General features: G+C 40.9%; 4 protein-coding genes and 1 long non-coding RNA gene across 9 annotated transcripts; 3 read left to right on the forward strand and 2 right to left on the reverse strand.

Moving 5' to 3' along the window:
• The first annotated feature begins 3,579 nt into the window (after positions 1-3,579).
• farsb (phenylalanyl-tRNA synthetase subunit beta) lies at positions 3,580-19,440 on the forward strand. Its single transcript, XM_067594027.1, has 18 exons — positions 3,580-3,720; positions 4,141-4,196; positions 4,972-5,126; positions 5,377-5,449; positions 5,587-5,702; positions 6,575-6,725; positions 6,815-6,923; positions 7,113-7,183; positions 7,272-7,333; positions 8,028-8,079; positions 8,186-8,247; positions 8,912-9,119; positions 9,211-9,291; positions 9,385-9,477; positions 9,733-9,850; positions 10,311-10,463; positions 17,909-18,056; positions 18,481-19,440. Exons 1-18 carry the CDS (start codon positions 3,663-3,665, stop codon positions 19,256-19,258), a joined length of 2,544 nt encoding a protein of 847 aa, XP_067450128.1. The 5' UTR covers positions 3,580-3,662; the 3' UTR covers positions 19,259-19,440.
• Positions 19,441-20,090: 650 nt separating this feature from the next.
• On the reverse strand, positions 20,091-33,344 carry sgpp2 (sphingosine-1-phosphate phosphatase 2). The gene is made up of 5 exons (XM_067594028.1): positions 32,935-33,344; positions 30,700-30,861; positions 25,190-25,369; positions 22,464-22,553; positions 20,091-20,835 (listed from the first exon to the last, which is right to left on the reverse strand). The coding sequence occupies exons 1-5, from the start codon at positions 33,157-33,159 to the stop codon at positions 20,290-20,292; spliced, it is 1,203 nt and encodes a 400-aa protein (XP_067450129.1). The 5' UTR covers positions 33,160-33,344; the 3' UTR covers positions 20,091-20,289.
• A 2,182-nt stretch (positions 33,345-35,526) lies between these two features.
• On the forward strand, positions 35,527-39,878 carry LOC137185710 (RING finger protein 228). The gene has a single exon (XM_067594029.1). It carries the CDS (start codon positions 36,885-36,887, stop codon positions 37,653-37,655), a length of 771 nt encoding a protein of 256 aa, XP_067450130.1. The 5' UTR covers positions 35,527-36,884; the 3' UTR covers positions 37,656-39,878.
• A 4,979-nt stretch (positions 39,879-44,857) lies between these two features.
• On the forward strand, positions 44,858-71,337 carry pax3b (paired box 3b). 5 transcript variants are annotated; one of them, XM_067594032.1, is made up of 9 exons: positions 44,858-45,329; positions 45,932-46,167; positions 46,349-46,478; positions 46,910-47,053; positions 60,730-60,929; positions 61,932-62,097; positions 62,881-63,095; positions 66,256-66,540; positions 69,615-71,337. In XM_067594032.1, the coding sequence occupies exons 1-9, from the start codon at positions 45,245-45,247 to the stop codon at positions 69,630-69,632; spliced, it is 1,479 nt and encodes a 492-aa protein (XP_067450133.1). In that variant the 5' UTR covers positions 44,858-45,244; the 3' UTR covers positions 69,633-71,337. The 5 variants fall into 5 exon arrangements, with proteins under 5 accessions (XP_067450133.1, XP_067450131.1, XP_067450135.1 ...); XM_067594030.1 differs by having other exon boundaries at positions 66,256-66,535; XM_067594034.1 differs by having other exon boundaries at positions 46,349-46,406.
• A 46,918-nt stretch (positions 71,338-118,255) lies between these two features.
• LOC137186696 (uncharacterized) lies at positions 118,256-122,399 on the reverse strand. The gene is made up of 2 exons (XR_010929075.1): positions 122,039-122,399; positions 118,256-118,566 (listed from the first exon to the last, which is right to left on the reverse strand). It is a non-coding gene; the product is annotated as an uncharacterized lncRNA (long non-coding RNA).
• Positions 122,400-135,617: the final 13,218 nt, after the last annotated feature.

The raw sequence follows: 135,617 nt of genomic DNA on the forward strand, positions 1-135,617 counted from the left end.
CTCCTCAAGCTTCTAAAAGTTATTCAAATAAAACAAAATAAGTGCTCTTTCCAGAGCTGCAAGGTTATTTGATTAATTGATTAGTAGATTGACAGAAGGTTAATCAGTAACTATTTTGATAATTGAAGAATTGTTTTATTATTTTCTTAAGCAAAAATGTAAAAAAAATCAGCTGGTTTATTGCTTTTCTTTGTGTAACATGATAAACTGAATATCTGTGTGAAGATGTAACTTTGGACTGTGGGGAACTTTAATAGATTTTTTTTTTTTACTATTTTCTGACAATGCAACATGTGACAAGGGTTCCCAGGTAGCCTTTGCTTTATTTTAATGGCTGAGAGGCCAAAAAAGTTGGGAAATACAGCAATACACAATCTCATGCCCAAATCTCACACTGCACAATGTGTATCAGTTTAATCAAGAGGGTGTTTTAAGTGGAAACCCTCCATTCAGAAATGTGTTTTTCTTGTTCTGTTAGTTGGATGTTTCAGCTTCACTGTGCAGAATGATGCATGTGCAGTTTGACACTAGAAGGCTTCTTTCACATCCATCTGCTGTAGTTTCTCTGTGCTCACATGAAATATGAGGTAAAGGGGTGTATGTATGAGCACAGTTTGTGACATCACAACTAGTTTGAAGCCAAGTATGCAACTCACACAAGTGAAATGTGGAAACTTGAAGCTTCCAGTACACACACACACACACACACACACACACACACACACACATAGACACTGAGAATTGACTTCGGTCAAGTAGGAGACATCTTGCAGCAGTTAAGCTTTTGAAATGAGAAAAATTAGCATATTTATATAGCTTCTGTCTGAAACTGAACATTCGTCGTGGAAAAACTCAGACACGATTTATTATTCCAAGCAGATGATTTTTATATGTCCAGCATGTCTGGTGGGATCTTGAAGGCGTTGATGTGTTGACATTTTCTCAAGTCTGTCTTAAACACAAAACAGCTGCAATGATTAGTTGATTAATCGAAAATCGAAAAAATACAAAAATTCTCTTGTTCCAGCTTCTTAAATGAGAATATTTTCTGATTTCTTTAGTTATCTATGATAGTAAACTGAATATCGTCAGGTTATGGACTGTTGATCAAGACAAAACAACATTTGAGGACATCATCTTTGGCTTTGGGAAACAAGGATCAGCATTTTTCACCATTTCTGACATTTTATAGACCAAACGGCTAATCAATTAATCTAGAAAAATAATCAACAGATGAATGGAAAATTAAAATAATTGTTAGTTGCAGCCGTTTTTGGCCACTGTAATCAAATCTTCTGGCCATGTTTGCAGTCAAGTAATGATGCAGTTCTGTGCATCTACATTTTTGATTGGAATCAGAATCAGGTTTATTGCCAAATAAGTTTTTCACATACATGGAATTTGTCTTGGTGGTGTTGTGAGGCATAACAGTCAAAAATATACATAAAATTAAGTAATCCTAAATAATATCAAAAAAGAAAAGATTCTACAATAAAAAACATAAAAACATGTTGATGAGGCAGATGGGAGGAAACTGTTTTGGTGGTGTGAGGTTTTGGTCTTGACTGACCTCAGCCTTTTGCTGGAAGGGTGTGTTTCAAAAACTTTGTGTCTGGGTGGGAGGGGTCGGTCATGATCTTTCCTGCTGGCCTCAGGGTCTTGGAGGCGTGCAGGTCCTGGAGGGACGGCCGATTGCAGCCGATGACCTTTTCGGCACGGCGGATGATAAACTGCAGTCTGCTATTGTTCTTGGCAGTTGCAGCAGCTAACCAGATTCTGATTCTGATTCTGATATACAATTTATCTGGTTTAAAATTTCTGCAATATCTTGTGTGTGTGTGTGTGTGTGTGTGTGTGTGTGTGTGTGTGTGCCACTGGCAGTGTGATGACTCAGTCTTGCAGTGTCATGCAGTGGCAGTGTGATATATTACAGAAAGACAAGCAGATGGCAGATTCACTGACAGACTTGTTACTGGAAAAATGAAATGGTGAAATGAGGCTCGCTGCCCACTGTCTCCTCTTTCTTGTGCTGGTCATAATAATACTGTAATCCTTCATTCCCACCTCTCCTTTGTCTGATTACTAATGGGAGAATATGGTTAATCCATCATGTCATGACTGGAATGTATCTATCATCAGTTTTAACCACTAAGCACCCAGTCAGACGACTCAAGCACATTTGTATCAATTGTATAATCTGAACACCATCTGTTCTCTTCAGCAGTTCTGCAGAATGACTTTATTTACTCCCATTTGACTATGTATGACTGAAAGTATTTATCATACAATACAAATGTTAAATGTAACACTGTTCTTTTAGCAATTCTCTAGATGGAAATCCTGATAGTCCTGTCTTTAATCCATTTCTCTTATGCAGATGTCATCTATACTGTACAACACAAAGAGACCTTTGGTGCTGCTCAGAAAGGTTTGTCATTGTGAATAAGTCCTTTGATACTGTCTGCATCATTATTTCAAACATATTCAGCTTCTGATCCTTTACTTTCACACAACTCTACATCCATCTCCAACTCTGTCTCATGAAATGTGGTCTCTAGGCAACCTTTAGATGTGCTAGATAATAGCAATACATTTGATAAACTCCAATCTGGCCTTCACCAGAAACACTGTACTGAGATTGTTCTCCTCAGGCTCACAAACAATGCCTGATGACTCTGATGAGAGTGCTGTTTATTTTTCAAACAGGAAAATGAAATTTTAGTTTTTTTTTAAAAAAAGGAAATATTTCCTTTTGAAATGCAGGGTGCCCCTGATCAAGGCTTTTATCCTCACAGTGCACAATCATGACTGTGAGTGTAGAGTGTCACAACAGTTTGTATGAGCTGTACAATAGGATGTTGTATTTAACAGGTAACATCATGAAAAATAACAAACCTATATGTGTAATATGAAAGCAGTACGGTTTTGTGATTGAAGTTTGGAAAAGTTGTTTTGATTAAGGTTGTGGCGTACATTTAATTTGAATGATATCAAGGTACATAATATTCTTCATTTGGGACTATAATGTCCTTGAGAACAGGTTCATAAGCTTTTTCCGGGCCCTGCAGTTGTCCTTTTTGTTATCATTTGGAGCTGTAGGGCAACACGGCTAGTTAGATAAGGGTTGATGTTAAACATACAATGAAACAGATTGCATATTTTCATTTTCTAAATGTGTCACATCACTGGAAAGCAATTTGTTATTGATTGTTTTTAAAGATGATAATTAGTTATATTACAAATAATGTCACATTCAAATGCTAAATTAATTATTACAGTATATTTAATGTATTCATATTCTATAAACTATAAATTGTACATTGACGACAAATAAATGAATAATACAGGTTTAAAATATATGGGTTCAATATCATTTTATACAGCAATATAGAAAAAATTATATATACATATTACTTATAAACCGTGCACAATGAGAGATTTTTGTCACTTTTCTGTGGCAAAGGGGAGAGCTGTGATGAGTTACATTTGTCACAAACTGCTTTCAAAGTATCCGCAAACGATTAGAGGTGGATACAATGTTCCTAATAAAGAAATACTGGAAGTGAAAAGCCTGGTTTTCAGTCAGGCACTGCTCCAGACAGCCTACAGCCGGCTGGTGGGGTCCTTTTCCACAGGGCTGAGGAGGAGGATTAGCAGCAAACATGCCGACTGTCGGTGTAAAAAGGGATCTTCTGTTCAAAGCTTTGGGCAAAACATACAGTGAGTCACATCTACTACATATTTAAGTAACGGACAGACTGTCTGTGTCGTTATGAAATTACATTTTGGCTTTAAAAGACAGCAGCTGCTCACGAGTGGCTAACTTTACCTAGCCGGCTAGCTGGCTTCGCTTTATCCTTCTTGAATGAGAAAATGAAATGTTTGATGGCATTTCAGGCAGAAATAATAACTTTGATTCCTATGTTGTTCATGGTGTGTGTGGTGATAAAGAAATAGTGCAAATGAGTGCACATGTGTGACATCTCTGTATTGGATGTCAACGTGATTGCATCATGTCCCCTCTGCTCAATCTCTACAGGCTGCTGTTCACGAACAGTAAAGGAGAGTTTGTGCTGTTGGAGAAGTAACTTAACACTATGTAAACCTTTTTTAACAGTGAATGTGTTCCTTTTGTTTCAGCTGATGAGGAGTTTGACGAGCTGTGCTTTGAATTTGGACTGGAGTTAGATGAAATTGTGAGTTATTATTAAATGAATTATTAAGTGTCATTTTTCATGCTTACAATCGACCTTTTTCATGGTGTACATTTGACTTGATATATCAGGAAAAGAACGGAGACTGTCTTCTCCTGGAGAGGACATCTCTACATTTGTGTCAAAAAAATGCACATTGAAAAGATAGGTTCACAATTTTTCTCAGTCTGTCTTCAGTCAGGTGCCCATATGAACACTGACAGAGGTTTTCCTTGCTGTAATCATTCCTCCTGTTCATACTGGCTATAACAGATCCTCTTCAAATGTGCTTTCAATGTAAGTGATGGGGGCCAAAATCCACAGTGTGTCCACACAGTTATTTTGTGCATTTAAAAGTTGATGTGAAGCTTATATGAGGCTTCCTTCTCTCTCCTCAGACAGTGTTTCCCAATTGAGCTGCAGTGTAAGTATAGTAACAAAAAAAAAGGAACTTAAAAAGTGTACTTTTGTAACTGTAACACTGAAAGATATCTACTTGATTTGACTCATTTGGACACTGAAGCTTCATATGAGCTTCAGATAAACTTCTAAATACATTTTTGCACAGGAGGAGGACTGTGGATTTTGTCTCCCATCACTTTATTTGTAAGTGCATTATGAAGGGATCTTCTAATGGCCAATATGAACAAGAGGAATCATAATGGCAAGAAAAACCTATTTCAATGTTCATTCAGTCACGTGACTGTTGTTTTAAGACAGAACTGAAAAATTATGAATCCATCTTTTTGATGAAGTCCTTGTTGTGACCCCAATGCAGACTTCAGAGAAGGAGATCATCAGCAGGGAGCAGGGTGACACCAAGGCAGCAGGAGCATCTGATGTCATCCTGTACAAGATCGATGTACCAGCTAACCGCTATGACCTGCTGTGTCTGGAAGGTCTGGTCCGTGGACTGCAGGTCTTCAAGAATAAGTGAGTGCCACACTGTTTCATAGAATGGGGCATACCATATAAAGCCCTATTGTACTTGCTAAGTCTTAGTCAGGGTGATTATTAGGTTCATGCTACCACTGACCAGTTGTATCCAGTGCTGACACAACACATAAACTTAGCAGCATAATTCAGATGTCTTTTCCATGATGGCATTAACATCCATCCATCATGAGTGTGTTGCATGCAGACTTGCTTTACTGTTGCTACAGAGATGGTATTCATGTTCCAGGTTGGAGGCCCCTCGCTACAGACGTGTCAGCCCAGCCAGCGGGGAGGCTCAGAAGCTGATCATCACCAAGGAGGTGGGTGGTAACAGTCAGAATTTTTAATAGCAAACAAATAGTTTGTGGCCTGAAGCTGTCATCAGTTTACAGATCAAATAAATCTGTTTTACCTCGGTACTCAGGTAGTTTGTTACCAGTATGTTTGTTCTGCACAGACAGCGGCAGTGCGACCCCACGCTGTGGCAGCAGTGTTGAGGAACATCACCTTCACACAGGAGCGCTATGACAGCTTCATCGAGCTGCAGGAGAAACTACATCAGAACATCTGCAGGTGAGAGGACCAGCGGTCACACTAACAACTACATCGTACCTGGAATACTTTCTGTAACCTTCTCCTATGTGTAGCAGTGTGGCACATGCAGCTGCCTTATGTGACCTGAACTTGTTTCTAGCACTTTGCTGAAAATATGCTTCGAACAATTTGGTGGAAGCACCGTACAGATGCTACCTATTCATGTTTTGTTTCAAGTTCCTTTACTGGCACTTTACTGTTTCCATAACAGAAACCCTGTAGAAAAAACTGGTTCTGACATATTAGAGTAGAATCAAGTAATAATATCTATTTTAAAGGACAAAGCCTGTTATTTATTTACATCTTTTTTATCTAGACTGTTGCATTGGGTGATGGACTCCTTCATTACAATAAACATACCATTAGGGCTGCAACTAATGATTATTTTTACTATTGATTAATCATTTTGTCTATAAAATGACAGAAAATAGTTTAAAAAAATGCCTGTTATAATTTCTTAGAGCCCAAGGAGATGTCTTCAAATGTCTTATTTTGTCTGTTTAACAGCCTGGAATCCAGAGATGTTCAGTTTACTATCATGTATGACACAGAAAGGTTTCATATCCTCACATTTGAGAAGCTACAACCAATAAGTATTTGGCATTTTTGCTTTAAAAGTGACTAAATAGTTGTCTTGGTCTCTCTGTCAATCAACCAATCAATTAATCAACTAATTGTTGTAGTAGTGTAGACTGCTCATTCTTCTGTAAATGGAGAATGTCAAAACACATCGTCACTTTCCTCCTACACCATGGCAAAAACACACCACTTTGATCCTTATCAAAGAAGTTGTTGTTGATAAAAATCACCATAATGTCAATAATATTAAGCCGTTAACTATGTTTGTGCAGGAAGAGGAGCCTGGTGGCGATCGGGACCCATGACCTGGACACCATCTCAGGTCCTTTCACATACACCGCCAAACCTCCCGGAGACATCAGCTTCATACCCCTCAACCAGGCCAAAGAGTACACGGCCACCCAGCTCATGAGCCTCTATAAGGTGAGCAGCTAATCGGCTGGATGTTGGTCAGATGAGAAAGTTGTTTCTTGAGCTTTGCTAAGCTGTTGTTGTTCTCTTGGCTCATACAGACAGACAGCCACCTGAGGCACTACCTTCACATTATTGAAGACAAGCCTGTGTACCCCGTCATCTACGACAGCAATGGCATCGTCTTGTCCATGCCTCCCATCATCAATGGTGAGCACCGAGTCTGTTTTCACTTCTAGCTTCATTTTTCTTAAATGTCTTTTTCTTAAATTGTGAGCTTGGAAACATCTGACATACAGAAACATCAGAGATCTCTCATACCAGCATGAAAATATGTAGTTTCAGTTTTTCTGAATGCCTTCTGTTTTGTGATGGCAAATATTCATTTCTTTTTTCCAGGGGACCACTCAAAAATCACGCTAAAGACAAAGAACGTCTTCATCGAGTGCACGGCCACAGACCTGACCAAGGTACAACTGAGAGGAGAAAAATCACATAAAAAGTTGTTCTATCGATGTTAACATGAACATCTGACTAAACCTGACCGTGTTTCTCCAGGCAAAGATCGTGTTGGACATGATGGTAACCATGTTCAGCGAGTATTGTTCACAGCCTTTCACGTAAGTCACATATTTGTCTGGTATGCTGGTTTCTCATCTCTCTGGAGACAGACAGTAACTCAGGATTCCATCTCAGCATGTTGATGTGCAAAATGACTAAAAACATCTGATTATTGTGAATCATTTTGAAACATGCTCAGGGCAGAAAATGGTTTTGCTGACAGAGCAATGGAAATGTGTTTAATTACTCTGGCTTGCTTTAGTTGCCCACTACTGGCCACACCCGGCTGCAGCTGCTCTCCATCAGCTGTCAGCTGGACCTGCTTAAAAGCCTTTCAGCCACAGTTGAATACACCGTTCAGATTCTAAGATTTGCCCCCATTTTTTAATGCCCTATAATTCATTTATTAACTTCCTGTTGGCTTTGTCTTGCTGAAAATGACCCAGCTCTGACATCAGATATTTGGGTGTGGCAACCACCATCTCTCAGCGATGTTTCAAGTGCAGTTTTTCATCTTCAAACAGCATGAAATCTTGCTAGCATTAGCCAACAGTCAGCAACAGTAATTACTATTAATAATGTCAAATACTAATCCACTCTTCTAAGACTTTCTTTCTCTGCTCTTTGTTATAGATATTGATCTATTCTCTTCAAATGAAGTGATAGAAATCTATCCAATTCCATCATAAAAGTTCAATAAATGACTGGAGGACGATAGTGAAGGTGGTGTTTTCTTCTCTCTTGCTCTTTCAGGGTGGAGGAGGCTGAAGTGGTGTATCCAGACGGCAAGACCTGCATCTACCCAGTACTGTATTCACTACAATCATCTTGTACTCTTGTCTTTTTTTTTTTTTTAATGTGGCATAAATTTCTCTTAATTATCTGCTTTCATTTCATGGTTTGTACTTTAGGAGCTGGCTTACAGGAAGGAGAAGATGTCCAGTGAGTTTATCAACCGCAAAGTTGGCATCAAGTAAGTCATTCAGTTGATCAAATTACCAACTGGGAGTAAAAATTGTTGGGTAAACATTGGTTGCATTTTGTTTTAATTGCAAATTTTTCATCAACATATCAAAGCAAATTAATAGAATTAGCGGTTTCATTTGGTAGACCTGTACAATCGAGTTCAGTCATCCTGCGACTAATCCTACACTTTATGAATGTCTAGCACTAATCTAAAGCCTATTTTACAGCACGCTTATTAAAAAAAGAACACACACACACACAGACATGATCAAATAAAGTGTGTACCATTTATCCATTCACTATTTTGGGATTAATTTAATATTCTCGGGTTTCATTTAAGATTTTGCTTCTGTGCTCTTCTTCTTCTTACACACAGTTACACTTTTTAACTCTTGTGTCTTTCAGCCTGATTCTAGTTTTGAGGGTAGCAAGATGAAGCTGTTTGTGCTCTTAGCTATAATTTAAATTTGGTATTTAGCAGCGTTTGCCCTTGTTATATTTCTGAAGTTATTTCCTCCTATCTGATAACATTTTCACTGCTCATCCTCTTCATCACATTTTACTTCGAAAAGCACTTCCTGTTCCACAGCTCCATGGTGTCAGTGCATCATCAGAAACATGATAATTCATACTTTACAATGAACAGCGTATGTTTTGTTTTCTCCCGACAGTGAGTCAACTGAGAAAATCGCCCAGCTGCTCACCAGGATGTGCCTGAGATCCCAAGCTACAGGTAATGGCGACGAGATCGAGGTCGAGATCCCGCCCACGCGCTCGGACGTCATCCACGCCTGTGACATCATGGAGGATGCTGCCATGGCCTACGGTTTCAACAACATCACCCGTACCACACCACGCACCTACACTGTAGCCAACCAGGTACCTGGGTTTGCTTCTGTGTGTGCATGTTTGATGTGTGTCTAACCAAATAGCATCATATCTCATCAAATATGTTTGTATTTGTTCATAGTTTCCACTGAATAAACTGACAGAGCTGTTGAGACAAGACCTGGCAGCTGCTGGGTTCACAGAGGCTCTCAACTTTGCCCTGGTAAGAAAGAGACGCAATAATAAAAAAAATCAAATGAATGAAAACAAAAATGCCACGAAAAGTAGTTTTTTGCTCTCCCTTCTATTCCTGTAGTGTTCTGAAGAAGATATAGCAGACAAGCTTGGGAAGAAGATGTCAGAGACGAGGGCAGTTCACATCTCCAACCCCAAGACAGCAGAGTTCCAGGTAATGTAGAGTATTCCATAAATAAAACTGGACTGTTTCAGGAGTTTAGATGTAGATGTACAACAGTGTTGTTATCTCTAGAACATTGCTTTAGCCAAAAAAAACACTGGAAAGTCAAAAACTAAACAGAAACCAAGTGATAGGTGTTTCACTCTCTCACAAGTTGTGGTGTTATTTTTCCACAAGAGGGCACTCTGTTAGTCTCTAACAGACTTGAGCTATGTTTCTAACCAAACTACTGTATTTCTCCACCAGGTGGCACGCACCACCTTGCTGCCAGGCCTGCTGAAAACCATAGCTGCCAACAGGAAGATGCCCCTTCCCCTCAAACTGTTTGAGATATCTGACGTGGTGCTGAAGGATGAGACCAAAGGTAGGCATCTGCATGTATGAAGTGATGGAGAAGATCATTTTACCTTACATCACACATACACACTGTGCCTAACACACCATTAAAATTGGGTATGAAATCCAGTTTCCATACTGATATTTTTTAACTGAAGCGGATAATAGTTTTTTAATTCCAATGTGAAATATCAAGTTTTTTTTTGAAAATAGTCCCTGAAACATCATTTAGATGCTGGGATGCTAAAACTCTGTTTGATTTATTGCTTTCAGTAAATGAGGAATCTGACCAAAGTATCACATTATGATCCATTCAGGCTACCATAGACAACCAGTTTATTAATCTGCCATAAATATGACAATTATAAATAAGGCAAACATAATCATTTTTATCATATCACTAGATGAATGGCATACATTGAGTAAATATATCACTAAGTCATTGGTTTCAATATGTCCCCAACACTCCCCCTCATCCCACCAACCAGATGTCGGGGCGAGGAACAGCCGGCGTTTCTGTGCCGTTTACTACAACAAGAGTCCGGGCTTCGAGGTGATCCACGGCCTGCTGGACCGGACAATGCAGCTGCTGGAGGTGAAGTCAGCCCGAGGAGACGGCTACCACATCCAGGCTGCAGACGGTAAAGCTCTGGGAGGGACAGGGGTGGAAACCAACAAGCAGCTCTTTAGGAATGTACTGGTACTAAAGTGCTAGCTCTGGTGGTAAATATCTTAAGACGGGATTCATGCAGTGAAGAGAAAATCCCAGTGACAGATTTTTAGCTCCTTTGATCTAAAACTTGTTTATTTACTTGCCAAGCTGGTGAACAGATGAATCGTGGTCACGTGAGGTTAACAGGAAGGTTTTGTTGAGATTATGTAAATCTAGTCTATGACTAGCAGCGTCTGTGCATTGTAGTGCTTGTTACCAAGGCATCATGCACCCAATTTTTATTGAGGGGGACACAGTTTCCATGGCAGTGACATGCACAATTTTGCTTCAATTCAAAATGTTCTTGCAACATGGGTGGTTAGTTTAGATTAGATCTGTGGAGAAGCTGGTCAAAGAATTTGGCATACACATCTAAAAAACATCTAATATTGATCTCTGTGGTGGAGACAAAATCAGAGAAGCCCAAAACTACATTTTCATTTTTCATCGTACAATAACAGTTAACAGTAATGGCGTCTTTAAGAAATTAGACTTGTAATTTGATATAAATTTGATTGTTGGTTATTTGTCTTTTAAACGTTGAGCAAATTAACAAATTTGTAAGTTGTGATGTAATTGTTGGGAAACCATAGTTTAATGATCGATCTAGTCTAATCTGCTCAGGCAGTATAGTTACTGAACTCATAATATGTCTGGATATTTCATTCACTAACCCATATCATTCAACCAGAGTCAACTTTAACACAGCATTATAAACACTCCAAATGAATACACTCCCTGTACATCTTTACAACAGAATGATTCAAATGAGAAATATTCCCCTTCTGCTGCTCTCATCTGTTGCTTTCTGCTAACGTCTCTCCAAAAATCCAGACAAATATGGGCAATGGACACATGGCTTATTGTCAAAACTACTGATTCTAACAGTGCTAACAGTGATGCTAACCTCACTTTAGCACAGGAATGTTATTTCTGAAGCTCCAAATAATTTACCAATTTCTAATGTTTTTCATAGTGTGACTTGACATTGTTCATTCATCTTCTAATTAGTTTTTTTTCATTGATAACAGAAGTACTTAAAGGTACCTGTAGAGTTTTTGACTATTAGTAGTGGTATAAAGCAATGATTTTAAGAATGGGTCCCCATTTTGTTCATATCATGCACACATGCACGCGTCACAGTACACATTCCTGTTGCTAGTTTTGCGCTATTGCGCCACAGTAGCATAGTGATGCGCCAACAAAGGCAGATAAGCAGACAACCATGAGTTAGCAAACATGAATGTAAACAATGCCGGATTAAAAATATTACAAAAATCAGCTTTCCAAATGTTTTATGAGGAAAGTGAGAAACATTATATATAAACATAGCTGTTTATTGGCAAGAAAACTCCACAGGGCACCTTTTAATAACAAAAAGGATAACCTCTAAAGTCATCAGATGTTAAAACACACCTTCAAGTTGAATGTGCGCAATGGCACTGCATGTTACTTACATAAAATGGTAGTTTTTTTAATTAACGGGGATAACTGCAGCTTTTCATGTTTCCAGCTGGCCATAACAGTTGTTGAACACTGAGTCTTAAAGGTTTTATAGTCCAGACAGGAGACGGCAGGGAAGTAAACAATAGGCAACTTTCAGGGGTTTTAGTAGAATGTGTATATAACTTACTGCACACAGTGATGGCATTTGATAGTTTTAAACCCATTTAAAATAGAAACCACTTCAGAAAAACTGACAACAAAGTAAGGAGAAACAGGTGTTATTTTTTTTTCTTTACAAACTCTGAAAGCAATTTAACATCTGTGGTAAAACTGGCTTATTACTCCTTCTGAGCCACAATTCACTCTATTCCATTTCATTTGTCTTCTGTTGTACCTCCAAAATCAGCAATGGCCTCACCTTCCCTAATGAATCAGGGTAATGCCGTTCTCTCTCCTCCAGACTATGAGGGGAAACCAAATAGCGTTGACGTACAATGTTCCTGTCATCATTTCGCTCAATAAAAATCAAAGGTGTCATATCAGCACTTGTGGTTTATAGGTTATGGGCCAAGAACTCATTTCAGACAACTTCACGGTGTCTCTAATAATGCAATGCATCTGAGTAAAAGTGCACATTTCCAAGTTTTTAAAGGTTTTCTCTCTTAAGTCATCATGGACGAGATGGCTGCATGAGTCATGTTGCATCAGCACTCTCCTGAGAGATTTGATGAGCTTTACTCTGAGAGGCTGTTGTACACACCACGCAAGTTAATTTTATTTCTCACAGTCCGGTTACATTAACCTGTGCTGACATATGACTGGCACAATAACGCTCGCAATGAAGTTACATTTAAATGGAACTACAATGTGATGGCTGTCATGTCCTGTTGTTGGATGGCAGATAGCGGTGTGACTCAGTGAGGTTTCATCTTCCCAGCAAGGCTGATCTGTTCCTGTGAGATCAGTTAATCAGAAAGGTTCTGCTGGAGGATCTGAAACACCACACGGGCCAATCCGTATGAATTTCGAATCCTATTTTCCCAGAGAGACTCTCATACATCATTTTTGAGTTTTGGATTCCTCTATCAGTGCTTCCTCTTTCCATACTTTCTCTCTCTCTCCCCCCCCTCCTCCTCTCCTTGGCTTGCATGCTCCAAGGTCACACTGCAGGATATCCACTCTGGCTCTGCTGGCCCATTCAGACTGCAAATCAATGGGCTCAAGTATCAGTGAATGAGAGCAGCGAGGAAGGGGGACGGCAGACAGGGGAGCGGAAGAAGACATGATATGAGACTAGAGAGTGCAGAAAAAGAGAGGGGTGGGGGTGACAGGAGAGCGACAGAGCGACGGCTGGAGGCGTAAGCAAGAAAGGGTATGAGAGCTCGTAAAGTCTGCAGTGTGGGAGAGTGCATGGGAGTCACGTCACCCACTGCAGTGCTGAGCAGCGAGACAGACTGGGACATATAACACCCACCCATGGGTGCTCAGACTGTCCATCTGACAGGCAAGCATGCTTAAAAGGGAACTGAAATGGACATGCTCTCACAGTAATGCAAAACACACTGGACACACACACACACACACACTCAGTCCTTTCTGCCGTTTTTTTTTCCACACTTCAGGCACCATTAGCCTAATCCCTCACTGCATAGGTCAGCATGTCCTCGACCCCCATTACGAGGTCTTGACCCAGTTAAAAAGCTCACCTGACACAGACTCACACCCTCAGGATGTGTCCATCACCAAGGTAAAACGGCATTACAGCTAACTCACCATCACTCCCAGCACAGTGAGAGTAAGTGGCTCACATGTCCACAAAGGGAATACATGTCAGCTGAGCTTCCTCCAGTCAGCAGGGAGAAAAGCATGAAATAACGAGTAAGGGGATCACAAGTGGAGGAAGAAACCACTTAAGAGACAGATGCCCATGTTTCACTTAACAACTGTGTCCAATCTCAAGTCTTGGACCATACATCCTTTGTTAGGAAAGAGCCTGTGTTCATGTGACTCCTCTTACTTCAGTAATTGACCTTAAGTGGTCAGCCTATATGCATTTTTGAAGGTCGGTACTGTTGTTTAGTGATTGAAGGCTTCAGTTTGCTGCTGGTAAAGGATAATTCTGGTTATTTACAACTTAAGTCTTAAATCTAAGTATGTTGTAATGATATAGTACTGACAAAAGTTAATTGCTGAGATCTGGCAGGCTATGTTACTAAAAAGAAGTCAGAAACATGAGCTGACACTAGACAGGTGTTAAATAACAAGTGAGGATGAAAGAGAGCTGTAATGTTACCCAAACTGTCCATTGTAAACATACATCACAGCGTACAGATCGGCCTCATTGTTAAACTTACTGAACTTGTTGTAGTTGTGTGCACACAGTTTTCCTGCACAATGAGGGATTGATACCAACATTTCAGGAACACTTAGTTTCAGGTTTACCTCCAAACAAAGTGTTAGGTTAAATTGTTGTTAAAGCATAAAACTGGTGATATTCTATGTTTTTCTTATTGTCAAATCCTATTAAATGACTAAAACCAACAATGAACTGAACCTACTAACAAATATTGTCTGTGTAGCCAAACCCTGCTGCTGGAAATACTCGCTAGAACACCAAATGTGTTTTAACCTGCAAATGCACTATTAACTTTTGTTGGGTATTGTTTGCTAGAAATGATGTTGCCTAGCTAGTCTTTTTAAAAATGAATGTATGAATTCTTGACCTGTCAAAACGTATTAAAAGACAGACTAACTCATTGTTGGTTTTGGTCTTTCTGTGGGATTTGTTGACAATAACATAATTATAGATTATTGCCAGTCTCATTTTTTAACATTGTCACTGCTTGTGTTGTTTTCCCCGTCTGACTTGTTTTAGAAATGTCACGGAATTCACATAACTTAGAAGTTACCTAAGTGAACACAATGTGATGAAAACTCAAAGAAATGGACAAAACCACAAAAACCAGACCAGGAATTAAACTGGATAGCCTTTAAATGTGATGGTTTTCAACACATCCCTGCATTTTATTTCAAGAAATATATTCTCTGCATTGAAAAGCCTTGAAAATGGCAAACAAAACTCTAAAGCTCAACATTGAAATACCTTGAAAGTCAACAATACTAGTAATCATTTAGCTAAAGCACAAATAAACACGCCCGCATCTCTGCACAACCTTGCAGGAAGGTTCTGCATTGCCAGATTTTTTGTGAATGCAGAACTTCATCTATCCACTATGGCCTCTGTGCTCTGCATGTGTATAGCTCAGCCCCGCCCTCGGTCAAGTAGACACACACACCTGCAGCTCCTTCTACACCCACTAGTGTAGTGCCCATTCAAAACGTGCCTGTTCGGAATGGGCCGATTGCTTGTCCTCCGACCGCTCTTTCAACACATAGAAAAGTTCATACAGTTGATGTGAGGAGTGACTGAGTATATACAGAAAACAACATGAAAGAAACTAACATTCTATTATACACAGATGTTATAAATAATAAGTACTCTAATAGTAAATGTTCTTTTCTCATTTCAAGTAAAATAAGGGTTGGATTTAAAAATAAGATAATGTGCATCCTAAAATAAAGTGGATCAATCATATTGGGCTCTTAGATCATTCCTTTTTTCTGTGCCTTCAGTTTGGATTGAGTGGGTATGTTTGCTCCAAAGATTTGTGCTTTGTCTGTTGTGGCGCTTCACGGTCTCGGAACATATGAGACAAACTGGTTTTGAACTGCCTGTGAAGTATTTGCTCCGTTTTACGTGCATAACTACAGTTGTGTATTGGGCTCTGAGTGCTACCAAAACGTGGGTGACCTATGCTCAACAATGTACCTGAATGCCTCCTGTGTCATTGACTTCTGATGATGATCTGCTAAATGTGCTGCTAACACTACCCGCCAAGTGTGAAGTCGATTGGATCAGCGGTTCAAGATATATGTGAAGGACATACATACATACATACATACATACATACATACATACATACATACATATATTCCTTCCTTTAGTAAATAGATGAGACAGAAAGCAGAGCGGAGCAGAGGAGAGAGATGGAGACAGCTATGTAACCTGGTCGCTACGCTACAGGTCCCGACCTCACACCCTGCACGCTGTTGTTGGCTGGGAGCTACACACACACTGCCCAAAGGTTGACACCCAGAAGTGTCCTGAACAGATCAAAACAATAATAAAATACAGGCAGAGGACAGGGTCTCTGCAGATAAATACACCCCCACACACTTCTAGTGGGTCATAAGTGATGATCGAGAGGGATTACTTTTGTATGAGTCTATACATTGTTTGTTTTTTTTTTTAGGAAAATCCTGCATAGTATACCTTTAATGCAGGATGAGGTATTCTGCAGGTTTTCCTAGCTCCAGTAAGAACCTGTGTGATTTCTCTGTCCAATTGACTAAATGATTATGAAAGCTATAATAGCAATATCCACCAGTTCTAGTGGCTATCTCATGCATTGGTCTAACTCTCCATTCTGCTGAAAGCTTTGCTGAAAGTTGGAGGCGAGTGGGCGGAAAGTGGCCTGGCTCAAGTGTAGGATTTTCATTGACTGATTGGTTATTTAAGATGTACCAGAGCTATTTATATAGTTGCCATGGCATCCCGCTTATGGTACAAGTAGATGACGTGTGAACCGACGCAAGCACATTCCACCGATTTAATACACCTAACAGACACAGCAAAGGCAAGTGAAATAAATGGTTGAATTTCCCTTCTTTAGCTGCCTCCTCACGCATGCGTGAGCACACACACACACACACACACACACACACACACTGTGTTTTGTAAGCCTTCATCCATAGTGATGAGTTAACATCTAAGCAGTGGGATCTGGAACCCATTAGCAAGGCAGCGTGGGAAGAAGCGATGCACTATGGGAGAATGCCATGTCTCTGCGTGTGGGGCTGTTGTCATAGCAACCCCTGTATCTTGTTTAATCTCTGACAAGTCTGTCTTTCTGTCTGTTTGCATGTCAGTATTTTTGAACAAAGTGAGCAAACGCCTCTCACGTCAACAAGTGAGAGTGTTTCCATCTCACTACTGATGGAGGCTTTTTATTCCATCTGGATCGAAGTATTTGTCTCAGTGGCCTTTACTCATGACTGTGATATACATAGTGGACCATCAGATTTTAATCAGAAGGAGAAATCTGTGTGAAAGTGACCGAGACTGAAAATCCAATTATGGTCACATCGCTTCTGGAGGTGGCTGCTTTAGAGTAATGACCTGTGACATTTTCTCATAAACAGTGTTCATTTTACTGCTCTGTCAATGATTGATATTAAACTATAGACATCCAGTTTAATACCCAGTCCAGGAGTGTCTGGAAGGACTTCTTTGGTGCACAGGAAGCAATGCTTTTCAGGTGTTGAGTTTGTTTGAAATAAATTGATGGAGGTGAATGAATGACTATCAAGAGAAAATCAAGGAAGCACCTACAAGAAGGGCAGTACAGTACCTCCCACACTGTGACTGACTCATGATCTTTGTAAAGCTGAGCGCTTGACACTAAGGATGTCATTGATCCTTTAAAGAAAGAAAATCTAAAGAACCACTGCTTCAGCAATAAACCTCAATTATTCATGGAACAACTATGTGAAGTGTTAGAAAAATGATCCAAGAAACACCCTGATCAAACAGATGGCATGTTGGATAGTAACACGTTGGTCAAAAATAGTTTGTTTGGATACTCATCGATTGCAAACAAGCTATTCAAGGTGATAATTGTTGCTTTGATAGGATGTTAATATCACAAAAGGATGTAATGTGGGTTTAAGTGAGTCAATGCTAGGTGTAGTCCGCTTAATCACATGAACCTAATATTAGTTTGGTGGAACTGAGGCCAAAATCCATTTGGAACCCTCCTCTCATTGATTCATTTTATATATTTTTTTGTTTGTTTATTCTTCTTTCAGATTGCACCTTCTTCCCTGGGCGCTGCGCAGAGATCTTTGTCCATGGAAAGAGCGTCGGGCGTCTCGGGGTCCTCCATCCAGACGTCATCAACCGCTTCGAGCTGACCATGCCCTGCTCGGCCCTGGAGATGGACGTCGAGCCCTTCCTGTGATTTCACCTTCCTAAACTTAAAACCTCTACCCAGATAATACAGAGCAGTTTATATTTTCAGAACAGAAAACAATTAGATTGATAAGAAAAATATACGGGCTTGAAATTTGTTATAAAGATACTGGATGTTTGGTGATGTGGTTGAAGTGTGCTGCAGATGATCTGCTTAGCTGGTGCATGAGAAAACTAACGGACCTATCTGGACTATATATGAGGAATGAGTCTGTTTTTTTACTAAAGTCAGAAGAATTAAAAATTAATAAGACTCCATTGTGTTCTTGACGTGAATGGTGTGCATCTGTGTGTGGGCTTGTACATGCATGCCTGTTCTTAATTTAGGTTACTTGTGCCTTGGGGTTAGTGCATGGTAATTAAGCTCCATGACTCATTACCTGTTGCTTTGTTGCCTTGGTTCTTCCAGTGGCCACACTGCTGAAATCCCCCTCACACATGACGTCCCCATGCAGGAAGTCGCCAAGCACAAGTTCCCCACGCAAGATGAATCCCTACAGGCTCCGGTCTCCCGCCCAACTGCCACAAAAACTGTGTTTGGTGACATGAGCACACCAGAAGGTCTGAAAGCCCTCAATGACTTCCTGGCAGACAAAAGCTACATCGAGGGCTTTGCCGCATCCCAGGCTGACACAGCAGTGTTTGACACCATCCCTTCTGCTCCCTCACAGACTTTGTGCCACCTCCTGCGCTGGTACAATCACATCAAGTCTTTCCAGAGGGAAAGAGCCAACCTCCCGTTAGCTAAGGGTCAGTTTGCCCTGCCAGACTCACCCCCCGCCTCAACAAACAACACCAGCGATGACGACATCGACCTATTTGGCTCGGATGACGAGGCCGAGAGCGCAGAGGCAGCTAGAATCAAGGAGCAGCGCCTCGCCGAGTACGCCGCCAAGAAGTCTAAGAAGCCAGCTCTCATCGCCAAGTCCTCCATCCTGCTTGACGTTAAGCCCTGGGACGACGAGACGGACATGGGCAAGCTGGAGGAGTGCGTCCGCAGCGTCATCATGGACGGGCTGCTGTGGGGGCAGTCCAAGCTGGTCCCAGTGGGCTACGGCATCAAGAAGCTCCAGATAGGATGCGTGGTGGAGGATGATAAAGTCGGCACAGACCTGCTGGAGGAAGCCATCACCGCCTTCGAGGAATATGTTCAGTCTGTGGATGTGGCTGCCTTCAATAAGATCTGAATCACAGACACACTGCTATGAATTCACTGAATGGTACCATCTGATGTTGGCTCGAGATAGGTGATGTAGTATAAAACACAGTGTTCAACCACTATTCAAACGTCCATGTTAAACAATAACCAAAGCTCAGGTCCTTCATTTGAAAAGACTACAACGTCCAATAAAGCCATTCTAACTTTTGACGCAGTGCTTTGAATCTTTTTTTTTTGTATTTGTATTTTATCGGGCAACAAGCACACAAACTTCCACATATGTACTATATCTGTTGATGCTGGAAGATCTTTTGTTGTACTGCCAATTCAGAGGGAGGTTGTTGCAGCCAGTAGCCTCCCATATGAAAGTGAGCTGGGCAGATAACAAGTCATCTTGTAAATGAAGTCTGACAGGTGCTCCAGCATTCCTTCAAACTCTACTGTAGCAAAGGGAGGTTAACCCTTTTATTCCTGCGCTGTTGGTCCTCCACATAACCAGAATATGGTGTAGCAGATGGCCTGTTACAACCCGCCAAGTGATATGCCTTAGAGGGCAAAGACATGTGCCATTGAAATGAAGTTTCAGTCAAACTGGTTTTGATCTGACAGTCCTGACTGGTACATGCTTGTCTAGCCCAAGTTGGTGTTCTCCCTTGGAGCAAGTGTGCAAGTGTTACCTTTTTTCATTTATGCTGTTTTCCTGATAACCTCACACCCAGGCTACATGATGTGCTTATAATTACTTTCCTTCAACCAAGTTGGATATTTTTCAGCATGTGTAAGATTGCTTCAAGAAGTTTGCAATGAGAAAGTGCTAAAAAAATGCTTCAAAGCAATTTAGAAAATGAGCAAACTGAGAATTGAGTCATAAAATCTTTATTGCTACATGAATACTTTGCTTACAGGTCAGTCACAAGTACCCTCCTGTGAATCATTCCCAGCGGGAGCTCCTTGTATAAAAGCAATGACACGTGTATAAAAGATCATTTGAAATAAATATGAGGTACATTTTTGTCATTGCAAATTCAGTTTACCATACATCAGTCTTGTAATAATAGGTCATAGTAGCCCCAGTAAAATGAAGACCCTATTGACCAGTATAGAGTTAACAAGTCCAACAGCTATATATGTGGCAAACTTGTACGGCACTTCAATCTCTTTCCTCCTCCTGGCACTCTGGTCATTATTTGGCACTTTGTACCATGAATACAACACCTGCAGACTCACTGTTTTCACCACCTGCCGAGTTCCCACCAATACTAAGACTCCCAAAAGGAAGCGGGTGGCGCCTAATGCCAGTACATTTAAGGTCAGTGTGGGTAGAGGTACAGGCAACACCCCTTGGGGCTCAAATGTCTGTCCCAGCTGCTCGTTTACCCAGTATCCAATAGAGCACCCGGCCCCTACGCCTAGGATAGTGGTGGTGTCCGCCCGGGTGGTGCTGTAATGGTCCAGCTCTGGATACGTGTAGCTGAGGAAGAGGGGCAGTACCAATGCCACGATGGGGGAGATGCGGCTGGTGAGCTGGAAATGGTCGAAAGTTTCCCAGTAGGGGTATGTGAGAAACATAAGGACGGCTGAGATCAAAGCGCCGCAGATCACATCCTGAAAACAGAACAACAGTATTTCATCAGGAACAGTTAAAGCAATAGTTAAACATTTTAGGAAATATGCTTATTTTCTCTCATGCTAAAAGTTAGATGAGAAAATCGATCCAACTCCAATATTTGTCTATTCAATTATAAACAACGAGCCTGGCTCTGTTTAAAGGTAACAAAATCCACCTGGAAATGCCTGAAGGTTAAACATTAATACATTATAGTTTGTTTAAAACATAAATAAAAGGGTAAACTACAGATGGTTGTTTCACAGCTTATGTGCTGGACTATTTCTTCGCCAGGCGTAGTGATTTGTTGAAGTCTGGTCATTGTGCAGGGGAAGTCACTACCCTACAGTCAGTCCCTCAGCGCTAGACGCACCTATGATACCCAGGGGTCCTTTAATGTTCATGTAAAGCATTAATGTGGATAGTTTCAGGACAGAGGTTACAGAGATACGCTCATTGATTTAGCCTTTCAAAGAGTTCGTAGCACAGAGTGTTATTATCTTCAAATATAAGACCTCCATTCCAGGGTACCACTTTTGTTAACACTTACAGCTCCATCTCTGGTGATATTAAAAATTTGTTAAAAAAAAAAAAAAAGGAAAGAAAATCACTGGCACATTCTATCCAGTGTTCCCCAGGTGTGTCATGCCTTTTATGTTTCATCATAAGAGGTTTCCCAATCTGAGAGATTATTTTGTTAAATCCAATTTGTCTGTACAGAACAGAAAAAAAGAGTTTTTTCCATTAATATTCCAAATGGTAATTTCCCATGTCATAATTGCATCTCTGATCAAAGGGAACACATTTGCACATCCATGTGTTGTTTATATTCTAAGGTGTCCATGCAATTTCATTTATGTTGGTAAAACCAAAAGGGCACTAGAACAACAATTTGTTAACATAAATGTGCTATTCACAACATAGACATGAAATCTCCAGTCAGCATTTTAATGGGATCAGATTTATAGAAATGGAGGTGGTTAATATGCCAGAACATGGAGGGAATAGAAACACACTGTTGCTCCAGAGGAAAGCTATTTGGATTGATTTTTTTTTTTTGCATAATGTTACACATAATGATTTAAATTATGAATTAATTTTGTAGAGACTCACAGGGAAACTTTGGGTTTTGTTATATCCTTGTGTTGCTATTGAGATTTTTTAAAAGGGCTATTCCTGGTCCTATTGATTTCATACACCAGATGTATTTTGTTAGCTAATCCAACTAATGTCTACATATGACGCCACTTGCATGTGTCTAACAGTAAGCATGCTGAGGACGGGCTTTGCCAGAAACGTTCTGAGCATTATATAATATTTCCTGCATAAATCGTGGTCAGTTTGTCTCCTAAAGCAGTGTTTAATGGTGAAGATGCCCTGATAAATGTGTGCTTTAACAAAATTAATTAGAAGTAACTGTCACTATTATGGTGTCAGGATTTTCCAGTGAAAGGAAGAGCAACATAAAGTGCCTGCTGAATCAAGACTTCTGGGTCAAAGCCTCCACCAGACAGTTTAACTAGACACAGATATGAATAATGAATCCTGCGTTGAGCTTGAATGTTTTATGCTGTAATGTGTGTGTGTGTGTGTGTGTGTGTGTGTGTGTGTGGAGGGACTAGCTCACCAAAACTGAATGCATGCCAGTGTAAAGGCGGCTCAGACACACCAACGACGACAGCGTCACAGCCAGCAGCAGACCCACCTCGAACTGGAACTGAGACACAAAAACATACTTTTGATCAGTGACTGATATGTAAGTACCTCACACACACACACACACACACAATGACAAACATCCCTCCTTGATTAAGTGATAAAAAGATGAACTCCGTGAAAGTGGAATGTTGTGCGTCACATGTGCCTCAAATTCCTAACATTCCTTCATGCAGGCCCAACAGTCGTCCTCTACTTTTTTTTTTTTTTTTAACCTTCCTTCACCCATCCTTTTCTTTTTCCTGTTAGTTTGTGATCAAATTATCCATTCGTCAATCCTCTTAAAAAGGCGACATGTAAGTCTTCTCTCTGCCAGTTGTCCACTCTGGCAGCTTGACGTACTGCCCGTCATCAAGTCACTGCTCCTTTATTCCTCTACTGTCTCCATCCTCTCTCTGCCCTCCCTCCTTTACCTATGGCCGCAGGTTTTGTTCCCCCCTCCATTTCAATAACAGTAAGAAGAGAGGCCTTGTGTATTCATTCACCTCCTCCACCCTCCCCTCCTGTGCCACCCCCTGCCTTTTTTCCTGTGTCTTTTCCTGTCTTTTGCAGCTGGAAGCCTATTCACTGGTAGTTCATGAAGAGAGTTTTTTTTTGAATGGCCACAAAGGATGCCGGGGACAGGAGGGGGTCACTCTGTGATTGACTGTCGTGACCTCTGACCTGCTCCGGGAACCGGGTGAGTTGCCCCGAGGCCTTGTGGCTATTCAGGACACTCTGCAAAACAGCCCACTACTCATCTGTAGCTATGCGTTCTCTTTTCTTTCAGGGGAATCCTTGAGGAATTTCAGCCCAAATGTAAGTGCTCTACTGTACGCGGGTGTCTCGGGTTGTTGAGATGATTTCTCTGACCTTGAGAAGAGCGCTGTAAGAAAATGTGACAGCAAATAGCTGAAATGATCCGACCACAAATCAGCCCTGACAGCTGCAAAGCCTGTAAACTACTGACTGAAGGATTCAGCAGTCACTCAGTTCTTCATTAAAACACAGAGCTTGATTAAGACAGCCTATGATTGAGCCACTGAGTGTTTTATTGACTTGGCAGTAGAGTAGGAGACATGAAGAGGGGAAGAGTCGGGAGGAGGAGGAGGGAGGTGGAGACGTGAACTGACAGTCATTGACTCAGTTGAGTCCATCAGAAGACCAAACAGCAGCTCAACGGGTATGGCTGATGGTGACTGATGGTGACTGCTGGCCCCGCCCCTCCCTGCCCATTGTCCAACAGCTCAGTCAGGACTTAGTGATGGACAGCGGGGCCACTCCCCTCTTTCCACTCAGCTACCAGTGAGCAAGTTGCCATCCGCAGGCTCCCAGTGTTACTTTGATTTGAGAGAAGCAGCTCAATTGGCTTGACCAAGTTAACATGGATTGGTGCCCTACTAATCTAAAGGAATCAATAAAATCCAATGGCAGTTAAATAGCACCACTAATGAGATACACAGTGTCAGAATTATAGTTCAACATCCACTTAGCCTCAGAGGGCAGAAGCTCTAATGAGGGAGAGGTACATCATTTGCAGTCAGCGATGGCGGTAATATCATTTTCATAGTAATGAGCGGTGTAACCAATTACTATTACAATTTCAGCAATAAAATTAGAGTTACTCATCAAGAACAAGTTGGCGTGCAGCCACTTGATCTAATTTTCCTGACAGGTATGAGCTTACTTAGACTGATCTGACTTACAGTAGGGTGTTGTTACTCATCATGTGTCTGTGTGTGCAAGTATGCCACCAACCTCTATTATTATTATTATTATTATTATTATCATTATTATTATTATTGAGCAAAATCATGATAACAAGATTAAGTCTCTACAGCCATGCTGGAGGCTCTGTGAGGCAAAGATTTGCTTTTATTTAAATGCAGTATGCTAATATGCTCACAATGACAATGTTACTGTACCTGTTCAGCAGATATAATACTCCACCACCTTACTTTAGCAGGTTAGCATTTGCTAATCAGAACTAAACAAAGTACAGCTGAAGTTGATGGGAATGTCATTAGTTTTGCAGACAATTAAAATGTTGACCTGATGATGGCATTAGATTAAAAGTTGGGGCATTACTAAACTGATTATGATTCATCCTGAGGAGGAAATGGATGCTTATATCAAATTTCATTTCAATCCATCCACTAGTCGAGACATTTCAAATCAAAACCACAAATGCCAACCTCATGGAGGCGTCATCAGATAAAACATCTGTCATTAGTCATTAGGATACAGTTAATTCTTTGGCAACCATGAATGTCTGTGCTAATCAATTTAGTAGATAACATTTTTCAAAGGATAAGTGAACACTTTGACCTCCTGGTGGACCATGGGAATGTCTGTACAAGATTTCATGGCTATCCATCCGATAGTTGTTGAGACATTTCAGTCTGTGCTGGACAGACTGACTGACAGACCAACAGACTGATGTTACCATTCATAAAGCCAAACTGTTACCGTGGCTAATAATCTAACCTCAAAGGTTCCACTGACTTTCTCTTCTGATTTTCAAATGTATTTTACTGTCTAGTTTAGCAAATCAAGCAGGTTCAGGTGGCATCACAAGATCTATGTATGAGACTTTGGTCACCTGATCACAGTCTCCCAACAGCAAAGAATTTAATCACAGCTACTAGTGATGCTCACCTGTATCCTGGAGGGGGCGCTTAGTAAAAGTGTGAAGAAGATGGCAGTGGCAGCCATGGCGTGGGTGGAGGGCAGCCCGTATTCAGCATCGACACGTGTCTCAAGCTTGACCACAGGGGGTGAGCAAGGGCGAGGCAGCTTTAGCACATCCTTCATTACCTGGCCGATGTACATCACCAACTGAGGAAAGGGAAAGGATAGGTGCTTCTTTAAAAGCAGTCTTTTTTGTATGGTAACTCTCTAGTGCAACACTGAGCCTTGATTAAAGAATATAGAGGATTTAAATAGAAGATCAAATCTATGGCTAGCAACTAGATCTATCTGATCTAGCACTCTAAAGGTAAAGAACCTGAGAGATTCTGTCTAAGTAATTTAACCATCCCGGTGGGATATTTTCTTGTTTCCCAATATAGTTGGCTTCATACAGTATTAATTTATCATCTATACTGCTATAAAAAACAGTCTACAGCGTCATAACAATTATATAATAAAAAGTGAAACAGAAGAGCACTGTAGAGTGCAGCAAAAAGCAGAAATTAGAGATGGAAGAAGATGATAATAAAATAATGAGTAGAGGAAGTAAAATCCTGGTTAAGCTATGTTCTAAAACTAACCACACACTCTTATGAATAAGTAATCACCATTCCCACTCAATAAAAAAATAAGAAAAGAAATGCACAAGAGTGGAGACCCACCCTGGTATAAAGTGCAGATTCTGCACTCATACGGTAACAGAATCTATTGTAAGAAACTGAGAATTGAAGAAGGCAGGGTTTGCTGACACAGCGTCTTCAGTTGGATAGAGGGCTCTTGACACAATGACACAGTCAGTGTAAGGTGTACGTGTGGGGAGGTGTATAGGTATGGGGGTGTGTGTGTCCTGCCAAATGTGCTGCCTATTCTCTTTCATGAGATCCCCAGCGACCCTCGGAAGGGGCAGCCTGCTCCAGCTCCAGGTTTATTTAAAGCTCTGCCTTGTATATTTAATGAATGGCTGTCTTAGCAAGGAGCAAGGAGGCAGTGCAGAGAGAGAAGGAGCAGGACACTAATGTGTGTGTTTAAGGGAGAGAATAGAGAGGTTGTTATTACCATCTCTACTGACACTGCAATCAGGAAATGCTTGTTTCCATGGCAAATGAGATATAAAAGTAGGTCCACTGACCCACTCTTACTGCAGCAACTTGTAGAAAAAGAGACAGAGAGGCTTGCAGACAGAGAGAGAGGAAAGTGAAAGAGGCAGAGATTGAAATTCAAGCCCAAAAGCATGGAGACACCTGAACATTAAACATGTAATTCCAAAACCATGGACTCCACTCCTGGTTTCAGGCTTTCCACAAGAGTTTGGAACACGGCTGCAGAGATTTGCTCCCCTTCAGCCACAATAGTATTAGTGAGGTCAGGCAGCGATGGGCAATAAGGCCTGGCTCCCTAAGGTGTTGCATGATGGGGTTGAGGCTAGGGCTGTGTGTTCTGTCTAAAATATCATCATCTGTTATAGCATTAAGATTTCCCTTATAGGAATAGTTTGACATTTTCAGAAATTTGCTACTTGCACTCTTGCCAAGAGTTATTAAAAGCTTGTTAGGCCTTCCACTCTCATGTCTGTGCATACAGAGCTGGAGCAAAAACACTTAGTTTAGAACAACAAAAACAGACATAACAGCAGTTCTAAAGTTCATATTCGCTGCATTTTGTTTGTTTCATCTATATTTCGTAATTTCCCTCGGGATAAAAAAAAGTATCTTATTATATACACAAACAGAAACATAACTAGCTAGTCTACAGTCTACAGCCATGCTAGCAGCTTTACAAGGCTGCAGTTAACTAAATGCTAAAGTAAGCATGCTAACATGCTCACAATGACAATGCTATCCTGTTGATTTCTAGCAGATAGAGGTTCAACAACTTAGTTTAGTGTGTTAGCATTCTAAGTAAAGCTGAGGCTGATTGTAATCTCAGTTTTTACATGTATGCTATTTGGTCATAAACCAAATTATATATTATATTATTATATTAAACAATTTAAATTTAAATTTTTGACCTTAACCACTTCTTGGAGAACTGTTAGCCTGGTAACCTCACAATGACGTCAAGACTGGAAATTACTGCGCTCTGTTACTGTTCAAAGAAATAGTTATAACATGTAGCCCCCTGTACAACCATTTATATTTTATATTTCTGTTTGTGTATATGGCTTTAACAAACAATGAGTTAATTTGTGAACTTAGAGGAGCTAGAAGGTGAATTTAACACTATTGGAGAGAGCCAGGCTAGCTGTTTCCATCTGCCTCCAGTCTTTTTGCTAATTTAAGCTAATCAGCTCCCTGCTCTAGCTCTATACTTTTACATGAGAGTAGTATTAATCATCCTTATATTACCTTGGAACAACGGTGCCTAAATAGCCCCAAACCAAATGTCCACATACGTTTGGCCAGTGTAAGAAGATAATGAAAATGAAGAGAATTAGTTTTTTCTTTTCCACAATAAGTGCCTTGTTCATTCCAAAAGCTAAACCTCTCTTTTCCACCTCACCAATGTAACACTTATTCAAATATTTGCATCTACCTACACTACACTGTACCTACACACAAGCAAAGTGAATAATTGGTACCATGAAGTGGACAATAAACAGATGACACACAATGCTGAACCCATTAAGCACGTCTGACCCCATCCACTCACCACAACTGTGTATTCATACAACAAGCTGTACTGTGTGTATCATCTACTATGTTCCATCCTCTGCCTCTGAACAATGCAGCTGCCCACCAGCTCAAGTGCTTGCATGATATGATACCCCCACCCTGCCCCCCTGCACTCACCATTAACACAAACATCATATTCAACTGCCTCTAGTAAAGCCACTGCGCCAGCCTCTCATTGGTGTCTTTGTACCAGTTACATCAAAGGCCAGGCCCAGGGACAGTCTGGTCACATTAAGGGAAGAGTTAAAATCAGGTCAACACACACAATGCACATACACACACACCCACTGGAGTGTGTATGTGTGCATGTTTTCTTATGAATAAGTGTATTGATCCCAGGCTAGTGTGGCTTTGGACTTTGATCTGTCAACATGTGGATCATGTGGAGTGAGCGAGAGTGTGTGTGTAGGAAAGAGGGGCTATTGCACAGGTCACTGTTTGTGTGGAGAACACACACCCATGCACACACACACGTTTGTTTTTTGCCTATAGTGACATGAAAGGGTTTGGTTACTAGTTCATATTTGTGATGCATCACACAGGCCAGGTAAAAAAAAACTGAACTAAGTGACCTCTAAGTGACTAAAAAATAGAGTTAGAATTCTACTCTCATACACTGTTGATAATATTTACACATAATAAGGATTATTTTGCACTTAACTCCAAATTGCTCCTGGTGGCTGTGCCATCAGTGTGTGAATGTGTGTGAATGGGTGAATGTGATTCGTAGTGTAAAAGCGCTTTGAGTGGTTGGAAGACCAGAAAGGCGCTATACAAGTACAGTCCATTTACCATTTACCATTTAAATTACAGAGCAACTACTTTAACTTTAGTGACTGTGGAACTCATCAACTGCAAATGGGTATTTTGGAGTCATACTGCCGCCAGCCCTGCTAAACCAAGAAGTTCCTCCATAATATGAGTGTTAAGCCAATATCCCAAATCCCCGCAGCATAGTTTCTGCAATTTACTGAGATAGCCTTAATTAGGCAGCAGAATCTCTTGTTCTTCTGGGTCCAGTTTTAAAGTTGTGCTCAGTCTTTGCTGACCCGCTCATTGACTTACAATCCTCTTGTGTTCTTTTATAGAGATTTCTTTTTTCCAGAATAATGACACACACTCATTTACATACACACACAGCTTTGTAGAGGTTCTGTTAGAGTGGAGCAGCTTTTTTCTGATAAATACAGTCTTTCACCTTATTTATAGTCTAAGCTTTGTTAATATTTTTTTTCTGCTTATTTGAAAGTATTATGAACATGTAGCATAATAAAGCTAATCCCTCTCTCTACCCAAGCCTCTCTATCTCTCTCTACACTTTCAAGGATTAAATAAAAAGGCAAAAATGCCAAAATACATTTTAAAAAGTTGTTATTACGCCAGTAAAACCTGACACGTACCCCAGTTTATTTGTACCAACATACCAATATTCCTGAACTCAATGCTTAGTTTCTCTCTAAACATTCTCCAAATATCCATCTCTTAGTGTATGACCTATATGTCATTATGTAAAAGTATAACCTGAGAGTCCTGATATTCCAAACAGCACAGGTAGGTGTATGATTAGCATAACGCTGCACTACAGTAATACCATATAACAGGGCAATGTAATTCATGACCATATGGTTAATGACAGTCATTGTTTTCTAAGTCAACCAAAGTCACTTTGCAAGTAAAGCCAACAGAGGGTAGTGAAGGACACAAGGGTAAGCGTGTATGTGTGTGTGTGTCTGTGTATGTGAATGAGTGTGTGTCATTCATGGGCTTGTAATGCGTTTGCTCATGCATACAAGTCTTAATTTGCATGGGTGCCCTTCAATCGTTGGCGTGAGTTGTGTGTGTGCGTGTGTGTGTGTGTGTGTGTGTGAGTGTGAGAAGGATAGACAGGAGAGAGGAGAGAGCCCCCCATGAACCTTAGATAACTCCACCAGCACAATGGCAGGGTGCTGTTGGAAGTTAGAAGTGCGGGGTGATGAGCCCCGAGGGCTGACAGACCAAATGGCTGGTCCAGAGAGAGAAAGCTCAGAGTGCTGATGAGGCCAATAAAACACTCTGTTGGTAGACTAGGGGGAGGAGAACATGGGGTAAAGCTGGTAATGTCTAACTGGAGGGAGGGGAATGAGTGTGTTTAGCAGGCGAAATGGGGAGTGCGTGCATGTGTGTGTATTGGTGTTTATGTGTGTTTGAGAGGAGTTCACACAGGGGCCTGGTGCAGCCAAGATGCCAGAAGAATGCTATCTCTACCCCTGGGGGGGCCAAACAAGGGGTTCAGACACAGGGCACCCACCAAGCGCTCGGGGCGGGGACACAAAGGGCACAAAAACAAACTGCCCGTCACACACTCTGCAGGAGCGAGGGCTTATGGCTGTCTGTGTCTGTCTGTGTGTCTCTGGAAGTGTCAAATACACTCCTTCTGGGAACAAGTTTGACATGTTTTGAGGGTCTCTTGTATTGCGCTAGATTCTGTCAGAACAAACATCTAAAGGGGAGATCCAAGCAGTCTTTTTCCACTGATGTGTCCTTATGTGTGGCCTCTCATCATGTCAGGGGCCCCGGTCAGCCTGGCCCCGGTGGCCCCAGGCCTGGGGATATATGGACATGGTGGTGTCATAGACAGGTCACTGGAGGGAGTGAAGGATGAAAGGAGGTTGAAAGGTGAAGAGAGAGACGGAACTGCAGAGAGAAGAGAGGTGGCATTGTGTAACTGATGGACATTAGACCGGAGTCTGGCGCAAGAGCATGCTGAGGTGGTCTGACTGACATGTACACACACACACACACACTTTCTATGTCGCTGTGACTCACAGTCCACATGTTGACAAGGCGACGGCAGAGGAAGGGGTCCAGGTTCCAGTGTATGCAGGGCAGACAGGTGATGTAGAAGACTTCATGCCCCAGGCCGGCCGAGAACAGGAAGAGGAAGTGCAGCAGCCAGTTCCTGACTTCATATTGAGGCCTGCTGCAACCCTGTACAGAAAAAACACCTATGAACATGAGATGCAGTATATAACAAAACTGAGTACACCCCTGGCCAATATCACTCAATATCACTAAAATGTTGAGTAATTACAAGTCCCTCCATTTAATACAATTTTATTTGTTTTTAGACAATTCCCAAGATGAAATTCAGCCAATTCACTTGAAAAACAGAATGTTTGACTAATTAAACTATAATGAAAGGTCTGTATTTAAGAACAAACTGCAACAAAAGTCAGCACACGCTTCATTAGTGAGAAAATACTCTAAAGGTGTTCTATTGGATTCAGGTCAGGGCCATACTTGGTCAGGTCATAGTTTTCACTTTTTTCTTCTTTAAAATCTCTTTCTTTCTCTTTTACAGTGTGTTTGGGATCATTGTCATGTTGGAAAATTCCTCTCCTGCCAACCTTCTTGAGACTGGGAGTCATATTTTCATTCAATATTTGGGTATATGAATTTGCATTCATAGTGCCATCTATAAATGTTATCTCCCCTACACCTTTTGCACTCACGCAGCCCCATATCAGCACACTCCCACCTCCATGTTTCATGGTCAGCACTATGCAGCCACTGTGGTAGTCCTGGCCAGGTCCACGCCAAACATGCTGGACCCTATCTGATCCAAACAAGTTTCATCTGACCAGAGAATGTGCTGCCAATATTCATCAGACTTCTTTTCATGTTCTTTGGCAAAGTTTAATCTTGCAGTTTTGTGCCATTTTGTGAGCAATGGTTTTCTTCTTGGACTTCGTCTGTAGAGGTTGACTTCATGGAATGTCCTTCTTTCCACTGTCTGAGCAGACACTGAAACACCAATTTCCACACATAATCCTTGTGCCAAGTCAGAAGCTCTTGCTCGTCTGTTTTTCAGTACAAGGTTGCATAAATAGCAAATTGTGCGTATTGTCATTTTTTGAGGACGGCCACTGCACCTTCTGTTATTTGTAGTATGGGTAGTATGGGTTTCTTACTTGTTCAGGCAATTCCTTACCATGTGAAGCCATGTTTCATTAGACACAATCCAGACCTTAATGGAGAAAGTTGATGTGCTGACAGGTTCTTTTATAACCTTGCTCAGGAAATCTAATCTGTTTCTAATTGCAAATAGGGTCAAATACCCTACACTTCACCCTAAAAACACTACAATAATTATAACATGATACAATTTCGAATCATTTAACATTTTAGTGATATTGTAAAGGGGTGTACTCAGTTTTGCAACCATGGTATCAGGTATCATTTAGATATCCCAGCTAATCTTGCTGACACATCCAGATCATCTTTGCAGCTATTTCCTCACATTTTGAGTCTGCAATTCAAAACCTATAGTTTGTCTTTACTCAGCTGATTTAAGCACATGAACAAATACAAAATAGCTATTGTTATTATGGTCATTGTCTTTGTTAAGTATCAAGATCCAACTCTAAAGGAGTAGTCAAGCAATTTAGTAGTGCACTTTCATGAAGTTATGGGACTAAGAAGAGGCACTTGAAAAGAAGAACGGTCAAAATCGATAGAGCAGAGACCATGTTTAAAGACACTCTTTAGGTGCTCCATTTACATGATCTATGTTCATGATCGGAAGTTCCTAAGACAGAAAGTCTTAGGAGGACTGTGATCCTCCTCACTTTAATAGCCTGTCCAAGAAAAGGGAGACAGAGAAGAATGTAAACAACTTGTCATTGTGCAGATGAGGATCTGGGGGCTGACACAAACAGCTTAACAAACGGGAAAAGCCAGTCAGAGTTTGGTATGCACAATCTATGATAAATCTAAACCTTCATTTTAGTAAATTCTGAAATTTGTGTGGTTTACTCTTACTTCCTATATGTAAAAACTTTGACGTCAGTGTTATAGCTAAAAAAAAGGGCAAAGCTGGGCTTTCATATAAAAAAAGTCCATTCAGTCCTCTAAATTATTCACTAATGTTGTGGGAATCAAATGCAAACAGGCTATCTCACTCTAGCAGACGTTTTGGTTTCTGATTTTGAGTAAATTTAATTTTTAAGTTTCAGTTCACTTACACTGAGATAACCAGTTTTTTTGCAGTAAAACACTTACACCAGCGGTACATCCATTTCCCTTGTATTTATAGTTTGAATTGTTGTCCTGGTGGTCCCATCTCGTCTTCAGCTGTCCACATGGTTTGTCAGTATGGTCCGGGGTTGCCGGAGCGCGCGTCATCCCTTGGCTGTGATGCGCGGCTTCGACAAGGAAGAGTCCGCATCGTCTCTGGAACCCGGCCACAAGCTCCGGGCCATGGAGGTAAGCCAACAGCTCCAGCATGTCAGGTGAATGAGGCAGCAGTGCAGCTTGATGTGGATTTTCGTAAGCAGGATAGGTAATGTAAGGTGATATTCGCCCAGGCGGGGCGCATCACAAGGGAAGGGTGCAGAGCAGGTGCGGCTGCTGTGTGTCACAGGTGTAGGCGAGGGGGCGGGGCTAGAAGGGGCCAGACCGATAGTCTTCATTGGTAAACGTTTGCCCGACCTTTATACTGAAATGGTTCACACAAGTATTTATAGCAAGTGGAAGGAGAATTTATTGCACTGGCCATCCATGATAGCAAGGGGCGTTTGTGGAGTTTGTGTATTTACATTACGGAGAACTGAACTCAGTGATGTAATAAAAGACCTAGAAGGTAAGTAGACAGTCCCGTGGTCCAAAACCAGGTTGATGTGGGATTAAAACACGACAAAGATATTGATAAATGACAGAATAGAGCCTAATAAGGCTGAAAGGTTGGGAGCAGTCTGGGAAGAAGTAGGAGGCAATAAATTGTCAGTATTTTGAACATTTTGAAAAAAAAAATTCCTCAAATCATGTATATCATAGTCCTCTGATTCAGTAATTCGTTGTTCCTCATTTGCTTGCCAATCATGTGCCAAAATACAGTACATGCATGAGAAAGACTTAGTGTCCATACATATGTGTGTATGTGGGTGAGAGAGAAATGGGGCATGATGGAATTTAGATTTTTTATTTTTAATTTTTATTCCATTTATTTTATTTTATTAGCTTGTTTTAAAAAAATATAGGTACATGTTTCAAGTAAAATAAGAGACTGCATGATCCTCCCTTATCATCATCAGCTGGATGTCATAGGCTTTAGGCTTGTTCCTGTTGTTACAGGGCTGTTATCAATCTCCCACTGACAGAGATCCAGTAATTGTTCGCTAATTGCTTAAAGTAATTTCAAAGCTGCAACATTTAGACCATCTCTGAGCAGATATACAGTACATGTTGATCTACTTAAAGCTCTCTCTAGGCATCATTCAGTCTAGTGATCCTCAAAGTGGAGTCTTTCAGCAGGTTCTTGAATGTGCTGGAAAAAATGAGACACAAATTGCCCAAATTAGCCAGTATATAACAATGACAACACAGGGATCAACTCCCACCACTATTATGTCTCCCAGACAGTTATATAAGCATAATTTCATAAAAGGTCAAGATTCCTGCCTGGGTTTCTGGCATGTGATGCTTTATGTGTATGGGGACTGTTATGTGACCCCCTGATTCAGAACTATATTTCCCTCCACTGTATTCTCTCTCCAGGGCCTGAAACTAACAATTGATCCACTCAGCACTTGTCATGTCAGCAAGCATTGATTTATCAAGCAGGTGATATAACTTTTAGAGAAATGAATCACAGGATATTTATCATAACATGTAAACAAACAATAATGTGCATTATAGCTATGTAGCTTTTGACTATTACAAAAAAATTGATAGTCCAGTCTCAGTGATTTTTACTTGATGTAAAACTTAATATAAAGATATTTTAGATAACCGAAAGGCAGTAATGAAACTTGTGTTTAAAAGTACCTTCAAGTTGTTGCAGTGAACAAGTAACAAATAGGGGATTGTCAAATTACAAGCCTCCGTAAAATATATGTTTTTCTACAGCACCATGCTGAGATGTCTGGAGCCTCCACACTCTTACATGGTTGAGAAATCAAAGCCCCTTCCATTATCAAATTTTATAATATAGTTTACTGTCACTGTTCTGTTCTTTCCCTTGTAATGCAAGACAAAGCATGTTTAAATGGAAGTTTTGGTGGCACATTGTCTGAGTTAAGATGCACTTTGTTACAGGAAACAGTGAATTGACGCCCCCAGTTGACCAAATTAGTGCATTCTATTGTCTGGCATTGTGTAGGCTATGTAATTGCGTGGCTGTCATAGCTGGTCCCCACACAGCCAGAGGACTGAAAAAAACAACAACAGCAACACACACACACACACACACACACACACACACACACACAAACAGTCGTGTTTCCATCACTTCAAATGACATTTCGTTGCCTCACATTCATTTCCTGGACACTTATCCTAACCTTAACCATAACCACCACATTCCTAACCCTAACCTTAAAGTGGACCTATTATGCTTTTCCTTATTTTCAGTCATATATATATATATATATATATATATATATATATTTATATATATGTTACAATGTCAGATGTTCATACTAAATGTGGCCAAAGTGTCAAATAATGAGGTATGTAGAAGTAAACCTTGTGAGCAAAAAGCACCAGCTTCAGACTGCTCTGCACGCGCGGTTTCCAATGTTTTTTTCTACTTTCAGCCTGAGCCAATGTCGGCTTGTGACAGATTTCTTTAAATGGTCATCTGCTTCACGCACAGCATGCAAGTTCACTGCTCTGCTTCTCTAACATTATGGTGTTTTCCATTGTTTTGGGCGTAGTCATGCTGAGCCATTACTCAAGTCAAGCTGGCACGCTGTGAGTGTTTTTTTATCTCACAGCAGGGCAAAGTAAAATAAGTTGTTTACCTGTTGGAGGTGTGCTGGTCGTCTGCAGCTCTTCATCAAACATCATCATCACTGTGGCTGTTTCTGCTTGTACTTTTCCTCCCTGCATTATTTCTAACTGATCTGCTGAACAAAGAGCTCCAAATATATCTCCATACCTTGTGGCGACTGGTTTTTAATGCTGCTAACAAAGCGCTGCTAATTCAGTGAGGGACATGTTTAATATTCTGTAAATTCTTCACAGTAACAGTCTCCCTTTATTTAGTAATTTAAAAGCTTTTGATATGAAACAGTAAAGCAGGGGAAATGTTGGGTTTTCATCATCAGAAACCTAACACGACTCTGATACAGCTGGCCAATCAGAACAGAGCAGGCTCATCTGGAGGGCGGGCTTAAAGAAACAGGAGCTAAGACTGCCTTAAGAGACAGAGGCTGAACTGAGGGGCTGAATATATGGCAAGTATAAGATTTTTTTTTCTTTAGTTTTTTGAACTGTGAATCATGCAAAGCTACTCTAGTGGAGTCCCAGAAAAAATAAAGAGCTGGAAATGAGCATAATAGGTCCCCTTTAACATAACTCTAACGTTACCTTAACTTTAAACCAAGTCTTCACCCTAAAATGAATGATTTACGTTAAAGGGACTTGCTTTTTGTTCCCATGAGGAAAGAGAGTCCCCACAACATGACTGTGTAAACAGATTTATAGATTTATGTCCCCACAACATGAGGAATACCTGGACCACACACACACACACACACACACACACACACACACCTACACACACACACACACACACACACCTACACACATATTCTCTCTCTTTCTCTTTAACTGGACTCTGAGGCGACACACCGCCGCCTCTCTCTCTCTCCTCTCTCTCTCTCTCTCTCGCTCTCTCTCTCTCTCTCTGTTTGTGGGATGCTCGGACTCTCTGGATGGATGAGCCCTAGCATCGGAGTCACCACCATTACATCATCCGTTCCCACACAGCCGAACACGAAACGAGAGCTTTTTAATATTTAACCGGGATCCCGATCATTCAGACTAGAGAAGCAGGCGCCCCGCTCTTCATAAAGGACGCTGTGGGGATTATAAAAACACATCAACAATGTCTGCGGGGATGATGGCGTTTCAATGAACAGGGAGGAGAGGAGGGGGCGAGGAGGAGAGACGTGCGCCGTCATCAGCATCTGTCCGCCAGCTCCCTTTGTGTTCACCGGAGAATGTGAATGGCGAAAGATGACATGGCAGAGGTAGATTTGGCATCAAACGGAGCGGAACCCCCCGGCGAGGCCTCCTCGGCGTTTCCCTACGAGGAGTACGAATGCAAAATCTGTTACAATTATTTCGACCTTGACCGCCGGGCTCCTAAGATCCTAGAGTGCCTGCACACGTTCTGCGAGGAGTGCCTGAACACGCTTCACCTCCGGGAGGAGCGGCCATGGCGCATCAGCTGCCCCGTCTGTCGCCACCGGACTCCGGTGCCGGATTATCGGATACAGAACCTGCCCAACAACACCAAGGTGACGGAGGATTTTCCGCTCTACATCGATTCGGACCCCCTGCCTCAGGACGCTTTGCCGCCGTACCCTCCCCCGCTGCACCCGGCTCTCGTCGCCCTCCGCCGGGAGGAGGCGTCGGGGACATCCAGCACCAGCCAGGCGACTCCGTCCACCACCGTGTCTACGGCCACGACCCTCTCCCAGGACTCAGTGCGCTACGACAGCTGTCAGAGCTGCAAGAGAGTGGCACTGACCACCGGCTGCGTGTGCGTGATCTTCTCCTTTCTGTCCATGCTGGTGTTGCTCTTCATGGGCCTGATCTTTGTGCATAGTCACAGCATTCCTCCCTCGCCCGCGGGACCCATTTGCTTGTCGGTAGCCAGCATCCTGGCCATGTTCTCGGTGGTCGTCACATGGTTGATCTGCTGGCTCAAATACAGACCAGACCATGAGACAGGCCGCTCATCCGCCACCAGTAACTCCCGGAGAAACGCCTGATAGGCTGCTGGCTGTGACTATTGATGGAGATGTTGTACTGTGGGTGTGTGGTTATGTACATATACTGGCAACTGATACTCCTGCTCCCTTTACTTTTTCTAGGTATAAATATCGTCCTAAATGGCCTTTTATCAGTATAGCAAACACCCAAAGGCCTTCCTGCTGTTTGGAGCAATAGGCCGGCACCAACATGATCCTTGATAATCTTTTCCTCCACTTGAAATTAGAGTGGGCCCAGTTGACTGGGTGTCCTGATGAGTGAACTTGTCCAAGACATGGACCACTTGATGTTGGGTAAAGCTGTGATTGGCTTGATGACTGAATGTGAAGTGCTTATTTCCAGGGTTTGACACCCTCCCCACCCTATCCTGATAAATAATATGCATATACCACTCTGCAACTCACTGTATGATAACTGTCCATGATGATTCACTCTTATATCTCAACAAAGCACTATTGTATTGTACAGATATTTGGCAAATGTTCACTTCTGAGTTTTCAGGTGATGGGCCTCCATTACAAATAAGTCGTGTCCACAATCCAAACTGTAAATAGTCCACGAGTACTAGAGAGCTGGTGAGTGGTTACAGGTTAGGTGTGATCAGCCTGTCTTGAAGACCTTCCTTATCCTTGTGCTTTAACTCGTCCTACAGGATGGCACTGTTTCCTCTGTCACAATGAAAACTGCACCTCTTCCAGGTTTTTCTATCTGGCAAAGCTCATAGGGATACAAAGTGATAGCTTGTGATTTTGACCCTGTGTTTGGCTACTTTTGCGCATGTTAGGCTACTGAAAGGTCAAGGCCATGCTTTTTGTTTTTACTTTCTTTTTTTTTTTTTTAATTGAAGGGACAATGTGTTTCTTTGACTTGTGTGCCTCACCTCGTTGCTGAATGAAGCAAACGTCACTGCAATCATGATCAAAATCATGCACGGGCCCCCCTGTAACAGACAGCATCCAGCTGCGGTGTCGGCAGGGATTTCCTCTTTCTGTCACATCATTTACACGTCGGAAGTTGAAAACAGGGTTTCCAACATGGAGCTGCCTCCTGCCCGGCACCTTTTTATACTTATGAAAAATGTGGGTCTTTGCAACTGGCTTTGAAGAAAGGTTGGGAAAGATATGGGTGTCTAAATGTGTTTTAACAGGTAATCCAGGCTAAAGTCCACCTTCAGCTGCTTCCAAGTCCAAGTTAACTCTTCGGCTTCCTTCAAAAGCCACATGTGAGAATCTAATGTAACTGTATCTTGACAGGTCAGACACAGTGAACAACTCATAAAAGGATACATTTGGTGTCTTTCTGGCCCCTCTGAGATTGTCAGGAGTGATAATTATCTCTGGAAAGAGCCCCATCAGCTGTATGGCTGAGATTACAGTGATATACTATACAACCAGTACCTGCACAATTCAAATATTCAACTTTTACCAAGCAAAACATAATATCATTTGGATTATCTACATTGTGAGTCTGTACCATAACAAACACTGAATCAACTTTTTAGTGGAATCAGCTTCAGACAACACAATAAAATCAAAAAAGCTGCAACTCAAGGGCCTGTTCTGGGAAAATGTAATATGAATATTACTGTGAACCGTTGGTGAATTCTGTATGTTTCATTGTTGCTACAATATATATAATTATTTATTTATAATACAACATTCTTGACTATGGCAAACCCTTGCATTGACAAACGTGTTGTGGTCCATGGAGCATGTGAATTGCACTCCTGCGTTATGCTCTGGCTCCCTGACCCTCTTTTGTCAGCATTTAAGTGTTGAGAGGAATTCAATTCGGACACCAAAGTGTTTTTTTTTTTTTAAATCCAAGCACTTATTTCCCTTGCACACTCATAGTATCCCTACCTCACCGCTCATGGGGGGAAAACGCAAAAAAAAAAAAAAAAAAAACCCAAACAGTTCAATATGATTCTTAAATATAACCCCACTCAATCTGATTCCCACGCTTGCTTCAATCATCCTACTCAGCCTTTTCCCAACTTTTAGATGATGCACTTTCACCCTCTTATTTGACACAAGTAACGGGGTACCTTTGACTAATGTAAGCATATTGTATTTATTTCAGAGGACCTAGAAAATGTTGTTGGTTTTTATGAGAATCTGTGGGTGTTGTTAAAGTACCAAATGTATTTGCACAGAGAAATGGTCTTTATGTGTTATGCTGTTTTACATACATAAACACATTTCAGTAATAAAGGAAACGTGGATACCCATTGCATTTGTTCATTGTCTCAGTACAGCTGATAGAATAGCCTGTTACCAAGGCTGTATTTTATCATGCTCAGACTTACATAATGGCTGGTAATAACTGAATATGATCCAACTTGACACATTTAGCATCCTGCTGTGCATCAAATATGCCCCCTACTGGAAGACAAAGGATGCTACATGCTGTAAAAAGAGTAATCCCACCCCTCAGTGTCAACTCTGTGTTTAGCTGCATTTCTCATGTAGGTCTAGCTGTGTAAACGTGTGGTGGCTAAAGCTTGATTAAAAGTAAATACTTTTTGCAGTACGTCCTGGATTCTGATGTACTCTTAATATCACAGAGTGAGATTTTTCAGAGTGTGTTTACCTGCTCATACAAGGCTCCCTTTTAGTTGACATAAATTAAGCCATTCAGCCACAAGATTTTTCCCTCATAAAAATCTTTAAAAGATTTTTTTTTTTTGCCCGTCGGTTTATAGAATAGATATAAACACATGCTCACCATTCACCGTCTAATTAATGGTTCATCTTTAGGGCATACACTGTATGTATTAACCGAGACTTCCATGCCCCATAAATTTAAGCTGTCACACACACAGCCTCAGAAATATACTTCCTTCCTCTCTTTCATACTTTCACTATAAACAAGTAAACAAGTCTCAACTGATTGGTCAAAGTAGGAAAACACTAAAGTCTATTGTTTCTGACAGCCTAACTGTATTTTTCAATTAGCCACAGTTACACTCATTACTGGGAAATAGTTTGAGGCAAGTGTGTGTTTGCAAATCAGCCATGACAACAAACAAAATCAGACTACATGTTTTTATAAGGAGGCTGGGCAAATTAATTGTAATGGACTTCATTAGACATTTATATGTATTACTAGTTATGTAGACCAGAAATATAAGACGATACTAGAAATTCACATTCTCTACTCTCGCGCAACATAACGTGACGTTGTCAATGAACGCAAGGATTTGACAATATAATACAGAACGAAACACCATCAAGTATACTGACTTATTTTTTCTGATGTTTTGTATTCCCACATGTCATACTTATTCAGCTTTCAGTAACACATCAAAACTATTGGGCTATACCATGAAACCCTCAACACAACTTTTAAAACATTTAAACTGTGTAAGTAAATCGTAATAATAATATAGTAATAACTGTGTAATAAATTCATTTTAATATTTAAAAATGTATAAGTATAACCTACATGGATTTTACTACTGATAAAAACAAAAAAATATATATAGAGCACAATAACACGTCACTGTATACTCACTTTTCTATCAAATAATATTAAAGTGATATAAAAAATACAATTAAGTGTATAAGTTCTTCTGTTCTACAGTCTCACATATACAGTTGTGGTTTTTTTCTTTACATTGCGTTTGGCAAGTACATCCAGTTGGTGGAAGAAGTATTGAGATCTTAAAAAGTAACAATAACAGAGTATAAAAATTCCTCATTACAAATAAAAGTCAAGCATTCAAAAATGTTATTTAATTAAAATAGAGGTATTAGAAGCTAAATGTTCGTAAAATATCAGTAATAAAAGTACTCATTATGCAAAACTGCACTTCTCAGGTTGTGGTTTAGGCCTGTATTACTGGAATATTATTACTGAGCCATCATCGTGTAAGAAGCATTTATACTGTCACGGTGGAGCTGATTTTACAGGCCTATATTGTTAGTTAATCTATAACAGTGCATCACACTTCATAAATTGATCAAATATTTTACATGCAAAGTCTTAATCTTCAGAGTAACTAGCTCCAGCAGTCGGGTATATGTAGTGGAGTAAAAACTACAATATTCCCTCTGAAATGTAGTAGAGTTGAAGTACAAAGTAGCATAAACTTAAAATACTCATACGTCACATGCACCGCACTAGAGTCCACTACTGCCTATCACTGTATGAATTATTACCCCAACATGGTGCAATGGAAACTAATTGATTTGACAAATATGTGTTTGTAAATGCCCTCCACGCACAGCATGTGATGCAACTAATTTATTTCTCATCAAGCGAGATTTCTGACTTTGAATTTCATCCTCCGGTAATGGATTGGACACGGAGATTCAGTGTCGCTTTAAAAGAAAAAAGGCCGAGGTATGCATCATGCCTCTCTCTGTTTTCCATTTGCCCCCTCTGTTTTCTAGGCTGTAATATCCAATTTCAGTAAGATCACTGATACTCCCAAATCGACACGTTCGTCTGCGTAAAGACTGATGGTTTCCCCCCTTTAAGAATTACTCAGAGCAAACATAACTCTCATCTCGTACAGTCCGACTATAAGTCAGCTTTTTCTAAAATGTGTTCTGTCACTCAAACTGATGAAGACATTTAAAAGCGTTAACTATTCATTTTATTTGCATGAAGTCAGCAAAGGTTTCTAATAGCACCGCTCATTTGACGACAATTTGGCATGAATTATAGGCTGAAATAATGATCTACAACAATATAGCAATTAAGCAATTCTTCAAGGCTTATCAGCTTCATTACAAATGTAAAATCAGTTAAAAACAAACTCACATTTCCCCTCACTTTGAAGCCGTGTTATGACAACTTGCAGGACTCAATTATCTCTAGGCATGATAGTAATCTTCTGCCTGCAGATAATGACAGTCTCCTTAGCAGGTGAAAGACCCCCCCGTACGCGCTGCTTATTTTAAACCCAGCGTCCAGCCATTGTCCGCGCGCGTTTCTGACAGCAAAGACAACATTTGAAGTGCGTTTTGTCAGAAGCTGCTCAAAGAGGTGAATGTTAATTGAAACCTACAGTACTTAAAGCCTGTGGGATTCCTCTTCCCTGCGTAAATTAAGGTGAATGATAGTAAGCCCGGTGGGTCCCCCCCCGTTGGGGCCCCCGTTACTGCTCCGTGGCCCATAGGTGAGTGAGCTGAGACATGAAAGGGCTGATCAGGTGCGTGGGGAGCTTTTCAGTTGGTGATATTGTTTTGCATGAGTCACACGAAGGTTTCAAGGCTTTGCTTGAACAAATTCAGAGGTGGGAAAAAAATTGTTCCGACTGCCCTTCCATCCACGGAATATTTTTTTCCATATAGGCGTATTTGATCATAAATCTATATATTTATCATTTTGTTTATCGTCTTGAATTCTACCTTGATTGCTTACTTAAAAGGTCACCTGGTCGACTTGAGGAAGGGTTGACCATGCTGCTGCTCTGCCATGTGTGCAAAATCAAGAATTAAATTAAATTAAGGAGAATTAAATTTGAATCAGGAGGCTTTGCAGCATGATTAAATTCAAAAACTTTTTTGAAAACCCTCTTTCTTCTTCTCATGAGGACGGCTTTCTTCGGCTGAAGGACAGTGAAGTAAAACGAGCTTTTGTCTGATTTCAAAGCTCAGGAGCGGAACCTTTGCTTCAGTGATTGATTAGGGACTAAGGATGCTATGACCCACGATACCCAGCTCCTAAAAAGAGAAGAGCATGCTGAACTTTAAAAGAAACAACACCTCTCTTCCCCATTCTCTTTTTTTGCGGCGGTGACAATATTGATCATGAGACATTTGGGGATGAATATACACACCGCTCTATAGTGACACAGAGCTAGACTGGCTTTACAGCCGCCCTGGCGTCGTATCCTGCTGTGGCGCACGTCCCACTTCGGAGTATTCTCGGCTGGCTGGAGCTCAGTCTGAAAACCACAATAAATTCCTTGAGTTGCGCACACTTTAGCACCATTTGTGTCATATATGAGGGCATGGGGTGGAAACAAATTAGGGGCCGTGAGCGATAGCATGCATTCAACAGTTTGGAGATGATATAAAGCACAATGGTGCGTGGTGAGTGGTGACAAAAAATTGCAATAAAGGAATCTCAGTGATTAATCTATTTTTGTTTTATCAGCTGAAGGTAAGAGTTACTCAGCTTGGTTTCTGCCTCATGAGAATATAGGCTATATAACTTACTGTACTATAGTTGAATAAGGTCAGAGTCTAGATTTGATTTTGGTTTAATTAATATTATGGAGAGCTGAGGCAAGCAAAATTCAGTGGAAACTGTAAAGCCGACAACAAAGTAATGCCAGGAACATTGTGCTGTGTGCATATGCAGTATACCATATATGTGCAATAAAGTGACCAAATATGACGAGTTTGTCAGTCAGTGAATTTGGTCTAATCAAATAGTAGATACATAGCTGAAGTCAGTTGTAAAGTAATATATATATATATAAGTAATATATATATATAAGTAAAATGTAATGCAACGAAATAATCCTAACGCAATGAAGCAGCCCAGCAGTAATTATATATTACTTTTCACTTTTTGCTGTTTTTATTATTTTATTTTGAGGCCACTAGAGTTGTATTGGACTAACAAGTGTTTCTAATATTTTGTCCACCTCAGTAAGATATATGAAAAAGTAAATATTGCACATGTAAAAGTTATAGAAATGTACTTATTATGTGTTATTGGATTGCAGTACATTTTGGGGCTTCTGTCAGTCAGTGTAGTAGGCTAAATTCATTGAAACCAGGGTTACCATTAATCTATGGAGCCTATTAATTCCAATCCGTATTAGTATTTTTTAATTAGAAAAGAGGGGAAATGATTCATCAACAGTAATTTACTTGAAAAAAACTCACATCAGGACCAGCTTGTGGGTCTGTGCAAAGTAGTTTAATGACAAACTCATATTTTACCACATTAACCAAATAATTAGGTTATACCTCGTCAGTCATCATATGTTGCTCCACTTTCCTGCCTGCAGTTCACTCGACACATAAAGGGATTTTGCGAGTATTTGGTGGTTAAACAGTACATGCAGTGTCTCTCTGCCATAGCTTTTGCTTTAGGGAATTGACGCCCCTGTCCTGCCGGAGCAGAATTGTGACAGCGCCCGTGATTGGAGGAAAGTTTTCAGCCGCGTACCGGCTGTACCCACTCGACCAATCAGAGCCGGGAGCGCTGACTAGGAGAGAGAAGAGCTCCGCTACTTTTGACTGTCTCCTCTCACTTTGAACCGGTGTCAACAAACAACAACAACAATATTTTCGTCCTGGCTACACCGCCGTGGCAACTACATTTCCAAACCCCCCAAATACTAGCGGATAAAAGTGGTGAAAGCGAGAAACTGACTATTTTTTAACCAACAATCCCCTTTTTCTTCTTTTGTTGTCGTCAGAATTGACTCCTCAGAGGGCTGTGGTAGTCCCGGGACACTGCTTGGTTTTAGCCCGGGTGCGGCTAACCCTAACCGAGCCTAACCTTCCAGGAAGCTTCTCACGGCGGCAAAGCGGTTTCAACGACGTCTTAACTCCGTGTTGGAGCAGCAGCCTCTCCGTTAGGAGGAGGTATCTGTACTCACTGGGCTGGTGGAGGTATGACTGCGTTGGCGGGGTCAATACCCAGGATGATGCGACCCACGCTGGCTCAGAACTACCCCCGCAGTGGCTTCCCACTGGAAGGTAAAGCATCACATTGCCAAGCGGACGGGTTACTGCCCTGGATGTTGATAGATAGATATCTGTGTTTCAGTGAAAGTCGGTCAAAAGTCACTGTTCACTCTCTTTTCAATAGGCTGCCCTCCTCTTCTTCACTCTCTGCACAGTTGTAGGAGTTTAAAGCTTAAATGACATTTCACTTGTTAAGAAGCTGAACTGAATATATTTTGCCGTGTATTCATTATTTTTATTGCTACTTTTGTAGCTTATTTTACTCTTTACTTCCCACAGTGTTTGGTATAACTTTAGCATCTTTTGGCAAACTTTTTGCAGGCTATATTCAATTATAGTTTATTCAATGTTTGTTTTATATTTTAATAAATATTGCCATTGTTTCAGTTTACATTTATAGCTGCAATGTAGGCTGTGGCTTACAATTTTATTATATTATATTGCTATTTTGGAGAAGTTAAAGAGAACTTATTTCTATCTATAATATCTTGTCATTGGTGTATTGAGTTTTATTTGGAGTCAGTTAAAACTGAACTTTTCCTCGTGGTCTAGTTTTACAGCATGCACAGGCTCTGCTTGGTGACAAGTTCTTCTCGTATTTTGATTAAATGTAGTGTCTACTCCGTTGGGTCAAGGCCGAGTGAACCAGCTCGGAGGAGTTTTCATAAATGGCAGACCTTTGCCCAACCACATCCGACATAAGATCGTGGAGATGGCCCACCACGGCATCAGGCCGTGCGTCATCTCTCGACAGCTCCGGGTCTCACACGGCTGCGTGTCCAAAATCCTGTGCCGGTACCAGGAGACGGGTTCCATCAGACCCGGGGCCATCGGTGGCAGCAAACCCAAGGTAGGGACCAAAAGCTCCTGCAGGGATAAAAAGATTTATAAAACTTTTTTTATATACACTCATGCATGCTAGAAGATACCAAATCTTACCTGTTGATTTTTGAAGTCATAATAGGCAATGCATTGTGTCCCAAGGGCCACAACAAAGTAAATAAACACTGCGACTCTTTTGACCTTTGAAGCAGGGAACGACGCCGGACGTAGAGAAGAGAATAGAAGAATACAAGCGGGAAAACCCGGGTATGTTTAGCTGGGAGATTCGGGATAAATTACTGAAGGATGGGATATGTGACCGCAACAACGTTCCTTCAGGTAAAAAAGGGCAGAAATGAAAGTTTTCACATGTATTACAATTACATTATTATTATTATTATTATTATTATTATTATTATTATTATTATTATTATTATTATTATTATTATTATTATTCATGGTAATAATAATTCACCATAATATTCCATAAACTTTAACCTCGACTACAACAGATTATCATAGATGACCATGTTTTATTCTAAATAAACAATAAAACACAATAAATAAGTGGAGTGAAAACAACTTTCCCCCCTTCGTGTTCTCTGTTTTTTTCTTTTTAATTTTTAGAGAATTAGAACATTTTTCAAGGCTTATTTATTTCAGATTATTAGTCTATATTTTGTACCATAATAGTTTCTATCTCTCTATAAAATTATTATCATTATTTTTAAATTGTAAATAATTTCTACTTTGTGAACAAACTTTTGCAGTGAGCTCCATCAGTCGCATCATGCGGAGTAAGTTCGGGGGGAAAGGCGATGAAGAGGAGGATGAGGATGAAATCGAGAAGAAAGAGTTGGAGGACAACGAGCGCAGGGCCAAACACAGCATTGAAGGCATCTTAGGAGACAGATGTGAGTGAACTCCTCTACTTATTGTTGCTGATGTGGAAGTGAAGAGTTGGCTGTTAACTGTCGCTGGGGTTATCTTTGTCATATCAGCGGACACACATATCAGCGGTGGAGTCCTGTTAGATCAGATGTTGTCAGGGACTCTGTTTGTATAAATGATACATGTTGATTTAAGCTGTACTTGGGGAAATATTAGTGGTGAGGGTGAAAACTTTATAGTCTATATTCTCTAATTGGGATAATTTCCACTAAATTAAATTATAGAGACATTTAATTCAATTTTGCAGAGAAACCTCTAAAAAAAAATAAATCAAAAAATAAAACAAACAAAAAAAAAAAATACCCAAGGGATCTGGAGAAACATCAGGCTCCACACCTGCTACCTGTTGATTGCCTTTGAGCTGGGTGTAAAGAAGAATGGTTTTATTTCGTCGTATAACTAGCTGCTATGTGAAATTTTAGCATGCTGTAAAGTTGTTGGATGGGGGTGGAGAGTGTGTGTCGTCCTTTGTTAGGAATTCTTTATCGACCATATCTCTCCTGCTAATGCTTTTCCCATGAGGCCATACCGTAAATCAAACAGCAGGTGATAGCTCTGTGCGGGAAAGGAGGGAGAGTGTGCGTTTCAGTGTGTGTGTGTGTGTGTGTGTGTGTATGTGTGTGTGTGTGTGTGTGTGAGAGAGAGAGAGAGAGAGAGAGAGAGAGAGGGTGTATGTGTGTGTGTGTGTGTGCTCAGCGGTGTCTTAAAAGCGGATTGGTTGAATAGTCATGTTACAATGGGTCTGCATCTTACACATCTTTAAGAATTGCATGTTTGTTGCATTCTTGTGGATTATATAATAAATTATATAATGCCTGATGCCTTCATAAATTATGAATTATAGTCTAGTAATGTCTTGGCCCGTGTGTTGGTAGGTTATTTGTTTATAGTTTGATCATTATTTTGTGTAACAAATCCGTTTGTATTAGTGTTTCAAACTTTTGCGTCCACTGTAAAAAGTGACCACTTGTATAAGTCATCCAGGCCTAAGATCATATTTTTCGTAAATGAGTGAAAGTAATTAAACGACTAAGATAAATAAGCTTGTTTTCAAAGCATTTCTGTCATTTTCAGGACTTTTCTAGTAGACAAACAGGCCAGACTAAGTTTTTCACTCGGAGAAAAAAAAGTGAATTTCTCTCATTTAATCGAAACTTTTTTTTTTTTTTCTTTCTTGCTATTGAACAAATTGAACGACGACTATTTTAAAGTTGTGCATTCTGCAGTTTAGGCCCATTCCTACCCTTTTTATGAAAACCCTGTCATGTAAAACTCTATAAAGTGATGCAGGCCTGGCCAAGACATGACATTTTTCTTAATTTCGTCTCACAGGCAGTAGCTTAATTAGGGATTTGAAAGTGGTTTGGGGCTAATTACTTTATAACTACACCAGGCCTACTAGCCTGTTTTGAATATCATTAGATCTACATTACTTTTTTATTTTCTTTATTTTTTAACTACGTCATTAACGTAGCAATTTGTCTATTAGTTTGTGATTATTTCCAAATGATTATACAACCTCCATAATGGACACATGTATCCTCTCTTATGGATCTGGGTACCAGTCTCCTCTAGAAGAAACTAAACTGCGCTACTAACATGTTATGTTTAATGTCATCGTTTTCCTCGATGAAATATTTTTTCACCCACCCCAAAGTTAAATGCACTTGCTTGAAACGGTGCACAGGGTGGCTAATTCCAGGGGGAAACAGTGGAAGTAATGATTTCTGGGACAATTTAACCTCAGTCTAACTTTCGAGCTGGCGATGATATTGTTTATAGACTAGCTACATATTTCATATTTCAACACTTACGCATGAGCTAAGCTAATTATTTAATTAGCTATAGGTTAAGGCTATCCATCTACTTTTGGCACGAGAGACTGAATGTCACCCCAAGTTGTTCAAACATGTCCTCCACAGTTTCCACCCCTTCTCTTTCCACTTTGTAAAGTCATTTCAGCAGCGAAATGTCAACATTTAGCCCACCATTTCCCTGTAAGCACTTTTTTCGTCTTTGCGTCGGTAAAATAGGGGAGGAGAGATAAAGGACTCTAGTCTGAGGAGACAAAATGTCCCCCAGATGAGTTGATCAAACATTTGTTCAACGGTTTCCATCTCCTCACAAAGACACGCCTCGCGCGCACAACTGGACGCTCAAGGATGAACTTGGGAGACAAAGGCGCGAGAGTCTATTTGGGGCTCACGCTTGGGCTGCGCGCGGACAAAAGGCCAGCTTGGAAACAGCTTTGGCCGCCGCTAAAGAAGAAGGCGACCTGTTTATAATTCAGTCAGAGAGAAAGAAGGGGAGAGGAGAGCTTCTCCATAGAAAAAAAAGCCCGACAAAACACATTTTGAGGCCGCAATGAAGGATGAATTATTCAGGGAGCGCTCCGGCACGGTTTAGAGGCCCGTTCACCGAGAGAAAATGGCCGTTTTCACCTACAAAATGTTTCCTTTTGGGGTCGTCTAAAGAAGCCGACTGCCATTCAGAATGACAATTGAGGCTTCTGAAATCCACTCACGTACAGCCCAAAAGATGCGTGCTCGCCCCCCAAACTAGCGCACACGCTGTGGCACGCAAGCACGCGCACAAGTACGCATTCAACACATTCGATTTAAAATGTGCCATTTTCAAAAGTAGGCTATCGAAATGTGGGATGACTCGCAATTAGGAAATGTTGATAATGGCGCATGCCTCCCGGGCGCGCGCACACATATTTGAGAGGAAGAGAAAGTAAAAAAAGTCCCAAATTGACTAGTCAGTAAGAAACATTTCACCCAACACGAGCTCTAATTTAGATTCGCTGCTGGGTCATTATAAGACGTGAATGCATGCACTTTTTTATAGTCAGTAAACTGGATACATTTCTTCCTGTCCTGCTGTATTTGTAATTCCAGCGCTGTAAAAAAAAGAAAAAGCAACATTACCCGTTTCATTCTGATGAATGCTGGATAATTGCTGAGTTTGTCATAATATTCAGACGTTAATTGGTCAACAAGACAAAGTGGCCTCCTCGTCTTGAAGGGTGACGGTATTCATACTCAGACGTCTCCACTCCAGTCTGTAACTCATGATCTATTATTGATTCTTTGATGAGTCCCGGCCTTGCCCCTTTCGAACATTAATAATGTCTTCTAAATGATGTCGATATTGTGCTATGTCACATTTAATGACGGAGGGAGTGTATTAAAGAGTGTTTTTGGTGAATGGGGACCAATGTTCTCCCCGGAGAGCCCCGGTCTGGCCCGGAGCGCCGCTTCACAATGGGGGCCCCGGCCACCCGTCCTGTGCTGCGCACAACTCCGAAAACTCACCCTCCTCCTCCTCCTCCTTCTCCTCCTCCACTTGCTCCCCAAATCTCTTCAAGCAGATTAAATCGACTCTTTTATTTCATCTCACTTTCATCTGGAGAGCAACACCGCCCCTCTCCCTCTGTTTCCTACTCTTTCTCTGTTTCTCTCAGCCTGCGGCGCACAGCTCGTTTAATATCGGGGCTCCATCCTCCGTAACGCAGGGCCCAAACAAAGAAAAGTCAGTCCACTTCCATAACGTTTCTAATTATGTCCTTTATTTACCTTTTTGCGGGTTGATTATTCATATATCTTGTTACAGTTTCAAAATGTCATGGTTATAAATATCGCGGTAACTATTCATCAGATTAGTAGCTGAGTCCAAATGAAATATTTTTCATTTGTAAAGTTGGTCACTACACACTCAACACAAGCTATGTCAAATTAATACATCCTATCAGAGAAATAACACCATATCAGACATTAGGCCAAAGATGTGGTGAAAATTACACACTCTTGTTTTTTCAGGATAAAACTAACATTTAAAACACACAACAAAGACTTTTAGTGATTGATCACTGTAATAAGGAAATAATATTATAATATGCTAACCAAACCCTTTAGTTCTACTTTTTTTTTTTATCACCTGTTGGCTCTCTCCAGTGCTGGCTTCAGAACATTAATATTTACAGTTGTGAGAGAGGCACTGCACACACAATTAGAAATGTGGGCCATGTAAAAACAGCTTGTTTCTCAGTCACATTGAATATTGAATGATTAAGTAACAAATCAACCATTATCTAATATCTAATATAAATTTAACTTGAAACACATTTTCCCTCTAAATCCCCAAGCAATAAGTAATAAATTCATACTCAGAAATCCCCACCCTTCCTTCATTCTCTGTCAAATATTATGTATTTGGCAGTAAAGTTGACCCTCCAGGCCTGTTGCTGAGCTGCACCAAACTCCCAGCGTCATAGTAATTAACCCTGGAGACAAAGTTAATGATTAAAACAGTCACGGTGGCCCCGCCTCCCCCCCCCCTCTCCTCCTCCTCCTGCTTCACATTTTCACAGTGTATCTTTTAGAGTCCATACTTCGTTAGGTGAAATTAGCCAGATAATACAGAGGAGCCTTGTTGAGGGCTGATACATTTCCATTTAGGCCAGCCGTGTGTGTGTGTGCGCACACACACACATACACACACAACCACATGCATACACACACACATTCCACTCTGCAATGCAAACAGTCAAAGGGATAACTTTATTTGGTGAAAGGGGATCCTGGAAAGGGCTAATTGAATAAACCCGGGATCTTTGAAAAAACCCCTACCATGGTGAGCGCAGTCATCATGTCATAATTAGGTTTATTGAGGCGCATTCCTTCAATCTGCCTCCATTCTCCCGGGCTCATTGTATCCAGGGCCCAGGCCAATGGCCGGGGGACAAAAGGGAACCGTGAGCAGACAATACATGAAAGAGCCATAAAGATTTAGCTGGCTTTGTCACAGAAACGGAGCAGGACTTTGTTTGTGTAAATAATGCGAGTGAATGAAGAACTTGGATTTCTCTGCCACTCGGGGTGAAGGATGGCGTGCTGCAAATGTAATATGTTGGCACAGACTGGATCAATGCCAGGGCAGAGGAGAGGAGGAAAGCGGGGATTGTGGGAGTGATAGGAAGAAGCGAGGGAGCAGAGGTGGAGGCAGAGAATGAGCCGAGAGCACAGAAGGCACAGTGTGTTTTTGTGTGTGATGATGGTGTTTGCAGAGGCTTTTAAGCATTAGCCGAGACTGACGTACGTTATTTTGTTCCTCAGCTATTCACAGTTATCTGAAGATCAGTGGGACTGTAAGAACTGTGAAGTGTTCACTGATAAACCAATTTTTTTTCCCAAGATAAGAATCTGCTAGTGACTCTTCACATATGTTTTCACTTTCACTTACAGCATTTTATTGAATGAAGCACCATTCTGCTATGCTGTGACTTTAGTCCAGAGAAATAAAAAATTGCAGAAGGTGATTCTGGAAATTTTGCACACAGAATGAGCTATTAAACATGATAGCCCCCCCCCCCTCTCTCTCTTGAATATGTTGCCATGCTGTTTCTGTCTCGTCAAATCTGACAAAGACAGGACCAATAAGGTCTTGGTGGATCTTATAATAGCTATTGGCTATTACTGGCCTGAGCCAAGTGTCTGGTGAAGAGGGCTCTGTCTGTCCGTTGAAAGAATGAATGTGTCACTCAGTGAGTCCCTGGGCACGAGGGCAAAGGGGGGCACGAGGGCCAAGTGGCGAGCACCAAATCACTCTCCTCTACCCTGGGGCTCTCTCTGTCTCTCTGTCCCTCTCTCCTCATCCCGCACTCCTCCCGCTCTCGTGAGTTTTTTCTAATAAGCCCATGCATGATGACTATCCAAGCATGAAAACATAGTTATCTGCAAATGAATGGCTGCTCTATGCTTCATTAAAGCCTCTTTTTCCTTTCACACTCTTATTGTGACCCTCTGATATCAATTCAAAGGGCAATTAATGAATGCACACCAACTTTGAAGTCAGGCTGATTTTTGGGAGGGATGGGGGGCTTGTGCTTGTGTGTGTATGTGCATGTGTGTGTGTGTGTGTGGAACTGGGAGGGGGGCAGGGGGTATTTGGGGTATTCCCCCTTCAAGACCCGCTCTAGCGCCCCAGCCTTCACCCGTGATGGACTAGCCACATTGAGCTGAGAGTGAGCGAGCCCCAAAGACGGTTTGAAGGGAGTGAAAGAGTGAAAAGGCCCAGCGAAGGTCAAGTAGAATGGCTTGCCTTAGAATAAGGCCCCTCTTTATCTGCTGCAAGTATGCACTATAGGCACAACAGCTGGGGGGGAAAGGGGGAGAGAGGTTGTTTTTTAATGTGCATGTGTGTGTTTGTGTGTGTTTCTGAGAAAGTAAGGAAGAATGTGAGTGCATGTGTGTTTTCCTCTGTGCATGGCTTTCATGCATCTGTCTGCGTGTTTGCGAGCATGGCTGTCGTTTAACGTGTGTGTATGTGTGTGCGTGAGTATCGGTCTGCACGGGGGTTAGGGCTGAGTGTCAAAGTTTGCAGAGGCCAGCCAGAGGCCAGTAAATGCAGCATCTATGCTGCTGATGGGGGACAGGCGGCTGTCAATCAACTGACCGATGAAGCCTGACTTTCATTTGTTAACTAATTAGCTCAGAAGCTTTTGTGATGCATCAGGAAAGAGGCTTAAAATGTGTGTTTATGCTGTAGCCGTGTCATGTGGGAATATCTTTTGTAATATAGAAGCGAGGTTTTTATCATAGACTTTTGTTTTGACACTCGATCACATCGATCTCGGAGCTTTACAGTGTAAGCTAATGAAGGGTCTGATGAAAATAATACATTTTGTTCAGGATTTTTTGAATGAATGAATGCAGCACTCTGTAAAACATGATTACAGGTATTTCCTTGTTCAAATAGGTCTGCAACGCCAAACCATGAGTTCCTTAGTGATATTTACCATCTGAAAGTTGAGTTGGGTGAAGTATTTTCAAGTAGGAAACTCAGGTCTGCCCTTACCCATATATCACATGAATGCAGCATTATACAGTATTCCACCACATGTCTAACTAAATCTGCTTATATTTACAGATTTGGGTAGAAATTCATATAAAATTGCAGTGGATCCAATCCCTTACTTTTCAAAAGGCAGACACTGTTTAAGAATGATGTTGATTTAAAGGGGACAGTACTTCATGTACAACATTATGTTGTGCTTTTGTGCCGTACAGAATGATTACATTGTCTCTAACATTCAATATTAATGACTGCCATAGTTACTGAGGGCAGTCCGACAGCAGGGAGAAGAGAGAGACGAAACTGTCAAACATCCGTCTTGTCACCTAGAAAACTAAGAATGACAGTTAATGTGCACACAGCTCATTTTGTTGGATCTCTACATGTTCCCCACTGACTTGAGTTGTGAGTCATTTTCAGAGTTAAAAGACAGAGAAGAAGTGCAGGGTCACAGGGCAGCGGAGGGTCACTCTCCCCCAGCGCTACACAGGAAACAGGGTTAGAAACACATTTAGCTACAAATGACAGGTAACCATTTCCTCATAACCCCCGACATCCCCTTCAACTCCCGTGATTCCTCCTTTAAACCCTCTGTCATGTCATTTTTTTTTTTGCAGCGTAACAAGGCTGTGATCGATGACAGTTTGCTCTTGTAGGTCCACACACTTCGTTTTTGGTATTTTCACACACACACACACACACATGCAGTTCTGGCACACTCTCATTTACAGGGCAGCTGTGAAGATTGAAACTCCTCCTTAGCAAGTCAAGTGAGTTCACCCTCCACCCCCCTCCCCCCCCCACCCCTGACACATACAAAAATCCACTGGCACACACACACACACACCATCTTTTTCTTAACCCACCAGAAAGAGTCGCAGATGGGTCCATAAGCTGTCAGTAAAGCCATTATCCGGCCCAGCATCTGCCTGCCTTGACTTCTATATACTGTTTAATGCAGTCGGCCAGTCACTTAGTCCCCCAGCTCCTGAATAGGAGCAGCATGGTCGGCCCGCCCAAATAAATGCTGCGTTTGTCTCCTCTGCCTTTTGTTTTGTGTTTTTTGAGAGGAGTAGGTGGAGAGAAGGGGGGGTGGGCAACGTGTCACAGCCTCAATTTACCCTCACTATTAACCAAAGCCCCAGAAGAGTTACTGGGATGTGCGAAGAGGGGTGCAAACAGCCCACATATGGTCAGTCAATTCCCCCAAGTCCCAAAATCCAAGTTGGACACATCCCCTTTTGCTCCCTCTCTCTCTGTCTCTCACGCACACATGCATACATACTCAAAGCGTACTGTCTCATGTCTCGGTGGACATATTTAAGCCTTTGTGTCCCCATTCGACTGCCCCCCCCCCCCCTTAAAAAAAAATCAGCTGAATGCCGAAGTCTTTCCAACAGTCTGTTTCAGCTAAATCCTCTATTCTCCTCCTCCTTCTCCTCCTTGTTTTTCTCCTCTCTAGGATGGCGTTGCGTGGCGGGAGCCATTTTGGGGTTTCTTGGCTCAGGAGAGGTTGTTTTGGCTTGGAGTCCCATGCACTGTGTGCATCTCAGGGCTTCAGTTTGGTTAAATTAAACAGCTTTCTTTTCTCCTCTAACCCCTTCCACCCACCCCCTCCAACTGCTTCTCTCTTATTTTGCGGCTTAATGCTCCTCGGCTCCCGGGCGATCTTGCCGAGGCTGCTTTTCCAGGCCTTCTCCGCTCAGATAATTTTACCCTTTTAAGGCTCATATTTTCTCATATTTCGATGAACCGACAAGAGCCAGTACCACGTCTGCAACCCCCCCACTCCTTTAAGCTGAGGTAGAGCAAAAGTATACAGAGAGAAGTCAAGTGTTTACAGGGGCTATAAATACAGCATTTTAAGATATAGCATATGTATACAGGCAGGGAGCGATATGAGGGTTAGAGTGGATAATTTGATTGGCCAAGGCTATTTGACGGTGCCAAATCGATGTGATCAGATCTTGAGGATAGCGAGGCGATGACGGCAAATGGGGCACTCTGAAACCACAGGTTTACAAGGTTGGATAAGATCCGGGAAGCAGGGGAAAGGTTTCACCCACTTCTCCACATCTACTCTTCCCTCTCTCTTCCTCTTTGTCTCGGTAAGAGAGGTAATATATGACCTGATGCTGGTTTGGCATTATATTTAATTGTTACAAAGATCATGTTGGAAAGTATTGTGTGCCTGTGCTTGAACACTCTTATTGTTAACGGACGCCAAAGTAGGGACGCCTCAGGGCTGACAAGCTCGATTAATGTAGCCTTAAAATGCATGTAGGATCAGGGGAAGCCCAGCGCTGTGTACATGCATGTGGAAGGTCATGTGCTCGGAGTACTGCAGGCTTTCTCTCTCTCTTTCTCTGTGTGTGTGTGTGTGTGTGTGTGTGTGTGTGAGCTACTGAGCCAAGCTGCGGGGAGTAGCGAGCTTCAGGGGTGATTGGGTGGCTGCCCTCTGTCTTGGCACAACTTTACCAACCAAAACTCTCTCTCTCTCTCTGGCCCATGTGTCACCCCATGAATCTTCATCACTTGCCACTTTAATTTACATGACATTATATTTTAGACCTGGAATGTGGTTGATGCTCTTGAGTGGACGTGAGTGCAATGGAATTAACTTTAAATCACTGAAAAAAGTTGAAAACATAAAATAAGGAGAACAAAGGTCAGAGATGTAATTAAAGAGAACAAGCCTGTGCTCTTTAAGTTCTTGTTTTACTGCAAACCAAAGTCCTCAAACACAGAAACAAATACAGCAAGTATTTTACGTTATGTTTTTTTTTATAAATTTCAGCAGTTGTGAAAATGTATAATTTCTTATCTGATGAAAGAAATTTAGGATGTCGGAAAAACTGGGACCCAACAGCAAAAGTAACTGCATTTAACAGAGAGCAACCATGAGAGGCACTCGCTTGTAGGGAGCTTATATGCAACGTGTCTTACGCAGAAGGCTCATCACTTTTAGTCTTTTATTTTTTTAATTTTTTTTGCTGGAGTAGACACATTTTATAAAAGCATGAGATCAGTTTTAATTGATTTTCACACAGATTATATGTCCACACGCGCCCAAAAGTTGTTTTCAATTGCAAGACACCACAGCACAGTAAGAAATACCCTCTTTCTGATGGGAACATCATTTAAAAAATACAAAAAATGAACAACTATGAGGTGCACAGGGATTTTTATCTGTTTTTAAAAAAATATTTTCAATAAAATTGCTATATTTTGCTAGACCAGGCATACTCATTTAATGTTTGGTTTCTCACATACTTTTTGAGAATATTCTTTTAAGAATGACTGGTATAGTTTATTTCATATAGCTGTACATGAAGTGAAAAGAAATAAAAGATGAAGTAAGCATAGAGACTGAGGGGATTTGAATCTTTTAGAGGAGGTAAAGAGAGAAGACGGGGGGACTCATTGGGAGGGACGTACTTCCTTTCTCCTCAACTAGTGTCCATGCACAAATCATGGATGTACAATGCTTCTACCAACAACAAAAACAACAACAAAAACCAACACAGATGCCCAGAAAGACTATCCCCACGGGTACATTTACATCGGCAACAACAGCCCCCGTTGCCCCTCTCCACTGCCCTTCTCACCCCCTCAGGTGCTCTTACAGTTCCCTCTGGAGGAAGGGTTTTTTTGTAGGGGGGAAGGAGTAGAATGCCCCTGGCTGTGCCCCCATCTCCCCCACCTCCCCACTAGCCCTCTGCGGAGCCTCTTTATGCCCCCCCCCAGGCCCACCCCCCCCCCTCCTCCTCCAGCTCCCCCGTGGGGCAGGTGACAGCCCTCTACTGTGAAGGGCCGAGGGAGCCATGACGGATTCCACAGATGGAGCGTGGAAATCGCCGGCAAAGACCTCAGCTCTCTGCAGCAACAAAGAGCCCGAGAGTCAGAGAGAGAAATATGGGTGGAAAAGAGAAAGATGGGGAGAAGGGAGACAAAGAGAGGCTGCGAGAGAGAGAGAGAGGGGGTGAGAAGGAGGGAGAAAGAGAGAGAGAAGAGGGAGGAGTAGGTGGTGCTTGTTTAAGGAGGGTAGCGTGTTGAAGAAGTGCAAAAAGTGAGTTTGTTGGGCAAATTATGAGTTTGCTATAGTTTGAATTGAAAATGTGCAAGTCTGGAGTTGTCTCACAACTTTTTAAAACATGCAGGAAGCCATTTTTTTTTACCACCTAAGCACAAATATGTTTTATTTGTCAGCTGTAATTTGTTCAGCGCAATGCATTTTCTCTCTTAGTATCATTATGTTGCAGTGACGGTGCTTCCCCACAGACACCATTATCATTTTTTCCCATCGTCTTATCTTGTTGTATCTTAACATCAAGTGATGTAGCTATCCAACGAAGCGAGTGAAACAAATGAGTCCTCTATAACGGATCTGATTCAGGATAGTATCAGGACTACAATCTTGAGACTTTAGAGGTGCCACTCTGTCGCTTCTTTTGAAAAGTTCTCAAAACCCCGGTAGCAGTCATAACCGATAGGTAATTCCAAAGTGATTAAGGATTTTCCCGGCCGCCTCAGCTTTCCCAGGGCCCAAATCCCTGTGAAATGCTGAGGAACGTGCATGCTGCTAAAGTCGGGGGAAGCGAAAAAGCATTCCTAGCGGCCCTCCTCCAGGAACTGGAGGGGGAGGCTACAAAAGGCCTCATCTCTTGTTTTTCAGCCATCCTGTCCAAAACTCCAAAGCCCCACACTCCACACCCCAAATTCCTTCCCCACCACCTAAAACACAAGCCATAGAACCACACCAGCCATATAAAATGTCGGTGTGTTTGTTTGGTTGGCAGCAACCTGCTAACTGGAAAGCTTTTGTTACCGTGGCGAAAAACTAGTTGTAAAAAATTCCAAAACAGTGAAATTTTTCCCGCACGGTGGTCATTTTGAATTTCCTCTGCTTTCCTACGCATCAGTCTAAGAAGGTGAACATCCTGTTCATTAGTATGGTAGTATATTGTATATTAGTATATTAGTGTGCCATAAGTGATAAAATGCTGAACAAGTAGGTTGATAAAGAGCTAGCAATCTATGTGTGCAAAACTGCAAGATATTCAGCAGAGGCCTAAGGCAATGTCTCCATTTCTCTCGCTCCCCCTTTGAAAATATTTTACTTATTGCCTCCCTCATGCTTGAATGTTTCTTTACCAATTTGCTCCTAATGCATGTTAAGTTGACTCCCACTGCTATTGGTGTTGCGAGGAGAAAATCGCCGAAGGGGGAGAGAGGATCAGTTTCACATGAGGGGCCCTGAGCTATTTGGATTCTCTTGTATTTTATTGTTGCTTCTGAGGGGGAACTAATACAGTGTTGCACACAAAACTTCCCCTGTGCTGAGGGGGAATTAATTAAGTGTAACACAAAAAGTGGGCGCTTTGGCCTTGGTGAACTTAGAAGGGAGCCAATGGATTGTTTGAAGTTGCTGAGTTAAAAACCAAGCTGCTGGCTTATAGAACATAGTTCACAATAGTATTAATACTGATCTGAGACAGAGATGAAAAGTAGACACACAAAAGCTGTCAGGAGCGATAATATCGCTGCAGCTCAGTCAGGCTGAAGATCACACTCGATGAGTCAAAAATAGTCACATGTTATGTATTTCTTGTATCTAGGATATTGAGTCATTTGATGCTGAAAAGGTGAGTCATTATGAGTCAATATCATTATAAATTTGGGTATTGGACTGACAAAAATAAACAATTTGAAAACATCACCTTGGGCCCATTTTCCACAATTTTCTAAAGTTGTAATGATGACTCATTAGATATAATAAATAATCAATGATTAAAATAATCATTAATTGCAGCCCCACATTCCATATCAATGACGGTGAAGTTTGAATGATGTTTTAATTAACCTATTGTGTGTGTCAGACATGAGGGGAAGGAGCAGAAGCAGCAACATCAAAACTTCATATATGAAGATAAGACTTGTCTTCAACAGCTAGATGTTTGTTTTAGTTCAGCTATTAAATTAGTACTAACTTATTTTTTATGACATGGTTTTACACTTAAAATTGATGTAAGACTGAACTTGGTGTTCTTCATTTAGACTGTGGACTGAAACTAAAATGTGTCTGAAGACTTGATACTGACTTGGGACTTGATCACACTATGATATGTGATTATCACCTCCATCACTGCTACAGAAACGGTCTAAACTGTGAGTTCATACTTGAACTTGTGAAGAGATAGAGAGAAAAAGAAAGTTCTTTTAGATAAGTAGACCAGCATTCACGTGACTGAACAGACAGTTTGTTCTTCATCCAGCTAACTGGGCGCTTGGGCACACACACACACACACACACACACACACACACACACACACACACATGCATAAAGAATGGCCCCTGGATCCAAATTAGCCTTTTGTGTGGCTTTTAGTCCACCAGTCCCCCTGTGGTGCCCTGGGAATCTTGTCCAGTGGGATTATTCGGCTTGGAATATTCCTTCTGAATGGAGGTCTGTTTGGCCACAAGACCGGGAGGAAGACCATCGCCTGATGGTGCGTTTGTGTGTGGGAGTGTGTTAAGAAAAGGAAAAAAAACAAACAGTGCTCTATATGTGGTTTAAGTTGATGTCACAGCCAAAACCAATCACAAAAATGGTCACCTTAAACTGCTGAAGATATAAACTGCTGAATAAAACTCTGTGTGTGTGTGTGTGTATGTGTGTATGTGGGGTGATCAGGAAGAAACTTTCATCATATCAAATGATTAAACATCTCATAATAGTGATCCTGACAGTTTTCTTCTTTTTCTCTCTTCTTCTTTGAACAGCGAGTCACTCAGACGAGGGTTCGGATGTGGAGTCGGAGCCTGATCTGCCGCTGAAAAGGAAACAGCGGCGCAGTCGGACCACCTTCACAGCAGAGCAGCTGGAAGAGCTGGAGAGGGCCTTCGAGAGAACCCACTACCCTGACATCTACACCAGGGAGGAGCTCGCCCAGAGAGCCAAACTCACCGAGGCCAGGGTGCAGGTACGAGAGGGCACATGCATACAGTATATACGCCAGTGTCAGTATCTACAGAATGTCAGCTTTTCAGGAACTGAAGAGAGATAAAAACGGAGTTCAGCTTGTTAAATACAGGAAATTCATATGATGGATATTTGAAAAGTTTTTATAGGCCTAAGGGTTGTAAATTTTACCACATAACCATGACATCCTTTAACAGAAGACAAAACATCAAAATGTTTACAAGATGGCAGCAATACTCTGCTCTACATATTTGCCCTGACCTGATTTAACACACCAACACACTATTGATGACCTGTCCTTACTGTGAGGAACCCCCCCCCCCACACACACACACACACAAACACACACACACTTTAAGATGTAAATGTTGCGCCTTTACACACTGTCTTACCATTTAAAGGCAGCCTGCTGGTTGCTGTTTGCTCCATACAACAGCATGAACACACATACACACACACACACACACACACACACGGACATCTCTCATCCTCTGCTCCCAGGGGCCCAATCCAGACTTTCCTATTTCTGATCTGGACTCCAGTAAATTCTCCTCCACAGGCTCCATATGGGAAGTGTAAGCAAACCCAGCATGAGCTCTGTCCATATGGACTCACTCACAAACCCCAACCATGACACACACATCACACACACGCATGCACACACACGCACACACACACACATACACACACATGCAGGTACGCACACACACACACACACACACATACACACGCGCACATGCACACACACATCTTTCTCTCATATTGTCTCTCACCTTCCTTTTCATTTTCAAACTCTGATAGAACTGTGAGAAAAGTAATTTTTCAGCCAATCCAACTGTGTGAAATGTAATTTCTTAGTTGCTATTAATAGCTACAGTTTACTTAATAAAGATTGTTTAACTCTAAAAAGGCTGCTGGTATAATAGATGGACTGTGAGAGATTTGCATGATGTGCACATGTCATGCACATATAGCACATATACATTATTGCCTTCTTCTATAGGTATGGTTCAGCAACAGGCGGGCAAGGTGGAGGAAGCAAGCAGGAGCCAATCAACTGATGGCATTTAATCACCTGATCCCAGGGGGTTTCCCACCCTCAGCCATGTCCAGCATCCCACCCTACCAGCTCTCTGACAGCGCCTACCCCCCCTCATCAATAGCACAAGGTAGGGACTCATATAATTAAACCAGTGGTTGATGGTTCAGTGCTCAGAATTAATGATTAATGGTTAATTACCCTTTAGGCTTTCAATGGGAAATGAAAGAAAGCTTTGTTCTAATGACAAAGCATTTTTCATTTTATCTAGTTGGTTTTCAAAAATATACCAAAACCCATTCGTGGTTGAAACAATTTGTGGAGACATGCAACCATTAATGTGAGGTTAAAAAATTGAATCACTAAAATTGGCGTTACAGAATTTTTGATGATGACTGTCAGTTTGTAGTTTGATGCTTTAGTCTCTGTTAACCATGTTAAAATAGTATGAGTGTGCAGGTCATGGAGGGAAGTTCTAAGTTAATGTCCTTGCCGTAAATAATAAGCATTTTTGTTCACTTGCATGTTCTGAAGGTCTTTTTGAAATAAATAATTGTATATTGACCTACATATATTTGGACAGATGTATATCTTTTTTATTTCTAACCATTCTTAATTTGTTCAAACAATAGAATTTTGGATTTGTTTATTTAACTAAAATAGCCTAGCCTATTATTCACTTTTGTATTAACGTATATTTAATTTCTATACATTTTGAACATTTGACATAAAAAAAATCAAGTTTATATTCACTCCAGCAGTTTTACTTCTACTTAAATGAATCACCTCTGCTATGTTGTTTTGTTTTTAAATGCACTTTCAATGATGCCAATAGTAAACACTTTGCAGTTACGTTTTGCAACTTTTGACTAAGAATCCTAAATCTTAACTTTCTCTGTCATGCCTTTGGTAGTCTCAGAGCCCCCCAGCACGGTGCACCGGCCCCAGCCTCTCCCTCCCTCCTCGGGCCACCAGGCCACCAGTGGTGGAGGACAGGGAGATGGAGGGTCGGCCTACTGCCTCGCCTCTGGACGCCACTCCTTCTCAGGATACTCAGACAGCTTTGTGAGCCCCGGTGGACCGGCCAATCCCATGAACCCCACCATAGGAAACGGACTCTCCCCACAGGTGAGGATATAGCTAAAAATTTGTGTATTTAAGCTCAAAGTCAACCATCAACTGGGGATGAATATATCATATACACATATGTCACTACAGCAGCAGACTGTGCGAAAAATAAGATATATAATAAGACGTTTAGTAAAATATTTAACTTAAAGATCTTTTTTACATAAAGGGAGCGAAACAAATCTATTAGTGAAACACTTCATTCATTCATCACGGTTTCATCTGTTACGAGAAAATCTGTTTCAATCTTCAATCACGTGATTTGATTTGATAAAAAATGTTGATTCATCCAGAATATTTTAAATTCTCAAACAAATCAGTTTTATCTGAAAACTGATATTTGATTAATTTGTTTTAAGCAAGATACAAACTTAATAAGAGTCAGAAGATTTAACTTAGTGCTTTTTGCTGTGTGCTGATTTGACAGGAGAAAGACTTGTGTGTTTGAAACAGAACACATTTCTGGAGACTAAAATAGTTTTACTTGCATGGATAATACCCATGACGTGCACAGCCACACTGGAGCTGGGCAGAATTAGATTTGAACATGATTTCAAAGAGTTGAACCCGGCTGATATAATCATGATTTATCCTGTCAGACACACAGCTTCACACAAGAAATCATGAGCTTAAAAAAGTCAAACACGCCTTTGTTTTTTATCCTATTCAAGTAATATTTCACCCAGGTGTGGAGTATATAAATGCACAACCTTACTGCTCGCTGATTCAGTGACTCACCTTCTCTGCACCATAAACCGCACACACCACAATCACACACTTGTTGGCAGGACTAGAGGATAGTTCGCTCACTGCTGGAGAAGAAAAAGTGAGATGACTCCAGAAGGACAGAGGACAATTGAGTGTGTGACAAATGAGAAGTGAAAAGACAATTACAGACAATTATCCAGGCATGAAGTCCCAAGGTCTGTGCACCTACACAGAGGGTACGACAGAGGAGACAGAGGAGTTAGAGACCCTAACAGGCAGAAAATGAGATTTCAGCCTGGTGCAGCCTTACTCCTCAGAGAACAGTCCGCAGCAGTGTGAAGATGGGGCTGAGGAGGAGACACACACATGCTCACAGGTTCACATAATTACAGTGACACACGCACACACACACTGTAGATAATTGATCAACTCCATGACATTTTGAGGATCAGTTAAGGATTTTGCAACATCTTTTACACAAATATTACATGACATGGTTGAGCAGCATGGCTAAGTCAACTTTTCAACCTTCTGTTTAGATTGAAAGATTGATTACTGCATTTTTTTATCATTTCAAATGCAGCAGGAGTATAGGGAACTGAAGTCATTTTATTCACGGATAAGTTCATAGTACTTTTTTTTACTTTTGGATGTTACGTTGCACGGGTATTTGGCAGTAAGAGTGTGTTGTTAGCTGATCCCTTCCTCTGAAAATACTATTTGCAGACTCTCATACATGCTGTCAAACACAGAGCTACGCTGCTGCATGCATTAATAATATTGTGCATACAGACAGCTAAACACAGCATCATCAAGGTCATGTGTATGTGCATAAACACTGCTACACACTTGACGTTATACTATAGCCTCGAGGGAAGCTTCTTGTGATTGCATTCTTAAAATGTTTGCTTCAACATTCCTCTGCGAGAAAGCAAAGGTTCTAATTTATTTGTATATAGTTCATACGGCGGGGAAGGAATGTCCCGTCTCAGATGTTTTCCCCCGTCCCGACATTCTTCTCCGCTAACTCCTGGACGCTCCTGATTTAGGCCGCTGGCAAGGGCAGCACTCCAATATGAAACACCCTGGATGGGCCAGCCAGCAGCCATCTCACGAGGCAGGGAGAGGCTCAGGAGAGAGAGAGGGGGATGATGGGTAGAGATAGGTAAAAGATAGAAAAAAGGCATGAAAGTTAGCAGACTAGAATCTAACAGTTTCAGAAGCGGTGTGTCCCTGCTTCCTGTGGCTTGTTTCGCCAGCAGTGTATCCCCGCTCTCTTTCTTTTTCAACCGAACCTTCAAAACGCAGGTTAATTTTTTAGGAAAATGTTACCGGGCATGAGAGGAAACACAACTCCCCTCTCCAAATCAACATGGACTCCTCCATTCACCTCCCCTACTTGGGAAATGATTTAAGTAGGACCATGTGTGTGTGTGGATGTAGAATAATATGTCACTTAGAGGGCCAAGAGGACCCAAAGAGCAGCATACCTGCTTCTTATTAGGACAACTGGAGGAGCCTTGAGGCCTTTGCTCTGTTGAGAGGGAGGTGGGATATGATACATTTAAAGGTAGCAGGTTCAGTTAGAGTTACTTTCATAAGTGATAAAGCCAGCCTCAATTCCTTATTAACGGGTTACCGAGCACTTTGATGATGGACAGGTAAATTCAGCGAGCGTATGAGGGGGTTGGTGGTATCGGGTCTGTTTTGAAACCAGTTGAAACACTTCGCCCTGCGGCTCTTTTCCGTCCTTTGCTGGCCAAGGAATATTCCCCCAAATTCGATTATCTGGTCGCTAATAAAGACCAGGTCAAGAGCTAACGCATTTCTCAAACTGCAAATCTATTCCGAGGCTGAACAGAGCTGAGCTCACAGAGACCTTTCTTTTGCGTTATCTTTGTCAGCATATCTCTCTCGGAGATAAGTTGTTATCTTGTGCCATGGGTTTTTGGAGCAGTGTCAAAAAGGAATTTTGGAATAAGTGGAGCCGTGGATCTGAGACAAATTACTTAATTCTTCCTTTCTGGTGCTATCTCTGTCTGGGACGGGCTTGCTGGGAGCCTTTTGATGTCCGCGACAGGGGGATTTCCTTAGTGTGTCTGAGTGTGTGTGTCTGTCTCTGTGTCTTTGTTGATACATATAACACACACTCCTTTGCTTGTACGCTAAAAGTGAGAGATATTCAAAGTATTATGGGGCCTTGTTAGAAACTAAAAAGACAACTGAAAACATGTTCTCCACATATGATGCGCTGCCCCTCTGGTCCTTTCTGTAACAAATATGTCCCCTTTTTTCTGGATGTAACTGCACTGCACACTGTTGTATTATTTTTACGATAACAACCATTCCATGTTTTATGCATTTGTATCTACCTGTAAGAATACAAAAATCAATCCCAAAACTCATCACACTTTAAGTTCCCTCTCTTTGTTTCCATCTTTCCTCCAATCAGGTGATGGGTCTGCTGAACCCGGGTGGCGTGCCGCATCAGCCACAAAGCGACTACGCCATCTCCCCTCTGACGGGTGGTCTCGAGCCCCCTGCTGGCATGGCTGCCAGCTGCAGCCAGCGCATGGATCACATCAAGGGTCTGGAGGGTCTGACCAGCGTTCCCTCCATGTCAGCTCTGCCCTCCCTGCCCAGCTCCCAGTCCTACTGTCCCCCCTCCTACAGCTCACCGGGCTACACAGTCGACCACGTGGCGTCCTACCAGTACGGCCAGTACGGACAAAGTAAGGTCAATAGACTTCATCTTTTTATTCTCTCCTTTCATTACTACACTCAATACCCAGACTAAGCATGTGATTGTTATGGCATAGTTTGAAATGCAAAGAAATGCAAAATTATTATCGTTATTATCTTTGCCTGCACATTTTCACTCTCAAAGAACAATTAGCAAGAGCTTTACAGAGAAGTGAGCGAAAACAAATGCAGATAATCAAACACCAGCATAAAAGGAGTGAAAATAATACGTTTTTAAGTTTAAACTAAACTTAAAAATCTGCATACATTAAAGTAAGCCTATGTAAATTTGCGTTTTATAAAATACTTTTTATTAAAAAGATGTTACAAAATACATCCATATTCTATATTTTAAGACATCTGAAAGCAGAGCCTGATATTTGACGTTTTGGCCACCACTGTGACTCTGTCCTCACTGTGTGAGTGCAATTGTATTGTATTAATCTTTAGTGGATATTGACATGCTTTTAAGAATGTAGGCAGGATTTTTATCAGTTGGTGTCCTGCTCCCAGCATGAAACTCAACTACATATTGATTATGGGATGCTGGTGAGTGTCCTGTACAGATAAAGTGGGCTTTTTTTCCCCAAGTAACTGCCATCTGACCATTTTTGAAAAACAACACTGTTGTTGTTGCATACTGCAGCTTGATTCAGTGATGAATAGCATGATCTGTAATGATGTTAATGATGTAGCAAAGCATTACAGTAGTTGTAAAAGACGCTTGTGTAACTTGTATAGTCAACTGCAGCATGCGTGTGTATACTTCTGACCACACAACACTTGTTTCTTTAAAATCTGATTCAGAAATTTGAAGAACTTTCCATTTCCTAGAGTAAAACACTGACTGGTCTTTTGTTGTTTTTTTTTTTTCTCTCAATTCAAATTGAAAATGTCTGAACCAAATCAGGCGATACAGTGTATGATCATCAAGCGTGCTGCTATTCCAGTGGTCGAGTCATACCCTGTAACCACAAATTACTCACAAGCTCTTGAACATGGGGCTGACAACACACAGGTAGCCGCAGTACTGCTTGTTTAGGCCGCTGACATTTTTCTGGGTCCAAGCATGCAGTCTCAAGTGTTGGGGTTAATTGTGCAGATATGATTCCATCTGTGTGATACTGAGATCTGTGGTCAGGTATATTGTAGAGTCAGCTCCCATCAGGGTAAAGTGTAGCTGCAGTAGTGTGTGATAGCCCTCCTCAGACTGTTTGCCCTCAGAGAATACCTACCTGTCCAGCCATGAGAGGGTCTTTTCACTTTACATTACTGTTAGCTAAAGGGTTACACTCAACTTCAAACAAATCTCCATCTAACTTTGGAAGGCAACGTCGTTTTCCGTCACAGCGTGATTGCAGCGGCCGCCGTTTCCAATTTTGGTCCGCAGGGGGTTGACCAATCAGGTTCATCCACTGACCTTGTGGCAACCTCGAGACAACCGGGCCCTTCAAAGAGCGTGGCAGCGGTCCAATGAGTCTGACTGCATGTAACTCTGCTGGGCGGCAGGTATCAAATGAATATCTAACTTAATATCCGAGAGCAGCAAATGTCTAATGAAATATCTCGGTGAAATATCTCAAAGTGGACAGAATAAAGAATTAGAGCGACACACATGAACCACCTCTAGCATGTGGCACTGTGCATGTACACACACACAGGGACAAAAGGCAGCCACCAGGACAACACATGCGCTCACATACACCTCCACACCGTTACAAGCCGGAGCAGTCCATCTTGATGTGATTAATCAGTGCGACTGGATAGCCGGTGTGCGGTTGGGTTTGGGAGCTGCAGAGGAAAGGTCCTTTCTGGGGGTGGACGGATCCTAATAGCCTCTGGCAGGGCGGCTATTAGAAACAGGTGCTAGGACTGAGGTCAGCTGGGGAAGCAGTGTTGAACAGTGCTGCTCCAGGTTCCAGTGCAGCGTAAGAGACTGTGGATTGATCCATACTGCGGTACATTTTGACTACATGTAGCTTTCACTGGACAGCCTCACGGAAATAACAGTGGTAATCCATGAATTACTTGTTTGTTTTTATTTAGGTAAATGTCTCTGTTGCTAAGCAGACATCGTGTTTGTGCACTTCACTTTGCAGAGGTCACCTGTCGATCAGCGTCCCCAATACTGTAGAGTCTTTCTCTCCGCATTTTCTGTTGTGGAATTTTCTTTACCTGTTTGGCCATGGTGGCTTTCATTAATTACTCAAGATTTCCAGAAACCAGAGACATAATACACACAAATTCCTGAGCCATTTAGAGCAAAGAGCTGTAACAACAATCGGTGACAGAGACCATAACATGCATTTTTTTAATCATTACAATGTTATATTTTTGTCGGGATCAGGGTCATAGCCAGAGAGGACACGCAACCTGGAGGGAGTTACTTTCTACAGTAAAAAAAGAAAAAAATACATAATGGGTATTTTATTGGATGATTTATATTTTTAGACTAGTACTTTTTTGATTTTACAAATTTAAGGCTAACCAATAAATAAATAAACATTTTGAATTACCCCACTAGAATTTTATTGTTGGCAGTGTGCAGAAGACTTTAAACCAGCATGTTGTAAATGAAAAACTTACCAAAAATCTAATTAAACAGTTAACTGAATGAATAAAATATGACTATAAATCCAAATAAATACTGAGAGACTGTTTTTGGTGTGTGATCAAAATTTTCTGGATGTGGAGGATGGGAATTGAATACATAACTGTTGTATATTCAAAAACTTTGATACTGCATATATCCTACATCATTAATAGGATATAAGTTTGTATTTTTCACTGTAATCTTGCATTTTTCCCTCTGAGAGAGAAACCTTTTGGCTGCATTTGTTAAGGGCGTCCGCATGCTTCTGTTCTCACATCTCCTGACCTTACACCCAAAACTACTGTTAGCACATGCTATGCTAACAATAGCCATATGTTTGCGGAATGGCATGCTAAAGCATATGCCCAAAATTTATTGCAACCATAAATCTCCTTTATCCTCTTTTCACTTTGGTTTTTTAAAATCCCTTTTCACTGGTCATAATTTAACAACTGTCTCATCCTTTTGTTTCACAGGTGCCCTTTCTTATCTGAGGCCTGAAATCACCTGATCAGAAGCTTCAGACTTCACAGAGGGACATTTGTGTGTACAGCGGTGGAAATCATTCATTATCTGGACCAAAATTTGCATTTACCAGGACATTCTCTACTGCAGGACATTTCATTATTCATTCTTGGTGGAGAAATGGACAAATAAAAGAAGGGACCACAAGAAGGAATATCAGACCAAAAACTGTTGATTTACTGTGAACATTGCTGCATCAGTATTGCAGATGAATGGCAGAGATACCAGCGCTTAATTCAGTTGGTTCAGCACACGTGGAGCTCCGACCATCTTCACTTTCCACAGGCCGCGAGCGAATCCAGTGACCAAACACCAACCGTGGACTCTGTCTGTGGGGTCTTTGTTATGACAGCAAACCCAAATCTATCATCACAGACTACCAGCCTATGAGCTGATGCTTGAAGGAACGTGTTTACATATCTTAGGGCCACATGAGTACATATGAAATTACATGTATCGCCAAATTAATCCCTAAATTGTATCTGCTGAAGGGGAAAAGAAAAGGGCTTTGTTGATTTTTTTGGACATGGCATTTATTTGCGATTTCTGCATCCCACACATGGAGAAAAATTCCAGACGCAAAGAAAACAAACGTGAGTGAATGAATCTGTGGGTTTTATTGTACCAGAAACTCTAATGTACACCACAGCTGTTCTGCAGAGAAAGTTCATTCAAACCTCCTCCCCCTCTGTCTCTGCTCGCCTTTCTGTCCTACTCCCTCCGTCTCATTGATGTTTTGGACGGTGAGGCAGGGATCCCTGCCTTTTGTAGTTTTAGAGAGGACTCGGTGGAGGTCAGGGGGTGACTTTAGGGAAAGTGACAGATGAGAGAGCAGTAGAAGAGGGCGGTGGCGGAGAAGTATCTTTAAAGGGGAGGGGATAGGCAAGATCGATCACAGGCTGAAAACCCTTTAAAGATCCTCTCCCAGCGAGAGAAAGCCACCGGGTCACAAGTCATGACCGAGAGACACTTGAGAAACCGACAGACCAAGAGAGTTTAGACTAAAGACAGCCATTCTCCCAGCTGACCAGAAGTGCAATATCATGTATCTTAAGAGTCAACCTCACCATTCAAACAATAAAAAGAAAACGTGCCTCTGAAAGTCTTACAAAACCCTTTGGATTTAAACTCTGGATCTAGTTTGGGACTTAAAGGAGCAACACATGTGCCTTTGAAGGCTTTTGGGTCCAAAACAAATAGGAAACATTGTTAAAATTGCTGTACTAGCACACATGTCATGGGGAAAAGAATGAATGAAGGGAATGCCAACGTAAACAGCCAATTACCAGGAATGACAAAGCCAAAATTGTATTTTATTTTGTTGTGTTGCTTGGGACCTTTTTTTTTGTTTCCATTTTGCATAAGCAGGAAATATTGATTAGGTGTCTAATGCATTCCGGACATATTTATTGTCACAAGTGTAATTGTAAACCTTTCCACATTGTACAAGTGATGGGTGTGATAGAAACAAGAATACTTTATCGATCTAATTCAGAATAACAGGTTGCCTTCATACAAGCACCCTGTTGTTCTGTACATCTGTCTATGTTAGAATGAACCAGTCCTTTCAGTCCTTTGATATATTTTTTTGTATTATCTGACAAAGCGATATGACATAATGTCATGTGTACAAGCGCATTATCACTACTATTTATAATGAAATAAAAATTCTGAAAATAACTGCTGTTTTAGTCAGTTTGTTGTTCACCCAGTGGTAATCACTAAATGGAGTCTTTGTGTTTATTTTGGTCACGACTTGAGAAAAAGAAAGCGAGTGACTGTGATTCACTCTGTGGAAGAATACAAGTGCACTCGGAGACAAACATTTTGAAGGCGCTCATGTGAACCCTCTAACCAAAATAGGCCCAGCCAAATGGGGATCACCAGACATTCGATTTGACACTGAACACAACAGCCTTTCTTATGGATGGCTGTAAATGCTCAGACATCTGCATTGGTGTGTATTAATACCCCCGCTGACCCCCGCTACTGTAACAAACTGACTTTTGTTTAACAACCTCTCCGATGAAGAGAACAAGCCTTAAAGCGTTTTGGACAAACAGAACACCCAGCCCCTCCAAAAACCTCTGCAACCCATCCACCCTGCTTACACACACAGGGCCCCCTCTGTGTGTGTGTGTGTGTGTGTATGTGTGTTTGTGCACCACATGCATTCATACATTATGTTCATGTTCACATATAGTGTTGTTTCTGTGTGTGTGTATATGTGTGTGTGTGTGTGTGTGTGTGTGTGTGTTCATGCAGCCTGAGGGTATTAAGCCTAATTATAACATTCTTCTGATTAATCGTGTCTGCTCGCAGGCCTCGGAGGGGTGGCACTGTGTGCAGCTCGTGCAGCAGGACCACACACTCTATAAATAAAGTCTAAGTCAATAACAACGTTAAGGATCACTCATAGTCTTGTCAGCTCTGTTTGCTAAGCCTGAATAATTCATCCAATGAGAGGACACTGAGACACACACGCCAACAAACACACACCCACACACTCTGAAAAAGTACAAGCAGTGGTGCGCTAATCACCTGTGGTGCGCACAAACACTACTGCGGATACACACTTTGGCGTACAGATGTGCGCACAGTGCATGTACATGTGGGTACAGTGGACACACACCTACACACTCGCACACATACTGTGTTTGCTTTCTTAATCAGTCCATACCATTAAAGATGAAGACAAATCACACCTGCAAAATTCCAAAGCTAAGACATTACTTTTATTAATGAACCCTCCCCTGCACTGAAAAGGCTATTATTTCTTTAATACACCCCAGAGTGTAGTTAAATGAAACTATTTTAATGGCATTTCATACTGCCAGATAATGACAAATTTTTGGATTGTTGGCCATATGTCTGGCAGTAGAACTGCCAACAGATCATTTTGCTCCTCATACAGCTACATTCAAATAAATCCAAATTAAATAATCAGATTTTTTCTCTTAATTTCACATTGGAAAAATTCATATATCTTCCAAAATCACAAAAAAATGCAGCTAAACTTTTTTCTCCACCATTATTGGAGCTGGTATTGTCAAATGTCAAATGTTAGTATTGCAAAAGTATTACATTTACCTTATTTTGTTATTTTATTTATAGTAATACACAAAAGAGTAAGAAGGTTCTATACTTTACAGTGCAATTATTTACCAAGGTGATAATTAATTTTTATGCTCTTCATAGTGTGAGTTGATAGTTGTAGAGACACAGAAACATTCATATCCTTGTGTAACCATGTGATCCAGTAACTCACATCTTAGACAACCCCCTGGGTTAAAGAATTTGTTTTTTTCCTCAGTGTTGTGATCTAACATGACCTCCAGATCACGCCAGCAGCTGCTTCTGTCATTCTCACAATGTGTGTGTGTGTTTGTGTGTGTTTGTGTGTGAACCCTAAATGTTCTTATTGTCTCTATGTCTACCATGTGCGCTGTGCCTCTTTGTTACATCGTATGAGTGCACACAGTACAAAAGCTTAAAATAAGAGAGAAAAGCACTTAATCTCAATTTTTCCCACCATATTAACAGTTGAAGGTGGCACATTGGCTCAGTGATTAGCACAGTAGGTTTTTAGTTTGAATCTGATGACCAGTTGACTGGGGTTAGCCTGTGTGGGTTTCCCCCAGATGCTCCGGTTTCCTTCCCCAGTCCAAAGACTTACAGGTTAGGTGAAGTGGAAAACTCTGTAGATGTGAATGTGTTTGCATTTATGTGTGTCAAGCATCATTTCATTGATTACTCTTTGCTCTACTTATCTAGACATGCGTTACTCCTCAGAACACCAGATCAGTAAGGTAAGCGTCTGGAAGGAAGTGTTTCGGGGTGTCTCCTCTACCCCAACTTGCCATACAACCCCCTGTACACACACTTAACCCCTGACACTACCCAGCGTTCACACACTCTGTCATCACAGGTCCTGGCTGCTGCTGCCCTGAGCACTAACACATGCTGAGAGAACTTAACCTCTGGACCTCCGGATGGAAAAACACATCGACGGAGGAGTGGGAGGACATCCGAGGAGGAGGAGGTGTGTGCGTGACTAGTCGCCTACAGACAACACACAACTGTAAACTGACACATTGCCCTCATTTCTTAAATATTCTATCTCCTTACATTTTTGTTTTGGCTTCCTATGGGGTTAACTGTATTACTCTCGGGCTTAGGGAAACCTTTCAGATCCCATTAGATGAAAACAAAAAAACATGGTGGTAAAGTTACAAACAACACTGTTTCACTAAGGTGACACTGAAAGAAGTTGGCATTTAGGAGTTATAAGGTTTTCAGCCAACGACAGTAATATGTTTCATGTTTTGATCCATTAGATTGGGTTGTACATTTTTTAACTTCTATTCAGTCTAACCCTGTCAATAAAGTCTCATCATGATTTATGATTAATTTGATCATAACTAAAAAAAATTCGGGACACCAGAAGACAGAGGACTCTTTATTAGGTCCACTGAGAGAAATGGCACCCATAGAACCTCACTTTTATTGGGGCCATCAGTGCAAAGTATGAAAAACAAGCTGTAAACACAACTACCACCTTTTAAGTCGATCAGAAGAACTTGTTAGCAAAAAGTTGTTTATTTATACATCTAGCAGATATGGAGCTGTGTTTCTGTCCACTTGGTGAATGTAAGTCCAATATTCCCTCTACTTTCAGCTCTGTTTATGGTGTCCAGGAACTCCTGAGAGAAATATCTGACTCTTTTCCAGCAACATTTTTATCATTTAAATTTTGTCATTTGGCAGACGCTTTTATCCAAATTGACTTACAAGCAAGTCGAGGTAATTAAGCATTAGAGGACAGTGACTAGAAAGTGCCCCGTGGTACAAATTCTCAAGTAGCTGAATGGGTACAAGTGCAATGAGATGATTTTTCTCCATCCATTCATTCATTTTCCGCCACTTATACCATACCGGGAATCAGACTTAGTAAGGGAACCCAGACATCCTTCACCCTGGCAACGCCCTCCAGCTCTTCCTGGGGGATCCCAAGGTGTTGCCAGGCTAGAGGAGATATGTGGTCCCTCCAGCATGTTCTGGGTCTGCCCCAGGGTCTCCTACCAGTTGGATATGCCCCAAACACCTCCAGAATTATGATTTTTCTTTTCTTTAAATTAAAGTATGAAACAACTAGAAGTAGCCAAAGTGCATAAGAAATATCATGAGCAACAATAAAAGCAGTTCAACAATCAACAAAAGGTTAAAAGGCCTCAAGTGTTGAGATGTTCAGGGAACATGCACCAAGAAAATGCACCAAGAGAGTCAGCAGACCGTATGGAGCTGGGTAGCTTATTCCACCATTGCAGAACCACAAATGAAAAGAGTCTGGATTGTGATTTCATACCAGGCTGACACTGGTTAGAGTGAACCAAAACAGTAAAACCAAAAAAATGAGCTGAAAGGAGCTAAAACGCTCTGCAAAGCCGATGGGAACAGCAGAGTCAGGTGATAATTCTCTGTGGATTCATGCTACGAGTGACCCCTTCCACATAGGGTCAAAGTGGTTATGTGTTCCATTGTTAATATAAAAGTATTGATAATAGCTGTTTTAAATACACATACTTTAAGTGTTTGACCATAAAGCATTCCTTCTCAAACTGTTGCCCATTTGGAAACTCAATGTGCTGCTGGCAGCTGTAAATTTAGCCATATTGTGGCAAAACTATTGGTGTTTGGAACATGCTGAACACAGTGGATGGACAGTGGAGAAGCAAATTATACTGTAGTAATAGTTGAAAAGTTTCTAAGGATGTTTTTGAGAGCTTTTTTCATCATGAAACCTTGTCAATGTTGGAATGACTTGCCCTGACCCTACGACCACAGTTGCTGTTCTATGTAAAACCACATACCTTTTACAGCCACTATTCAAGAGTTTGATACTCAAATGACTGATTTTGGGTGGAGTATCACTTTAAGGGTAAACCACAGCAGCCAAGAGACTGTTTCTGACAGCAGTGGAGCCGAGCAAAAATACCAACAGAAAAGAGGAGCTGACTGATTCATTTCATTCTTTTTATGGAATCACATGATGAGAAAAGACATGACGTGAGAGGAGGAGAGAGAGCAGAGGATCGCAACCCACAATATGAACAGTGTTTTTTTTTATGTGTGTCAGCGGAAGTGATATACAGTATGTGTTAGTGTGTGTGTGTTTGTGTGTGTGTGTGTGTGTGTGTGTGTGTGTGTGTGTGTGTGTATTTTGCAGCTTGCATGTGTTTTTCTGTAAAGGCGAAAGACAGGCAGACAGTGACGCAGATCAGAAGGAAAGGGCTGGAAGAATGAAGTCAGACAGGAATTTCTAGGAAATGACGGCTAGCAAAACAAGAGCAACGTGACTGCATCAATACAACCGCTGTGCCGCTCTTCAGCCACTCACTGGCACTGCTCTTATAGGGGCTTACATTGCCCAGAGAACATCACATGTCCTGTGTGTGTGTGTGTGTGCATGTGTGTGTGTGTGTGTGTGCGTTTCAGTGTTGTGGGTGCTCAAACTGTCAGAGGCTGGACAGTAGTGGCTTCAGGGCCTCCTGTGTACAGCATGACTCCTGACTTAGAGGAACAAAGTTAATATCATGATACAATAACATGCCATAAACAATTTTAATATGACTAATGTTATTGAGCGTTGATTGCAAACACAAACAGGAAAGCACTGAAAACATTAGAAGTTAAAACAGACTTCCTGGCAGGGCTCATTTCTTTATAATCTCTCTTGACAGTCATCTGGACTAACATAGAGACATCTGTCGGCAAACCCTGCTCATGTGAATTTACTTCTGCCTAAGAAGACTTTACCCACGGCTTCTACTTATAGACTTTTCACTCAGCTTAAAACAAAAAATCAGCAACAATGCACATATGTGTTTTTTTTTTACTTCATCTCCTACTGCCAATCACTGCTCAATACACAGATCATCTTTGTTTGTTACTGGTAGGTCTTTCCTGGAAAAAAAAAATCTGCTGGGTCACAGGAAGTGATGGATTTTATGACGGGGATTTGTTGGGATTGAACAGTAACAGTCACTGTGTTAAAGCAGACAGAGAGAAACTCTAAGGGTATCAGCAGCAGCATCAAAGAACAGAGAAATTAAAGAGCCCTTTAGGTTTAAGTGTAGAGAAATTTAGAAGACAACCAAATAATGTTAACCAGTGAATGGAGGCCAGTAACGGGGAGATATGGTTTCTATTCTACCTAACCGTGAGGAGCCTCGCTGCTACATTTTGAACCACCTGTGGGTGAGATAAAGAGAGTAAAGAGAGTAGTTAAGACACAAAGTGATAAAAGTATGTAAGGCACTCCCCAGATCTCCAAAAGAGAGAAAGAATTTTATTTTCACTGCTGACCTGATGTGGAAAAAGCTACTACTAACAGCAGAGTATAGAATCTTGATTTAAAAGACTATGATGTATGTGTAAATCGGCAGAAGTATTGAATAATCTTGCCCTACTTCCCACATTATAATCATCAAATACATTACATGTTACTTCAAAGATTTAACCCAATGCAGAATAAAAAATACCAAACTACTAATGACCCCTAATCTCATATCCTATAAGTGCTCAGAAATCAGTTGGTACTTATGTTGGAGTGCTTAGGATTCCTTTTCTGTTCAAGTTGCTTCCATCCTCTCTGACATAGTGGATAGCTCTATTGCATCTACCACAAATTTTGTTCCTAAATGGTAAATCATCCGTAAACTTACCTATACGCAAAAACAGAGTTTGGCTTGCAGGCTTAGCAGCAGCAGCAAATTCTGGTTATGAGATGGATACTGTCCCAGGAGCATAGTAATGGAAGCTTTCCTTTTACAAAGAAAGGAAACTTCTTTTAGAAAGCGATTGTATGTAAGTATTTAATTATGAAGTCTGCACTGCATATGAGTGCTTTCAAATCTCCTTGTCATGTCTGTGTTCCCCTGCCAAACTACATGGGAAAATGAAATGAATAAGAAACAATTGCATTGTAAAAAGAAAAAGCTGAGGTAATTTAAAAAATGCTTCACATAAGTTTTACCTTTAAGTTTGTCCAACTTAGAATTTTTACTTCAGTTTAGTAACTTAAAATTAAGATAACTTAAAATTTTACATGGTCACACATTGTGCTAATTTACCCGAAGTTTACTCTAAGTCTAACTCTAATCTGTAACTTTCAGTTTTTAATTAATTTGATTTTTGATGTTTTGATTTTCAGTTTCTGTTGGGTTTGTATTTGATAATAAAACAGGGTCAGTCTGATCCCTCATGAGCTGTAGTATTTGATTGTAACAGCTTTGAGCCATATTTGGATTGGCATCAGTCCTGATAAACATAACATTTTGGCTTTAAAGCCTTTAAATACTACAGAGAGAGTGTGGGGAGTAGTTAAAATGGATACTGGTCTTCATTATGGTTTGCATAATTATAATTTTAATCTGAAGCACATGTAAAAAGAGATGAGTAACAAGCCTCCATCACTGTCTTCATATTAGAAGTCAGAAGTCTTTCTGGATCATTTAGATCCCCTCCAGACATGTTTTAAGATGTATGTTAAATACTCTAATTTGAATAATAATTTATTTCTGATACAGTTTTTTTTTTCACAAAAAAATATTTAAAATTATGATGAAAATTATGTGAAAACAAACTCTGCACATACATCATTCTACACAGTGAAGCTCAAACATCCAACAGTAGGAACAAGAAGAAAAACATATTTTTGAGTGAAGGAAGACTGTAAATGAAAGCTGACCTGATGTTAGACTGACAAACTGATCTAATTAAACTGAGTTCACAATAAAAGAACTGTTTTTTAAAATATAACTGAATATGTGATTTAACGGTGTAGTCTTCTACACCATTTAATTTAAAGTTGACATGGAGTGAAGTCTGAAAGTTGGTTTTCCTACACTCCACTACTAAAGAACCTTCTGACTTTGTGATGAATCACAACTAAAGACTGTAAGGTATCAGAACTCATCCACTTTTGTTGAAGCAAGAGACTATTTTGAACTGTTGTCAAAACTTCCATTTTTACTTCTTACAATTTATATTTATAAATATTCATTATAACCACGATCAATGATTATTAATGCCAAATATCATGAGTTGGCATTTTTAGAGTGTAAATTGCATCAGCAGATAATACAACAGTTTGATAATACAATTCATCTAGGAAACGCAGTGCAAAAAACTGCAAATTTTTGAAAGTTTTGAGTTCAAAACAGTTCAGTGTTTACTGCACGTTGCATTAAACATGGTATGACTGTACAGGACCTCTCTGTGCAGTGTGTAACTGGCCATAGGTTGATATACTGTCAGGATATGAATCCAATCCAGTTGTCGAAATCCATTCATAATTCATACTATTTATTTACCGTTGTCTTTTCATGGACTCTCTGGTGTTCTTGTATGACTGACAAGGAAACTGCTATAAGTACATATCTGAGACTTTATGAGTGCCTCGTGGCTCCAGATTGTGCAACAGAATCGCCTACAAGTCACACAGCCAATGCAGTGAGGTTTGGCTCGGGAGTCTGAGGACAGACTGACAACCCTGTGTTTGTGGTTACGTCATGTTGGACAGTGTGAAAGCTGAAAAGACAAGAGAAAGAACATGAGTTATTAGGATGCAGAGTGAATTAAGAAGAAGAGAAAGGAGAAACAACAAACAGAGGAAAGGTTTTTTTGTAATTTGCACACATGTTTCCACCATGGCATTCTCTATCGTATCGAGACTATCTCTACACTCCGTTACATACTTCATATGTACGGGGAATGATCCCCTGCTGTCAAGGTACGTGGATATTTCTTTAAGATACACTGGCTTGCTCGGTCACACCGTGCGGTTTACCTATAAAGCACCTGTGCTGGTGTGTAATCGCTGATTGTTTGATCTTCACCTGAGTCAAGGTGCAGTGTGCGATGGCCTGTGTTGTGAATTTGAAAGAGACGTGTGTATGTGTGTGTGTGTGTGTGTGTGTGTTACAGCATTAAATCCATGTACCTAAAGAAGTTGTAGTTTGGGCATCTGTCTACAGGCAGCCTCCCTGGATTGCTGTTTCCCTTGCTCTATTTTTCTTTTCTTCTCTTGACAAATAGTTCTCTATACTAGCACATTGGTTGTAGTTTTGTGAACTAATGAACTCGGTGGGATCCGTGTTGGGCGCGGTCTCCCGGTTATGGCGGCTGTGATTCTCTATACCAGCATATTGCTTGCAGTTTGGTGAGCTAATGCGCTCGGTGGGACCTCTGCAGATGGCAGACAATTTAAGTCGGCTACAGTGAGTGGGAAGACTCAACTTACCAGTCAAGCCGGCATCTCTCTGCCTCCAGTGCAAAATAAACCTGAGGTGGTTAGACGCTGGTGTGCCCCTGAAATGTATTGCTTGCAGTCACCAGCTAACGCACTCAGTGGTAGTCCATGTTGAGCACAGACTGGGTCAGCTAAACACGGTTGTGTTTTATTTCCTTTGACAAGAAATAAAACACAAGCGTGCAGCTTGCAGAGTGCCAGTTGATACGCCAAATAAACTCCACAAAGTTGCAAAGCTAGTTATATTAGCATGAAGCTAGTATTCCCATGGGGCTGGTGGTAAACAAGGTGAGAGGAGCTTCTGGGTCACTGCCAGTCCCTTCCCCCTGACAAAGAGTGGTAGTAGTAATATGTCAAGTATGGCAAGCCACCAGGGACACTCTTGTGTGGGTTGTGGAGTATCCATGCCTTTGGAAGATGGTCATGATGAGTGTGTGGTGTGTTTGGGACATCAGCATGCAATATTGTCCAGGGAGAACCCACAGTTGTGCACTGCCTGCACATACCAGAGAGGTGCGTTGTCGCTTTTTTTGAGTGAGGCGCGAAGGTTCCCCTCTTTGTGATTTGTCCAGGGGGAAAATTGTGAAAATGGCTAAATGGCTGAAGCCACGAAGGGAAAAGAGGAATGTTCAAGGCTCTGGCAGGTCACCCTGCCTTCCCCTAGTCTTGGGCCCACAACAGAAGGCTGGCCTTATGCTAATCCCCTTCCTCCCACAACTCCAGTGTTAGAGGAAGAGGGAGAAGACTCAGAGAATGAGATGACATGTACAGTCTTCTCCTCTGAAGAAAAGTACAGTTTCACCAATTGTGTTGCACTGGCGAGGTTCTCACAGCCAGAATAGCTGTCATTACATGTGACCATTACACATGGCTGTGCATCTCTTTATACCATCTATGTCATTAATTCATCATCTCAGAAATGTAATCAATGATTAGTTTGTTACTCTAATATCTAAACTGACTTTACAAGGTGTGTCACAACTAAGGACAAAATAAAAAGAATATTAACAGCAAAATAAAATGTTGACTTCTATGTAAATTAAAAGAATGATAAAATTAATCACACAAAAGTAGCTAATTAATCAATGTTACCTTAATAAATGCTCATTTGATTGACATTTTACTCATTAATCTCTGTGTAAACACAAAAAACACACAATCAGTGCAGCTGGTTATCAACCTAAACAAATAATGTTTTACTAAAATATTCATCTCTCACCTTATATTTCATCCCCTCCTCATCACATCAACCTCAGATCACTTTAGAAAAACATGTGTATGCCTGGTCTGAAGAATGTGTGAGGTGTGCACATTCTCACCGCATATTTTGCTTTTATAAATACCAGTTGTGTATTCATGGTTTTTGTGCATATGCATTGTTTATGCATCTGGTCCCTGATGTGCAAACAATTTGATTTGCCGGCAGCAACACATAAGTGGTCTGCATCATGTCAAAATTTTTCGAACATGCATGACAGGGAGCGGGTTGTCTGTACGTCGCTCCCTCCCTGGATCAAGCCCTCTCTCCACTGATTTCTCCCTCCAGCTCCATGCTTAGCAAGACCACCTGCCCTAGCATAAATTGTAGGATTATGGATGGCCTGCTTGCTAAGCTGCACAGAGCTATGGCTACAAAGGCCTGTCTGGCTAATACTGGGGCCATGTGTCCCTCTACCTTCGTGACCTGTCCCGTCAGGTGCAGGAAGGTTCAAGCCATTACAAGGCAGCATGGTTGACTTTGGGGGCAGATCCATGGGTTGTGTTCATCATGACCCATGGCTACTGCTTACAGTTTTCTCGCAGACCTTCTGTGACAAGGTCGGCCACTTTTACCACTGTGACCAATACTGTGGAGCACATTCAAAACCTGGTCCTGTGCCTAAACTACAAGAAGAGCAAGCTCCAGCTCCAGGTGATAATATTCCTGAGCATGGTTTTGGACTCCAGGAGGGCAATCATTGTCCTGACTCCGGAGAGGCAGCAGGCCTTCACAGCCTGCCTCAGCTACTTCCAGCTGCATTCTTGGGTCGACTGGGGCTCTGCCTTCATCTCAAGGGCCTAATGGCAGCCATTGTGCAAGTAGTCCCTCTTGCCCTCCTGTACATGCAACCTGTCCAAAGGTGCCTGCTGAGTTTGGCCTGTGTCCACAAGGTACCCACCAGACCAAGGTAGTGGTTTCTCAGAGACTTCACAGAGCCCTGTGCTGGATCCAGACAACATAGGAAAGGTCTAAGTCCAGTGGTCAATTGACAACTGGTCTTCACAGATGCGTTCCCAGTAGGCCCGGGCACTCTCCACAAAGGCTGTGGGGTCAACGGACATTGGAGTGGCCATTGGGTGACTTAGCACATAAATGTCCTGTAACTGAGAGCTGTTCTTCTTGCACTCCGACAGTTTCTGCCAAGACTGAGAGCTCACCATGTCATTGTTAGGGCCAACAGCACAGTGACAGCAGCCTACGTCAACAGACAGGGGGCCTAGGGTTCCCCATCCTATGCAAGCTGGCAATTGAACCTCCTCTGCCCACCCCCTCTTCTGCTCACTCGGAGCCGTACATGTGCCGTGGCCATTGAATACAGCAGTGGATATCATGTCAAGAGGAGGTCTGAACCCAGGAGAGTGGAGACTCCATCCTCAGGTAGTCGAGGAGATCTGGTGTCACTTTGGCAGGGCAGGGACTTGTTCCCTTCCAGAGCACCTAGGGTGGGATGCTCTGGCACACCTGTGGCATCAGGGTCTGCTTTATGCTTTTCCCTCCTTTCACTCTTCTCCAGCCTTTTTTCTGGAGGATTCAGGTGGAAGGAGTGAGGCTGATTTTGATGGCTCCTCTTTGGCCCCACATGCTGTGGTTTTCAGTGATTCCACCTCTCTTGGATGGCACGCAGTGGGAACTCCCACTTTAGATGGACCTGCTGTCTCCCCTTTCTGGTGGGGCTCAGATTGGTGGCCTGGCCGCTGACAGGGACAGGCTCCTGGCTTTAGGCTTGCCAGAGCCTGTAGTGAGGACTGTGGAAGAGGCCTGGCGCCATCCACCTGGGCTGCCTACTTGTACCATCGAGGCTTACTTACCATGTAGTATTAGGTGGATCCCTACTCAGCCACAGCCCAGGACATTCCGTTGTTCTTGCAATCTCAGTTGGAGGCTGGGAAGTCTGCTGTTACCCTGCGAGGGATGGTGACGGCAATCAATGCAGATTGTGTCTGCAAATGCGCATCGACTCCGGGTGGCTGCTCCTTGATTTCCCTGTTCCTTAGAGGTGCTCAGAGGCTTACAGTTCACAGGATTAGATCTTCAATCCGTCCATGGGACTTGGATGCAGTCCTTGGTGCACTTCAGCATCCCCACTTTGAGCTTCTTGGGGTTGCTGATTTGAAATGGCTTTCCCTTAAAACTGCATTTCTAAAACTGCATTTAGCTACAACCTCTGCTAGGAGATAAGCGAACTCCAAGCACAGTTGGTTCACAGTGACTGCTGCAGGTTCCTGCTGGATGGGTCAAGGGTAGTCCTCTGCCCCAACCTGGCATTCCTGCCTAAGGTTCTATCTGAGTTGCACCTGTCCCAGTCAGTTGAGCTGCAGTCACTCTCCACTTCTAATGGAGGCTAGGAGGCCGAACGGCAACCGGCCCATGCTGTGCCCTGTCAGGGCCTTGGCAGAGTTCATCCAGCACATACAGGCCACCAGCAAGACAGATCAGCTCTTCATTTGCTTTAACTATGGTCATTTGGGCGACCCTTGTTGAAGCCTTGGCTGTCCCATCTGGGGTTGGGGCACACTCAACTTGTGATGTGGCTACCTCATGGGCCTTGTGGCCTTGCCTCCATATGTGCAGCAGCCACATGGTCATTTCAGTCCACATTTTCACAATTCAACCATCTAAATGTAGCAGTCAGCCCCACCTTTGGGGAGTGGGTGCTGGGTGTGACTAATCAGTAGACGACTAGGCTATGCCTATTTTCCACCTTTTGTTGTCTCCCTTGGTCAGCTTAGCGACTTGTGGGCTGATCTGAGTGGCCACTCTGTTCATGGGTTTGGTCTGTGTGTCTTGTGGGGCTTTTATGTGTTTCTCTTTGGATCAGTCTTGCATCTTTCGGACTAACCATAGCAGCCCCTTTGCCTCTCAGGCTTGGCCTTGCATCTTGCGGGGCCTTGACCTGCTAGGTGTGTAAATAGTGTACATTTGCAAATAGTTTGTTTGTCACATATTGGTGTATTGGGCTTGTGGGTTGCACTGTCACCTCATGGGGCGTTTTAAAGAGTTACCCCGTACATATGAAATTTGTAACAGAGTGGAAAAATAGTCTTGATACAATAGAGAATGTATGGTTACATTGTAACGTTGGTTCTCTGAGTGAAGAGACTATCTCTCCAGCTTTCAGGCCACTCAGAGACACGTTTTGATAAAACTATCAGTGATTACATGCTGGCAGAGGTGCTTTATAGGTAAACTGTAGGGTGTGACTGGGCAAGCATGTGTCTTAAAGAAATTCCACATACCTTGACAGCAGGGTTATACATATTAAATATGTAACAGATTGGAGAGACAGCCTCTTCACTCAGAGAACCAAGGTTATAGTTTCTTCACTCAGAGAACCAAGGGTACAGTCTGTTCACTCAGAGAACCAAGGTTACAGTGTAACCAAATGTGGTGCAAAAGGTTTGTGGCATTTGAGGTAAAATCGGTAATCCCTGAGAGAAGGCAAAGGGGGCGGAAAAGACAAAGATGGCTTTTGCAGAGAAACTCCCAGATCGAGAACAAGCAGGGATTTCGTACAGCAGATGGACAGAGGCAGATGTAAATGAAGGATTCTACCTACACAGAGAAAAATAGCGTCTCTGCTAAGCCTGTCTGTCGGTGTGGGAGACATGGGAGAGCGGTGGGAGCTGGGAGGTATGCAGTGTTTTTTGGAGAGGTATGTGATGTAAAACAGTGGAAGTGGGATAGCAGCTGACGCTGTCCAGCGCTCATGAATCAGGCTGAGGCACCGTGAAGCAGCGGCCCTCATAGGAGCCAGATGGGCCCTTGGCTCGACACTGGCAGGGATGAAGGAACACACACACACATAGGCAGGATGGGAACAAGCAGGCTCTTATGTGCGCTGCATATACAGATGCAAAAATGAAGAAAACACATGCATGCATGTACACATTTGATATAAACAGTAGATTTATATGCATGAAGTGCATGTCAAACAGGCAATGTGACAGAACACACGCACAGATTTTGATATTTATTTATTCATGTTAAAGAAGGCACATATGGAATCTCAAAAGTAACAAAAGGCAGACACAACTATAACTGTTTACATCAATAAATAATACTATTAGTTAAATGATTAAAATTAAGTGTAAGATAAACTGTATATACAGTTTCACATTATCTCTCTATAAACTCTTGTAAAGCTAAAGCATTTTAGCCAGCAAGTTAGCTTGGTAACGCTACTTGGAAGTTTTTAGTTTAGTTTGTTTTACAATATTAGAAAAGAGACATTAAACCACACACATCTATTTAATGTCAAGCATGACACAAAAAAGTCTAAGACTTTTCTACTGTGGTCCTTGATGAAGATAAAGAGACATGTACTTTAAGATGAAGATGATGAAGATTTGTGTCTGTAAACTTCTGTGTCTCATCTAACTTCCAGATTTAAGAGCTCAAACTTCAAAAATTGTTTTAACACTTTTAACACAAAATGAAAAACTGACTAAAACTAAAAAAAAAAACATATTTTTGAACAGTAATAAGTTAATAAGTTGGTTCACATGAAACTTTTATAGAGAGGAGGAAAAACAACAACAACAAAGGAAAAAAACGTGGGCACAATGAGCTAACTGCAACAGATACTCTGCCCTCAGATCATTTGAGCAGGTCAGTGTTTCAATGGGGCCTGAAAAGTGTATGTTTGGTGCAATGAAAGGTTTCCTAAAGCCCATCATCCCTGTCTGCTTGACTTAAGTTAGACAGACTGTGACTGATTTCAACCCATAGTGAACCCATATGATCCTAGTTTTACAGGCCACAAAAGAGATGGGCCGAGGAAAAAGACCCGTGCTTTATGGACTTGGATAATTATCTGGCTTTATGTGATGGTCTTGCTGAGTCATTCTAGTAAAGAAAAACACATTTTAATGGTTGTTTATTTACAGGATATTTCAGGATTTGTTGTAGAGCGATTTTTAATCAGTAAAAAACCTTTAAAAGTTGCAAAAACAGCTTAAATATTTAAAGAAATAAATTCATAATAAAATCAACCATTTCCCCAGTCAATTCAAACAAATATGCAATAACAGTAATGTATACTGAATATATTTATAAATGACTGTGTTTTTGTTATTATTTGGAAGGTGTTGCTAATAGACTTTTTCTGGGAGGTCTTTGAGATTCCGCATATCCGCACACTTTTTCATTTTCCTGAAAATAAACACACAAACTACACTGACCACAGTTTATATGAAAAAAATAATCTCTCCATAAACATCTGTGGCCGCTTGTGATCATGTTCATAAACATTTCCATGATTTTACCCGCTGACCAGGCCGCATATACCATTTGTAGGCCCGTCCAGAGCAGTGTGCCACAGTTTCATACACTGCGAGTGACTAATTCTAGTCTTGCAGAGGATAATCTGCTTTGAAATATGGCCTTAGTGACATCTATCAAATTACTGTGGCGGGATTTGGTTTTTGTGGTGTCATATATCCAATAAATCCAATCCTTGTGAACGCAGAACAAAGGGCGATAATTGTGAACAGATAGAAAACGAAACCTTTCAGATGGAAGAGGTTGAGTCGTACTGAACAGATGCTCAGCCTCCAAAATATCCACAATACATAAAACAAAAAGTCTGCAAACAAATTAAACCTCACAGATTCATGAAACACTTTAAGAGGGAGATTTATTATCAGCAACAGAAACAAAATATAAAAGTTATTTTAAGTTCAGCTCAGATATACCAAACAAAGATGCATTACAGATTGTGTGAAAACTTTCAATTCAACTTAATAAACAGAAACAAAACTTTTCAGATTCCCTGACTGAGATTTAGTCAGTTTACATCCAACTGTAAAGGTTTCATTCAGCATGTCTTTTCTCTTGTTTGGAAAGGAATTTCCATATTGTGCTGCCTTTGAGGACAATTGGAAACATTACAATTTAAAGCGCAGTGCACAAAAGTAACTCAACAAAGAAGTAAATGCAACCAGGAGAATGATAATTGTCAGCAATGGTATTGTTATGAGACAGTTAGGTGACATAGAAGCTAAAGTGAGTAATCTACCATTGTTTTCTTTCAGTATTGCTGTGTCAGTGATTTAAAATATAGTTTAACACGACTAATATTGATGAGTACAGGTGTAATTTTCAAACATAATTTGCACTGGTGATATTTCCAGTTTTAAATTTTATGTAAAAATAGAACTGGACTTTTTTTTTGTTAAAACTATAAATAAAGGTTTGACTGTGTGTTTTAAATGTTAACAGTGTCTGATGATTTTATTTTTTTAGTGTATGTTCTGAAGGACCATCATGTAATATGAATTGCCTAAGAGACCATAAACCTTTGCTAGGTAAATAAATAATTACACTCATTTTCTAAATACTACAAAATAAACTCTTTTGCAGCCCAAAGGTTCTTTGTGTCACTAGAACTGTCAAAAAAACAAAACACAACTGCTCCAACTAAATGACAACAATACAAACTATCTCTATGGCATTTTGATTCAAAGTACAATGTTTCTTTCAAGACTTGGAGCTGGAAAATAACAAGAAGCGTTTAAAAGCAGCATTATTCACACAAGCCTGTTTCCTGCTGCAGAGGCTTTTCTGCTCTGAAGGACATACACTGCTCAACACAGACCTCTGCTGGCTGCTTGTTGTAAACAGCACTGTAGATTCCCAGTACTATCTGACAGCTTCATGTCACAGATGACAGTTTGTAATTAAATATACTACAATTTTGTATGTAATTAATAAAGTACCTAAGTGTATAACTGTCTAGGAGGTAATAGTGGTGAAACTGAAACCTGTAATTTAAATAGTCCCCCAATTGTGAAAATTTGCATTAATTTGAAGTTAAACTGCTTATTTATAGGGTTTCTTATGCACAATTAAATTCCATGAAGCAGTATTTGACCTGCTATCTGATGTACATGGCACTGGTGTTAAAAGGACTTTCTATTATGAATTTGCAGTCTCCAAACCCAAGCTGATGACATCATCAGGATTACTTTCTTAGATGTGATAAAGCTGCTCCAGAGCCATGGAAGACAGTGTATGACTGTTTTCGCAGGCCGAGTAGCACTAACCATGACGAGTAAACTCACCTCTACATGTAAAATCAGTTAAGCCTGGTGATTTTTCTATATATTTCTTTTTTTCAAAAAAATCTGAGAGCCAAACCAACAATGAACTCATCCTACTAAGTCTTGTGCGTGTATCCAAAGCCTGATATATCATATTCCTCTGTCCTGTAGACCTCTGTTGACCTCCAAAAACTATTAAAAACACATCAATGAGTCACGCCGCTGCACTGGATGACATGTTCCTTCATCCCTGAAGACAGCGGTTTCTGTAGATTGTTTAAAACCAGCTCCAAACAAGTAAAAACAACATTAAATTTTAATCTCTCTCAAAAGAATATACAAACTTTCCATTTACAGAACTTTTTTAGCTTTTTGTACTACATATCACAACCTCTTGACTTTGTACTATATTGTAAATTTCTCAAAGAATTTCAGTACAAAGTCAAGAGGCTGTGATATGTAGAACAACAAGCTAGCAAAGCACTGTAAATGGAACCGCGTTCCTGCACATGGCAGTGGTGTCTGCCTTACAGGAAATGCTCTCCGAGAGAGATGAAAATTGCTATTTTTACTCTTTGAAGCCTTTTCTAAACAAACTACTGTAATCACACTCTTAAGGGGTCGAAGGAACATGTCATCCAGTGCAGCGGTGTGGCTTATTGATGTGTTTTCAATAGTTTTTGGACAACAACGGAGGTCTGTGGCCCAGAGCAATAAGATATATCAGGCTTTGGATACAGTACACACAATACTTGTAAGTAGGATGACTTCCTTGCTGGTTTGGCTCTGCACATGAGATTTGTTGGCAACAAGAAAAATACAGAAAATCGCCAGCCATATGATGTCATATGAAATAATGATCTAACATTAAGTTGTTGTGGATTCCATATACACCAAAGACACCACATTTTTTATATAAGGTAAAGCTGAGACTGTTTCCAAAGAGTCATGCTGTACATGAGGGAAATAAGTTATGACAGTGAAATCTTTAACTCTACTCAAATGTTGGTTTGGTAGCCAGTGCACTATATGCCTCTGGGCACAGATACCCATCTCAATTTCTGTTCTGCCAAAATTCTTATTATCTGTCAGTGTGATGTTGTCTTGGCTGTCTGACACTACTAATCCATACTTCTGCCAGAATCCACCATCCTGTGTGCGTAGTTGGAATTGTCAAAATGAAAAAAGGTTTCTAGAATAGATTCAGATGGGTGACAAACTGGTAAAAAACCAAAGTAACGCTTCAGTGCTGCATAACAGATTATCTAAATCTGTGGATGTCTACTGGAGGGATGAACACTGTTCTTCCAAAAATTACTCCCTCATTTGGTGTTTTGATAATGGAGGTGTAGATTGTTGGTCCAAGATCTCTTATAGTTATTCAGCTGAGGTTGATATCTGGTGACTGTGAAGCTCATAGTATATTGCTCACATCATTTTCATATTCAGTGAGTCCTAATGCCCTGTATATAAGAATCTGCATTCATTATTAAACTCCACATTACACCTCACAGTGAACACTAGATAGCATGCATGTTCCTCCTACCACTGTTTACATATCCAAACTATCCATTTTCATAGTGCAGATAGTTACCCAATAAGCCCACTAGGTGGCAGTGGTAGCCTGCCGTGAACTGGAGGTGCATGAACCCATTAACCCCCACTTTCCACCCCAGAGTGAAAGAATCCTCATCCTCCCAGCACTGTAACACAGATATGAGCCCGTCTCATGCTGTTTTAACTCTGACATGGTTTGCTGCCTGACTGAGCTATGGGATGATTATGTATGTATGTGCATGTGTGTGTGGATATGTGACTGTAGGATAAAAGAAGTTGTCAAGAGTCCGTGTTGGTATCCGTTTCCCCTCCTTCACACCTCCTCTCTGCATAATGCTGGTTAGAGCTGCATGTATATGTGTGTTGCTGTGGTCTCCTGGGCGCTGCCACCCTGCCCAGACTACTAATGCCCTACCTGCTTCTCATTAGAATGTCCCATTCCAGTCCGGCCATCTGCACCAGCTGGTTAGCAAGCCTTTTGCCAACCGTTTGATGTCGACGAGGAGCTCAGCGACGAGCTCACGACGGTGTTCCAGCGCCAGACTTAAAAAGACCTTTTTGCTTTGTAGATTTTTGAAAAGACTGAGAAAAGTCCTGATGTTTTCATCTAGGCTGGCAGGCTTGTAGCAGACCTAGGTGGGTTTTGGATGGCATCAGGCAAAGGTACTTCACCAGGGTTTGCACAGTTTGAGCTGCCTCGGATATGCTGGATATGTCTTGGCAGATGGGTAAACAGAAAGTGGAAGAGGTGATGTAGTAGTAAACAGAGAGGAGGGTAAATTAGACTGAATGTACAAAATGTCTTCCTGTTACTGGGTTGCAGACTATTTTGCAAAATCAACATCTCAAAATTTTCCATAAATTCCCTTGGAGATTTAATAAGTGAAATCAATAAGAATGACTTTAACCTGGAATTTCCTCATCAGTGTATTTACAGGATAGATAAGTAAGTATTTATGATTTTGTATATTTTTGACTAACATTAAATGGTTGGTTCACCTGAATCACTAAGAAGTATACAAATGATCTCGTGTGCATGGGAATGTAGTAAGAGTCATATATAAAGGATTTGGAGGGTTGTATCTTTTTTAGTCTTTCCAGAACCAAAAATACAAGCGATAAAGTATAAGGAATAGATTCAGTACGTACGTATATCTGCTGTAATGTAAGGTGCAATCATTAGCATGTCCATCTAACTAGCTTACTAGCTACAGTCATAACCAAGCTTTACTTTTAGGCCAAATACCACATCATAAACTAACTAGTAGTTTGTGGGGTTACCTTCAAACAAGGTAGCTTCTCCACTGTGTAGTATTTCTCCACTGTGTGGAAGCTGCTTGTGGATGCTGTCAGAGTTGGCTAACATTAACTGCTGTGTCCTGCTCTTTATTAAATTTGGAAAAGTTTACACTCCAGCAACCCCAGACTAATATTACCTGAGATAGCACTATGTTTACCAAACACATTGGTCAGTCCTCATCCTAAAATACTTTTCTGGAAAGTTTTTGTAGTTAGTGAAAACATGGGCTTCTGTATAAAAATACAACTTCAGCAACCAAACAGAGTTACAATGATATAACAATTTGATGTTATAAATGTCCTTCTCATACTTATAATATTAGGACTAACAAGCTCTACACAGTGATACAAGAACAATACTTCTTTATTTACAACAACCTATGGATGATCAAGTGTTGAGGATGCTGACATTTGGCTGGGACATGTAGCTTTAGCCTCAGTCTTTTAGTCAAATCCATTAGTCAGTCTTTTAATCATGTAGCCAGCAAGTGCTTATTTAAGACCCTTTTAGAAGATTCCTGTAAAATGAGCCAGCTGGAAACATTAAAAGTCAGCCAGAGACTGCATCTTCAACCAACTCATGGAGCAAGCTATAGCTGATAAAATCTGCCAGTCGTCATTTCAAAAAAAAAAATCTTAGATTAGAAATTAGAGGCCTGCTTCTTTTATACCTAAATATATATGATTTTTAAGTGGGAAATTTGATATGTTGATTATCCAAAGTAACCAGGTTTGGGTAAATTGGCCCTTCAACATCTCACTCCAATGGTAACCACTCCACTAATAAAGAGCTAAATAAAGTGAGTTGGGTTTTACCTTCACTAAATCCCTGCCTGCAAGATAACAAATCAATCCCTTGTGTATTTTAATCACCTGTGCTTTGTATCGACTCCTCTGCTCAGAATAAAATAGTCAGTGACTGTTTTGGCCTGCTCTGATGTCACGCTAGCCTGTGGGGCAGGCAGAGCCATGTGAGGGAAATATGACGAGGTTCCCTTCGGATATCGGTGAGGTGGGTAAACATGTGTTCAGAGATACTGGATACGGGTAAATACACCCACAGGCACCGGCTGACACATGGCCAAACTAATCCTCCTCTCAATCTACCTCTCTCTCTCCCCCCCGACTCTCCTCCTCCATCGCTTCATTATCTCCCACACTTTGAAAATGTAAACAAAACTGCATAAACCCGAGGATCTAAATGAGGAATGAGAGAGAGGGGATGGGAGGAGGATGAGAGGAGTGTTTGGAGGCAACGCTTTAAACATGGTAAAGGCTGACTCTCAATCATGTGGAGCCTCTTAGGGCCTGCAGCCTGCCAGACCCGTGCTGCGAGTGGCCCACCGAAACATAAAGATGAATTAATCATTGCCTTTTCCTCCATGCTCCTCTTCACTCTTTGTTCCTCTTCTCCTCCATCCCTGCCCATTCTCTCTTTGCCATTTGTTCTCTTTGTGTCAACATTAAATTTCACCCTTCCTTCTCTTTTTGCACTCTCTTACCTCTTCCCATCACCCCCCTCCATCTCTCTCTCAGCTTAAATCCTCCCCTTCCTTCCCTCCAGCGTGTTGTACTGATGTGTAATGCTGACCCACTTTATCTGACGGGAAGCAGGGAAGAAGGAAGCAATGACTGAGGGAAAGGAAAGATGGAAGTAAGGAAGGAAGGACATCACAGCTCTCCTCCTCCTCCTCCTCCTCTTCCTCCTCTACTGCTCATGTCCCACAGTGCTGTGTTTAAGGTAAATATTTTTACAGCACCACTCATCACAAGGACTTCTGGGACGGCCCTCCCCACCTCTCCACCTACTCCCACCGCAAGATCAAATATTCATATACGCTCCCATCTTCTTTCCCCTCCATCCTTATCTCTCCATTACCCAGTGTGTTTAACCCCCACATCATGTCATTTCTAGTTCTGTCACTCCCACTCATGCTTTTTCGCCTCCTCACATTTCAGATTGCCATACTTCAACTCCCATATCTCTGTGTCTGTTTGCTCATCCTATGCTATAACTCTCTGTACCACTGTAAGGGTATGTGTGTCATGCATGGATCACACTTCACATGCAGTTAACACATCGAGTGGGAGTGATACGTATCATGTTCACTGAGGCTCCCTAAAAAAGATAAGCAATAAGGAGCAGTGCAAGAATATAGATAGATTTGAAAATCAAAGCATCTTTTCAAAATGATTTAGATATGATTACAAAACAAGCCTAAGTCATGATAAACTTCAATAAGAGCTAAATAAATCATGTAATTATACCATGGGTGAAAAAATGTACTATATGTATGATAAAAGTCCATGTAAATCCCATAGGAATATTATAAATATTATGTGAAAATCACAATAGTGCATTGGGATCACTAAACTAAATACGAGATTTTTTTATTTTTTTATTTTTGCTTCACTTGGATGTTTGAGCTTCACTGTGCAGAATGATGTATGTGCAGAGTTTGACACTTTTCACATTCATCTGCTGAAGGAGGAAAGTTTTTCTGCGCCTACCTTATAAATCTGAGTTTAAGACTAGTTTGATGTCTTTAAATCATGCGTATGAACATTATATGAAGACATCACAACTAATCAATCGCGGTCCAGTATGCAACATATGCAAGTATGATGTGGAAACTTTTCAGCGTCCACTAATAAATCTTTTAAAAATGAAAAATGTTAATGTGTCTTTCAACACAAGAGAAGGAGTTTTTCTATCATGTATTAACTAGGTAATTGAACAGTTTTGTGGAAAAACATGTCAGGCATAAATTATTATACAAAACTGAGTAAAAACTGCCTCTGCGCTCCGCCTGTTGGCATCTACGTCCTATTGGACTCAAACTTAGCTTTATAGCACTTACTCGTGTTGTTCTCTCCTGACTAGATTCCTGCTTGTGTTGTTTCAGCTCTCAGTCAACGTCGCTTTGGATAAAAGCGTCTGCTAAATGAAATTGTGAATGAAATAAATTGTAAATGAGTATTTTTTATATGTCTTAAATCCAGAGGATATCTTTAAATATAATTTTGAGGTACCTTTCATGAGTATTTGCATTTTTTGCTTCTTTATAGCCCACCTGCAAAATAATATAATAAAATATCATAAATAATGAGAAAAAAAATCCACTATGAAAGTTCTGCATGATATGTACTGTATGATACTTACATACATTTTACTTTTGGAATGTATCTACTTTTACTCACAACTTTCAATGCAGGACCTTTACTTATAGTGCAGTATTTTTTACATTACGGTATCTCTACTTTTCTTAAAGCTGCACTAATTAATGTTTTTATATTAATAATGGATGATTTGAGTAGCTGTAATGTGAGAGGAGTTGTTTGTAGTAACAAAACTATAAAGAATTATCACCTGACTCGTTTCCCCTCAGTTCTACAGAGCACTTTAGCATATTTCAGCTCATTGTTTTAGTTTTATGACCCACTTAACTGTTTTGGTTCACTCTCATTGCTTATATTAATCATCAATACTGGACTTACATTTGCCAGGTGGCCAGAGACACGACTCCAAATGAATGCTAATGTTGCTCTGCATCTGCTGGATGTGTTAACAGGCAATTGTTTGCTAAGACATTCGCCAGTACAACTGTATATGGCCATGTTGTGTTTACAGCTTGTCCCATTGCCCACAAGTGGCCAAAAATAATATGAGTTAATACTACTTCACTGCGAGTAAAGGATCTGAATACTTCTTCCACCAATGTCAAAAGCATAGCATAAACCCAGGTTTAAATATCATACAAGTATCATACCCTGGGTCTTACAAAAATGGACTCACAATTGTGTATCATAGACACATTTTAAGTCCCTATAGGAATATCATAGGAATGTTTTAGCTCTGTTTCTTTCTCTGTGTCTCTGTTGTCTTTCCACTTTCCATCTCTTCCTATAAGAACATCCAGTTGATAACAGAGATTCAAATCTGGCTGTGGACAACAGCAGGGAATGAAAAGGAGGAGAGGGAGAGAGACAGAGGGATGTCAGAGATTTAAGGGGCATTTGAAGAGAGGGATGTAAGTCAGATGGGTGGAGGACAGAAAAGCACGTGGCAAACCTGCCTCTCCTGTCTCTCCCTCTATGAATATTTGATGCAAGGGACTAAAACCAGCGCCATGAACTCTGAAAAAGTGTGACAGCTGAAAATGCTCAGAGGTGAGCGGCTTACAACAGCCATCTAGAAGCAAAACGCAGGGAGGGTTGCTACTCTGAGAGATGTAGGAGGCAGAGAAAGAGAGATAGCATGTGAGAGTGTAGAAGCATGGCAGGGTCAAGAGAGTGGTAACTGTAACATTTGTATAAAAGGGGAGAATAGAATTGACGAGATGAAAAGGGGAATAAAACTGTAAATTGATTCTATTCTAAAAATGTAGTTGATTTTGATGTTTAACAGTGGTTGTCCGCTTTGTAAAAATCACATACGAGGTCGGGATTAACCACCATTCCTTTTAACAGTGCGTCACTGCTCCTGATTAACCCCTAATTCACGTTTACTCCAATCTTAACCCTTAATCTGACACCATATCCTAACCCAGCCTCTTGAAAAAGACAAAATTGCCACATTGTCCTAACTGTGGAGGATTTCCTCCCTTGTCTATCCTTGTGAGGACATTTGGTCATTAGAAAAAAAGTACAGGAACACACACACACACACACACACACACACACACGGATGCTTGCGCACACTGACACACTGTGGGCAGGCAGGGCCATTGAAATATTGATGGAAGCTCTCTCCTTGCTTTAATGAAAAATCGTCCTCCGATAAATGTTTTATCCCTCCAGATGCATCACCTACCCATTTTTAACAGATGAGGCAATTCGCTGTAGAAACACAAACACTGGGAGAAATGGGTCTCGCCGCACTTTGTTGCCCTCAGCATACAACTGAGAGCGACAAACTGGAGGACATTTTAAAACAGAGAGAAAGCTGGGAATGCATTTTACATCACATACTCTTCCTCGCTCATTTCTCTCACACTCTGTACATAAACAAGCTGAGGATTAATAATTGTGTAGATGATAGTAGTAGTTTAATTATAAAGTATTGTTGAGTATACTACTTTATTGACTTTTAAAAGGGATTTTTCAATAATCACAGTCCTGTAAGTTTTAGTTACTACTTTATTCTTGCACACAAATTATGGGCGTAATGCTTATTTGTTGAGGCAAGTGCAAGCATGAAAGCATGTATCTATTAACTGAATTAAATGGAGGAGTAAAGATTTAGGGGCACTGATTTAGAGGAGGAGAAAAGAACACTAATAAAACAAGCTGCTGGCGGTGTTCTTTGCATTCCTGGATCGATGATGTTGTTGCTGTGGAGTCTGATAACAGAAAAAGTCCATTTGTCTCAAACATCATCTCTAAATGTCAGCATATGGTACCAGTCAACAAATACTTTTCTAAACTCTCCATTGTGTGCACATTCTCAGTAGTAACACAGGGTAAAAATCCATTGTAGAGGAGTTACCAGTTTCTCCAACATTTAAATGCAGTGCAGCCATATATTGTGCTGAATGGGAGGTGTGGAATTTTAGCATTCTGGCAAAATAGTTCTGACAGACAAAATTACAGTATATCACTTAAAGGAACAGTATATAATTTTGGCAAGAGTTAGATGAAATGATTGATACCACTCTCATATAGGCTACATTAAGTATGGAGCTGGACTGGGAGGCATTAGCGTAGCTTAGCATACAAACTAGAAACACAGGGAAAGAGCTAGTCTGGCTCTGTCCACAGTTTAAAAATACACCTATCAAAAGCTCAGTAGCTCACTAATTAACACATTGTATCTGATTTGATTAATTTGTACACAAATAGAAATATAAAAAAATTACAATTTGTTGAGTTACATGCTTTAACTAGTGAACAACAGGTGGCTGCTGACTTCCCAGAGTCTTGTTGTGAAGTCTTAAGGTGTGTTCAGACAGAATGCTAATGGGATTTTCGCCGCGTGTCATTCATGTATATTTGACTGCTGGACCGTTTATTCGCCTCAAACAACCAAAATACCAACTGCACATTCGCTGTAAGCTAGCTAGCAACAGACGCACCAACCGTGTCTGTGGGAGTGTACCTGTGTGTTTGTGTTCATATTCAGAACTCACCAGAGACTCCAGTTCTTTCTATTATTTCCCTTCAGTCTCTCTGCTTTTTCCTCTCCTCTCTGTATGTTTATGAAGCATATTCATAAAGTTCTGGATATGGATGTATTTTTGACACATATTTGTGTCATTTGTCACCGTCCTAGGCAAATATGCGTCTACTCGCACCTTTGCATTGTCTGTGTTTTAATCACACCGAATCTAAAATTTGCTTCGCTCTCTGTCTGGACACACCTTTAAGAGTATGCTATCTCTCCTTTACTGTTTAACTAGGTGCCCAAGTGACAAAGAACCAAAGTGAAAAAACTATTTGTCAAAACTAGCTGGAACTAAGTCAGTGGAAGAAACATCTTTATTTCAACAATGTGTTTTGGCACACAGTCTTCATCAGGGTGTTTCATCATGAAGTTGCAGAGATGTTCAGAGAGGATAGATTAAACTGTTGTTCATCCAGAAATAGTTACACTCCCCCTAAAACCACTAATTGTTGTTTTTACATTTCGTACTGATGAAACAAACAAGTGATAACATCTTAATTAGTGAGCTATAGAGGTGCTGATAGGTGTATTTATGAACTGTGGACAGAGCAAGGCTTGCTATTTCCCCCTGCTTCCAGTCTTTATGCTAAGCTAAGCTAATTGCCTGCTGGCTCCAGCTCCGTACATAACACACAGATATGAGAGTAGTTGATCTTCTTGTCTAACTCTCTGCAAATAATTTAATGTAATTTCCTTTAATCACATAATTATCTATAAAATGCATAAGTGCATAAATGATTATCCCAAACTGATCATACCTAATACCTACAATGTTGCTGTAAAGAGACATGTGATTTTCAGTCAAGTGTCACATTTTGATGATTGCTTTTCCCAATGCTTATCATTCCTAAGCATGCATATGAAGCTCCAGCTTACTGTATGTCCTTGCTGACGAGGCTTACACACAGGACTTGTCAGATGAGCCCCTGTGAGTCAGCAGGAAATTCAACCTTTCAAAACTGCAACAGCATCAGGGGAAAGCTTTTCATATCAAAGACGCCCCCAGAAAATATGCAGTTTACTTAGGGGCAATATGTGTGTGATCATTTATTCGTCCCATCATTTTTTTAATGAAAAAGTTATACCCTTTCATATTACAAAAAAATCTAAATAAAACAGCCAAGTGAAAGCACAAACTTTCTCTTTTGAGGGTTTGAATCCAGTGTTACCTTGAAGACTTGAATGTTATCCCATCATTGTATATGCATGTTTTATTACCCCTTGGGTGTTGTATGCTGACTCAACATCTGAGAGCTGAAGATAATAAATAAAATCTATACGAGCAGCTGGCATGTGTGAAAAGTATATGTTTCCTATTGGCGTAAGCCTCCAACCCACTAACCCACTTTATACCATACCAGCAGCTCATGGTTTGGCCATGCAGTGCAGCATCTGCTGTTCAGCTTACACCACCTGCTTGCCTATATTTGTACACTCTTCATGTACTATATATGTATCTTGCATGCCATGTGTCATAACCACCAAAGTACCTTGAGTTTGCACACAAGCTGTTTCAACTGTCCAACCATGGCAGCATCAATAATTGAATGTGCGTTCAAAAAGAATGCATGAATAGTTTCACTTGAGTCACAACAGCAATATGCACCCTCCCCTCTGTAAACACTGAATTCCACTGAAATGTAGGAATGATAGATTGTTCAAGGCCTGATATGTCACCCAAAGCATGAAAAATAACATGACTGTTTTGATTGTTCCTGCACGGTGTGGCTGGGTGTGGCTGTTCTGGGTTACATTACAGTAGAGACTTGTATGGGACATATTTTCCTCCCCAGCGACTGTAATTAGAAAAGGCTTTCTGCTCCCTTGCTCATACAGCAAACACGTACTGTAACTATAACTCCTCTGGGCTATTTTCCCAAACTCCTGCCAGACTGTAAATGACCGCAACTTGTTTGATTGGCAGTGCATGAGAGCTCTACATGGAAAGCCGGCTTATGTGCACAACCAGTCGTATTAAAATGCATCCATCCTTATTAAGATTCAGAAAGGAGTGGCTGATTCTGTCTTTATGGTGCTCTCTGTCTCTTCATTGTTATTGAGCGAAAACCCATTAAAGCTGGGCTCAAACTTGGCAAGCTTGCAGGATGCTGCCAATACAACTCCGCTGACATTGTCTGTACCCTTGATACCTCAGCCATTCGCCAGTCTCATGCTGAATGATAGAAATATTGGAATTCAACTGATTTCCCCTGGCAAAGCAGAGACACTTTCCCAGCTGCAGTTAAACACAATACAAGAGGTGAAAAAGCTAAATTGAAATGATAAAATAGTTTCAGCAGGCATTTTTATAGACAATAGTGCCAATCAGGTAGGGTCCTAAAGGCATAAGGAAAGAGCAATGTCAATGAATTCGCCCACATTATCCCTCTATGCTATGAGGCTGGGAAGGCTGGGAGAGCCATAGATGCAAAATGACTGAACAGCATTCCTGACAGCACTACAGCCATGCTTATCCTAATAATCTCTGTCACTGTTGGAAGGTCAATATGACCAGTACTCCAGGAAAGTACACATTTGACTGGCTTTACAAAGCAGAAGCCCTGAGCTCAATGTGCTATGCTGTATTAGTGCTGTATTAGCAACCATATTGTTGTTCTTGTACAGCTGCTACATTTTTAATGGTTAATTCAGTCACCTGCTCTTTGGCTGATCTCTGCAGTTGTGCTCCAACCCAAATGCATTTGTTGTAGTTCATTTAGGCCAGTGCTGGGCCGTTTACCAAGACAAACACACTGATTAATGGTGGCAATGGTCCACTATCAGGCAGACTAATGGTCTGCTTAGGCTAAATTGGTTTGATTTTTGGCCCACAGAAACTGAGTGCTGACTGTTAAAATACCAACTGATAGCCACTGATACTCAGTGGTTATCAGTTGGTATTAAGTAATAACTTGTCAAAAACACTCAACTGAATGGATAAAAATAAAGTTTAAATGTTGTAAATAATATGCTTTTAATAGATTATAACAGGTTACTATGACATATGTATATATATAAGTCATGATGTAAGTTTAGGGTTCATCAGTGGGTGTTACATAATGGGTATTAAGTGACTTCTTGCTGCTTGAGGGAAGCAGAATTTACAATATTGACTTTATTTTCACCCGCTAAAGTTGATATGGCGAAATTGCCTATTTATACATGCACTATATAAATGAAATTGAATTGAATTGAATTGAACATTCAGCAGACATGGAGCAACATTAGTATTCATTTGGTGTTATGTCTCCAGCCATCTGGTGAATATAAGTCAAATATTCAGTCCACTAATAGCTATGTTTTTGTCTCCACCAACTCCTCACAAAAATATCTGGCTTTTTAGCAGCTAAGTGACCCACTGTGTTCATTGGTAAACTTTGTCTATCTGTAGTTGTGTGCTGTCTGTGTTTTTTAGAGGTTGTTTGCTGAAAACAGCTACCTACAGCTGCTGGAAATGGGTATTGTGAGTAGTGAGACAGACCCAAATCATTTGCATAACTCCCTAACCCTAACCTGCTGTAAAACCAAAACAATGAGCTGAAAGATGCTAAAACACTCTCTAGAGCCACAAAGGACTTGGTTGATAATTCTCTGTGGGGTTGTCACACTTTCACATTAGGCCTACACATTGTTATATATGTCATTGGAAATATGAAAACATTGATAAGTTCAGCTTTAACAGACAGGAGACAAATTAAAGGAAAAAAAGTGAATAAATAAGGGTTAGGATTACAACAACAAATGCAGATGCTTCGACCGAGGGGTCACTAAATTGAAATGATTTGATGAGTGATGTGAATGATATGAATTATATGCTAAAGCCTTCACAGTCAACAGGTCTCAACCTTACTAAACATCTATGGGATAATTTGGAGGGACTTGTTAGACAGCACCCTCCACCACCATCATCGGGACACCAAATTAGGGAATATGTTTTGGGAGAATGGTGTTCGTTCCTTCAATAGAGCTCTAGAGATTTGGAGAAAAATATGCAAAGGAACACTGAACACTGAAGCTATCCCTATCTATCTATCTATCTATCTATCTATCTATCTATCTATCTATCTATCTATCTATCTTACGAATTTAGAAAGAAAAGTTACAGAGAGTGATACAATTACCCTCTTAAGCTTATTGTCTTTCCTCTCTTGAAGGAGCCTTTACAGTTGACCATTTAGTGTGGCCTCCAGGTGGTGACAAATCACAGGTGACCAGAGTAGAGAGGGAAATAAACAAGAATTGAACAGCTGCCGCTGGGCTGGGTGAACTGGAAGAAGATGAACTTTAGAAATAATGGAAGAATGAGTCAGACCTGACCCGTTCAGACTCCCATCATTTCCCATGGTTGGAGGCTGAAAAGGAAAGAACACTGTAATGGGGAAAAAAGGGAATGACAGTAATAGTAATGTTAATGGGTTTGTATATATTGACTGTAGTGGTTATAGCTTTTGAGGGAGTTTTTGACAGTCTTCTTCAATTTCCTCCATTGATCTTAAACTCCCAAATGCATTGTTGGATTCCTATTCCTATTTCATTTAAATCGCTTAATAAATCACAGTTACAGCATTAACTCTACTGTAATAAACCATTCCAGGTAAAAGCTATTGAATTGTCGTATGCATCAGTATACTGTACATCCTCTAACTTTCCATTTTTCCATTTTGAGCATCGACTGTCCAATTAACTGCAAACAAACTGAGCCAGTCTCTTCCTGTACACATTGTTCATCGAGATGAATTGTACATGTATCCAATACTTCAGTGATACAATTTCATGCCTCAGCAAATGGAATGGTGTGGCTATATATTTAGTAAGAGGTTTATGCTTTCAGAGACTTTAAGACCTTCTGCATCTTTCAGTGAAATCGGGAAAGTAAGGGAATAAAATGTCCTGCTCAGTCAGTTTCCATATTTCCATGAACCATATACAATACATCACTGGTGATGACCTTTTTAAAATTAATGTCCATTACTGCACAAAGACAAATCTTATACACATGACATAGCTTTTCATTGGTCACTCAAACAGAGTGGGTAGCACTGTCACTTTTCTTCCTTTGATTTTCTGGTGATTCAGGCTTGTAGGTGCTCATTTCTTTATCTGTTTATTGTGGTGGCTATCACTGCTAATGCTTATTATATAGATCTTCTGAGTAACCATTTTGTAAATCTTCTCCCTGAGAGAAACTATTGTCCAATCATAGCTGTAAATTAGCACTGCAGGTCTGTGCATGGGGTTTCAGTAACAGAGATACTTAGTATCATAAGAGTTTGGAGATTGGTATCTTTTGTAAGCCTTTCCAAAACTAAAACCACAAGTGCAATAGTGTAAGGACTGGATTAAACATTTTATTTGTCTGCTCTAACATACATAAGCTGCAAACATTAGCATGCCCAGCTAACTAGCTTACTACCTACAGTACTATAGTAAGCTTTGTTCAAACAAAATAGTAGTCTGATCTTTAATTTTTCCTCATCACACTTACAGTACTACTAGGGATAACTACCCCTGCAATCATGAACCCTTTTCACGACAGACATTTTGACTTGTCAAAGCAGGAAACGCACCGGTGGAATAAATAACATCAATGATGGCTGTATTTCATTTAGATGAGTCCATTCCATTGCTCTGGTATTTTGCATGCTCACTCACTGACATGGCTTAGTGGGACAATTAATGGAATGCAGTTATTGTTTATGTTATTGTGTTATTATGTTGTGCTTTTCCTGCTTTGAAAAGTCAAAATGTCTGCTGTGAAAAGGGTCTATTCTCCATCCTCCCCATGCCTCATCAACTGGTGAGGAGGCTGACATTTTGCCAGTGACATGTAGCTTTAGCCTCAGTATTTTACCTTGATATAATGTACAGTATATCATCGTAGCCCATCATAGTGCATATTACGACAACTTTACAGGATTCTCTTTTAAAATGAATCAGTCAGAGACAAAGTTTTCCAACTCACAGAGCTAACATTAGCTTAATCAACTACAGTTGATAAAATCCTTTCAGCCAGTAAAATCGACGTTAACTGCATTTTTTTTTTCTGTGGTTGAGTTCTTCAAATCATATCTAAAAGATATCTGAATATCTGTTTTCAAAGGGCAATGACTGTCATCCAATAGTACACGAGGTCAGAGATCATCACTAGGCAGAGTGTGTTTCCTTGACACAGCTGTGGGAGGTAAAGATATAGACCCAAATGTTCTGTGACTCAGTCTTTTGTTCTCTTCTTCTTCTCACCTCCTTCCTGCACTCCCCTCTGTCCACCAGCATCCTGCCTCCAGACAGCATGCAGGTCGTTATCAGTTGAGAGGGAGGAGGTTAACTGGTGTGATGTATGCCTTGCACTTTATTGAAATGCTAAAAACACTTACAGCCAATGGAAAAGAAGCAGCAACAGAAGTTTTAGTTTGCCTGTGAAGCAAAATGGCCCTTTGAAAATCACTGCTGTGTAAGTCATGTGGCTGAGATGATAGCCTTTTTAGAAGAACCCTGTTGTTGGAACCTGCTTTTACTTTTGAATTACAGAAACAAACTGTATGAATAAAAATGCCAATCATGCAAATCTGACAATATCCCATCATTCCATTGTGCAGTTCTCCATTCATGCGGCAGCTTGCTGGCAGGCAAATGAGAATGAATAATCACAGGTGGTTGGAACAGACATTGGCATTCCCAGAGGGCTCTCACAGCCTGAAAGCACTGTTGTGTGCCACTGCCTTGCAGCATCAGACAGTACCATGCATCATAACAATACAGCATTGGCACACTCAGGACATATTGACACAGCAGTATAGCCAGGTTGGCAGTGTGGCAATCATGCCCACACACTGGTAGGCCTGGCAGAAACATGATCTGGAAGAGATGCCGATTGGGGCCTTGGGTATGGCTGTTGGCATGCCTTGGCATTTATAGTGCTGGTGTAATGAGTGTGTGATTGATTGGAACCACAATAGGGGCTCATGTACTCAGAGCGGTATACAGCACCCACCAGGCGGCTGGCACTCTTGGATTAGAGGCCCCCTGGGCTCACACCCAGATTAAAGGGTTACATTAAACTGCATGAATAAAAGATTGAAATTATTCTCTTTGGAGCGTACCCGCAGGAGAAAGGATTGGAGTGTGTTTACATTTGTGCCTGCTGGGAAGGATGTTTGGGATGAAGCTTTTACCATTTCCTGCTTCCTCTTGAAATACACATGCTTGCACTGAATGTCTCTATCTGTAGCTTTGAGCATCCAAGGGCAAACAGAATTTAAATATGTAATTACCAGCTACAAATTGTACAAATGGGACACCCGCAACATGATTATGCCAATGTTAAAGGTTACCTCAGTCATTTGGATAATTACATTTACATGCTTGGGGCCAGGCTCTCCTTGAGGAGAGGGGGGCATGGAGGGAACAGGAGCGCCACCTGAACTGTTTCGGAAGAGGCGTCCAGGAACTTAATGTTATCAGGCTTTAATGAGGACATTTGCGCCCATGGTCAACATAATTTTACTTAAACCATAAGAAGAAGGATGGCTGCTTGTGCTTTTATGATTTTAATCTTTCTAATTGGCCCTATAGTTCATAAGCTAATGTAATGAAAGAGGATGGGGCATCTTAATCAACCACAGGGAATGTGGGTAAGCCAGTGGGCAGCGCAGGGGCCCTGGCAGGGTCCGACTCCCACCCCCTGCTGCACTATTTCATCTTCAGCTCACTGATCACTTAACCAAATGAATAGGCTGCTCACATGTCGTCATGGTGATATTTCACACGTTTTTACCAGCATCATAAATATTACAGTCATTTCCCCCACTCTTCCTCGCTGTGCTTTGCTAATTATTTATTTATAAACATTACAGCTTAAGCAGTGTTTACAGTTGTTGTTCTTTTTTTACAGCTGTTCATGCCCAGTCTTGCTATAACTGAAGTAAAATATCCACTGTAGGATGTAAAAAAAAAGAGCCTAGGCCCTATAAAAAGTAAGATTTACCAGTACATCAAGGGGAATTAGAAAATAAGAGCCTGATTCTGTTGCATCCCATTTGGGGATTTATCGAACAGTTTCTATTGATTGGTAATTCATCATTCAATCCAGGCCAATGGGCTAACGCAAGCAGAACAAGAGTTGGCTCCGGCCTCAGATGATGACTCGCACATAATCAATGGCAGATAATACAGAGGCCTTCCAAATTATTGACGACAAGAGCAACTCTCCCCTCTGTTTTTCCTATTCATTCAGAGAGGGGTCAATTAAATAGCCGTCTCGGCCTCAGACTCGGCTGAACAGTTGGTTAGAGCAGGCTATGGTCCTAAGGGAGACAGAGGTGAAAGGGTGACAGACTAGGGGATTTAGGGCCTAAAGGCAGAGAGAAAGACAGTTGCTCTTGCTTACCAAGGAGCGATAAGATGCTGAAAAGATTTACTTATCAGTCAGCTCATCAGCCAACAGCCGCAGAATCACAGGTGCAGCTTGTCACAAAATCAACATTAACTCATGGGAAGGTTACAGCCTCCTGCTCGTATTCATTCTCTTATTTCATTCTCTGCTGTAGTTTTGTGTGTGATATTTGTGTGTAATCCCTTGTTAAACTGGAGAGTACTTAGTGGCTTGTGGTTAGTTTCCATTATTTTGCACTTAGCGTGCTGACAAAAGTCTTCGATCCATTCCAGACATTTCTCTGTCTCGGTTGTGAAAAACAACTGGAACAGTGACTGGAAAAACATCTACACACATCCTCAACTCTCGGTTTCTCTCTCCCACACACACTCACTAGGCCAGTAGGTGATGCTTGGTAGTAAATCAGGAAATTAGGTCTGGAGAGAGAGGGTGGTCTGACATGTCTCCATCCACAACACAACACTGAAACAAATGTACCTCATAAAGCTGTGGGAGAATGAATTTACCTGACCACAGCTTCCTACCTCCAACCCCCTCTCCCAAACTCCAACCCAGTATCCCAGCAGTTTGTGAAATAGTCGCAAAATTTAATCTATAGATTCATGTACATGGACACGAATCTTCCATTTTTTTTCTTGACAGCATGACTTTTAAACTAATGTATTTCAGTTGGAAGTATGTTTCATGCCGGCACCATTTTTTTTCCCTGTCAGTTGAGACTCAGGAGCACAGAAGCTGTATTGTTTTTTCTCAATTGTTATTGATTTTTTTTCAACCATAACTGCTACATTACTTAACATTTAATAACAAGATTTTATCTTTCTATTTCTTTATTTTAATTTTATCAGTTCAGTCAATGGTCCGTGTCAGGCCAGTGGGCGGACCGGATGACTCGATGCCAGGAAATATTTTCCTCACTGTTGATTTTATCCTCAACATTTCTCAACACAAAAACACGCAAGTGTCCTTGATAACTCAACAACATGATAGGTTAATGTTAATGTGTTAGTGTTGAGAAATGTTAAAGATATCATTAAAAGATAACTTTATCATGGTGACGGTGAGGAAAACACCGGGTGGTGGATCCTCCGGTCCGCCCATCGGACTGATGCGTACCAATAACTGTTCTGATAATATTAAAATAATGAAATAAAAGGAAGGATAAAATCTTGTGATTAAATGTTGAGTAATGTAGCAGTTATAGTTAAAAAAAAGAGAAAAAACAATACAGTGTCTGTGCTCCCAAGTCCTGACTGACGAAACATACTTCCAACTGAAATACATTAGTTTAAAATTTATGGTGAGTGTCAAAAAAAAGGGAAAATTCATGTCCATTTACACAAGTCTATAGATTAAATTTTGTGACTATTTCATGAACTGCTGTGATACTGGGTTGCAAACCCATATCTGCCACCTCTCACCTCTTTACTTCCACTTACCCAGTCCTCCAAGCATCTCTTTTCTGCACCAGGTGACCTATGAACCCTCTGTGCTGTCAGGTGATGTCATAATGGAACAATGTTACCAAACCACCAAACTGAATGCAAGAGTCAAAACATGAATGACCGCTGACAGACACAGATCTGACCTGGAAACTTCAGGAGTTTATAAAAATGGGCTGTCATAGCAGAGGCATGTGGCTGTTAGTCTATATGAAAGGAAGATGTTTTTTTTTTAAATTTAATATGTGTTCTGATAAAGATGGTGTAGATAATTCCTAAAAATGATTCACTCACTTTTTTAAAATGTTCATAGTTTTAGCCATTAATTCTATAGGTTATAATAACATTGTACTCAGCAAAGTAATTGATGAGCTCTGAAACACGGCAACATCGCTGATACAAAGTCCAACAAAGAAGAAACATGAGCAGTCAGACAATCAGGCAAGTTTTAAACAAGCCAGATTATGTAAGTCACTTTATTTGGAGGGAAAACAGAAAATAAGCACATGCAGATTTTCTGTAATAATGCCTCATTGCACAAGAAAACTGTATGCACACAACTTTTTCTCAGTCTGGTCTATACTATTTGTATTACTACAGTTGGTATTTCTGTTTAACATATCAATGCATTCTTAATACTGCTAATGTGCTTTTGTATGCTCTTATTTTCTGTCAGTATTTGCTGCTGCAATCACAGAGTTTTACTTTGAAGTCCAATCTAATCTAATCTAATATAATATAATATAATATAATCTGCCATCCTTAATTATAAGGTGCTATCATTTATTTAAATTTGATGTTCTCAGTGGTTTTATAAGTGTTGACGTCAGAATATAATTAATTTTTCTGATAAGATGCATTTTATTACCATTTCAATTTCAATTTATGCCAACCTGAGCTGTGATGTCACCCTTCTCATTTGACATGTCACTCAATTAACTCTTATTAAGAAGCGTAGGGTGCAGACAGAATAGCAGCGATCAATCTCTCCTCTGTAGTCAGAAGTGTAAATGTTTAGATGTACAGCGGTGTTACTTCCCATGTTAACACACATCCATTAAAGAAAGCCAGCAGGTCTATCTAGACTCCCTCTGACCTGCTGGGCCTTTATCAGTGGGAGCCTCTGCACCTGGACACTAGACATTTGTGTGTGTGTGTGTGTGTGTGTGTGTGTGTGTGTGTGTGTGTGTGTGGGAGTGGATCAATGCACAAATTTAAGTGTGTGGATATGTGTGTGTATGTGTGTTTGTGTGAGAGGGTGTGTGCGTTGTGTGTTACAGCGCGCATGTGAGCACAGACAAATGTGTTAGAGATTTCACGAACCTGTGCACGAGTGTGACTTCCTGAGTTCTGTGAGTTTTTTTTATGTCACAGGTCAGATTGGGAGAGACTGGGAGGTTGATGGGATCATGACATAACAGCCACAACATGCCCCCCAACACACACGCGCACACACACACACACATACACACACACACTCGTCTCCCTCCTGTAAGGAATGCCATTTTTCAGCCCGAGTCTGACTTTCCTGTTTGAATTAGAGGTGCAAACATCAGCCGGCCTTGATAAATGGTGTTTATCCAGGGCCAAAGGATCAAGGAAACTGTAATGTGGTGTAAATTGATGAAGAAACAAGGAGGGGTAGAACAAAAGAGAGTGGAAAAAAACGATGAAGTCAACACTATAGTCATTTTGTGTGTGTGTGTGTGTGTGTGTGTGTGTGTGTGTGTGTGTTGGGGGCTGGCGAGAAGCGATGAGCAGCTGAATGTGAAGCAGAAATAAAGGGATAGATGGATTTTAAGTTGGGGTAAAAGAAGAGCAATGCAGGGGGGCATCAAGAATGTCTGGAGGCCACTCTTATCTCTCTGAATGAACGGAATGCACACACACACATCTGTGTGATGTGTGTGTGTTCATGTGACTCTTTGTGTACATGTGCATGGGGGAGAGGGGTGCTGAGTTGGGGGGCACACCATAGAATTACCCTATGTACTTTTAGCTGCAGGGGACTCGGGTGGGAACATACACCCACACACAACCTCAATCAACATCCTCCTTTCTCCTTCCACTCCTGCACCCCAGCAATCCTGTCCACCCGACTGCCTGGAATCTCTTTAAGCAGGGTGAAAAGAGAGTGTGCGTGTGGGAGGGGGCTGTTTAATGACAAAGCAGCAGGGTGTCCCTAAGCCACCCATGAGTGTACCTGAAATTGCACCGCCCCCTCTAAATGAGCCTTCAACTGTAGTGGCTCTCTTGTCAGCTTTGGCTGAGGGGGTGGGGAGGAATAGCTGTATTGTTTTGTATGACAACATCACTACACCAAACTTCATTCAAAATTCTGTCTGTTTACTACTGCTTTATTTTATAAGAGTCTCCACATTAAAGTAATTGGGTTTTGTCAGTCAGACAAAGGTGACTTTAATGTAAATACTCCTTAAAGCTTTATTCAGGCATGGCAGGACGCTTATGGAAACAGTCACGGTGCTTGTGCAATATTTGGTGCCTGGTGCACGAGAGGGAGCATGCGGTGTCGCTGCTGGAGAACTATGATTAATTGGAAATTAATTATATGGAGGAAAAAGAGTTTTGTTTTTTATCCTCTCACAGGCTGCAGCACTGATGGATTTTAAAACTTATTTTACTGTTGAAGCCTTTATTTATTAATGAACATTGTTAGTTTTTCTACACTGAATCCTCTAATACATTTTTTCTCACCATAATTTCACCATTTATTAGGTAGCTAATTCTGCTGCACATGACAAGACGTTAAGTCAGGACTTATTTAATTCCTATTCGCTCACATGCTTTTTGTAAAGATGGAAATATACTGTACGCACTGGTCTGACTATTGTAGAGTATTATTTCTTCTGTACCTCTTTTGCCATGCAGCGCAAGAGAAAAAAAAACATTTATGGACTGATCTGACATGAGAAAAATCATGTCAAATCGGCTCATTCATAGTATTTTGTGGTTTAGGAAACTGATTTAGTTTTATTGGGGCAAAATAATCATTAAGTGATTCTTCTATTACAGTACTCTTAGATGGCAGAGAGATTCTTTTTTAGTATCTCTCTCTCTCTCTCTCTCTCTCTCTCTCTCTCTCTCTCTCTCTCTCTCTGTATTTAAATATGTTCTGCTGCAGCCTTTAAGTTAATCTGACAGCATCCACTTCAGCCATGTGCCGTGCTGAAAGTGTTATGGAAATGTTAGGTCTGACCTAGTAAGATTGCCGTTGTGACTTTTATGTAAATGTGACTTGGGAGCTCACGCAGACATGAGACCAACATGTAAAATAGCCATCACATCTAGTTTATTCTGTCAGAGGCTGATCGTACAAATAATAGCTGTGTCCCAATGATTGATAGAGGGTATTAATGATGTGCCACCAGATATGCACTTTGCCAATTATTGAATGTCTTATGAGTTCTGTAACTGTAAGAGGGAATAGCATGCAATGAGTCAAGTGGGGAAAAGTGAATACCTCCTTTCCTCAGTTTTGATTGACAGAGTCACATTTTTTAAAGGTGCAGTAAAATGCGTAATAGATTCACAGTCCAAGAATATCTAACTGACAGTTGCATTAAAAAAAATCTGCATTATTTCATATTCTGTTTTATTTTTTGTCTGTAGCAAACCAGCTTCCTCATTGAGGATCATTAAAGTTTCACTGTACAACATCTGAAAGCTAGATTTCAAGGCGAAATATTTCTTGAACATTTGACTCTTTTATTCATCAAAAGGCTGCGTTTCTGTGGTTTGCTGTGAAAAATTGCATTTTGTTACAAATTGGAATGAGGTCAGATGAAGTCAGATAACTTAGGTAGAGAATGCAGCAGATAGTGTCTGGTTTCATATATTCGGTTTGTGCAAATCTCGATTCTCTGACATTTGGGAAAACAGTGGAACAGAACGTCTTTTATAGATTCGAGGAATCACATTCATTTGAATATGGAACAGGATGTATCTTGGAATAAATGTGTTGATGTGAATAGGGAAAGAGCCACTTTCTTTCCACTTTCTCACTTTCTTTTTCCCTCTTTCTGACACACATACACACACACACCCTGGCTGACCCCTGTGTTTTGTCGTCATCCATTAGTAATTAGGAGCTGTTTCCTGAGTGTGTATCCAGAGGCTTGCTGAATAAAGGCTTTAGAGGGAATAATAATAAATAATAATCAGACCGACCAATTAAGACTGATTACCCACTGCATCATGTTGGATGCCTCACACTGCTTTACTTTCATGCACAGGTTTGTGCTGATGTGTTAAGTTATATACAACCCTCCATGCTGCACACACACACGCACATACACAAATGCACATTGCTGGGTTTCTTCCTAAATAAAGCCAATTCCATGCTCCAATACGTAATGTTGCGGTAATTGGGAATCCCTCAAACTTTTTATTCCTCACGGGGGCTCAGTCTAACTCCAAGAGACTGGGCCTGTGCCTCTCAGAAAGGCTCTAAGCCCTTTTAAGCCTTAGTCTTAGCAGAAGACAAAGGCTATGTGGCTTGGGGAGGATTAGTAATATGGGAGGAGAGGGTCGACATCCCAAAACGTGATTAAGTGTTTGGTAAGTGACTGAAGCGGGCTCGTGAGACTTAAAGTAACGCACTGAAGACACCGGGTCCTTTCTGATGTTAAATAAGGTTGGGAGATTGGAACTCAGTGGGGGAAGTGACAGAAGTGAAGAAGACGCAGAAGACATCAATAAGGAACGTTTGGCTTCTGACAAGGAAGATGTGGCTGCTTTTGTTTCTCTGATGTCCTAAGGGTGGACCATAAGGAGCTGTGATCACACACACACACATGCGCTCATGCACACTTTCTTACACACACTTTCTCCAATCTGTGAGATAAATACATACATTATTGATAAGAAACATCATGAAATGTCCCCTATCAGCAATAATACAGTATTGGTTATGATTTCCCTTTATTGTCTTTATTCTAACAAATAAAGTGTTTTCCCATAAGTCCAACCAAAGAATTCCTAACACGCTTGTTTTGTCTTTTTATATTCCACAATGCACACTTTCCCCTTGGATATTAAAGATTCATACTGTGGCCACCTCCATCTCCCTCTTTCTGCCTCTGTCAATGGGTTCTAATGGCGTGTAATTGTCATGAGTCAGTGGCCCGTGGGCTTGTCCCCAACGGCTGGTTTGTGACTGACACCCACAGCCGCTCTCTAAGAAGTGCCATATGGCTACAGTTAACACTGACATATAGGACTGTAACACAGCCTCATGGGACAAGAGTGACAGGACTCAGTCAGTGCAATGAGTGAGAGCAAACACATAGTAACCAACTGGCTGTCTGCATTAGATGGCTAAGAGAGTGGCTCTGATTTTTAAATTAAAACATTTTTAAATCAACACAGTGTGGGTTTAGTTATCTAAATATATTTAAAATCATTGTTAGTGGACTGTGGTTGGATATAATAATACTAAGCAGGAATAGTCTAATAGAAAGACGTGTTATTGATGAAGAAATAATCAATAGTGTGGCATAGATTAAAGAAGTTGGAATATTCTCGGATGAGGGGTAAGAAAAACCCTCCAAGGAAGTCAATACTTCCATCCACAGATGGCAAATGTAAATTAAAAACTTACACAGACTATAAACAAATGGTTGAGTCAAACAGAAGATAAATAAAAGTCTACAGCCATGCAAGAAGCTCCACAAGGCTGTACTTGGGCACAGTGATGCTTTGAGTTAAATGCTAATACTTAGCTGATATAATGTTTATAAGTTTTATTTTACATCAACTATTTTCTTCAGAGGAGTTCCATCATCTTCGAATTTCTTCCCATTTGTGTCCCAGTGTTACAACCAGAAGTAGCAGAGGTGGTGGAGAGATGCCAAAAAACATCCAACTGAAAGGCACTGTCATTTTTAAAAATCTTAAGCAGAGATTACTGTTGCTAAAATTCAAAGAAACACAGAGAAACTATTCAGTGTGGGGAAATATCTTTGTTTGTTTGCTTGCTTAGCATAAAGACGCGAGCAAGCTATCAACTTTTGACAAGTCAAACACATGTGCAGTATGCTAAAATAACATTTCCTACATTCAATTTAGGTGTACATGTGTGAGTATTTGCTGGTCACTGTGAAGGGTTAAAGGCATGTAAAAATGGAACAGAGCCATTATTAATGTTATAGTGTTGTTCACTTTTGGCTAGGCTAACCATTTCCGTCCGTCTTCCAGTCTTTGTGCAGAACTAGACTAAACACATCCCTGATATGTCTCTGTAACTTGCAGGATGCATGGAGATGAAATTCATCAGCTTGCTGAAATACAAAAACAAAACCTCTTTTCCATTCGGTTAACAAAATAGCAAAACGTTTAGACATACCATGTGGCTAATGTCAGCTGATGGTTATGATTTGAAGTGTTGTGAAGACAGACACAAATAAATTACATAAAGTACTTGAAAATCTTCACTTGAATGAAATGATTTGTCTGCAGGCTGTTATTCCCCTTTAACAATAAAATGATCGTCTTATAGATCTAACTTAGTGCCAAAACATTAAAGCAAAACATTTTACAAGTGCTACTCCTGCAGCCACTGATCATGTACTGGAAAAGTGTGTATGTACTGTATGTGTGACAGAGTATTCTGGCCTGAGTCATTTACCATTGGCTTAGTGTGATAAATATGACCTGTCTCTGCTACTCTAGGTTATGTGCCATTGAGGGATAGCGGCTGTGTTTTGTTACTGAGGAATGAGGCAGGAGAACAGGCCTAGTAAATGACTTTAACCCTGGCAGAGAGCTGGGTTATCATTAACAGAGGCGCAAAACCGTGGCACTGCTGTCAGAGCGCTAACCCATGACACAGACATGACAAGGACATGAGATGTTGCGCTTCAGTTTTGACCTTGTGTCGTTTTTAGAGGGGCTGCATGTTTGGCGGCTCAGCCTTTTGGTTGGCTGGTTTTCTTATTTTTGTGCCTAGATTTATGTACCGTACATGTCCATGAGTTTCAGAACGTCCATGACTCTCAGTGCAAGAACAGAAACACATTCACATAAACACATCCGTTTTTCTCATTTGCTATTTGTCAGTTTTGGTTCTTGTTTTTTTTTTTTTTTTCCCAACCCTATTTTTAGTAAACTAAAATTCTTTTACACCTATCAGAGAATGGTTCGGTAGGTTTGTGCCATAGCATAAACTTATTTGGTGCCACAAAACCTCTTTTAAAATATACAGAATGATGCTCAAATAGTTTTAGTCAAGACTTTGGGAAGAATGCTAAGAACCACATTTAGTTATTTTCTGTGACCTTTTTAAAACAAATTATACATTTCTTTCTGCTATTATCTTATGAACAAAATACAACTACTGTCTTCATCAAAGAAGCGCTGAAGAACCTTCCTTTTTGTGTTCATACCCCACCTGTCTGATTTCACATAAACCTCTGTCACCACAGCTGTCTTCCTTTTCCTCCCATTCCTCTCTCTCTATCCCTTTCCCCAATCACATGTCAGTCCGTCATTTTCTAAATAGGCTAAGGCAGCGCAGCATTGTTGATGATTTCATACATGTCATACGACACAATTATGTTAATGGCTCCATGAATGGATTTCACAGAGAGTCGGTGGGATTTGTTTGGGAGGCAGTTTAGAGACACAAAGAGGCTGTCATGTCTGTTTGGCCATCAGCTACAAAGCTCTTATTAGCAGATGAGAGATTTGACAGTCCTGCTACAAATGAAGTGATTATTTCTTTATAATTAACACATAATAGAATTGTAAAAGATTTGTTCATAATCTTAACTTTTTTTCTGTCTTCCTTTTTATGCCAGGTTGTATAAAGCTTTAAAAAACACAACAGGTTTTGCAAATAAACTGTATTTAGATAATAGATGAGTATGCTAGACATTCATTCTGTGTATGTGAAGGTGTGTTTAGTTTGCTTGATATGTGCAATAAGTGGTTTGGCTTTAAAACTCACGCCACGTGTGTGATTACAGGAAAGACCAGCAAACTTTCTCCAGAAAAGGAGGGCTTCTAGCCAGCAGAAAATGCACACACAGACTGCTGGTTTTGGGGTTTGGCCAGGCTGGTGTGACCTCAGTGACCACTTAGTAAGTAAGAACTGGAGTGACCCGGGACTCCGCTTTTTATCACATTACCAACACACCCTTTGCAATCAGCTGGTTTTTTAAGATTTTAAAGCTGTTGAAGCTTCACTAGATCCCACCTGCAGGCTCTGATTCTAGTCTTCTGTGGGGAAAAAATTGTTTTTGTCACTCTACAAGTTTCCTCACTGTCGACTCGAGCATGTTGCTGGGAGTGACAAGGTCAGTCACTGAAGTGGTTATAGAGTTAATGTCTTATATAGACTACCAAACAAAAATGTTTCTATATCTAGTATTTTTTGTGGTACAGTGACTTTAAAAATAAATGTTGTCTTTTGAATCTATAAGATGTATCTTTTTTCTCAGCTTTTTTATGTTAAATGTAGTTGAATTTTTCAGGTTATTCAGTTAATTCAGTACCAATTCTAGTCTGCATTCCTGCTTGTGTTTATATTGGCATGCTATCTCTCTAATGTCCATAGATTGGAAGATAGTTTGGAACGGTGTTTGCAGATGTCAGGGAGGTCAAAGAAAAAGCGTCATTTATGTTCTTAGAACAGGATGCTTGACTTATGTCCAAGTTAATTTCCATGTATTTATTATAGGGAAGAGTTTCTATAACATAGACGATACTTGGAACAAGGTTACATCTACATCCAGTGTATGATGTATTCTGTTGGAAGAACTACAGGGAGAGTTTGGCTGAGATTAGTTTTCTTCTCCTCACTACAGCTTTATCTACTATAAGAGCTAAACTGCATTTCTAATCGACTGTTTAGTAAATACGCACAGTCAACACAAGTGATTGCTTCACATTTTATATACATGTTATCAGAGTCACAGCAGATCTGTATGCTTGCACTGCCGAGTTAATGCACCTAAGACAGAGGCAGAGGCTGTGGCTGCTGCTCTTTGTATTGCTGCCTGGCTAGCAGCCACCGCAGCAGCAGCCCTGCTAGTCAGGATGTTCCAGAGGGGGAGCCCGGAGTATTTGTGCTTTTATTGCCCACCATGCCAACCAAAACTGAGTCATTGTGCTGAAGGGGATTTCACAGTGGACTGTTAGTTTTTGTTGGATTGTGTTGCTGCCTGTTGCCAGTGCAGAGGAACTCCTGGTGTGTGCAACAGTGGACAACTTGAAACTACTTTCTTCAAAGATAAAGGAACAACCTTATCCTACAGGAAAAGGGCATCTGACTTATGTTACCTGATGCTATTAAAGTGTCTGAAATCTCTCCTTCATTCACTCACTCTTTCCTCAGTGATAATACTCAACAAATTGTCATGAGTAGAAAGTTATGAATCGTTATGTTTTGTGTAAACTTTATTACCCCTGTCTCATGAAATGTCACAAAATAAGGTTTGAGAACCACATCTGACCTGGAACCATGTCATGCCTGTTGTGTTTGTTAATTTGGGATGCAAACAGAAATAATTGCTTTCAGTATGTGACATGATAAGGGGCTAACAGCCAGGTAAACAGGACAGTCACCATTGAGAACCTCATACACAATGTATACTGACACATGTATGGGCAGTAGAACTTCTCTGTCAGTGCTTAAGTGATCAACAAAGTGATTATTATATTGACTACCAAGATAGATGTCTACATAATTAGCTACAAAATCTTCCTTTATTGGCTCTGAGCCCAAGGTCTCTCTCTCCCTTTCTCTCACTCTCTGCCTAAAATATATTTCTTATTATTATTTCTCTTTAAAAATGTTTCTATACTTTACTATACATTTAATAGTACGGTGACTTCAAGGAGAAATTTGTACTTTTGTATTTTGTAAATTGTATCTTTTTTCACATTTGTATTTTCTATGTTTAATGTGGCTTTGTGGAATTCTTTGTGTGTGCAAACTTACCAGCCACTAAAACCAGTTCTGGTTCTGTGGTAGGTGATTGTTGTGGTTTGCGTGGTGGTGGTGTGTGCATGCATGCATACATGCATGTGTGTGTGTGTGTGTGTGTGTGTGCGCATACGTGCATGCATGTGTGTGTGTGTGTGTGTGCATATGTGCATGCGTGTGTGTGCGTGTGCATGTGTGTTTGTGCGTGCAGCTGAGCTGGTTTAGGGTCCCCCCTCCTTTGAGATCCTCTGTAATTACTCTGTTGTCTCAGAGGCCAGATGTCCAAAGAGCCTTTCACCTCTCAGCATTAAACTCTGCAGGACCCAGCTGGGACAGTGAACAGGAGCGCACTGCAGTAAATTAGTGTGCATGGATGTGTGTTAACCTTAAGTTGCATAGTGATGTAGGGATGTAGTGGGGAGCAAAACCACCCACTGTTTTTTTGCAGAATGTCACAAAGCTTTCCTACATATTATACATTACCTTGTATTGTAGTATATGCTTGTACACTCAGTGCATCAGTGAGCAGAGTATAGTCACTTTTCTACTGACGTATATGCCTGCTCCAAAACCAAATCATAACACTTCTACCACTTCTTCAGTTGCTATTGTGCGCCATATAAGTAAGCTGAACACATACATTACTGTCAACTGATGTTGTAAAAGGACAATATATTTTGGAAAACATAACTTATCACAGGTTTTTTTCTTTCATGGTGATTTATCACTGAAGGTTACGCATATGCATTGTAATATTTTCCACAATGTCACATATGATAATATGTTCATCATCAGCACAAAAATATTATATTTCCCATCCAAGAAACATGGTGCAATTTGAAAAACTATACTATACCTGTGCAGAGTTCTTGACGTGTTTCATTATACTTAATAATTGTCTTCTAGCCTTGTGGACAAATGGTAGTGAAGCTAGTTTTTCCTGACATAAATGTTAGAAAAGACTATTATCATGGAAAAGGATGACAACAAAAAGTCGTTCAGTACTCTTTGGTGTCCATATTCACACTCAATGTAATTGAAATTTGACTTTAGCAATAAATTACTTCCATGAAGTAATAAACAAAATGTCAGTGTAACTCAATCTGTTTCCTCATCAGGGAGACTAATGCATGATGTGTGAAAAGAGCATTCTGCGGCTTCAAGGGTAGGTTACATGGAAATAAACGATAAAATAGATGAATGAGTGGGTAAGAAAAATTACAAATGAAATAGATTAGCTTGCAGTTTGAGTAAAACCTGAACAGAAGGAGACAGTACAGACACAAAGGGATGGAGACTGTGTGTGTGTGTGTGTGTGTGTGTGTGTGTGTGTGTGTGTGTGTGCACTGGTCAAAGGTGGTGTTAGATGAAATTCTTGCATCTCTGGTGACCCCACTCCCATCCGTCATGGTAGGTAAACAGCCCTCTGACACCCGCTGACACTCCACCAGGACCCTTATCGCCCCAGTCTGCCAAGTTACGGGTGGGCTTCTGTGGATAGGGAGATCATGCACACACACACACACACACACACACACACACACACACAAACACACACACACACACACAGGGAAGAAACAGACATTAATACACTTCTTTCTATTATACCTTTGGTTTCTCTCTCACACATAGAAATTTGGGTAGAACAGAATAAAACAAACCTTCAGTACTCTATATGGAACACACACACACACACACACACACAAAAACAGAAGTGGGGATCAACACACAAGCGCACACATTTCCTCCTCATTGGGGGGTCAGTGTGAGGTGCCTGGCAGTTTGTTGTCACATTCATGACAACAGTGACGGAGTCTTCCACCACCTGGCTTAGTTTAGCCTGATGCCAGATGTATCTTTTCTGCAACACACACACACAAGTTAAGACTGTCATGGACAGCCAGAGAGAGTGTGTGCTGAAGAAACAGGGGTGGCAGTAGAGAGGTTGAGCTCGGCAGCCAGGGAGCGATCCGGGGCGTGACATGCATGATTGAATGAGCGAAGCATCTGCTCTCCTTCCCGTCCTCCTGCAATAACAAAGCCTGATTTGAAAATCCGCTGCCTTAGGCCCTGGTTTATGCTTCATATGTGGCTCAGTGTGCAGGATCCATACTGTGTTCATGCTTCCAATGCTTGGCTGAAAACGCCAACATGTCAGTGACAGATGTGAGGGAACTGAGCTTTCTAGATGCAGCACCTTTTTTGGGTTTATTTATTTAAAAGATTTGTGTTACAGGTCAGTGCAGAGCAAATGGAAAACCCTTTTCCAGACTGTTGACAATCTCGCCTCAAGGTCAATTTACGAGCTGTTCTGCAGCTTTCGATATGATCTTCAACGGCAGTTTGAGTTTGGTGTGTTGTAATGGAATTTTGTGTGTGTTCAAATTTCCTTTTTTTTTCTGAGCACTTTACAGATTTCTCTTCCATGTTTGCTTAAAAAGTTTCTTGTGAATAAAGCTTAAAGACTCCATCTGCATATGAAGATCATCTGATATGATCAAATTATTAAAATTAAACTTAAAACATACATTTTAAATATCATTTTTATAGCAGCAGATATTAAATACAATCCTAAAGAACATTTTTTATGCTCAGAACTCTTTTTTTTTGTTTTTGTAACACTCTTATACAGAAAAGGGGTGGATATAAAGCAAATTAAACAGAATTGATGTAAAAGCTGCTGAGAAAAATGTGAAAATGGTAACCATTATATAAATCTACAAATATGAAAATCAAGCCACTCTAAACATTCTAACATTGTTCTTTATGTTCCATTTTTGAGGAACCATTTTGTGGTGATATATTTTTAGTGGTGAATACAGTATCTGTAATAAATATCCAGCATTCTTGTTTGGTCTTTGTCTCAGAGGAACATATTTAAAGCAGACACAAACCAAACAAGGGAAAATCATGTTTCAGGCAAATCTTCAACATTTGCATGTGCTGTTGACTGTGGGCACATAGTCAAATGAGGATAGCATGGAACAAAAATTTATAGGAAACCACATGTCTGTGTGTGTTCCACCCCCTCCTGCCAACCCTCAGCCTGCCTGCATGTGTGTATTTACACCAGAGCGAGAACAACATCTTCAAATGATCGGCCCTCACCTGACAAACACATGAATGAGAAAGACAATAAAAGAAGGAAGTGGTTAGAGGAGACGCCGCACATTCAACAAGGGTCTTATGGTTTATCTCTCAGTTAAAGAAAAATAGTATTTTGATCTCAAAAGTCAAGCTGTTAAGCTATCTCATGCTGCTGAATATTTTCATATTGCAACTACAACATAAATGACCAACATACCTCTTGAGTAACAGTCACTTGGCCGTACACTATTCTCTAAAGGAAACATTGTAATCTTGTATATTTTCTTTTACTGAGTTATATATCATGCTTTCAAAGCAACTTTAAGGTAAGATGACACTTTAATGATCCCTCCAGGGAACCTAGGGTCATTGTAGCAGCAAAAAGGAGGTTACATTGCTTTTGAGAGGAGAACAAATACATACTTGCATTGTTCCTACAACACATTGTGTGGACAAAACACTGCATTAGTGAAATTCTACTGAGAGTACATGTTGTAGTTGATTTTATCCTTCCTGTCTATAGTAGCATTTCTTGGGGACACCAGGCCAACTATACTCCACAAACAGTCTCACATCAGCTGGATCCCCAACGACTCATCTCCACCACCTCTGCTCTCACACCAGCTCCAATGCTCGGCTCGTTATTAAGCCGTTAGTCCTCACTGATCTTCAAGAACTTCTGTCTAAACCCACCCCTGCCTCCACTCACCCTCCAATAAACACTCCACTGACAGCAACTGGCAGTCTGACCCAGGATCAGGTCAGCTTTGCCTCGTCTGTTTGGGGTTTTGGTAGGCCAAAAGAAATGGTTGTTGAATCTGTTCAAAGCTGATATTTTCTGCTGAGCTTCAACACAGTTTAATACGACAATGTGATATCATCCAATATGTAACTAATGTGGAATGATTAATTCTACAAGAGGCATGTAATCAAAACGCATTATTAAAAAAGCCAATAATGATCAGATAAAACTGGCAAACTGATATCAGCCTGTAATGTTATGAAGAAAAGTTGCTCTCAGGTCAGTTTAATAGCCTCATTTCACTCAATAAACATCCTCCAATTAGTCTAGCGTGCTGTAGTTGTTTCACTCGTAACCATGGGAGATGCTACAGAGGAAGACAATAGTGCAGGTAACACTAAAATGAGAGTGACTGTCAAAGAGAGTGAAAAGTAGCAGGACAGACCAACAGGCTTGCTCTCACGTACACACCACCATACGAACACACTGCTCTGCCGTCGTTATCTGCAAATGAAGAGGGAGGTCTGGGAAAGGGAGGAGAGGGTGATAAATGACTGAGATCTTGTTGACAGGTAGTTGCCCAATGGGCCAGACTCTGTCCGACAGGCCTGCCAAAGAAATAGTGTTGACGTGTCTTGTTCTTTGAAGAGACAGCTGGGTTCCCATGTTGTTGCCGTTGGTGTAGGAAGTAAATGAGCATCTCTTGTGATGCCGCAGTTGTGTTGCAGGAAGTTCTTGACGTGTTGTGATGTATCACATTGTCCTCGTGTAGACTGATCAGCAATACTGCGCTCAAAGCAGGGAAATAACATGTCATGCAATTTCCTGATTGTCAAAAGTGAACAAAACTGGGATAAATATAATAGGAAAACATAACCATATGGAGCCCAAACTCTGATCTCTGATGCAAGCTCGAAACATCTGCTGTGAAAGCTTTTATGTTGTAATAATTCAAGTCAGTGAAGAGACAGGTTTTATATTTGAATTAGCATGAGTGCTAAAACCTCACATTTGCTTGCTTTTTAATAAGAATATTTCACCAACAGGGTTGCCACTTGGTAGAAACATTGCTCATCATCATTTAGCTATTCCTGCACTGCTGCACAAATCTCACATTTTTATAAACGTACCGACCTGACTCGTTTATTCGCTGCGTCTCCAGACAGAGCGACCTTGAGTGTACGGTTGGTTGGTTTCTGCACCGGCAATGACGGTTGGAGGCGCTCTGTGGGCTGCGGCAATGAAACCCAATAGGGGCTCCATATTAGCGGGCACTGAGTGAAACAGTCAACAGCAGTGTTTCAGAGAAGCAGTGGAGCTTTAACACCTACTGTAACGCTCTGCCCTGCTTCCTGCCCTGGATTACATCTAGGCTTACAGTATACCCAATGTCGCGCTCCCCCCTTCTCCTTTCCCACCCACTCACATTCACATGGGGGTTATTGCACCTACTCATGCTCACATATGCAGGCACACACACATGAAATGATATCCAAGCTATTTCCTGTCGCACTTAATACATACTTGTTATAATCTGTTTGTAAGTGTTATGTTAATGGACAAACAGCAAAACACCGAAAGTGCTGAGCATTATTGATACAAAACACACCATTCAGAACAGCTATGATAGGTTTTCACACACACACACACACACACACATGCACACACACATCACATGCACCCTTTTGTTACATATTAGGGAACTGGTAATGGAAAGCCCCCTCCTATGAGTGCTGGCCTCATTTTAGTAATTACCATGTGGAAGGTGTAATGGAAGCCTACCCCCCTGAGCAACACACAGTGACATAAAGGCACACGTACTTACACACACACACACACAAACACCTATCCATGTACAGTCACATTTGAGTACATGTATTTCCCCTCTGTTCATCCTCACGGTCACATGCATAGTGTGGATTGGCTACATTCTTCACTAGCCACTCTGTCTGCCAAACACATATGCACACACACACACACACACCCCATCTGTCAAAAGGCCAGTCCTATCTGTTATCAGCATGTCTTGGCCTGTCATACCTGCCTGTCGTCTGCAGCCTGTGTCCCAGAATGCTGACAGATAAGCCGGCGTGTTTGTGTGTGTGTGTCCCAGTCCTAGCATCAGTGTGTACTTTTTGGATCTCACACTCATCCACTTTTTAGGCATTCCCATGTTCTAGCGGGTTACTGTCAGTCCCCACTAGTCACGATTCGGCCAACCGCTGAGTCAGACCAACCAGACACACTCCATCATGAACAAAGAGTGCTGGTGTAGCGCAGTGGAACAATCTCTAAGCAATGAAGTTGAGAGGCTCTAACACATCTACAAACAAACACGTACCACAGGCTTATAAATTATAGCACAAAGACACATTGTAAGATGAACACTCGGTATGTAGAAATTGTTGAATCAGTGTCACTAAACCATGACCTATCACTTCAGTGTAGTGTTTGATGGCATAACTTAGCATGAAATAAAGCCCAACAATTCAAACTGCACATTCTTATAGTGCATGGTAACGACTGATTTTGGGCAGCATGCTTTTTGATGTTAATTCTGTGTCACTGAAATACAGCGAGGAGTCAGTTTTAAGGTGATGAGGCAGTTTCAACCAAAAGTTCCAGCTACTCTGGAACCACAAGGAAACTATAAAAGAAGGGAGGGTCATTACAGCATGAAACCAATGTTCTAATGCTCCGCTTGGTGCCAGACTTTGGTGCCAGTTCTATTGAAGCCCATGGGAGATGCATGGAAAAGCACACTAAAACCCAACATATCTACGTCGTATGACCTTTGATGAAGAAATGCTTCTACCAAATGAAAGAACACACTTCAGAGAATACTGACTGATTTTTACAAATGTGTGCATTCGTTATGTGGTCTCAAAATAACATCCAAAGATGATTATATAATAATGCATCATAATTATCAATGAAGCAATCCCTCCCGTGATAAAATCAACACCTGGGCTGTAATCCCATTGGTCTGGTGCCCTGCTGTCCACCTGGTCACAACATCAAAAACTGTATATTACGTTACATAATGTCAGCTAATGGGCCCAGAGTTCATTTAGTTATGGTATTATAACTTACTAACATTACTCTGTTACTATCCTCAATCACATATGCATAAATCAGCATAACATTAACGCAAATCAAATGAAATATACCTTGAAAATCCATGAAACATTAGCTGAATAATAACACAACAAAATACCAGTGCCTCTATCACCCACATTGATAACCTGTGAAACTGAGATGAAGGTTTGACTAGTCATCGATGGTCATAACTGCAAAACCCAACCCCAAAATACTTCTGGAGATTATTACCCCCAGCGAGAACTTTTTGAGGGGTAAAACAATTTCCCTGGAAATTCTTTTGCCCTTCATGTAGACCCTTGTCCCCCCAGTGGTAATGCAGGTAGAGGAACTGAGGTTCTTAGCCTCTAGGAAAAGTTCCTGTGGTGGAAAGGCAGCTAAATGGTTCTATATCTTAATAGGGCATAGTTCTTGGGGGCCAGCCCAATAGTCTCTGCTCTTGAGGTAGTGCTTTCTGATGGTCCAGGAACTATTGGGTGGGGTTTGCAGTGCTGAATGTCACTCACTTGGCCAATACAAACCTTTTGGCTGCCCCTACTTGTGTACAGCTCACACAGTTTAGTCTGACTTCATGACAAGAAAAAGAAAGACTTTCTCTGTGAACAAATGAGAGCATAAGCAAATGGAAGAATGAGGGAACACTGATTGAGAGCTGGTGTGTAATCAAGAGAAACAAGACTTTATTTACTCTTTGGTTCAATGAGGTTACGTTTTGAAGCTAAAATAAATCATCAGCAGATCATCTGCTTTGAAGACAATAATCTGGATTTTTCAGTCTCCTTTTGCTGCTGTTTTTCCAACTGTTTTTCAGCTGCACTGGAGACATAAACAGAAATGCACAAAAGGGACTTTTTGTTCCTGATTTTAGTTTGTGTTGCTTCCCAGTACCTATTTGGTCAAAAAGGGAGTATTGTCTACTATTTATCATCATTTTATGTATCACATTATCCCACAATGCAACATAAAAAGTAGCAAACATCTAAAATCATGCATTGCATGTGACTAGGGTAGTTTTTTGAACATACTATACTGACTTCTGTGCAGTATCCCTTATGTAATGAGTAGCAATGAGTGCAAACTCTTACTCGGTTCTCCTCTCTCTCAAACCCAAATCGTAATACAGGGACACACAGGGACATACATGCACTCACACACACACACACATACACACACGGAGAGCAAACAGAAGCAGGCTGGAAGACATAGTGGTGCTTGGAGGTGGGTGGCACTCCTCAGCGACTCTCAGTAATAAAAGTCGAGCGCGATTTGAAAAGGCCCTATTGTGGCTTCATTCTGTTTTTCCACGAGGGTAGCATTCCTCCCAAATTGGACAAAAGAATTTTAATGGGGCGGCTAATGGACTGTGATTAGATAGGAGGAGAGGGAGAGAGAGAGAAGGAGAGCGAAAGAGAGAGAGAGAGAGGTGGGCCTTGTTGGGAGTGAGCAGGATGGGGGTCTAAACGCTACGGTGGGGGGGGCTTGAGTTTCATCCATCCAGAGAGAGGGGGCGATGGGCCAGGAGATTACCCCATTTACCTGCAACCTTTGAGGAGGAACTGGAGAGGAGGACGGGAGGGGGGGTTATTGCGGAGGTTAGGTTGCAAGGGGGACACAGGGGACTCCACTCCAAAGGTATATCTGTACATATAGTGTAGGGATGGATAGAAGGCCACCTGCTTTTAGCTGTAAGTGGATTCAGTGTGGTTGAAGTGGCCTAATGCAGGGCTTACTCACTGTTGTGTAAAGAGAGACTGCAGGACTGTGTACACAGACAAGGATGCTAAAAATAGGACCTGGGTGTTAAACCTTTATTCCAAAATATGAGTGTAAATGTTGGAGTGACAGCCAGATGGCCAGGATGTAACAGAAGATAAGTTGATTCATTAAGATCATTACAAACTTGAACTTTATGGTAAAACACATCTACCTCCACCATCACAACCTATTGCTTTACAGTCCACAGTGCAAGTTTCTTCTCACTTTTATATAAAATGTTTGTCAGCTTTAAGTTTTAAAACTGTTGAAGATCATATAAACCTTTTCAAGTACAACTATTCACAGGTTTGGACTTTATTCACATGACTTGGACTCAAGTCAGACCCAAGTGATGAATGTGATGACATTAGACCTCAATGCTGTAGACTTGAAAAAATAAAGATATCAATGACTTGTGACTTTAATTGGACTTTTATGATTCAGTTATGTTAAAATGTCCAAGAATCAACGCTTCATTTTCCTGATGATGGATGAATCAATCATACATACATTTTACATTTTCCACGAGCGGAAGGGAAAGTGCACTGTCAGTGCAGCCCAGCAGACAGACAACAGATGATATCTCAGATTGTCACGTTTGGATTAAAGACTCAACTGTGGCCAACAAAAAATGGACGATAACATGCAAAACATTTGGCTCAAGATAAAGCGTGCAAGATAATTTTGATTTTAAATGTTATAAAGTATATTTGAGTGTAATAAATGAAAATTGTAAAAAGCATTCATTATTTCTTTGAATTTACCATACCAACAGTTAACCTGTTCAAATTTAAAATGACATTATGACTTGAGTGCAGGACTTGAAACAAAGTTTGAGACTTTGGCACTTAGTTACCTCATAGCCAAGACTTAAGACTTGCAAAACAATAACTTTGTCTTACATCTGCAACTGTCAAGTCATGTAGTAAACCAATAACATAAATTTAATTTGCACACATTAGTGTAATTCATAAATCATTAATATACTTGGTTTCTAAAAGAAAGTTCACCCTCATGCATGCTGTATGGTGTCAAGTACAACTTTTATATATAATATTCTTCCTTAATATAGTTGTTACTTTTTTAGGTTGTCTTACAGTACTATATATTTAGTTTTTTGAAGAATGATGACAGTATGATAACTAGATGCAACCTTTTTATACAGCAGTTTACATCTTGAGTGAAATGCCTCTCTTTCAGTCACTGTAGGATAGTGAGATTAGGGGTTAAAATGTCTTTTTTTTTGAACAACAGTTCATTTCCACATCTGTGTAGAACTAGCTAATCATCAAGCTAATTGACAAAACAAATGTCATTGTAGAAATGTGTTAGGCTCACTCAGTGATGTCAGTCACATGATTTGTTAATGCAGTACATGGTGACGGTGGTCACATGAGAAAAGTCACGGGGTCACGGCTGAGACAATCATCCACCCGTCTGAGCTGAGACAAACACGAGCCGGTCAAGTATCAGCTGGCTTCTGTTGACATGTATTAAAAGTGGGGAAGGTTCTGGAAATCAGATTTTATTGAGAACTTTTGTTGCTTGTAGTTAATGCTATCCAGTAACTATATATATTAATGTTGTTTGCTGGGTGGATGGCTCCTTTAGTTGTCTTTTCACTGCGTCTATCATAACCTAAAATTCATACATTTCCACAATTTCACTTCACCAGTATATGTCTGTAAAAATATTTCTTGGTGTTGTTTTAATTTTGCACTTTCTAATAATTTTCAGATGTTGGAGATCTCATCTCGGAATAAACTCTTTCCTCACTTTCTCTTTATTTCCCAAAGCCAGTCCTACCTGATAGTTTTAGAAGCACCTTTTCAGAATGTAATTTTCTCAATGACAAAACCAATTTCTCTTGTAAATGTATGGATTTCTCTTCCATCCCTCTCTAGCATGATCTCTTCATCACATCTTGTCTGTCTTTCTGCCTGCCAATTCCACTATGAAATGACTTGAAATACCGTCTGTCTTCACAAGTGCACACAGCACACACAACACATAAATACACACTCTACTCTTACTTTCATCCCTATGCAGATGAACTATCCCGGCACACACACACACACACACACACTGCCATTCTTTCCCAAATTGGATAGAGACACTGCCTTGCGATATTTACATAAGTAATAACAGGCGGCTGCTCCGGGGGCCAGCAGCTCCTATCTCACAGCACAGAATGGGTAATTGCTATTTTGGCACAGAGGTGCTACCTGTGCTTATGTTTGACTGTGTGTATGTGCAAGGAGGGCTCATCTGAATGAGAATCAAAGCAAGAGTAACGGATTTATTAGGGATTTATGTGTGCATGTGAGTAAACGTGCATGTTTGGTTTATGACAGAATGAACCTCTTCTTTTCTTTTTATTTTCTGCACATGTCTAGATGACTGTTTGTGTTAGTTAAGGTCCGGTGGGAGACAGCAGGCTGCATCTGTAGCCCACAGCTTGATATTTGGTGTCGGGCTGGCGCAGTTTGTTATCAGCACATATTGTCCCGCACTGCAAGTGTGCTGCTGTGTGTTTTAGATGGTTGGTGTGACTGCATCTCACTCACTCCCTCGCTTGTTCATTTGCTCTCTCTCCTCATCTGTGTGTGTGTGTGTGTGTGTGTTTGAATATTTCAAGCAAATATGTGGGCAGCTGTCAGTTGTCCTGGATGACTGTTTCTCAGTGAATAGGTTTTATTTTGAATGAGTTTGTTTTTGTCTCTGCATGTATTTTTGAGCATGGAGTCTGTGTGTCTACTTCACCATTAGTGTGTCCGTGCTTAGTGCAGTGAGTGTGTGTATGCAGACAAGTGTGGTTTAGTATTTCTGTTCTTATGAGAGCCGTTTTTATTTTAGACATTTTTAAGAAAAGATAAAACTTGTAAGATCGTTTTTTTTCTGGCCGTCTCCTCTCTTTTCACAGGACTAATTTAGCAGTAGGTTATGATAAAATTTAAGATTAGATTTAGGCTGAGATTAAGGTGAAAAGTCATGTCAGAGGTTTAATACAGCTAGTAGAAGGTCTTCACAGGTATAGTAAGGCAAACTGTGTTGTGTGTGTGTGTGTGTGTGTGTGTGTGTGTGTGTGTGTGTGTGTGTGCGTGTGTGTGTGTGTGTGTGTGTAATCCTCAGTGCTCTCGACAGCTCGACGGCTCTCTCCTCCTCTGTGCAACTCAATAAGCTCTCACTGCTGTCACTGTGCAGCAGCGGGACGCCATAGCAACCAGCCCACCTTAGGTGATTACCATGCTCAACCCTACCTCACCCACCTCCTCCATCAACACCCATGGTGCAAATACAACCCGCCCCCGGGAGCAGGAAGAGGAGGAGGAGGAGGAAGAAGGGGAGAGACAAGGAGAGGAAAAGAATAGCTGGTCTGAACAAAATATTTTACCATAATGTCTCTCCATCTCTGCAGATTAGACAGACTCCCACATTGTGGTTTTTGCAGATATCTTGTCAGATTGTGTGTTTCTTCTGCTTTCACTGGAGGATAGGTGAACTAAATACTGTTCAAGTGTATATGCTTTGCATCCTCACTGAGCCTGCACAGCGCAGGAATCAGATTGGAGTCGACCAACTGATGGAGTTCACATGGCTTATATCAGAAAATGACATCTGAATTTCGGATAGTAGCTCAGATGTAACTATTTTGAATATAACAAAGATTATGCAATACTGTAGAATAGAATAGAATATAACTTTATTGTCCACAAAAGTAGAAAACTGTTTTTGGCCCATCTGGCAGTTCATTAAAACATAATCATGTACCAACACTAACAGTATGAAGTAAGAAGAACAAAACCAACACTGATTACCACCGCGCACCGTCTGTGTAGCCAAAGCCTGATATATCTTATTCCTCAGTGCCACAGTGCTCCATTGTTGTCCAAAAATGATTAAAAACACATCATTGAACCACACTGTTGCACTGTGTGACTTTTCCTCATTACCATGAATAGGCCACGCTTATTTTGAGTCAATCACAGATGCTGTCTTGCCTGCATAAATATTCTCTCGAGCACCAAATCTGCACATGTTTGAGTAACATTTGTTGACTACCTGCTTTCAATAAGAAAGATGGAGATTATCACCAGACTTATCCTTTAAGCTCTGCATGTAAAATTTCTCAATGAGCAGTCACACAACATTAAGTGCAGGGTGTAGATGATCTGTTGAAAATCACATACAGGTTTTTCTAGTGGATGAATTATTGAGTATGAAGGTCTCTGACTGCTCACCAGCAGCTTGTGTGCAGCTTCACATTGTGCAAACCTATTAAAGCTGAAATCTGTAACTTTCCACTATGTGCCACTCTTCACAGCAGCAACAGGTTGACAGCAAATACTTGTGTGAAAGGTCATCCTTCATCGGAATCAGCCATGACAATATCTGGAAAATTACCCAGTTAGTGATGCGTGATACTACTTGGTTTATGCTTCATTTTGTTGCTTTGAAATCCAGACATGGTGTGAAATGTAGCGATCCCTTAAGTGTGCCGGCATGGTTTTGAACAGTCTTTACTGTCAGCAAGGACAGACGCCACCTGACAAACCATTCAAAGATGATCTACATGCAGATTACATATTAAAGATACCCCACCACACAGGTATTACATATTAGGGATGTAATACCTATAGTGTAGCCAAAGTGAACTGCATATTTATTTCCTTTTTTTGTCAGTTCATGACTTGCTTAAATGCTAAATGCTACACTAAATCAAAACACAGCTGCTAAACATACAACACAACTGCCAGAACAATGACCTAGATAAATGTTATTAATCACAATTACAACATTGTTGTAGTAAAAGATAAACATTCAGACATTACAACTAAACAAAAAGGGGCTTTTTTTCATACAACTTAAAAAATTAAACCATCAATTGTATCAGTCCCAATGTATTATAATGCTTCATAATGTTGTTACATATATCAACTGTCTTTAATTTTTATCCATCATTCACATCAATCTATGTCATAAATAAGCAGATTTATTAACTCATCCAATCAGTTTAAGACAGCAGAGTATGTGCAGCCATTTAACACCAATAAATCATCACTACGTTAGTTTACTGGCCTCTTGCCAGTTCTGCATGTTACGTGTTGTGACACTGGGTTCTAGTGGGCAGTAAAATTTAATTGTTTTATGGTTGAAAACAGGAAGAGGAGGCTGTCCTTCCACCGCCCATGGAGATAAAGTGTTTTGGTTAGCAACAATCTTTGTGGATAAGGATAATATGGTCTTAATTTTGTAAATCATTAGTTTAACATCAGTAATACCGCTGGCATGAGATAAAAGCTACCGGGTGACAGCGATCTGATTTGTTTACAGTCATTATATAATAGCACCACAGTTCCTCACTTAGCACCTCTCATTTGTACCAGTTAGTCTCAGAGTAACAGCTGAAAGACCAAATGCTCATTGTGCGCTTAAAACCTCCCACTACCTTCTGTGCCTGCTCTTGAGTCCCACTAAGTTAGGAGAAGACATCAGTTGGAACACAAACGCCGTCACCGAATCACACTGCCGAGTCTGATGGTTCAGCCAAGTGTCAGGTTGTGTGTTAGTGTTACGCTTGTGTCTTGCATCTGTGCTTGCTGTAAACTCACAATTAAAAAATCTTAGACTGAGAGAGAGAGAGAGAGAAGGTCTCTACATGAGTTTTATTAATGCAATGTGACTGGAATCTATGCATGTATAAGCGTATAAATAATCCATGCATACATTTGTACACGCTGTTACTAACATGCCAAGGCTTAGGGAAATGTCCCTTATGGAGGCACATACCTTCCATAACTTCCACATACATAGCTTTGCTGTCACTGCTCCACCTCCTTGTCTCAGTCTAAGTATGATGATTAGGAGGTGCTCTGAAGCGCCTGACACCACACCATAAAATAACTTAGAGACACCTTAAATCATCTCCCCTTGAGTGTTTATTCCCTTTTGCGGCTGCCAAATGTCTTTTGTGTGTAATCTTTTACATGAAAATTCTAAAGCTGCCTAGAGTTCTAGTTGATTTGTAGCTTGTGTTGATGCTTTAAGCGTTGAGTGACTGTGCCGCCACAGACATCTAAATGCATCTAACGGCAGCAGCTTAGTCTGGCAGCCAGATGAGACTTTGCTGGATCGTTACCCAGCCTACTATAAACCAAAAATGATGTTTCTACAGCAAAACAGTGGGATAAGTGGGTTTTCATGGGGTTACAAAGAGTAATTTGTGACTTTGATACAACTTTGCTACCTTTACACCTCGTAAAACAAGACACGGCTACTTCAAAATCATATACCTCAGTTACAGCCTAAGAAATAAACCTTCCATAAAATGTGCATTTCTGTTGCTTCCATGCACTTTCTGTTTATTTTTTATCAGACTTGCCAGAGAAAGGCATGTAACCTCGATATGTCTTGATCAGGGAAGTTATACTACAGCGTGGCATTAGAGAAACTCTCAGTGTGAGCACACACCACCTGCTGTCAAGTCTCAAACCAGTGGCATTTCCCAGAACAACAACTCAGGACTGGAAAATGAAGGGCGATAAACAACAGGGCAGACACAACAACAGTCCACTTTGAAAGCCCTCAGGTAATTCTGAAATGACACAAAGGATCTCTTGCCGCTCGGTTGCTGTTCCACAAGCACAGAGAGAGCTCGCACATGCTGGGCTCTACTGCTGGACCTGCCGTGATGCTTATCGACTGACACACTGCCGTCAGGGGGTAAAGAGCTGGGTGGCAGGGGCAGGAATAGGTCAGATAACAGCCAGTAACGTGGCATTGGCCATGGGGATGGATGCTGCATGGTGGACGGCTTGTAGATGGTTTCAGAGTTAATATGGCTGTGCCGTGAAAATGCTTTTCTTTGTGAGGGGTGGTGATCTTTTTTTCAGTTGTATCACACTGACAGAAATGTGCTCATATGGTGTCTTCATGTAAAACCACAGTATTGCATCTGTAAATGGAGAAATTGTTCAGAGTGCCAGCTGATCATTAGCTAAAAACTATTTTCAAATTTGGAGCGTGGTTTCCAAAACCGAAATCACAAGAACAGAAGTGTAGAGAATGGATTAAACCATGTGTTTATCTGCTCTAGCTTAAGCTGCAAATGTTACACTGTTGCCTTAATGGAGCATATAAAAGAGGTTGATAACATAATAATGTAGTTTGACAAATTATGTATTAAATATAGGTCATCTGACTGAGTGATATTCCATGGTGGATGGTAGCCTAAACATTTTCACACTGGCCATATGATCTATTACAGCTCCCACAACATTTGATTCTAAAGTATCAAAGCCATGAATGTATAATGAGATCTTATAATGACATCCATAGTCAAAGCGGGTTAGTGGTTGGGTGACATTTTCTACTGACAGTTATGTCAAATCCTTCATAAAACATACACAAACTAACTTTAAGAAAGGTGAATGCTTCTTGCTGGAGACACAGTTTCAATTACAAATATCTGACAAACTTGTAATTAAAGTAAAACTAATAAGGAATTTGCAAGAACACCTACGTGTTCTCTTGGTATTTTCAACAGCTGCTGTGTTTTTTGTTTTTTAAGCTCATGTCTCACGAGGCCCTTGGAGGCCCGGGGCACCACTATAGCTCATTACATACAGTAGAAACCTAGCATTATTTACAAAGGCAAGGGCAAAGGCCATGTTATTAGACAAGTTATATTAAGTTTCATAAGTTCTGAAAAATACCAGTTCAGGACTGGAACATCCACTGCATGGGACCCAATCTTTAGCAGCTCTGTCCCGCTCTTTATTTAGTTTGGGGAAGTTTACATTCCAGCAGCCTCAGCCAAACTTCTGTTAGATAGAGCTACATTGTAAAAGTAAAGCACACTGTTTGAAAATACAAAAATGAAAGCATAATGCTATACTACATCTAGAAAATCAAAAGGATATGTTAGAATGAATAACATTTTATTTACATTTTTGTCTATAATTTTGCACTGAGGTACTAAGAGTAACTAGCTCTACACTGTAGTACTTCATTTCTGTCTTCTACATGGATCATCAGCTGGTGAGGGCGATGATTTGCTTGGTGTGTGCAGCTCAGACACTTATGCTTACATCACTTTGTTTAGAAATGCCAAAGGAAGAGACTTCAGGTTGACAGTACTGCAAACAAAAGTGAGTCATACTTTTTTATCTTTTTAAATCCAAATACAACAAGGACAGCAAGGAGAGCAGTCGGTCTGATTGCTAGTTGAAAATGATGGCGTTGTCTTAATCGTGAATAGTAAGCAGGTTTGTTCATCTCTCCAGGTGACAGCGTCCACCAAATGCCTTACATTTAAACGTAAACATAAATATAAAAGGAAAGTGACTGGTCAAGAGGCAGTTCGGTAGATAAACACAGACATGATGTGAGTCAAACATTATGTTCTGCAAACACTTCCAAAAGCTGTCCTGAAGAGATAAAGAGTAAACATTGGATGGGCAATGTAAGTGCTGTAACTGTGAAACAATTGAGAGAGAGAGAGAAACAGCTTCAAAGAAATGTTGGATATGTATTGGAGAAGAGAGTCTGGCTTAAAATGTATTTGTGTTGAAATTTAATCTATATCATCTGTATTTCAGGCCACATGTTACAATTTAATCACTGCACCTCAATGGATTACATTATCTTATTGCTGCAGCAGAGAATAAGATGTAGAAAGCACTGGGGATAATATAGTAATTTATATGACAGGTTTACAAGTTCGAAATGGATCATCAAAAATTCATGTTATCATATGGTCTTAAAATGACTTGGCAGAATTATCAGGAGATTTATGTGAGTGCAGAATGACCTAAAGAGATTTGGATGATCATAGACAAAGATAAAAACAAGTTTCACTCTGTCATAATACATAAAACAAGTGTATGAAGGTTGTGTGCATGTGTGTTTTCATGTGTTTGTGTGAGCAATATATATATTTCCAGTCCAGTGGGTTTCATCTCATCTCTGACATTCTGGTTCAGAGCTGCTCTCCTGCTGCTCTTTGATCTCTTCTTCCCTTTCTCCTCTGGTCTCCTAAGACTCCCACTCGCTCTGACCTCCGGGGACTGTCTCTCTAACTGCGGGCCCGAGGAACACCGCGTGAGGCTGGGGATCCGAAGGCGGTGGGCAGGGCCTGTAGCCTGGGGGGTCACGGGCCAGCAGGAGGGACTTAAGGGCTTTAGTTGAAACAATGGCCCAAACTGTAGTCAGGGAGGTGGGAGAAGATGAACAGGGGGAGGGTGGGTTGGAGGATTTTGCTTGGTTGACAATAAAGGTGTGATGCACTTTCTATAGAGATGTGAATGATTGGGCAAGGTTGCTGTACATTGGATTTTTCTGATGAGTGCTGGTAGCTCATAATTTGTACTGATAATGACCTGAGTGTTAGCTTTAGTTTTTCGATATGGGATTAAAATGATCCCTTGTGCAGTTACCTATACAGTGTTATTTTCAGCTAGCTTACTTTGTGTCAAAGCAGGAGTTTGATGTTTTGATAATGAAAGATTTTAAGAGCACTGATGCTTAACTCATCAGTATAATGATATGTGTTATTAAGTTATTAACTTTAGTTGCATTTAAGTGCTTATACGAACACGTGACTGAAAATTGGTCAGCTCAACATGCAGTCAGCTGGGGTTAATTGTTGATGCAACTAAACTAGTTGATTTGCCAGTCTGATTGTTGATTGATTAGAAAAACACTAATACTAATGCATTCTGACTGGTCACCATTACTGTTAACTATTGTAACTAGCTAACAGTGTATCTCTGAGCAGGAGTACTGATCTAATTAGCGCTGCTACAATTGCAAATGGTGGTTGATATGTTTGCTGCTGTGAAAGATTCCTCCAGCTATG

Source organism: Thunnus thynnus, chromosome 7 (genome assembly GCF_963924715.1).
Source record: "Thunnus thynnus chromosome 7, fThuThy2.1, whole genome shotgun sequence".
Classification (NCBI taxonomy): domain Eukaryota; kingdom Metazoa; phylum Chordata; class Actinopteri; order Scombriformes; family Scombridae; genus Thunnus; species Thunnus thynnus.

Coding starts and splice junctions, on each gene's coding strand:
- farsb (XM_067594027.1), top strand. CDS start 3,663: ATGCCGACTGTCGGTGTAAAAAGGGATCTTCTGTTCAAAGCTTTGGGC. Junction 5,703..6,574: donor CTACATCAGAACATCTGCAG/GTGAGAGGACCA, acceptor ATGTTTGTGCAG/GAAGAGGAGCCTGGTGGCGA. Junction 7,334..8,027: donor TATTGTTCACAGCCTTTCAC/GTAAGTCACATA, acceptor TTGCTCTTTCAG/GGTGGAGGAGGCTGAAGTGG.
- sgpp2 (XM_067594028.1), bottom strand. CDS start 33,159: ATGCTGGAGCTGTTGGCTTACCTCCATGGCCCGGAGCTTGTGGCCGGG. Junction 22,554..25,189: donor GCGCCCCCTCCAGGATACAG/GTGAGCATCACT, acceptor TTTGTGTCTCAG/TTCCAGTTCGAGGTGGGTCT. Junction 20,836..22,463: donor CTGGCATGCATTCAGTTTTG/GTGAGCTAGTCC, acceptor TTCTGTTTTCAG/GATGTGATCTGCGGCGCTTT.
- LOC137185710 (XM_067594029.1), top strand. CDS start 36,885: ATGGCGAAAGATGACATGGCAGAGGTAGATTTGGCATCAAACGGAGCG.
- pax3b (XM_067594030.1), top strand. CDS start 45,245: ATGACTGCGTTGGCGGGGTCAATACCCAGGATGATGCGACCCACGCTG. Junction 46,168..46,348: donor TCGGTGGCAGCAAACCCAAG/GTAGGGACCAAA, acceptor TGACCTTTGAAG/CAGGGAACGACGCCGGACGT. Junction 63,096..66,255: donor GAAACGGACTCTCCCCACAG/GTGAGGATATAG, acceptor TCCTCCAATCAG/GTGATGGGTCTGCTGAACCC.